Source organism: Pipistrellus hanaki, assembly GCF_964339955.1.
Source record: "Pipistrellus hanaki genome assembly, chromosome: 3".
Classification (NCBI taxonomy): domain Eukaryota; kingdom Metazoa; phylum Chordata; class Mammalia; order Chiroptera; family Vespertilionidae; genus Pipistrellus; species Pipistrellus hanaki.
This window is the reverse complement of record NC_140505.1, coordinates 169,727,976-169,872,154: the sequence shown is the minus strand read 5'-3', so window position 1 is coordinate 169,872,154 and position 144,179 is coordinate 169,727,976. Positions and strand designations below refer to the sequence as shown.

Here is a 144,179-nt window from a genome sequence, read left to right as displayed (position 1 = left end):
GTGAAAGGAGAGTGTGTGGATGTGCGTGGTGTGTGTGTGTGTGTGAGTGAGTGAGTGACAGTTAAATCCAGCAGGAGCAGCAGGCACTGGCAGACCAGGCTCTCTTGGACAGGGAGAGACTACCACCATGGCGGGCCCCCCTTGGCCTGCGAGACTCGGGCGCAACACGAAGCCCATGCCACCTTGAAGGGGAGAACGGCTTCTTCTAAGAACTCATCAACACCACCACCCAGACAGGACTTGGACATTGCCTGTGACCTGGCAGCCACTCCAGCCAAAATCCTGCTGTCCCACCCGCAGATCCATGGACCCTGAGACCTCCACATCCAAGGATACACTGCTCGGCAGCAGTAAGTACCACTTCCTCCTCCCCAGTGGCTTAACTCCTGATGTCACAGTCACGCTTCTCCAATACCATAGTCACACTATTCAAGCGCACAGGCTGCCTGAGCCCACCACTACAAAAGCAGCTAGTGGGTGCCGCTGCGGGGCACACTCTTACCCAAACAAGGGCCCACTGCTCTGGCAGTAAAAATTCTGGATTTCCCCTTCTTGGATACTTCCCTGCAGCCACCTCTGTCACCCAGGTTTAGCACCAGGGCTCCTCTGGGTGCCTGAGTGCACAGCCATTTGGTGCGCAAACCCAACAAAGGGCATAAGGCCCCCAGCAGTAGAAATACGGACTCCCCCCACACCTGGATGCCTGCTCAGAGACACCTCAGTCACACAGCTTCAGCGCAAGGCCTATCTGAGTGTACTGCCCTGGCAATCGGCCCCAGGGTACCCCTGGAAGTCACCACTGGGCTTATGTGAATTCAACCAAGGGCACAGCAACAAAAACTGAGTTTTCCCACTTCACAGCTGCTGATATCTGGACGCCACGGTCGCGCTCTGACAGTGTGCAGAAACCCTCAGTCCAAGGTCACAAAGGTGACTCTTGGGTGCCTCTGTGGGCCTCCACTGGGCTCGCGCCTATCCAAACAAAGGCCCACTGTCCTGGAAGTAAAAATTCTGGATTCCCCTTTCCTGGATACCTGCCCACAGTTAACTCAGCGCCAGGGCCCCTCTCAGTGCCTGAGTGTGCCACTACTGCGCATGAGCGAATCCAACCAAGAGCATAAGGCTCTGGCAGTAGAAATTCGAACTATCCCCACTCCTGGCTGCCTACCCACAGAGCTCAGTAATTCAGCTTTTGTACAAGGGCCTATCTGAGTGCACCACCCTGGCAATCGGCCCTGGGTTACCCCTATGAGCCACCACTCGGGGTACACGAATTCAATCAAGGGTACAGCAGAAAAAACTGAGTTTTCCCACTTCACAGCTGGCAGACATCTGGACACCACAGCCAAACTTTGCCAGCACACAGGCCTACTGAGCCTTCTGCCCCTATAGGCAGTTCCTGGGTTCCTCCTTGAACCCCAGCTCAGCGCGCTTATATTCAAACAAGGGTGCACAACCCTGGCAGTAGAGATTTGAGACTTTTCCCTTCCCAGCAGCCTACCCACAGACATCAGACATTGTGTTGCGTGGTTTCAGCATGCAGGCCCCCTAAGGACACTGCCCCAGCAGGCAACTCCCAGGTGATGCTGTGAGCTGCCACTAAGCACACTTGTATCCAACCAAAGGCTCAAGGCCTCACAGCAGAAATTAGGACTTCCCACTCCTCAGCTGCTGGCCTCCGGTCACTGTAGTCACACTGATCCAGTGTGCAAGCCCCCTAAGCCCACTGCTCTGGCAGGTGGCCCCCGGGTACTTCTTGGAACTGCCGTAAGGCACAACCCTGGCCGCTGGTGTCCAGTCCCCACAGTAGTGCCGCTCCTGAGCATAAGGGCCTCCTGAGCCCACTGTCCCAGCAGACGGCTCCTGGGAGCCGCTGTAAGCAGCCATCAGGTGTGCATATCTAACCAAGGGTGCACATTCCCCAAAGCAGAAACTGGGACTTTTCCCTCCATGGGGCCGGTGGCACACCACAATCTCTCCGATCCAGTGTGTGGCCCTCATGATATTACACCCCCAGCAGAAGGCACCTGGGCCCCTCTGTGTGCTACCACTAGGCGTTTGCCTCTCCAACTAGTTGCTTTCAGTTTTATTTTCTACAGTTGAGTGAAATCATATGGCTTTTACTTTTTTTGTTTAACTTATTTCACTTCACATGATATTCTCAAGATCAATCCAGGTTGTAGTAAATGGAATATTTTTTTAAATGTTTTTATTCATTTTTTAGAGAGAGGAAGGGAGAGGGATAGAGAGATAGAAACACTGATGAGAGAGAAACATCATTGATCAGCCCTCATGCATCCCCCTTAAGGGACTGAACCCTGACCGAGAATCGAACCGGTAGCCTCTTGGTTCCTGGGACAATGCTCAACCACTGAGCTACACCAGCCAGGCTATTTTATCTTTTCTTATGGCTGATATATGTACCACATCTTCTTTTCCCAATCATCTATTGAGAGATACTTTGGTTGTTTTCATATCTTGGCCATTGTGAATAATGCTGCAATAAGCTTAGGGGTACATATACCTTTGTGTATAAATGTTTTCAAAAAATTTTAGTAGGTACCCAGAAAAGGGATTGCTGGGTCATATGATAGCTCTATTCTTAATTTTTGAGGAACCTCCATACTGTTTTCCATAGTGGCTGTCCCAATTTATAATCCCACCAGCAGTGAATATTTTTCTTCACAATCTCTCCAACACTTGTTATTGTCTTGTTGATAATAGCCATTCAAATAGATGTGAGATGGCATCTCATTGTAGTTTTCATTTGCATTTCCCTAAAAACTAGTGAAGCTGAACATCTTTTCACATTTATATGTTGACCATTTGTATGTCTTATTGGGAGAAGTGTCTGTTTAGGTCCTCTGCCCAATTTTTAATTAGATTGTTTGCTGGGGGTTGAGTTGTATGAATTCTCTTTATATTTTGGATATTAATCCCTTGAGGGAGCTCTTCAAGAGCTTCAAATGAAGAATAAAGAAAAAGCATAAGAGATTAAAAAAAAAACAAAAAAAAAAACTCACATTGCTACATTATAAATACACTGTGTGCCCAGCTTTTTGCTAAGTGCTATAAAGATTTGAAATCTCTCTCCTTTTCAGTTAACAATTGTGTGGTAGTAAAGACCAAAAGTGAAACTGGGAATGCAAAGGTGGGCTCCACAAGTGTCAAGGAAACATTGAGGGATGAGTAAGGCCTGGAAGTGAGAAGGCAGGGCAGGGCGGGGCGGGGCTAACTCCTGACTCTATTTTGTACTGTGAGGCAACTCCTAACTCCATTTTGTACTGTGGGGCAAGGCAGACCTATCCTCCATTTTGTGTAACTGGACCCTAGCACTAACCCAACTAATCAGGGTCAGCCAAAGCAGTGACATCACCACCCTATAAAACCTATTGATATGTTGAAATTCATCCTCTCTCCCGCCACGCCGTTGTCGTTGTGAGTGGGACAGGGCTTGCACTAGTCTGAAATACAGGTTTTGGTTTTCTGCTATTGCTTCGAACTCAGCTCCCTAGTGGTCTTTGGGGATCACAAAATCTGGGCACAACAGAAGAAGGCAGAGAAATTTTATCCAACAAAAATATTTCAAGCAATATTTTTTGAAGCCACTCAGATTTCCCCAAGGTCAGCCTACATCTGTTGACACTTGCCATTTCATCACTTCTGCATTTTGTTGTTGGAGTAAGGAGACTGACTTGCCCAATAAACTGCCTTGTCCTTCTTATGCAAGAAAAGAAATCCTGACCTGAACACACAACCACCAAACAAATTAATATTCTTATGTCTTGAGGTTGAACTTCCTAAAGTACAAATAAAGTGTTCATTCTTCAAGATTCCGTTCCCTTGAAACTTACCAACAAAATACTCTTGAACTCAGAAACTGAGGAGAGAGAGAGGAAGAGGGAGAGAGAAAAAGTGAAAGAAAAAAATGAATTCATCCAAATCATCTGCGTCACAGAGCACAGGTAAAATTTGCAATTCTCCTTCTTCTTTCATGGATATTTCTTTTTGGAAGAGGTGATAAATACATAGAAGGACAGGACTGTAGAAAAGCTCACAGTAAAGAGAGAGAGAGAGAGAGAGAGAGAGAGAGAGAGAGAGAGAGAGAGAGAGAGAGAGAGAGAGAGAGAACGAAACAGAGGAAACATTTAAAAATTGTTAGAAGAGTACATGTTATCCTGAGAAGGCCACTGGACTTGAGTTCAGGGAGAGCTACCAGCCTGCTGTTTCTGCCCTCTCTGTATTCACTGTGTCCCATTGGGTAAAGTACGTCACTACTCTGGAACTCACTTTCCTTGTCTGTAATATGTTGTTTTGGGAAGGAAAGGGAGAGGAACTACTAGATGAATTCAATGTTTTATATGATTGCTTTACAAATGGGTTTGGAAATTGAGGCACTAGAAAGAGGAGAGTGGGAGAAAGACAAGAAAAACAGAGAGGGTGAGAGGATGAGAGGGAGAAAGTAAAAAAATATAGGAAATGAAGGGGATGTGAGTGGTGTAGGAAAGGAAAAATTGCACATCTGTCCACCTTCATGAATCTGTCTTGAAATTAGTAATGGATCTAAAAGTGTGGTCCCCAAACCAGCAGCAGCAGCAGCAGCTCCTGGGAACCTGTTGGCACCATACCAGCTCTAACTGAATTCTTAACTCTGGAGGTTAATCTGTGTTATACCCCTGTAATATGTGTTTTAACAAACCTTCTAAATTATTTTTACATATACTGAAGTTTGAGAAGTGCTCCATATAGGCAATGCAAGTGGAAGGAAATATGTACAGTTGAATAAGAATTTATTATGGAAGATTGACCATATTTGTGTCTTTCTACAGAGAGAGGATGCTTCTCTTCCCAAGTCTTCTTATGGACTGCTGCTGGGATCTCCATCCTACTACTCGGTGCCTGTTTTATCGCTAGATGTGTTGGTGAGTTCTGAAGGTCAAATTCAATCTTCCTGGGGAATATTGGGAATAAATCCTTCCTTGCTGCCTATGGATTCTCTTTTTCCATTAAGAGTATTCATATACTAACTTTTCCCTCTATTTCCAGGCCATTCCTCAAACCAGAAACACGAACTAGTATAGAATTGTTACAAATTTCAGTGACCTCTGATGCATTTTTAATGATCAACATTTTTCATCTCCTTGGTAGCCTTGGGTGCTTCCTTTTGTACCTCTGTCATTAATTAGTAGAACCCCTTCTATGAGACTAGTCTGAGACATGACAAATCACTTTTTGGAAGGAAGGGTTAGACTTGGTATAATAGAGAAAACACACTTGTCTCCTCTTGGCCTATGGGCTGGAACTAAAGTACAATTTATTTTTATAAATTAGGAAAGCCATAAAATGTAAATTCCATCTTTTTAAAGTAAATCTCAGTGCCTCTACATGCAGAAGGAAAAGTAGATAGTAAAAAAAAAAAAAAGTTGCAATTGTTGGCAATTCTGTTATAAATACAAAAATAATAACATTTATTTTATCAAAAGAGTAATAAAGTAAATATTAACTATGCCCTTGTCCTTACAGTGACATATCACATCTTTCAACTCTGTGATGAGAAAATGGTCCAGCCATATGAGGACTTCCTGGAATTCAACTGCTACAATAATGAATCAGGTATAATATTCCTCAAATTTAAACATAAAAATTTACATATCAATATTTTTTGGCTTCTAGATTGATTTGGGGATAAATAACGTAGTTTGAGTAGGTCCTGTTTTTCAAAAGCAAAATGTGAAATCTTGCCTGTACTGTACATAAAGATGAGGAATTGGTTTAGAAGACAGGAAATCTTGGAGACATTCTAGCATTTTCTTGGTGACCCTAGAAAATTACTTCTTGACATTCTAGCATTTTCTTGGGGACCCTAGAAAATTACTTCTTTCTTTGGGTTATAATTTCCTCACTATTAAATTAAGAGATACTGGATTATTTGTTTTTTTAATAAACTCTAAAGGCTTCAATTCTATAATTGTAAGAACCAGTTTGGAGATTTTGTTGAGTATACATTATTTGGGCAACATGAGAGATGGTTGCTTCAAGGTCAGTCGATAAAATGCATCACAACTTTCTCTGATCGTGGCAAGTCAGAGAACAGCTAACAGGGTCCTATATCAACAGCATAACTAAAATATATGGTATATCTAGAAAGTACAGATTATGTCTCAAAAGACACAGATATTTATTGTTGTTTGTGTTTACTTTCAAAGGAATTATTAAAGTCTTAGGTAGTAAGAAGGGGGTGGAGGATTGTGATCAAGAGGTTCCAAGGCTTCTAATTATAAATGATAGATTTCATAGGGCCAGATGAAACTTTCTGTTTTTTAAATTAGTTCATATAGGACATTCATGGAAACTTCTCTCCTCCTAGGTCCAGTCAAGAATTGCTGTCCATTGAGCTGGATACATTTTCAATCTAGCTGCTACTTTTTTTCTACTAACACCCTAACTTGGGCAGAAAGTGTGGAAAACTGCTCAAGCCTGGGAGCTCAGCTGGTGGTTATCAACTCAGAGGAGGAACAGGTAGTTCAAGTACAGACTCCCCGAGTGTCAGTGTAGCATTCCCCACATGATCATCCCCTTTTCCATACATGTGTTATAAATAATTGTTGACCACAATTAACCTTTTTAAATGAACATACTAAAATGCATGTTTTTCTTACTATTTCTGTAAGTCAATGCCTACTCTAATTTATTTTCATTTCTAGAAAAGCCTAAGGGTAAAAAAGAAATGTCCATGTTTAGTTCCTTAGCAAGGCAGAAAAAGAAAAAAAGAAAAAGGGAGTGGGGTCCATTTTAGGATGACCATTATGTTTATAAATCTATTTGAATGAGACAAAGCAAATAGTATCCATTACCATTAAGTTGTGATTAATAATGCTTTGTGTTAATCTCTATGGTAGATTTGGCTACAAGTCACAGTAGATAAACTTTGAATTATTGAGAAATTCCTTTGTTGAAGATTCTTTTTTTGTTGGTTTAATTTTATGTTGTATATATTTTTACAACAATTTTAAAAAAATCAGAAGATAATCCTCTATGATCTTAACATAGGTTGTCCCCAAAAGATGTATACACACTTTGAATAATTATGAAGGTGGTGTTTATTAAAATAAATTTCATGTTCAAAATGTAATAGAAATTTGCTGTTAGAGTGCGTGTACATTTTGGGGCAGCACCTGTGTTTCAGGGTCATGTGTCGATCATCTTTGGTCCTACTTTATCTCTTTCAATAACAATCACCTTCAACATTTGTTTAGAATTGAAATAATCGCTCTCCTTCCTTTTTTTTACTGTGTATCTTCCATAGAAATTCCTTTTCCATGCAAAACCTACAAATAGAGAGTTTTATATTGGACTAACGGACCGGGTGGTTGACGGTCAGTGGGAATGGATAGATGGCACACCTTTCAACGTGTCTCTGAGGTAATTAACTTCTTTTTTTGTAGGAGAATTTAACACGACCCTAAATCCTAGTTAGCCCATTTTTTATGGGAATTCTTAGAACCTCCTTCTGTTCCATGATGTATACTCAGGGCCATCCTATTGCTCTAATTTCCTAAGACTATCTCAAAAATAAAGGTGAATAGATAAAGATGAAAAAGTGAGTAGCCCTGACCTGTGTGGCTCAGTTGATTGAGTGTCACCTGTGCACCAACGGGTCACCAGTTCAATTCCTAGTCAGGGCATATGCCCAGTTGTGGGCTCAGTCCTCCGTAGGGGGTGTGTAGGAGGAAACTGATCCAATGGTCATCTCTCTCCCTTGCCCTCTCTCTCTAAATCAATAAAAAAAATAAATAAATAAATAAGAAAGAATGAAAGAAAAAAGAAGAATTAGATACTAACACTTTGAAAATGCATCATAGACAAAGTGTGGAATTCATAGTCTTATACTCCTAAATTGTAATAAATGAGACAAAAAATAGTGATTTGCAAAAGACTAAAGATTTTTATGGAATGAACATCTCTTTTCTCCTTAATAATGGCTTTACAGAAGTAGAGTACAGCATTTGGAGTTTTCAAAGTTTTCATCTTTATCTCATTTAACCTAAGTTATATCTTTCTGAGCTACATCAATATCATGCCTTTCACTTAGCATTGGAAGGAACTAAGATTGGAGGGGCTTCAATCAGTTCTGAGAGTATAGCCCACATGTCCTGATACTTTTTAAAGTTGCTCCACTACTACACTGTAACACCATTGAAATATGCACCTGAATTAATACAAATTTTGGGTAGACTAAAGGGAACCAAACGGGGGACGACATAGGAGTGCAAAGAAAACAAATCCACCAAGACATCCGTTATTCCCATAACCTCTCATTCGAAATCTAGTCTATGAGAGAGCATCACAAAATGGAAAGAAGGCAGAAAGATCCAGTTCAACTTCCCTAATGACAAACTCTATGACGTAGACAAATGGGTCAGCTTTTCTGAGATCCTTTTCTTTGTCAGTAAAAACAGAGATTATTAATACCTACCTCACAAAATTGTTGCGAAGTTACATAACACAAAGTAGATCACTTTATCTCCTGTTCCTGGGATTTAAACTCTCCCATGGCATTTCCTGTGTTTTGTGTGTGTGTGTTTTTCAGCTTCTGGGACGAAGGGGAGCCCAACAACTTAGTTACATTGGAGGACTGCGCCACCATAAGGGACTCTAAAAACCCCAGGCAGAATTGGAATGATATGGCCTGTTTCTTATATATGTTTCGGATTTGTGAAATGCCAGCAAAAAACATTTTGAGCAAAGAAAATTCTTCAAGGACAGAAGGCCCTACTTAAATGTATAGGTGAGGAGGACCAGGAACATGGACACAGCCACAACTCCAACATGAGAAACGTGCACCTTGTACTTCAGAAGGGCTTTGTACGTGTTTGTTGCTTTGATGTAAATAAAAATAAATGTTTTTGGATGTTATAATTCATGATCCTGACGGAAGTGCATTTTTCTCTGTATTAGTCTCTCAGGCCTTCTCAGAATTTACCAAGCAATTATCTAGCAAATACTGTAAAAAGAAAGGCATGTCCCGTTTGGTACATTTGCTTCATTTGTGAGAAATTATAGGAGGACACAGGGACAAAGCTCTGGCCGCTGTGACTCAGTTGGTTGCAGTGTTGTTCCATGCATGGGAGGGTTCCAGTTCGATTCCTGGTCAGGGCACATGCCTGGATTGTGGGCTCAGTCCCCAGTGGAGGGTGCAGGAGGCAGCCGATTGATATATCTATCATCAATGTTTCTCTCTCTCTCTCTCTCTCTCTCTCTCTCTCTCTCTCTCTCTCTCTCTCTTTCTCTCAAATCAATAAAAACATATTTTGAAAAAAATAAATAAAAGCAAAAAAATCACATATCCTTGGGTAAGGATTAAAAATATTTATTTGGAACACTATATATCTGTCTATGTCTATGTCTATGTCTATGTCTATGTCTATGTCTATGTCTATGTCTATGTCTATATATATATATATATATATATATATATATATATATATATATATATATATATCTTCCCTTATTCATGGTTTTGCCTTGCATGTTTTCAATTACCTACAGTCAACTCTGGTTCAAAAATATTAAATGGAAAATTCTAAAAATAAACAATTCATACTATTTATTTGTTTGTTTGTTTGTTTGTTTTTGAAGTCCCATTTTTAAGTCTTATTTTTAAAATGTGAGTAACCCATTCACATGATTCAAAATCCAAATGTAAAAGAAGATATTCTCTCCATTTTTCCTCCACAGTCTCCAGACACCCAGTCCCCTTCATGGAGGCAATTAAAGTCTCTACTTTCTTACCTATGTTTATACTGTCATACTTTTAAAAGAATATATCCAGGAGCTAAATTCCAAGGAGGTGGAAGAGGTATAAGGGTATAAGGTATAAATGGTGATGGAGGGTGGGGAGGAGAAAATAGCCAGCGTTAGTGAGGATGTTAGGAAACAATTCATAAGCTTTAAATTGCTCACTGTTCTGAGTAGCATAACAAAAATCTTACACCATCCCACTCTGCTCAGGACCTGAATCACCCCTTTGTCCAGAGTCATGTCTCCACACTGCATATACTTCCTGCCCATTAGTCACTGTCTCATTACCAAATCAACTGCTGTCGTATTGAAGTACTTGTATTCAAGTAACCTTTATTTTACTTAATAATGGCCTCAAAGGGCAAGAGTAAGTGATGCTGGCAGTTCAAATATGCCAATAGAAGCTGTAAAGTGTTTCCTTTAAGTAAACAGGAAGAGTGTATAGGAAAAAACATAATACACTCACACACACACACACATACACACACACTCAGAAAACAATCATATAGCAGATGATACTTTTAAAATATTAAATTCAACTTTATTTAAAATTAACAAATAACAAATTGAAGTGAAAATAAAGAATTCTGAAACTTCAAGAATGTTTTGGCTTTATAAGCTAGCACAAAAAAATTATTTCCTGAAGGTACCTCTGAAGTAAATAAAAATTATGAAGAATCATATAAAATATTCTTCTTGCTCTTCTATTTTCTTTTTCCCAATCCCATTTTCTCTTCTTAATGATGCAATACTACAGTCATTCAACAGGTGGTACAGAGCAAGGTAGCTTATACATATGTATGCATGTATGCATAGGGGTGAGTTTGGGGGGAGGGGTGCATAATTACCCCCACAGGGATTTAGAACCTGACCCGGTGCATCAGTGTAAGGGGAAGGGTGGGGGCAGGAAGGGTAATAAGGGTGTGGGGGACTTATTGGATTCCAGAGGCCATCTGGTAAAGTGATTGGTTGACCCAAAATGTGGAAGCCTGAGCTAATTTGAGCATCATGGGTGTCTGAGCCCAAGTAGGAGGATCAACTGGAGGAGTCACAGAGTACACTAAGGGGTGAGGAACATCACACAGTCAAGCCTTAGCAGGTTGGTTTACAGGTCTTGAAATTATGTTTTGTCCATAAAACTTGCACACTTGATCATTTATTCCTGGGTATTTCATAGTTATACTAGAGCCCCAATGCACGAAATTCGTATATGGGGAGTAAGGGGGCGGGGTGTCCTTTAGCCCAGCTTGCATTCTCTCCAATCTGGCACATCCCTCTCACAAACCAGGACTGCTGGCTCCTAACTGCTCGCCTGCCCGCCTTTCTGATTGCCCCTAACTGCTTTTGCCTGCTAGCCTGATCACCCCCTAACCACTCCCTTGCCAGCCTGATTGATTCCTAACCACTCCCCTACTAGCCTGTTTGCCCCTAACTGCCATCCCCTGAAGGCCTGGTCACCCCTAACTGCCCTCCCCTTCAGGCCTGGTCCCTCTTCCCAACTGCTCTCCCATTCAGGCCTGGGTCACCCCTAACTGCCCTCCCCTACAGGCCTGGTCCCTCCCAACTGCCCTCTCCTGCTGGCCATCTTGTGATGGCAATCTTGTGACCACATGGGGGCAGTCATCTCTGACCACATGGGGGCAGCCATCTCGAGTGACACTCAATTTGCATTTTATTCTTTTATTAGATAGGATTAGATTGGATTGAGGCCTGGTGTATGGGTGGGGGCCAGCTGGTTTGCCCTGAAGGGTGTCCCAGATCAGATTGGGGTCCCTTTGGAGTACGGGGTGGCCTGGGCGAGGAGTCTGTGGTGGTTTGCAGGTTGGCCATGCCCCCTGGTAACCCAACCCAAGGCCTGGTATCTGGGATTTATTTATCTTCTATAATTGAAATTTTATAGCCTTGATTAGAACCACGCCTCCTGCTCACTTGTAGCTGAAGCCATTTCTGTTGGGATTTATTTATCTTCTATAATTGAAATTTTGGAACCTGGAGTGGATGCCTGAGCCAGCCAGCCAGAGCAGGCGGAAAGCTTGGCTTCCTCTATGTACGGGAGCAACTCAAGCCACCTGCTCTCTGCAGCTCCGTGGCTGCTGCCGTTTTGTTGGGACTTATTTATCTTCTATAACTGAAACTTTGTAACCTTAAGCAGAGGCCAAGGCAGGCCAGGGCTGCAAAAGCTTGGCTTCCTCCATTTCCAGGGGCAACTCAAGCTTCCTGTTCTCTCCAGTTCTGTGGTGGCATCATTTTTTTATTTATTTATCTTCTATCAATGAAACTTTATAGTGTTGAATGGAGGCTTAGGCCAGCCAGGGCAGGCAGAAAGTTTAGCTTCCTCCATTGCTGGGGAAACCCAAGCCTCCCTTTTGCTCTGTCTGTGGCTGAAGCCATCTTGATTGGGTTTATTTGCATATTCACTCCTGATTGGCTGGCGGGTGTGGCTTGTGGGTGTAGCAGAGGTACAGTCAATTTGCATATTACTTTTTTATTATATAGGATTGCTGTTGTAAGTGTAATGTTTAAATAAAAATACATTTTCTATATTTTGCAGGTACTATATAGTAACATTGTTGATCTTTGTATATTGATCATTTATTCTGAAACTTTGCTAAACTCCGCTATTATTTTTTTTAACTCTTTAGCTATAGATCCCCTTATATTTTCTATGTCAATAATTATATAATCTATATACATAGCTATCCAGGACTGTAGTCACTGAACTGAGCACTAGTCCTAGTTGAGATATGCTGGAAAGTGTAAAATATACACCAGATTTTAGATGACTAAATTGGAAAGAAATGTAAAATGTATTACTAATAATTTAATATTTATTACATGCTAAAATGATAATATTTTAGGTATAAAGGTTTAAATAAATAAATTATTTGAATACTTTTTTGACATGGTTATTGAAAATGTTAAGCATAGGTAACTCACATTTTTGGCTTGCTTTATATTTCCTTTAGACAGTCTGGTCTGCAAATAACTTCTGTCAGAAATATATTTTCATGGGGAGAATAATCCTCTTGGAACCCTGTGCTAGGATTACTCTCAGATATGTTCCACAAACATTATTATTTTTCATTTTAAAATAAATCTTTATTGTTGAAAGTATCACATATATCCCTTTCCCCTCCATTTCCCTCTTCCACCCCACTCCCCATCAAGCCTTTACCAACCTATCATCTGTGTCTATGGGTTATGCATATACGCATATGAGTTCATTGGTTGATCTCTCCCTCCCTCCACCCTCACCTGCCTTCCCTCTGAGGTTTGACAGTTTGTTTCATGTTTATCTGTCTCTGGGTCTATTTTTACTCATTAGTTTATGTTGTTCATTAGACTCCACATATGAGTGAAATTATGTGATTCTTATCTTTCTCTGACTTGCTTATTTCATTTACCCTGTTTCCCCGAAAATAAGACAATGTCTTATATTAATTTTTGCTCCCAAAGATGTGCTTGGTCTAATTTTCAGGGGATGTCTTATTTTTCCATGAAGAAGAATACTGTACACATTTATTGTTAAATGAAAATAAAGGAAATTTATTACATGTATATGATACAGTAGTATGGTAGTTGTCAACACAAATCAGACAAACTGCGAATCCTACAGTATCAAGAATTTACTCATTTATTCAATGACAATCATGTCATCATCTTCTGGAACATCATCATAACAATCCAATTTCTGAATTTCCTGGTGAGTTTCTTGTGACTCCATTTCTTTCAGAATCAGTGGACCAAATCTCTCATGTTTAGCCTAGGGGGGCCTTATGTTCGGGGGAATGCCTTATATTTCACTCAGAAGGAAACCTGTAAGTAGGTCTTATTTTCGGAGGATGTCTTATTTTGGGGGAAACATGGTAGTATAATTAATGTTCTCTAGGTTCATCCATGCTGTTGCCTAGGTGGTTGTCACACCCTCATGCCCTGATGTCATCACAAGATGGCTGTGGGCACAACAGATACGAGGCCCGGCAGGGGAGGGCAGTTGTGGGTGATCAAGCTGGCAGGAAGGGCAGTTGGGGGCATTAGGCAGGCAGGCAGGTGAGTGGTTAGGAGCCAGTGGTCCTGGATTTCTAAAGGGGAGTCTGACTACCAGTTTAAGCAGGGATCAAGCCTAAACTTGCAGTCAGACATCCTGCAAGGGGTCCCAGACTGGAGAGGGTGCAGGCCGAGCTGAGGGACATCCCCCTCCTGCACAAATTCCAATAAAGCACTACACAAAAACACATTATCTTGAATGAATTGAATAAATAAGTCCCATCATGACTGAAAATGTTCTGTGATCTAGTATGTTTTCTCTATTCCAGTGGTGCATGTACATTCTTCCCTGGTCTAATGGGTTCTTCTTCCCTGTCCGCATCATAAGAACTTCTTCATAGCTTTCAGGCGAGTATTCTTCCAGGTTTCTTACAAATCCTGCTTGCCTCAAAGTTACAAGAAAAACCATTCCAGGCCCATTTGTTTTGGTCATTAACAAGGACAACACAATTTTCTTCCTGATGGTTATTGGGTTCACCCTTATGCCAGAATCTGAAATGGAAAAAAAAAAAAAAAAAAAAAGTATATGTAATACACACACACACACACACACACACACAAATTGTGTGTGTGTGTGTTAGGGGACTATGCAAAGAAAATGACCCAAAATGCCCTTAAGTGAAAAATTTAGAGCTGCACTGCCCAACACAAGTGTAATAATAGTTTACTAGTATAGAGGTTACATAACACATGATGCTGAGTAAGCACTTTTACATTGGTGTGCTACACCCAAAAATGAATTCTACTTGCTACCTTCTTCCCACCTTTGCCTGTTAAGCTTTGCCATCCCAGTCAGTATACTCACTCCATACTCGAGTTAAATGGCATCCTGTCCACCCATTGCCAAAGGCCTTCAGGATTCTCATGTGAAAGTCCCAGGAAATATGAAAATCGTCTATCCAAAAATTGAGTAATAAAGTTCTGTATAAAAAAATTATAAATTCTTATAAATTTATTTGCATTTATCATGTGAGAGATGATAGGAAAAGAAGAAAGAGGTTGAATAGATTACTACTTAAGCAAAAGGGTTGGCACCAGGTGAATCTGTTTTCATATCCTACCTCAGCTGTTTACTGTGTCATGTTAGAAAATGCTTTAACCTCACCAAACCCTAGTTTCCTTATCTTCAAAAGAGACAATTCCACTACTTCACTGAGTTATTTTGAAGATTAACTGAGATCTACTTGCAAACTATTTAGCAAATGTTTAATAGGATCTGATTATCAGGAACTTTTGTTTTTAAAATTTCCCTCTTTGTTTGCATATTTTATTAAATCCCATTTTATTCAAAGAGTCCGCCTATAGATTGGAAGGCCATGAAGACAGAATTCTCCAGGAAATCCTTGTGATCAACAAAAGGGTAGAATGTGAGTTGTGGTATATATATATATATATATATATATATATATATATATATATATATATATATATGGAAATATTGTATATTACATGAGAAAATAAATTTCCATTTTTACATTAAGGTTTTCTTATTTAAAATTACAACTATACATCTGAATTATTTTTTCTATGCTTTATCTTATAGCTCTTTTAGTATCAATTAACCATTCATTTAGTCACTTAATCACCAAATAGTTATTAAGACTTAGCCAGAGTGCCTAGCACTGTGCAGGACATTAGCGATACAAAGATGAGTAAGGCATGGCCTCAGCCTTCTACAAAGTGGAAATCATTGGAAGAGATGGAGTATTAAGCAGACAACTGCAGGACACTAAAGTAAGTGCCATGATCACACAGTGCACAAAGTACCATAAAATACCTCCAACTTAGAATAGGGAGCGTGGAGTAGGGAAGATGGTCAGGGTAGTTTTCTCTAAGAAATAATACATGAATGACATCTGGAAAGATCTGAAGAAGTTGGTCACGTTAAGAAAATAATGGAGGACCCAGACAGTGTGGTTCAGTGGTTGAGCATCAACCCATGCACCATGAAGTCACTGGTTTAATTCTCAGTCAGGGCACATGCCCAGGTTGCAGGCTTCATACCTGGTGGGAGCTGTGCAGAAGGCAGTCAGTCAATCTCTCTCTCTCTCTCTCTCTCTCTCTCTCTCTCTCTCTCTCTCTCTCCCTCTCCCCCGCCCCCTTTCCTCTTTCTCTAAAATAAATTTAAAAAACAAACAACAACAAAACACACAGAGATCCAAAACCAGTTTGGCTCAGTGGATAGAGCATCAGCCTGCGGACTGAAAGGTCCCGGGTTCGATTCAGGTCAAGGCATGGTTGCGGGCACATCCCCAGTTGGGGGTGTGCAGGAGGCAGCTGATCGATGATTCTCTCCCATCGATGTTTCTAACTCTCTATCCCTCTCTCTTCCTCTCTATAAAAAAAAATCAATAAAATTTATTTAAAACACACACACACACACACACACACACACACACACACACACAGAATATAAGAGAGGGAAAAAAGGCTTTCCAGGCACATGGAACAGATGAAGCAAAGGCACAGAAACATGGCAGAGCAGAAAAAGTCCTCTCTCTTTGCAAAGAGATTCAAAGCAGCAGAGAAACTGATGGGAACCTCCCCCCATACCTGCTCAGCTTCTGTGCTGATGGTGACCAGGTGGGCCCCTAGCCTGGTACAGTTCCTTCCGCTCTCCGCCCATGTCTTGTTGTCATGAAAAGGGAAATAGCAGCTGGACTGGAAGGCTCTCCAGCCAATAGGACAGCAATTCCAGGTGTTCCCTCATGAGGATATTGAAATAAAAGTTAGTTACAAAGGAGCATTCATCTATAACAGATTGCATAACTATTCTACTATCTAGTGTCCAGTTACCATTTATCTAGTGTCCAGTTACCAAGATTACCAAAGTCATTCTGATTCCCTTTTTAAAAATATTTCTAATTACATTTCAAAATATCTTCTACACAAGAGTACTGAAATCATGTATTGACAATTAGAATATTACAATATATTTTCTTAGAAAGGATGATCATTCTTCAGTATCCCTGCATCTATTTGCATTCACTTTTAAAGTGTTTTCATAACAGAGTGTTTTACAGGACATTTTATCTAACGGGTGTGAAGAATATACTAAAACTCTCAAGCATTGTCCCATTCTTCAAAAGGAGACTTTATAAATTCCAGAATAATAAAAGCAATAAAGACGAGAGTCAGAGGAAACAGTCCTTATAATATGTGTGAATCAAAAGATATGGAATTAAATTATACTTTCTCCAGTTATTTGACTAATGACTGTCATGAGAAATAGTTCTATCTCAATTATTGATGTGTACTCTTGTGCCAGATTCTCAATTATGTTATTTTAATCTCTCCTGGTTGCCTACAGATCTACTTTAAATCCGATTGTGAATTTTAATAGAAGTGGAAATGAGAAAGAAATTCTCTCATGTGTCTCTGCCACCTATACCTTTCAGGTCTGATTTTTCCTCGATGCACGTCAGATTTATGCGGTGTCCTCCAGTGCTTCTACAGCGAAGAAAGTTGGTATGAGTCACTGCCAAGGAGAAAAAAAGTTCATTTCCTTTTCCTATATAATCACTTAATTTGGAAAATGGGAGCTAACTGCTCTAACCTTTCTCCTTATGCAGTTCTTCTGTTGTAGCTCCAGGTGAATTGGTTGAAAGATATTGTTGAAATTAATGTTTTTATTATCATATGAGAGGCCTGGTGCACAAATTCATGCATGGGGGTGGGGGTGTCCCTCAGCCCAGCCTGTGCCCTCTCTTAATCCAGGACCCCTCGGGACTGTTCAACTGCCAGTTTAGACCCTTCCTTCCCCAGTTGCTGGCTGCCAACTGGGGCCTTCCTTCATTCTGCACCACCCCCTGGTGGTCAGCACAAGTCATAGAAAATGATAGAACTCCTGGTCGAACTCCCAAGGGGACAATTTGCATATTTAGCTTTTATATACATAGATTGCCCATTTCGTGCTTTAAGGGGGTAGTTTTTCAAACTTTTATGTACACGAGCTTTTAAGCATATTTTTCTATTAGACTTGGAGTTAGAGTGGCGATTTTTGGTGAACACAGAGATATTTCTATAGTTTTATGAGCCTGTTGGTACATGATGTGAGACAGGAGACCAATTTCATTTTTAAAACATGGATAATCAATTGTCTCTACACCATTAATTGAATAATAAAACTACCCTTTTTTTATAACCCTGCAATTACACCTTCTGTTTTATATAAAGAACTTATATATGCAAAATCTGTAACTAAGCTCTCTATTCCTTCCTTCTGGTCTATTTGCCTTTATTTGCACTTATATTACTTTAATTATAATAACTTTATACAAGGTCTTGATATGGGAAAGAACAGGTCTTCCAACTATTGTTTTTAAAGCCAGACTTTTAAAGTCCATCTGAAAGTTGTTGATTTTTTGCTGGTTACTCTTTATTCATACAAAGCAGCCCTTTGTAATCCCACTCCAAAATGAGGGCTGATTTGCTGGTCACCAACTTTCACATGTATAGATTAGGGTCTAAATTCTATCTTTCATTTCCTGACACAAGGCAGCAGCATCAAAGAATAGCAGATCTAGTATGTAGATCTGAATTTTAAACCAGAGACCCTGAAGACATTATAGCATTATGTTGAGGAAAATCAAGATAACAAAATGTTTGGCGCAACTTTATAAAATTTGTTTAAGGAACTATTTCAAGGAGAGGTCTACTTTTGCTAACTTACCCAAACAATTTGCAATACAGCAGGCACCGAGAAGCGAGATGAAAACAATAGCAATGACCCAAGAGATTAGCTGGAAATGCTGGCCTCCTTCTACCAGGACAAAAAGAAAGATAAGTAGGTTACCCGCTTTTCAGCCTCTAGAGCTAGGGAAACCAATTCTATCAAGGAACAAGCTAAATATGATGAGAGTATCCAAAAATATTTCAGATGTGGAGGAGAGCTTAAAAAATTTTCCCTGAATAAACCAATTTCATAGTTTATAAATAAATAAATAACATGTAAAAGTTTTTAATAGGAAAGGCTTTTTATAAGGAAGACACAAAATTCAAAAATTGTAAAAATTTGGGTACATAAAAATTAAAACTTCTGCCTGGCTGGAGTGGCTCAATTGGTAGGAACATTGCCCTGTACACTGAAATGTTTCAGTTTGATTCCCTGGCTAATGGATACACAGAAGGCAACCAGTTGATGTTTCTCTCTCACATCAATGTTTCTCTCTCGCTCTTTCTCTCTATTCCTTCCTCTCTTTAAGCATGGTCTCTGGTGAGGATTATAAATAAAAAATTAAAATTTAAAAAATAAAGCTATGATATCTTTAAAAACATTAAAACTTCTATGTAACAATGTTAAAACAAAAGGAATGCCTGGAATAAATTATGTCACAATATTAATATCCAGACTGTATAAAGAATTTTTCAAATTAATTAGAAAACAGCAAAAATTTGATGAAAATTTAATTTGTTGACATAATAAATGGCCTTTAAACAAATAAAAATATGCTCAATCAGAGAAATGTAAACTAAAATATCATGGCATGATTTTTTCACATATCAGAGTTTTTAAAGTAAATTAAAACTATAACATCCTAAGTAAGAAAATAAGTGCTACTGCTGAGCTATAAATTAGAAAGCCATTTAGACAGATAGTAAGCAACATTTATCAATTTTTTAAATGCATTATATTTGTCACAACAATTTCATTTTTATTTTTAATTTCATTTTTAAATTATAGTTTACATTCAGTATTATTTTGTAGTAGCTTCAGGTATACAACATAGTGGTTAGATAATCATATACTTTACAAATCTCATTTTTACAGATTTGTCCTATAGAAATAACTAAATTATTTAAATGGAATACTTTGGAAATAGAAAAAACACTGAAACCTAATATTGTATATGTATTGTCAATAGTATATATTTTAAACTATGATGAATCCATATGATAGAATTCTATATGGTAATTAAAATAGTCAAGTTTATCAGAATGTATTGGCATAAAAAAATCTCCAAGACCTATTGTTGCATAAAAAAAATGTTTGTTTTTTTCAGTACCATCATTCATTATGGGTCCATTGAAGTTTGCCAGGGGGTGATGATGAGATAAAGTGAAACATTAATTTTAAAATTACATATTTCTGCATATGCTCTATATATTTCTCAAAATATTATTTAATGTTCTCATAATACAAATCCATTTGTGTCACTTTAGTAAAACATAAAATGGGAAGTTAAAGTATCAGGAACAGCCTTAGTCAGGATGTTTTCTACATCTTTTGTCACTTCCCTTTAAGAGAACCTTCCCATATTACTCTCTTCCCTTCCATCCCATTTTTCTTTACATACTTTAACTCCTCTCTTGGCCCAATTTATGTTTTACAAAAAAGTTTCTATTTCCTAGTGTATTAGAATCTATTTATAGCCTTTTTCTTCATCAAAGTCATTCTCGTTTTATTTCACCTTCTCCTCCCCATATCATCATTTTTAGTCTTCACAACTACAACTATCTATTTTATTTTTAAATCTTAGTCATAAATTTATCTGCCTCTTTAAAATTAAAAAAGAGAGAAGTACTCACGCTTATTTTGAGATCCTTCTTGCCTCATTGTGTGTTAACTCTCTTGCTGTCCAGTGTCAGGAAAAAACAGATGTCTCTTATATTTTTTCCAGGGTATATTTCTATGGATAAAATAATATATTCAGAAATACTTGAGATTAAACGTCAGTCTTACCATTCCAGTGAGACTATAAAGCTCTCAATGTAAAAGCCTCGACTCAAAAGAAGAAGTCTTTCTAAAAGTGAGTTTCCTTTGTTTCACTCTAGGAGATGGAGCAAAGAAAAAGAGGAACTTGAGAAAGCAACATCCAAAAACAGTAGAAATTTTCATATCTTGAAATCAGTAATTAATGTATCTTGTGGAATTATTCAACTTATTTTTATTTATCTAAACATAAAAATTAGCAGTACCATAACAGAATAATCATTATACCTAATAAAATTTAATGCATCTGACAGACTTGGAACAATTACTGCTGCTGCTAAGGTTCCAGTATAGATGTAAGAAAAAGGGTACTGCACTTTCTGTCTGTCTGTTTGTGGCAGCCAGCCTTAAATGCGGGGACACAGTAGAAAAACATGGAGCTATTACAACTCGGAAATTACCTTGTAAACAGTTGAAGAGCCCGTTTTATTCCAAAGGAGAATCTAAAATACAAGTTAACAAGTGAAAAAAAAATTAATAAACATGCTCTCATTTTTCTCTTTTTCTGGATTTTATATTTTCAAGGCAGTTACATGCTTGAGGTAAGCTCTGCCAGAGAAAGTCCTCTGTAGTTAGTACGTTGTGTGCAAAATGGTAAAAGACAATGTGACCAATGATTAAGAGCTTTTAATGCACACAGTGTATTTAGATTGTATGCAAAGACAAAAAACCTTTGTTTTGGTGTTGAGAAAGAGGTGGTGGAGCTATTGATTAAATTCCAAATTTTTCATAGATGAGAGAAAATGGTTATTGTTACTGCAAAGGAAAGGAAAGTGTGACGTCCTGGGATAAAGTCACCATCAGGGTCCCTGACTTAAATAGCCCGGCCAGCGTGGCTCAGTGGTTGAGCATCAACCTATGATCCAGGAGGTAACGGTTTGATTCAGAGTCAGGGCATATGCCAGGGTTGCAGGTTCCATCCCCAGCGTGGGGCAAGCAGGAGGAATCCAATCAACGATTCTCTCTCATTATTGACGTTTCTCTCTCTTTCTCTTCTTTTCCCTTCTTCCCTGAAATCAATAAAAATTTATATTTTTAAAAGTAGACTAAAATACACTAATGTCACAGTGAAGAATGAAAATAATATCATGTTCTGGTTCAAATGTGTGAGATGGGAAGCTCCTGAACTCACCTCCCACAGACACATCAAATCTACAGCTACACATGGAACAATTCTGTCTGGAAGAAATTGAAGCATACCACTACAGAAAATCATAAGAACATGAGTAAAGAGTGCAAGAAAAAAGAAAAAAAAATTATAAAACAATCAGAAAACAATAAATATGACAATAGCAAATTCGTACCTATCGATAACTACTTTAAATAAAATGGATTAAATTCTCCATTTAAAAAATTAGAAAGGTTAAAGGAATTTTAAAAAAAAGACCAAACTACGTGTTGCCTATGAGACCCTGTTCAGCTTCAAGGGATGGAAATATATTTCATGAAAATAGACACCATAATAGAGATAAAATAAAAATAAATAAATGAACAACTCTAGTAATGGAGATGTTTTACAGACAAGTGCGAATCACACCTTAATTGTGCTTTGCCTGTTGCTTAAAAATGTTTTTCACATATTCATTCAATTGTTCAATCATTTATTCATTCATGCTTGAATTCAACAGGTGTCACTCCACACCCAGGGTGTCCTCAGTGTCCTAGTGCACCCTAGTGTCCCTTAGAGGAGGTCACAGTAAATAAAATATGAATTATTCCCTTACAGACTCCATTTCCACATGATTCTTCTGGTTACTCAAGCAGGAGACGTCAAGTGAAGTATTATTAGATAACACACAATCCACACTTCTAACTTAAATACAAGTGGGGGACAGCTCAGCAAGATATCACTTACCTAAAGCATGGGCCAAGAGCGTTTTATTCCTTTTTGACACCACATCTCTCTTGTGAAGATCAGGTGCTTGTTCTAGGACCAGGAATGAAAGCAGTGGGGCCCAACATGAGAGGTACAAGACAACCCTTCTGGGGCACAGGAAGAAAATATTTTCATGTATCATTATATTGTATCTTTTATTGGTAATATGTTTTACATAAGATGTATAATGTTAGTATTATATACATTAGTATACATGTATACTCTATGAATCAATAAGTACACATATGTTATGTGCTAAAAAATAACAAAAATAAGTGAACAAATATATTATTTATAGAGTTGCAAAAGCAACCAATAAATTAATAACCAATGTAACATAATCAGGCCAACTCAGAAACTAGGCAAAAAATTCTTAACAAGGTAATCTGATAGGTTGTGTCTGATTCATTATCCAGATCCCTTGTTGGATCTGTACTCTTGGTTCCCTCCCCACCCCCTGCCCACTCCTACCCTGATACCTCTTGGTAAAAATAATAATAATAATAATAATAATAATACTACAAGTAACCTAACCATACACCTCGGAGCATTATGAAAAATATACCTCTAAAAAAAGCAATACTAGTTCATATGTTTTGGTATGCCAGGCACTGTTCTAAGCACTGAACACAAATTGCTTAATCTTCACAAATTGCGAATAACATATACAAGTCTTTTTGAAAAGCTAAAAACTTGTCTGAGCTCCCTCAGAGAATGCTAGACTTTGAATTCCAATATAAGTAACATGGCACTCAAACCCATACTGTTGTTAACCACTACATTATAGTCCTCTGAGAAAAGGACATTTTATTAGATAAAATGCCACTGATAAAACAAACACTAGCTTGCAGATAAATTAAAAAATAGAGATGAATAGTAAATAACACATCTAGTATAGAAATCATAGCTAGACTACACTTTAAAAAAAAAAAGAAATTTATGCGAGAGACAGAGAAAGGTAAGTTGTACACCAACTCCAGTGATGATGAAAGCAGCAAGTCCACAAGATGACACCACAGCAACAAACCAATGACTCAACGGGGACTTACAGCTTCCTCTTTGGTGGAGCAAGTACATAACACTAATCTGGGGTAATATGCTTCTCTGAGAGCAGGCAGGCCAGAGTAAACCAGGAACTAGAAGCCAGACTACAGTCAAAGACATTCAACAGAGAACTTTTTTCAAGTACTATAGACAGCATCCATACTTCAGGCCACTGGCTGGGTTTATATATAGAAGATAGAGTGGCCCTAAAGGGCCATGAAAATATTTTTTGGGGGGCGGGGGGGTGGGGGGGAGAGAAAGACTAAAATTTTTTCAAACTAGTTGAAAACTATAAACACACATATTAAGTAAGTTTAATACACTCAAAACAGGATGAATATCAACAAACACACAAGCAAGGTATTTCATACTAGTAATCAAGTTGCTTCAAAAAATAGTGATAAAATCTTAAAAGCAGCCAAAGGGAAAAAAAATGCATTATATACAGAGGAATATAGTAATGAAATATGATGGACTAATCAATAGAAATTGGCAGGTTTTATAAAGATGTACATAGATTTTTCCATTTGACTCAGTAATTTCACTTCTAAGAATTTACTCATGATAAATGAAAACATATGCTCAAAAAACATTGCATATAAACATTCATAGCAGACTTATACATAATAGGTGAGCTCTGGAAGCAACCAAATGTCCATCAAGAGATAAATTGTGCCGAAACTGGTTTGGCTCAATGGATAGAGCGTCAGCTTGGAGACTGAAAGTTCCCGGGTTCGATTCCCGTGAAGGGCACGTACCTTGGTTGCGAGCATGTCCCCAGTAGGGGGTGTGCAAGAGGCAGCTGATCGATGACTCTTTCATCGATGTTTCTAACTCTCTATCTCTCTCCCTTCCTCTCTGTACAAAATCAATAAAATATATTTTTTTTAAAAGAGATAAATTGTATTACATTCACACAGAGGAATACTACTCATCAATAAAAATGAACTTGTTAACAGCTAAACAAACAGCAGAATGTTATCAGCAACCTCAGTACTTGAGCTCTGGGCTAAGAAATAATCGAGAGACAAGACTCAAATACAAGCAAAAGTTTATTTGGAAAGTAACAGAAGTACAAGAAGTGGAAAAAAAAAAAAAAGTGAGCCAGGTTGGGTGTATGGGCTCAGGAAATAAGTTACAGAGGCAAAAAGTGGTCTTTAGAACTAAAGAGAAAGAAAGGCAAAGGTAATGTGCCTGGGGGAAGAACATGGGAGGAAAATGCATGGGCATGCTCAGAGAAAAAGCACATCTGAGAAGGGGGTGGGGACAGATACAGGCATGGGAGAGAGAGAGAAATGGGTCTTCCAACCCAAGGTTTTTTATTTGCTCTCTAAAAGCAGAGATCTGAGAGATGCAAATCAAAACGACAATGCGGAACCATCTCACACCTGTCAGAATGGCCAACATCAATAAATCAACAAACGACAAGTGCTGGCAACAATGCGGAGAAAAAGGAACCTTCGTGCACTGCTGGTGGGAATGCAGACTGATTCAACCACTGTGGAGAACAGTATGGAGTTTCCTCAAAAAACTGAAAATGGAACTCCCATTTGATCCAATAATCCCACTCCTAGGAATATATCCTAAGAAACTAGAAACACAAATCAAAAAGAATATATGCACCCCTATGTTCATAGCAGCACAATTTACAATAGCTAGGATTGGAAACAGCCTAGGTGCCCGTCAGCAGATGATTAGATCAAAAAACTTTGGTACATCTACACAATGGAATACTATGCTGCCATAAAAAAAAAAGAAGGAAATCTTATCATTTGCAGAAACCTGGAAGAAATTGGAGAACATTATGCTGAGTGAAATAAGCCAGTCAATGATCTCACTCATTTATGGATAATAAAGAACATTATAAACTGATGAACCAAAAGATAGATACAGAGACAGTAAAGCAACAAACAAGACTGTCAAAGTACAGCAGGGAGGGGAGGGAGATATGGGGAAGATAAGAAATCAACCGAAAGACTTGCATGCATGCATATGAGCATAACCAATGGATGCAAAAATCTGGGGAGGGAGGGCATGTCGGGGGGTGGGGGGGGGATGGTAAGATATGTACGCATATAATACCTTAATAAAAAAAATGAAAGAGAAAAAAAAATAAAACTAGAGATCTTAGGGTAGATCCCAGGGTACACTTTAATGAAATATTAATTAGCTTTCTAGGTATGTCTTTCAGGGTTGTGGGTCTACTGATTGGTTGGCACCAAGGGAAAGTGTCGTTAGTCATCAAAGCTGGTCCTGATGTCAGCCATGGCATTATCCCACCTGGCCTTGTTGGTTTTTTTGGACCTGGAGCTGAAACACAACTGAGGCTTAGATATTATTTCTAGTTTGACCAAAACTCTGTGATCAACAGACCCAAGGTCCTACTTCCAAGATCATTTGATGCAAGTCAGAACCTTATTGTCCTGAACACTTAAAGGAATAATCATGCAAGGGCTTGTATGAGGATGGTTTAAAGCTATTCTCCAGCCTCCTTATTCCTCCTCTAAGGGGGTCTAACACAGGACTAGCAACATGCCATGGGAGGGAAGTTCGGGGAAGGGGCTGAGCCATATGACCAGTGATAACCTAGGGAAGGAAAAGTCATCCTAGGGGTGAGTTACCACCATATAATTATTTGCTGTTAGGTGCTCAGGGCTGACTGCCCTGGTGACCTTCCATACCTGGCCTATTTTTTCCTACTTTGCTCTTCCTATCTAACTGCCTAAAACATTCGCATTTCAAGGATTCTTGGCTCTGATTTTTCTAAGGGAAGGGGTGTCCTGCTGAAGAGAAGCAAAGTTTTCCTTCAGAGCCCAGTGATGTTTGGTTTTTGTAAGAAGATCAATGAGGCCTGGGCATGGAAGGAGGTTGCAATGGTCTCTAGAGTTGTTAGGAAGCAATATCCCTGGAGTACAACAGGCCTTGTACCCCCGTGGAGAAAAATCATGTTATAAATCTCAATAATTCCAAGTCAAAAAATGAAAGGAAAATTAGAAGGTTGTATCTAAATATCTAAGAAAACTAGAAAAATTCAGAATCCCGTTAGTTTATAGGTAAAAAATATTATAAAACTTTGAAGACAATTAACGGAACCAGAGTCTAATATCCACAACTGTGCATTACAGATTCTATTAAAACACAGCATGGACACAATACGAATAGTAACTAATCCTATAGGCTCTCTTAAACCTGCTTTGCTGGAACCTCATAAGGAATCTACAGATTGAGCTTTAATTAGCCTCTCAGGATGAAGTAGCCAAGCCACACAGTCAAACCACCCAAGAGATCCACCTCCACCTCCAGGCTGCCTGTTAGGCAGAGTCACTGAAATAGCCTCCAGTTGTACACCTCAGCAGGGCATAAGCTCCCACAGAGTGGGGTAAGAGGCATTCCAGTGGGTGGGGCTATTGCTTCCCCTAGGCCAGTGTTTCCCAAACTTTTGACATATGTGTACCCCTTCTATAATTTTTGTAACGCTGAGTACCCCTCGTACTCATGAGCACGTAGAATTAGGCGCAGCTAAGCACGGTGCAGTGCATATCCCCACCAAACTCCGGTGCAACGTGTACCCCCACCAAACTTTTCCCGTACCCCTGGGGGTACGTGTACCACACTTTGGGAAACACTGCCGCAAGGCTGATGGGGCATGGAAGGAAATGCTCTGCCAGAGACAGATGGCTTCTGCTATATACGGCAATGACTCAGCACAGGGATCCTGATGGCTGACTCTGCAGCTCTCTCCCCAAGGACAACAACCCCAGACTCTCCTTGCATGGCTCTAGTCCACTCTGCCCTCCCTCTACCAGAGATTGGATGAGTGGCTGCAAACAAAATTTTAGTGCATTGGTCCTTTAAGAGGGTGCCTGCTCCTATAAGCTGTCTCTTCCAGGCAGACGAAACATTCACTGCCTTTCACGGCTGGATGTTATGTGGGGGCATGTCCCTGGTTCTGGTGCTCTAAGCTGGAAAATCCAGCTTGGGGTTTAGACTCCACATTTCTCAGGGCGAATGCCCCCTCTCTGCAGCTGAGATATCCATCCAGAACTTCAGGGGCAGTCTGTGGGAGCCCCATCAGCTCTCTCCTGCCTCCACATATTCTATCAGTCTTCATGTGGCTTCTCTCCAGCTAGCCTTTTTTTTTAATAACATACAAATTATTTTAAATATGTTTATATTGATTTCAGAGAGAAAGGGAGAGGGAGAGAGAGATCAAATCGTTGATTGGCTGCCTCCCTCATGCCCTTACTGAGGATCGAGCCCACAATCCTGGCATGTGCTCTGACCAGAATTGAACTGGTGACCTCCTGGTTCATAGGTCAAAGGTCAACCACTGAGCCATGCTGGCTGGACTCTCCAGCTAGTCTTCAGTTGGTTATTTAGGATGATTTTTCTATAATTTAGTTGTAATTCCAATTTGGTTCTGAGAGGATGTGAGGGTAGCTTCCACCCAATTTGATGCCATGTTAGATCAGTATCTTAGACTCTTGAGAAAGGAACTGATGCTTGAATTACTTCCACTGAGGATAACTAATTCATCAGAGGACAGTATTCAACTGTTGCTTTTCTCTCTTGGCTCTCTACAGGAAGGTGTGTAGCAGGACTTTTTTATTCTGCATGTAGCCTACACACTTCTCTCTAAAAGAGGTTTTCATTTTAGACTTGGAGTTGGGAAAGTAATCTGTAACTTTTTTTTTTACTACAAATCCAATCCATACTTTTTTTAGTATAGATTTGCCAGTAATAAAGCTAGTATTTGCAGTCCTTCCTGGTCCCTTTATATATTTCATAAATTCTCCAGAATTCAGAAATGAGAGTGGTGTCTCCAATCAGTACCTTTAAACTTTAACAAGTAGGATTTGATAATAGATTAGATGAAAGGATGTAGTGTGTAAGCACCTGACAGTTGGACTTTTATTATTGGAATGCAAGTGCCTTAAGTGGTTGAGCTAAGGCATTCACCTCAAAGATTTCTGATGGTTGTTGCTAAAGGTGTCCTGGAATCATAATAAGAACCACAGGGTCAGGTACAACCACAACTCTGGTTTTCTCAGTGGTTGAGTGACAACCTGTGAAGCAGAAGGTCATCATTCAATTCCTGGTCAGGGTACAAGTCTGGGTTGCTGGTTGGATCCCCAGTAAGGGACATGCATGAGGTAGCCAATCAATAATTCTCTCTTATCATTGGTGTTTCTATCTCTCTCCCTCTCCCTTCTTCTCTGAAATAAATAAATAAATAAATAAATAAATAAATAAATAAATATTTTTTTAAATAAAATAAAAGTGAAGATGTCTGTAGAGGCTCACTGCAGGCCCAGATGAGTGCCTTCAGGAACTTCTAGCCAATAGCATTACTATTGGTAGACTGAGACAGCACAAACAGGAGGCAAAGAAAGGAAAATTGTTGAGAATGATTCTTAGATTTCTATCTTGGGCATCTGGATATATGTTGAAACTGAAATGAGGAGTACTATAAGAGACAGTTTTTAAATAAATAAATTGTAGGACCTCTTTTCAACATGCAAAGTTTGAAATGCTAACTTATAATCTCCAAGTGAAAGAGCAGGACCTATTCATTTGAAACTCAGAATGGAGGTCAAACCGAATAGGAATTGGAACATTATAACAGGAAGTCTAATTACTCATGAAAAAGTTGTATCTTTCAGTAGGGTGGCATTTCACAAGCAAGTCAGAAAAAAACCCTTGTGAATTTTCCATTATGAAGAATTTTGACAAGTCACTAGGAAAGAGGAAGGGCAATTAGTTTCCTTGCAATTTATTTTGTCTTTATCAGGCTAGAGAGCTTCATATTTTCACAAACGACCAAAACATAACCCTCTCACAGATTCTTTACTCCTGTTCTCCCACATTTATTTTTTCTTATGTGTTTTAAGATTAAAATAACATAAGAGAGTTAACATAGCATTAGAGAATTAGCATTAAATGGTTAGAATTATGATGATAAAATATACCATCATAATTCTAACCGTTTAATGCTAATTCTCTAATCCTCTTACCAGGTGTACTGGTTAGTAATTCGGATGTTTTTCAATAGATAGAATTACACATGTTGATTATATATATATATATATATATATATATATATATATATATATATATAAAATTTGATATGTATGCTATTTTGTTGTATTGACAATAAGCTTCAAAACTTCATATGTCAAGTTTTCTGAAGGTGTTAACATTATAGACATATTATGCTTAAAAATGTTGAATTTTGTGCCAAAAAAAAAAGAGCATTTGCAGGAAGTTTTAATTCATTATTTTATTTTGAATAAAGTGCTGCTGAAAGGTTTTGTATATACTTCGGGAAGCTTATGGTGAACATACTCCATCTCAAGATCCTTGTGAACACTGGTTTAAACTCTTTAAAAGTGATGATTTCTATGTGAAAGACAAAGAAGATTCAGGTCAATTTGAACCATGCTTTGAACGTAAAAGGACCAGAAAGGGCCAGAAGACATGGCAAAGCAATTTTGCTTCATGATAACACACCATCACACACTTCAAAACCAGTTAAAGACATATTAAAAGATCTTGCCTGGGAAGTATTAACCTACCCACCGTATTCACCAGACCTTGCTGCTTCAGATTACCACTAGTTCAATGGATGGCACACGCACTTTCTGAGCAGCACTTCAAAATGTACCAAGTGAAAAATTGGGTCTCTGAATGGTTTGCCTCAAAACCAGAAAATTTCTATTAGGATGGTATTCACAAATTACCTGAAAGATGGGGCAATGTGTAGCGAGTGATGGACATTACTTTGAATAAAGCACTTTTGATGTTTCTCTTGAAAATATCATGTTTTCTTTGATACAAAATCCGAATTATTAACTGGTACACCTGGTAAACACATTCACTTTTCTATGTGCCTAACCTCACAAAAAATAACTTCACTGCCTCAGAGCTTACTTGTGTGTGGTTTCATTTTTTAATTTATAGTTTTATATATATTTTTAATGTCCAGTGAATAAAAATAAAGAGCTACAGTTTAGAATAGAGATTGCTAGGGGCCTCAATTCTTCCCTAGAACCAAGAAAATAGTAATTATTCAGTAGAAATGTTGATTCACTAGCTGTCTACTTTGTATTTTACTATTCCTAACAAAAGAGAATCTCATTGACCTTTTAGAAGTGTCTAAAGTTTTCTGAGTACTAGTAACTACAAAAATATATAAGGAGTAAAATAAACAAAGTAAATTTTTAATGCTTTGAAACATCCTATATATCTTGTAATGAAAATTATCTTTGGTAATACATGAAATTATCCCTCTTAGTTTCTTACTTCACTTCTTTACTCCTTTCACTTAATTTCTTCTATTTGTGGAAACTCAATCCAAATTCTATAATCAATTTATCTTGATTAATTAAATATCTGCCCTCAAAACCATTTCTCTAGCACTTGATCTTAAAAAACTAAACTGGAGCTGGTGTTACTGATACTGCTAATATTTTTTTAAATTTCACTAAAGTCTGAGGGGTTTTTTTTAACATTCAAAAAATTTTCAACTTGTCTAAGTCAATATGTCTTCAATTCTCAATTGGGTTGCTCTCCCATACTCTTATTATCTTCTTATTTACCATCATGTTAGAAAGGAGATATATTTTAAATATCACAGAAATAGCAAAGCAGAGAGATGCAAAATCCTTAATGCTTCTCAAAATAGAATTCTTAGATATCTGCTTACTGGTACAAGAAGTGGGAATAATATATTTTAGTATTATATTTCTTGGTAAATTATTCTGTGCACATGTCTTCCTTTCATAGTTTGAAAAACTTTTACAATTAAATTAAAAATATTACTGTAGAGACTATAATTATGTAAGATGCTAATTAATCAGTATACTTCTTTTGAACCATGAATAGTTTAACATTGGTAACTCTAGAATTAGGACATAGTGTGTTAAAGGGTTACTACCATTAATGTACACATATAAAGGACTTCAGAGTAGAAATTTGGATGATGATAGCAAAATGGAAGGTTAGGGTGTCCCAACACAGTCTCCCACAAAACAAGAAAAAACAATTAACAACTACAAACTGATAAAAAAAATAATAATAATAACTCCAAGGAAGTTTGGACTGCAATGTAAAAGCAGCAGAAACCCCATTAAGTGTGTGGGGGGGGGGGGAATAAATGCTGCAGAGAAAAGCATAGGACTCATTTTATTTTATTTTTGTTGTTCATATTTTTTTAATTCTTTATTGTTTAAAGTATCACATATGTCTCCTTTTCCCCATTGACCTCTTCCCAGCCACTTCCACCACCCAGCTCATGCCCTCATCCTCCTACTGTCTGTGTGTGGGGGTTATTTTTTTTGAATGCATACAATTCTTTTGGTTGATCTCTTACCCCTCCTCTCCTCTGCCTTCCCTCTGAGCTTGGACAGTCTGTTCAAAACTTCTATGTCTCTGGATTTATTTTTGTTCATCAGTTTATATTGTTTATTATATGCCACATATGAGTAAAATCATGTGATATTTATCTTTCTCTGACTGGCTTATTTTGCTTTGCACAATGCTCTTCAGGTCTATCTAGCATAGGACTCATTTTAACTGCATAATCTCATCCCCCAGTCCAGAAAACTCAGCACCAAAATGAATCCCCTCAGAGATATTTTACCCATGGAGACAGATTTGGGGGGAAATCCCAGCAAGCCTCACTGCCATGGAAGTGTGCAGCCTTTCATACTGAGGAATACTATAATCTTCACCAACACTGATCCCAAAATTCTAGAGCTGAAGAATAGAAAGAATAAAATGAGCCGAAACCGGTTTGGCTCAGCGGTAGAGCGTCGGTCTGCGGACTGAAAGGTCCCAGGTTCGATTCCAGTCAAGGGCATGTACATTGGTTGTGGGCACATCCCTGGTGGGGGGTGTGCAAGAGGCAGCTGGTCAATGTTTCTCTCTCATCAACGTTTCTAGCTCTCTATTTCTCTCCCTTCCTCTCTGTAAAAAATTAATAAAATATATTTAAAAAAAAAAGAAAGAAAGAGAAAGAAAGAAAGAAAGAAAGAAAGAAAGAAAGAAAGAAAGAAAGAATAAAATGAAAACTGAAATAGAGAATTTCAACATCAGGCTCAATCAGGCAGAAGAAATTATCTGGGAACTTGAAGAGAGCTCTCTTGATATTTTCCAATCAGAGGAGAAAAATAATCCTATCTAATAAAAGAATAATATGCAAATTGACCATACCTCTGCTACATCCACAAGCCATGCCCACCAGCCAGTCAGGAGCAAGTATGCAAATTAACCAAACCAAGATGGCTGCAGCCATGGAGATAGCAGGAGGCTTGAGTTGCCCCCTGGGATGGAGGAAGTCAAGTTTCCCCAGCCCTGGCCTCTCTTGGCCTCGGTTTAAGGCTACAAAGTTTCAATTATAGAAGATAAGTAAATACCAATAAAAATTGGCTGCAGCCACTGAGAAAGCAGGAGGCTTGGCTCTGCTCAAGGCTAAAAATTTTCAATTATAGAAGATAAATAAATCCCAGATACCAGGGCCTCCACTTGGGTCATCAGGGGGCATGGCCAGCCTACAAACCACCACAGGCCCCTCACTCAGGCTACTCCACACCCCAAGGGAACCCCCACCTTGATCTAGGACACCCTTCAGGGCAAACTAGTCGGTCCCCACCCAGGCACCAGGCCTCTATCCTGTCTAATCCTATCTAATAAAAGAATAATATGCAAATTGACCATCACTCCAACACACAAGATGGCTGCCCCCATATGGTCAAAGGTGACTGCCCCCCTGTGGACACAGATGGCCGCCACAAGATGGCCAGCAGGGAAGGGTAGTTGGGAGAGACCAGGCCTGCAAGGGAGGATAGTTGGGGCCAATCAAGCCTGCAGGGGAAGGCAATTAGGGGTGACCAGGCTGGGAGAAGAGGGAAATTGGGGGTAACCAGGCCTCCAGGGAAGGGTGGTTGCAGGGGACCCAGGCCTGCAGGGGAGAGCAGTTGGGGGTGGGGGGACCAGGGCTGCAGGGGAGGGTAATTAGGGGCAAAAAGGCTGGTAGAGGAGCAGTTATTCATCAATCAGGCTGCCAGGGGAGTGGTTAGGGATTGATCAGGCTGGCAGGCTGAAGTGATAAGGGGCAATTAGGAAGGCAGACAGGCGAGCAGTTGGGAGCCAGCAGTCCTGGATTGTGAGGGAGATGTCTGGCTGGCCGTTTAGGCCCAATCCTACCTGCATTGGGCCTAAATGGGCAGTCGGACATCCCTTGAGGGGTCCCAGATTGAAGAGGGTGCAATCCGGGCTGAGGGACACACACACCCATGCATGAATTTTGTGCACCAGACCTCTAGTCTCATATAATAAAAGCCTAATATGCTAAATGCCCCACCATTTGTTTGACTATTCAACCAGTTGCTATGATCCACATTGACCACCAAGGGGCAGATGCTCTGACTGGTAGGTTAGCTTGCTGTTGTGGTCCAGCCAATTGGGACTGAGCAAGATAGGCCAAACATGCCCTGGAGCCCTCCCATGATCCCTCCCTGGCCCCAATCTTGCACCAGTGGGGTTCCTTGGCCTCGTCTGCACCCTCTTTCAGTCTAGGACCCCTCAGGGGGTGTTGGAGAGCTGGTTTTAACCCAATCCCACAGGCCAGGCTGAGAGACCTCACTGGTGCATGAATTTGTGCACTGGGCCTCTAGTTTATTACGAAAGCCATAATAAATCAAAAACTTATAATATACACAAATGATAGAAGAATCAAAGCTTACCCCTACAACACATCACTGACTCACAAAAAAGATAGCAAGAGAGGAAGATAGGGAAAAATAAACTACAAAACAATCGGTAAGCAATTAACAAAATGCTGATAACAAATCATTACTTATCAATAATTACTCTAAATATAAATTATTAACTTCTCCAATTCAAAGGCATAGAGTGGCTTAAGAAAATTTGTAGGCTAAAAGTGAAGGTATAGGAAGACATTCCATAAACAAGGAAACCAGAAGAGTGGGAGCAGCTATCCTGAAAATCAGGCAAACAGACAAGTCCAAAACTGTAAAAAGAGATGAAGAAGGTCATTATAAATGACAAAGGGGTCAAGTAATAAAGAGAATATGTCAATTATGAATAGATTATTATATATACATATTACATCATTATTAACATTTCTGAAGACAAAAGTAACCATCAATTCAATAATTGTAGGAAAATTTTTAAACATTTTAATTAATTTCTTTTTAAATCTTTACCCAAGGATTTGTTTATTGATTTTAGTGAGAGAGGAAGTGGGGAAAGAGAAGCATTGATATGAAAGAGAAATATTGATCAGCTGCATCCTATAAGTTTCCCAACCAGAGATTGAACCTGCAACCTATATATGTGCCATGTCTTAGAATTGAACACACAGCCTTTTTGGTGTATAGTTACCCTCCAACCAATGGAAGTCACCCTTCCAGAGGCAATAATTGTAGGTAGTTTTAATACTCCACTTACAACAATGGATAGATCATCAAGACAAAACTTCAATAAGAAAATAATGGACTTACATTTTATGAAATTGATTTAAAGACACATACAAAACATACCATCCAATAGCATCAGAAAGACAGAAAGACATTTTCCAGGATAGATTTTATGTTAAGTCATAAAGCAGGTCTAAACAAATTTAAAAACATTGAAATTATATAAAGTATCTTTTCTGACTACAATGGGATGAAACTAGAAGTCAATAACAGAAGGAAAGTAAGAAAGTTCATAAATGTGTGGAAACTAAACAACACATTTTTGAGCTCTGATGGATCAAAGCAGAAACCAAAAGTAAGACCAAAATTATCTTGAGAAAAACAAAAAATGAAAACACAACATACCCAAACTTATAAGATGCCTCAAAAGCAGTTCTAAAAGGGAGGTTTATAACAATATATGCCTACATTAAGAAAAAATGATCTTAAATAAACAACCTAACCTTATACCTAAGAAATTAGAACAAACTAAAAATTAAGTTAGCAAAAGAAAGGAAATAATAAAGATTAGAAAAGAAGTAAAATGGAGACTAGAAAAAAACAAAAGAAAAATTAGTGAAACTAAGAGTTGGTTTTTGGAAAGGACAATCTATCTGACCTTTAGCTAGACTTACCAAAAAGAAAAGAGATAATTAGATTTAATAAAATTATTTTTTATTTTTTTAAAATTATTTTTTAAAGGAAACATTATAATTGGTACTGTAAGAATACAAAGAATCTTAAGAGATTGTTCAGAACAGTTATACTACAAAAAGTAGGTACCTTAGAAAAAAAAGTATTAATCCCTAAAACACACAAACTTCCAAGGTTGAATCATGAAGTAATAACAAATCTGAACAGATATTATTATGAGCAAAGAGATTCAATCAGTAATCAAAAATCTCTCACCAAATAAAAGCCCAAGACAAAATGGTTTCACGGGTAAACTCCTCATGAACATAGATACAAAAATTCTTTTTTTATATATATATTTTATTGATTTTTTTTTTACAGAGAGGAAGGGAGAGAGATAGAGAGCTAGAAATATCAATGAGAGAGAAACATCAACCAGCTGCGTCCTGCACACCCCCCACTGGGGATGTGCCCGCAACCAATGTACATGCCCTTGACCAGATTCGAACCCAGGACCCTTCTGTCCGCAGACTGATGCTCCACCACTGAGCCAAACCGGTTTCGGCAATAGATACAAAAATTCTTAACAAAACACTACCAAATTCAAAAGCATGTTACAAATGCCATACATCAAGATTAAGCAGGATTTATCCCTGGGATGCAAGAAAAATTTAACACATGCCCATTGATAAATGTGATACAACCCATTAACTGAATAAAGGGGGAAAAAACTCATAGAAACATATGAGCCAGGTGGTCAAGAGGAGTTCCACGGTCAACAACCACAACACAGGGGAGCCAGACTTATGCACAAGTTGTTCTCCAGGATATAATGATGACTTGGAGTAAGGCAAAGGGAGAACCTCTGCGGTCTTGACTTTGGAGAGTAGTTTAGTCACCCCCTGTATGTGGGTTAAGTTAGATGCCTGCCCCTCAGGCTGAAGCTTTTAAAATAGGCCTCTCTCACAGAAAGATGGGGTGTTTTTGTAGTCTTCTGCCTCTGTGCTGTGCCTGAGGAATTAGCCATGATGAGCCCACTTGAACCCCTTGAAAACCTTTGCTTGGTTCTCTATGGACTTGGGGGGGCGGGGGTGTCTCATGGATGCAAGTCCTGTTGGCTTTCAAAGCTAGATAGTGTAGGGGCCCACTTCTCAGGTGCAAGACTAATATATTGTGAGGTTCAAACCTTTATTTGCTCAGGGATAAACTAGGACCCTTCCAATGTGGGTTGCCATGCCTGGGCGGTGCTTATGGCAAGACTGGGTCTCTGCCTCTCCTTGCCATATTGCTGTAAGTTTTTCCTCATTCACCTTGTGTGTAGGAGTTGCTTAATGAGTTTTGGGGCTTCTTTTAGAGAAAATTGTTCTGTATGTAGGTGCAAATTCAGTGTGTCAGTCGGAGAAAGTGAGTTAGGATTTTCCTACATCACCATCTTGAACCACAGTATATGTTTTTCTTATCCTTTCAATTGCTCATGTCTGAGTTATTTTTTCTAATTTCAGCTTTTCCTACCTATTATTGTGCTCTATTCTTTGTTTTTGGTACTATAATCATCTAACGTCACAAGTCTCTCCCTTGTTTACTTACTTTATGGACCATCATTCTTGGAATCAACAGCAATTCCTAATCTCCTATTCTTGGTTTTACTTCTACTCTCCTATCTGGAACGAAAAAGAAAATAAGTTCTCACTTCCACTTTGTGGTTATTCTTTTAGAACTACTGTGTTTGCACTATCATACTGAGACATACTAGAAACCTCTTATGTCTGTTTCTATGACTTTTTTTCTTCTTTATTGATTAAGGTATCACATATTTGTCCTCATCCAAACCTCTCCCAAACCTCTTCCCACTATGCCTGTTGTCCATGACCACTGGTTAGGCTCATATGCATGAAGTTCTTTGGTTGATCTCTCTTCCTTATCCCCACCCTCCTCTACCTTCCCTCTGAGGTCCGACAGAGCCAGAGACAGGGAAGCATAAATCAGTCTATGTTGTTCATCATGTCCCCTAGATGAGTGAGATCATGTGCTACTAGAAATACACTGTATATGAACTGAAAATGAGACAAGCAATAATGGTTACGCTGAGAGGCAAATGAATCAGTCTGTAATGAGTTTCTTTCTGGGCCAACAGTTCTTTTGAGTCCCGATTTTAATGTCAAACAGTTCCTTATGTGTACAAGTCAGCAATGATATTTCAGTTCTGGATGGTGGACAAATGGTGGTAATGCAGGTCTTGTCCTGGGCAACCTGCAGTGATACACAGCTGCTAACGGCTAGTATGGCCAGGCATCGTCAGCATCTTCCATCTCTGGACTGTTTTGTTTGTTTTTTTTTCTTCATGGCTGGAGTAGTCCTGTCAATTCCTCTCTGTTTCAGGAATCCACATGGTCTCAGAGTTGTTTCTGAAAATATACAAACATATTCTCGACCAAAAGTTATAAATTTGACTTGCAATCCTTTTTCATTTTTTGCCCAAACGATTTTCCTTTGGCTTGTTTTGGCACCATGTATGTTTTACATGAGTTCTCTGAAGTTTTTATCCAAAAAGGGGGATTTATTTAGAGAAGTTAGACTTTCGTCACTCTGAAAGTCTAGAAAACGTTAAATGTAAAATTCATTTCAAAAGAAGTAGTATTGTTAAAAATTAAAGTTCCCAAAGATTTAAAAGCCTTTTTATTTATATGAAGAATAAAACAAGCAAATGAACATTCAAATATAAAAGAATGTTAAGCCAAAACCGGTATGGCTCAGCGGTAGAGCGTCGGTCTGCTGACTGAAAGGTCCCAGGTTCGATTCCAGTCAAGACCATGTACTTTGGTTGCAGGCACATCCCCGGTAGGGGGTATGCAAGAGGCAGCTGGTCGATGTTTCTCTCTCATCGACGTTTCTAGCTATCTCTCTCCTTTCCTCTCTGTAAAAAATCAATAAAATATATTTAAAAAAAAAAAAAAGAATGTTAAGGACTTCTCCAAATATGTTAAAATTATTTGCTTAGTAGTTCACATGAAGTTACTATGTTCAATTACTATGTTAGTTCATGCAAATAACAAGCATGTATATGACATAAAGTAATTCATTCATATGCCTTCAAAATATGAACAATTATTCACCTTTATTACTATTTCTTTTTTATCTATTTTTTTATTGATTTTTTTTTACAGAGAAAAAGGGAAAGGGAGAGTTAGAAAACATCTATCAGCTGCCTCCTGCACACCCACTACTGGCGATGTGCCCACATCCACGGTACATGCCCTTGATCGGAATCAAACCAGCAGGCCAATATTCTTATCCACTGAGCCAAACCGGTTAGGGCATTTATTGCTATTTCTACACAATTTTATTAGAGTTATTGGGGTGACATTGGTTAATAATATTTTATAGGTTTCAAATATACATTTCTTTAATACATGATTTATATATTTCATTGTGTGCCCACCACCCAAAGTCAAATAATCTTCCATCACCATATATCTGACCCCCTTTATCCTTTATTACCTTTCCACACATCCCTTTCTCTCTGGTAACCACCATACTGTTGTTAATGTCTATGAGTGTTTTTTTAGATTGGAAAAATCATCATAGTCAATATGTCCATATTACCCAAAGAAATATACAAATTTAATGCAATCCTCAGCTTAAAATCCCAATAGTATATTTTAAAGAAATAGAGCAAAAAATAATCATCAGATTTATATGGAACCACCAACATCCTAAATAGCCAAAACAATCCTGAGGGGAAAAAGAGAACAAAGCTGGAGGTATCACACTCCCTGATTTCAAATTATACTACAAAGCAACATAATCAAAACAGCAAGGTATTGGCAGAAAAATAGACACACATACCAATGGAACAAAACTGAGAATTTAGAAATAAACCCAATGGGCAAATAATTTTTTATTGTTGACACTATTACAAATGTCCTCCATTCTCCCCCAATATCCCCCCTCCTCCCAGCCCCTGAACTACCCCAGGCCTTCATCACATTATTGTCTGTGTCCATGGGCTATGCATATATGTTCTTTGGTTCATCTCTTCCAGTCCCAACCCACTACCCCTCTAAGATCTGTCAGTCTGTTCCATGTATCCATGCCTCTGGTCCTACTTAGTTCATCAGTTTATTTTGCTCATTAGATTCCACATACATGTAAGATCAAGTAATGTTTGTCTTTTTCTGACTGGCTTATTTGGCTTTGCATAATAATCATCCATGCTGTTGCAAAGGGTAAGAGTTTCTTCTTTTTGTTTTTATAGCCTCATAATATTGCATTGTGTAAATGTTTGCCATAGATTTACAGTTGTGAGTACAGGAAACACAGAGTTTATTCTTATATTATTATTTATTAATTATTGTATTATTTTTTATACAAACCTACTTTTGCCCCACATTATTGTGGTCCTACTTGATGTTCTCAAATTAAGAGTGAATCTTAACATCTCTATAAAATATGTTTACTGAATTAGGTATTCTTCTTCTGTGAAATGCTTTTTAAATATTTTGCCCATTTTTTGGTATTAATTCATTTGTGACCATTGTCTGTTCTTTGTATTAATGCTGTGTTAGTTACAAATATTTCAAATATCTTATTTCAGTTCTACTTTTTAAAATTCGGTAGTGTTTTAGTGAACACACGTTCATAATTTTAGTGTAGAAGAATAAATTATTTTCCTTCTTGGTACACATATTTTGTATCTTTTTAGATAATGCTTTTTAAATTCTGCTATGGTAGCCAGCCTATAACATAGCCCTCAGTGCCCAGCTGGTATGGCTCAGTGGTTGAGCATTGACCTATGAACCAAGAGGTTGCAGTTTGATTCTTGGTCAAGGCACATGCCTGAGTTGTTGGCTCGATCCTGAGTGGGGGGAGTGCAGGAGACAGTTGTTCAATGATTCTCTCTCATCATTGGTGTTTGTTACTCTCTCTCCCTCTCTTCCTCTGAAATCAATTAAAAAAAAATGTTTTTTTTTAAAGTCTAAAAAAAAAGGATAGCTCTCAGTGATTTTCATCTTGAGTTTGTCCTGTCCACTTCTGTAAGTATATCAGTTTGGTCTATGTGACCAATGGAATGCGCCAGAAGTTAAAGGGTTTGACTTCTGAGGCTAGATCATAAAAGACATTGCTACTTTCACTGCTCTCTTGGATTTCTTCCTCTGGAAAAGCCAAGCATCACATTGTAAGAACACTCAAGAAACTCTATGGAGAGTTCCCTATGGTGAGGAGCTGAGGCCTTCTAACAAAAACCAGTACCAAGTTGCCAGCCATGTGAGTGAAGCATCTCGGAAGCAGATCCTTTCGCTCTTGGCAGACTCCCACGTAATTGCAGTCACGGTTACTATTTTGACCAGAAGAATTTCTCAATGGAGTTTTGAGGCAAGTCCTTAACTTTTAATAGTTACCTCATTATGAGTCTTTAGCTAGACAAAATGGCACCATCTCTTGCCCAAGGAATGTGTGTGAAAAGAAGTATGAAGAAAGTAAAGAACGCATGACAAAATTTTAAAAATGGAAGAGTTCACCCTATTATTACTGGAAAAGAAGAAACTATCAGAGGGATGACTGAAGGAAGCAAGGCATCTGAATATTTCCATGAACCTCTATGAAAAGAATTATACATAAATTACAAGAGGAAATTATCATTTTAAGGTATGTCTCCATTTTAAATGTGACCATGAATAAAGTTCAACTCAGATAAACCTTCTTCATCTCACATATTGAATTTCTTTTAGAATCACAGAAAACATCATTCCAGCCCCATCCTCTAGGACTCCAGAAAACTATTGAAGCACATTCCTCTGCAGAAAAATTGGGCTCACCCTGGTGCCATAATCTAAAGAGAAAGAAAAAAAAAAAGGATAAAAACATGTCAGTGAATACACAGTGATTAATTAGAAAGTATCTAGAGAACTGAAATATCATTGCTGACATGTACACATACGGAACTATTTGACATTGAAATTGGGGATCAAAAGAACTGGTGGCCCAGAAAGAAACTCACTACAGACTGATTCATATGCCTTTCAGCATAACGATTATTGCTTGTCTCATTTTTGATTCTTATATTTCCAGTAGCACATGTTCTCACTCATCTAGGGGAAATGGTGAACAATATAGACTGATGAATAAAAACAGACCCAGAGATAAGGAGCCATGGGTCAGACTTTTGGACCTCAAAGGGAGGGTGGGGATAAAAGGGAGAGATCAACCAAAGGACTTATGTGCATACATATGAGCATAACCAGTGGTTGAGGACAATAGTGGGTGGGGCATGAGTAGATGGGGGGGATTGGAATGGGGGTTAAGACAAATATGTGATACCTTAATAAATAAGAAAATTTTTAAATAGAAAGTATATGGAGTTGGGGTTTGAAGAGAATGGGGTTCAGGGTGAAAGAACACCTGAGTGATTGCTCTCCTCTTCTTATACTGCCCTCCTCAAAAACCCCACGTGTAAACACACACTTTTAGAATTGCTCCTCTAACATTCCCCCAGCAAATTTTTATGAAATAGAGTAAAATTGACCTTGTCCCTGAAATATTATCTTCATTTTTTTCTCTATAAAGAGCACTTATCCTGATCGGGGTTGTTAAACAATTCGTATCTTAGTAGCATAATAAAGAGGTTGCCTCCTTAATTTGTGTACTCTTACCACCTTCCTAAATACCTATATTCTCATGGAGCTTGAGGCTGGCCATAAAAAGTTACCCTGCCTACAAGGAATTCAATCTGTAGTAAGGGTGACAAGGTTTTGATGGGTGTTTTTGAAATTAAGAGACATGACTTTCTCCTGACTCATTTTGATCTTAAGCAAATAATTTATTTTTTTCAGGTATTTGATTCTTCACTTATAAAAATAGGAATCATAGTCAGGTCCCCAAATAGCTTATAAAATTATGTGAACATCACATGAAATAGTATATAATTAAATTCTGGATTTTTTTCAAAGCCATGAATAAATAATATTATTATATAATTACTAGAGGCCCAGTGCATGAAATTCATGCACAGGGGAGGAGAGTGTCCTTCAGCCCAGCCTGCACCCTCTCCAATCTGGGACCCCCAGGGATGTCTAACTGCCAATTTAAACTGGCAATTGAACATCCCTGTCACAATCCTGGAATACTGGCTTCTAACCACTCGCTGGCCTGCCCGCCTGATGGCCCCTAACTGCCTCTGCCTGCCAGCCTGATGGCCTCCTAACTGCTTCCCTGCCAGCCTGATCACCACTTAACCTCTCCCCTCCCAGCCTGATCTCCCCTAACTGCTTATTCCCCTGCCAGCCTGATCACCCCTAACCGCCTTTGCCTCAGCCCCCATCACCATGGCTTTGTCTGGAAGGAAGTCGGACATCTTCCAGATAAGACTTCCAGGTCCACCTGATCTAATTAGCATATTACCTTTTTATTAGTATAGATCCTCCTAGAATTGAACACAATTGAACACAATTCTCACACATGTATTTTAAGTCTTATTAATTAAAGAAAAATGTAATTGAAGTGTCTACACAAGTTTAGAGGCAGCAAATTGTAATGAATAAGAGAACCATCTTTGGAGTTAGATATGGAGTTGAGGCCCTGTTTCTCATCTTACTACTTATTGACTTCAAAAAGTTAATTAACTTTTCATCAGTAAACTGAGTTATAAAAAAGTTTTCATGGAGTTTAAGTGTGACAATACATGCACTTAATAATCATGCATTTAAGAGCTTAGTAAATTGTTAGAATCTGTTATCATCAATATAATTACCAGTATTAGCATTAACAGTCACTGCCAACAAAATGTCCCTACATTTTTATGTAAACAAAGCCCATGGTTCATTAATGTGACTCTGTACTCACCTGACATTTTCCGTGTAAGGTGTCTGATCAATCCATTGCCAACTGTTATTCCCTTGTGGATCTGAGAGTCCCAGGAAATAAGAAAGTGATTCATTCAGCTGCTGAACAAGGAAGTCCTGCATAAAGAAAAAGAAGCCACGGACTGAAATTCCCAAATTGAATAGAGTAAGAGTTCTTTAGAGCGCTAAAGAGAAAATAAGATGCCAGCTGTGAGGAACAATGTCAAGACAGCTCATTGGACAAAAGAACAGGCCCAAAACACCAACATCATTACAAGAAGGAGGGAGTTATAACCCATGAATTTCCATCAAAGACAGAACCCTTTTTTTTTTTTCTTCACCAAGTGGCAGAATTCTCTTAAAATGTATGTCAGTTTTTGCACTTTCAACCATTTTTTAAATTGTATACGTTCAGATGTACTAGTATTCTAGCTTATTTCTCATAGTTTATCAGTGAGTTGCATTTGAGTTATCAAAGTTCAAATTTGTTTCTCTCCTCTCCTAAATAGAAATTCTCTAATAATTAATTACTTTTAAAAGTTAAACATAAAGGAATGCTTATTATATTTATAACAGTAGTGATTTCTTAAAAAAACAAACAAAAACTATTAGTCTCATATTTCCATCTGGGCTTCTGTATCACCTTTTTAATCTATCAGAATTGTTTTCCGGTTGAGATAAGGTGCAATTTATTTTGAATTCAGGTTTGTTTGTTTTAATCTATCTTCATTGTTATAAGATGTCCCCCTTTTATCTCCATTGACCCCACTTTTCCCTCCTTTCCCCCCCTCCTCCCCAGTCCTTCACTGGCACTATTGTTTGTGTCAATGGGTTATGCATATATGCATATCAATTATTTGGTTAATCTCTCCTGCTCCAACCTCCTTCCCTCTGAGAATCATCAGTCTGTTGCATGCTTCCTTATCCTAGATCTATTTTGTCAGTTTATTTTGTTCATTAGATTCCATTTATAAGTGAGATCGTGTGATATCTGTCTTTCTCTGACTGGCTTATTTCACTTAACATAATACTCTCCAGACCCCTCCATGTTGTCTCAAAAGGTAAGCGATCCTTCTTTTTTACAGCTGCGTAATATTTCATGGTATATGTTATATACACCATGTAAATGTACGCAGCTTTTTTATCCACTCATCTACTGGTGGGCACTTGGGCTGTTTCCAAATCTTAGCTATTGTAAATTGTGCTGCTATGAACATAGAAGTGCACATATTTGTGCTGATTGGTGTTTCAAGTGTCTCAGGATATATTCCTAGAATTGTAGAGATCTTTTTACAACAATGTGAATATAGTTAACTATTGAACTGTACACTTAAAAACAGATAATATGATACATTTTATTTTTAATTAAATTTACTTTATTTAAGTAAAAATGAAAAATAAAGAAAACAAAAATACCTGCTCTGCTTTTGTGTTGAGTACCACTAAATGAGCCCCCATCTGAACACAGTTCTGCTCACTCTTAGACCAAAAATGTTCTTCATCAGAAATGAAGTAGCAGCTGGAACCAAAAGATTTCCAAGTACTTGGGCAACACCCCCAGACTTTTTCTATGTTGAATGAAATAGAAGAGTGAGCACAATAGGAGACAATTAAGATTAAAGAAGTAAATTCCATATAAGTGAAATCTGAGGTTGTGTTCTAGAGATGGGCTTCTTAATTCATGTATTTATTGTTCCCTAAATTATAAAATTTGGGTCCATATGACTGCTTTTAAATAAACATTTTCTAACCTTAAGTCCTCAATATTTGCCAAGGTTTACCTGCAGAATTTATCTGGAATTTTTGCCAAAACATTAGGAAATAAGAAATTTTTTCTGTTCTTTATATCCCTTATACATTACATGCACCAAGTTCTATCAGAGTTACAAATTACTAATAAAGGTGTATCTCAAATGCCAATTTTACTTAATAATCTTGGACAAGCCACAAGTCTCAGGTTTTTAAAATGGAAATGATAATTATTCACAGGGTGATTATAAAAATTAGAATTATGCCTTATTCAAATTCTGACTCTGCCATTCATTATGTATGCCTTTGGGCAAATTACATAACCTCCTTGAGCTTTAGTTATTTTGTACTTTAAATAGAAATAAAAACAGTCAAACCCAAGGAGAAACTTAATCACATAATATGTGCAAAGCACTTTAAAAGATGCTTAACATGAAATAATTGCTCATAAATGTTACTTATTACTAATTTTTACACAGCATCAAACTTATGAGTCTTAAAAATTATCACTTCTCACTTCTTTCTCCTTACAAACATCAATTTGTCATTATCCTAGGATTAAAATTTCTAGCTAACCAACACAGATCCACTGACATGTTTTGATCATATATGTCTATATACATGCTTATATACAATTTTAGCACATATATGTATACTTAAATAATAAGTTGTTTTGATTTATTGTATTTTAAATCTTTTTTAAAGTATGACATAGGTGGTCTTCTTGGCTTCAATTTTTTATTCCATTTGCTAATATTTAATTATGTTATTATATATAGCTCTATGTTATTCGTTTTTAATATTATTGCATTAAAATTTACATATTAAATGATGAAAAACAATCTATAGAATTATTCTTCCTTTAATAATATTACAATATGAATAAAATAAATAGACTATATATATAGTCTATTTATTTTAAATATATATAAAATATATATATATTTCCACTTTTGGAAATTTATCTTAATTATGCTTTGGTTCATTATTAAATATTGTTTTTTTTATAATACTCATCAAAGTATGTATTAACAATATGTTAATTTAACATGTCTAATTAAGTGGACTGTTTTGATGGTGGGGATTGACTTAGTCAGTTATGTATGGAAGCATTTTACATATGTTAAATATGCTAAATCTACAGTTCCAAGGTTGACAAAACCATTTAAAGCTGTGATGAAAGGAAGCATTTGTCAAAAAGATATATGGGCATTAATAATGTTTTGTTTTTCCAATTGTGCTTTGTAATTACAAAAAGAAGTATACTTAATAGTCATTTGATAAATCTTATAAACTCTTCTTTTTGGTGTAATTCCCAGAAATTGAGAAAGTGAATCACTATTGACTGAGAAGAAAACAAACCTTTTGTAAATTACTCTATTTATTATTCTTTATATTTAACAACATTGAAAAATTACCTAATCAAATTCTCAGTGAACAGATTATTACAAATAATTTTTGATACTAGATCACTATATGTTTTTATGAAAAAAACATTCTAACAGAACACTTTCTATTCTATCAATTCATTTAGATAAGTAAGATTTATCATATTGTGTCACTAAAGTGAAATATAAGGAAGGAGTTAATGTTGAATTCTACCTCACTCTAGTAGTAATGTTATTCAATAGTAAGTATATCTGATTGCATTTTTTAAGTCCATTTGTCTTCTTAAAATACTAGAGGCCCAGTGCATGAAATTCATACACAGGCAGGGTTCCTAGGCCTAGGCGGCAATCAGGGCTGATTGGGGCCTTCTGGCTGCTGGCCGGAGCCTCCCTTCATTCTGCACTGCCCTCTGGTGGTTAGCACACATCATAGTGAATGATAGAACTCCCTGTCTCCTGGTCTAACTCCTGCAGGGACACTTTGTATATTCGCCTTTTTATATATATATAGACTAGAGGCCCAGAGCATGAAACTCATGCATGGGTGAGGACCCTAAGCCTGGTCATGATCAGGGCCAATTGGAGCCTTTTGGCTGCCATCCAGGGCCTTCCTTTTGGCTGCTGGCCAGGGCCTTCCTTCCTGCCAGCTGCCAGCTGCCAGCAAGGTCCTGCCAGACGGGGGGACGGACCAGGGGAGGTTGGCAGTGCAGAAGGTTGGCTATGGGGGCACACTGACTACCAGGGGGAAGTTCCTGCATCAGCTCCTGAATCTGCCCCCTGGTGGTCAGTGTGCATCATAGCAACCAGTGCTCTGGTTGTTCCGGTTGTTCTGGCATTCTGGTTGCTTAGGCTTTTATAAATATGGACTAGAAGCCCGATGCACAAAATTCATGCAAGAGTAGGTCTTCCTTCCCCCAGATGCTGGCACCAGCTTCCTTCTGGCAACCGGGACCAGGGCTTCATCTAGAAGGTCGTCCAGAAGGACGTCCGGTCTAATTAGCATATTATGCTTTTTTTATTATTATAGATGGGCTTCTAATAGTTTTATTTTATCAGTAATAGTTTATAAAAGTATATAATAAATATGTAATGTTTTGAATATACTGTATATTCTGATGATAATCATAATAAATCCATCTAGAAGAATTTCATAACAAGCTTAATGCTCCATAGGAAATAAAACTACTAGACATGTTCTTATTTACATATGTTGGCAGATAGGGAAGTGCTGTGTGGGTGTTAGTCTAAGGGGGGAAAGAATGATGTAATACATAAGACTGTTAAGTAATACAAGCTTTTCTTCTTTTTTAATATTCATGATAGAGTGGGGGTAGCAATTTATAATGGTATCTAGACACCAAAGATACATTTTATAAACAGGTTTAACCATTTCATTTTTAAATGTTGATATTTACAAAGTCCCAGAAATTATAGCTTTTGCTTCTAATGCAAGATAAGAAAATTTAGGTTTCAGATTAAATAAGGGGATACATAGTTTTTCAATATATTTCTGGAGTTTTGACAAGCCTGCTTCTGCATGTCCCAGCACTCAGACTGGGACTAAGTGGAAAACAAATAGGAAAAGGTACATGTGGATCTCGATTTTTTTTTTTTTTTTTTTTTTACTTTTAATCAATATGGAAAACTTTTGTTTGGACTTTTAACTTTTGATTGTAATAATAACGTGAAAGGGTGTTCTTAAAATCTGAGCACTTTTATTTGCTGACATGGTAGCATTTTAGATAATTTTATCATATAAGCTTATCTGACACTTGACTTATTTGTATCAAACAGCTTGAAAGGCTGTAACAGGGAGTAAATTTGCAGTTTCCTATGCCAGATGGATGTGGGGTTGTCTCATTCGTTTCAGAGCGTTCTGAAAGCAAAGGCTAAGTACCAGTTGCTGCTTCCAGGAGGTAGTCTTTAAAACTCCAGTTGTTGGTACAGGAGTGTCTCAAATTGTTGGGATTTCTTCACTTGGAAGGATTAAGGCCATAAAGACCACTACGGACATGCATTTTGCCTTTCTTTGGCATTTCTCTCTAGACATAGTGGAAGGCACACGATGATTTTGAATTCGGCTCTCTTAATTGTCCGCATATGAGGTGCCAGCACCACATGTTAAAGTGAAGGCAGCTTCTTCCTGAGCCATGTTTCACCATCCAAATTGATCAGTAATAAAGCTGACACTTGGAATTATGAAGGGTGTTATTAACTAGGAACCTTAGATAGCAAAAATAAATTTTATCCAAATGATAAGGTTAAGGATAATTTGAAACCAAAACTTTGATGAAGAATTTCCAGGGTTGGCTTGAGCAAATTGCATGGTGTATGTTAATAACACTTACTGATCTCAAGAAGCCTGGAGTAGGACAAATCTAAAGCCTGAGAGGAGCATGTAAGTTTAGAGATATCCTTTTTAAAAATGTTTTTTATTGATTTCGGAGAGGAAGGGGGAGGAAGAGAGAGGAATAGAAGCATCAATGATGAGAGACACACATGGACTGGTTACCTCCTAAATGTGCCCCAACCAGGGCTCTGGCTAGGGAGGAGCCTGCAACGGAGGTACATGCCTTCGACCGGAATTGAACCGAGACATTTCAGTCCCCAGACCGACGCTCTATCCACTGAGCCAAACCAGCTATGGTAGGATATCCATTTTTAAAAAATAAAATAAACCGCCGAAGCTGGTTTGGCTCAGTGGATAGAGCGTCGGTCTGGGGACTGAAAGGTTGGAAGGTCCCAGGTTTGGTCAAGGGCATGTATATTGGTTGCAGGCACATCCCCAGTAGGGGGTGTGCAGGAGGCAGCTGGTCGATGTTTCTCTCTCATCAGTGTTTCTGGCTTTCTGTCCCTCTCCTTTTCTCTCTGAAGTAAATCAATAAAATATATATTTTTAAAAAATAGAATAAACCTATCTTGAGTTCACCCCCAACCTCTCTTTCTCTGAGAAAAGAGAAAGTCTGGTTAAGAATCGCAACCCCTTACCTGTCTCCCTTGTCCCTTCATTGAAGCAGGTTAGACTTGGATGATATGTATGTAATTCAGACAGCCTTTTGTCAGTTTTTACAGATGTAAAATGATAAGTCACTGTGGAGGAAGAAGGAGGGTTAGTATCCATCAATTCTTTTGCTACAAAACCTTATGCTCTATAAATCTGTGCCAAGCAGGCTTCCCTCCGACTGTAACCATTTTCTTCTCTCTATTCAAACTCAGTACAGACCATGTTCAATTACTGTTTGTCTCTATTCATTTGTTTGTCGATAAGCCTGTATGTGTTTGTTGTTGTTCTTTCCCCATTGAAATTTAAGTTCTATATTCTAGGACAGAGATTCTCTTTCTACATATATTAATCACAAACACCTAGAATAGAGACTTTCAAAAATAATCCAGAGATATCCGTGGATACAAAAACTGTCTGCTTCTTCTTAATTTTCATAACCATGAAGCAAGAATGCAGATTGCTTTTACATTTTCTAACAGTTCTGACTGTTAGTAGCTACATATAAAAATCTGAGGTAGATAGAAACCAATGGGAGCCTTTAAACATTTAGAAACATTTTAAATGTCTCAAATAAACATTACCTTTTATGTTCAAAGGTGTGCACATAGAGAAAGACCTGTTCTTTCTTGGGCCCTGAATTGATTCTTCTCTCATTTCTGTGTTAACCTTCTACTACTAAAGCTCACTACTTTTCTACCATTCTATTAGCCTATGCCTTGAAGTCCTGAATATCTGCTTCCTCTTGATTAATAAAATAACTGTTCTTAAACCCTCTTCTCTTTTGCACTTGACCATAAAAACTGAAACATATTCTAACTTAAAAAAAAAAATACATTTTATTGATTTTCCACAGAGAGGAAGGGAGAGGGGAAGGGAGCTAGAAATGTTGATGAGAGAGAAACATCGACCGGTTACCTCCTGCACACCCCCTACCGGGGATGTGCCTGCAACCAATGTACATGCTCTTGACCGAAATCAAACCTGGGACCTTTCAGTCCGCAGACCGACGCTCTATCCACTGAGCCAAACCAGTTTCGGCGTATATTCTAACTTTTTAAAAATATATATTTTATTGATTTTTTACAGAGAGGAAGAGAGAGGGATAGAGAGTTAGGAACATTGATGAGAGAGAATCATCGATCAGCTGCCTCTTGCCCACTCCCTATTGGGGTTGTGCCTGCAACCAAAGTACATGCCCTTTGACTGGAATCGAACCCGGGACCTTTCAGTCCGCAGGCTGCCGCTCTATCCACTGAGCCAAACCGTTTTTGGCATATTCTAACTTTTTAATAATTATTTTTATTTTTGTTTTAGTAAAGACTAGGATATTTATTTGAATCTTGAGGGAACTTTAAACATGGCCCATCTGGCATATGAAATCACTTTCACTTCCTTCCAGACTATTTTATAACTATTTTTAATTGCCTTAGCAGAGAATGGAGAATAAGACTGTAGATTAGGGAGAACAAAGTGTTCAAGATTTTGCACAAAATGTACTTGAATGTTTATTTGGAACAAATGGAACAGAAAAAGAAATATTTCATTCCCTTACACCTTCAATATCTCATTTGAATCTTTATTCTCCTTATATTGGAAAGGACTCTCACAAGAAAACCAAAGAAGCTATTCTAAAGTATTATGATTATAAAAGCAATTATAGTTGTATTCTCAATAGTGGGCTTTTGTGACTAGAGAATATGTGATCACTAGTGAACCCTGTTGTAAAAAATGATGTCTTACTAGACGCCAATTAACATCCATCCATATGTGAGGTCATGATTGAGAATACACTAATAAAACCAGGTGAAGCAGAGTCAATTATCAAAATATGAAGAAAGAGGAGAAGAGAGAGGGAGAAGAAAGAGGAAGAGGAGGAGAGAAAATCAACAAAAGCATTGTACTCCAAGTAACAGCTGAGATATTAATGGTGTATAGAACATGTCTGGGAAAGAAATCACAAGAGTGACACCTCAGTGAAGAACTTACCCACACAACTCACGATGAAACAAGTGCTGAGGAATGTTATGGAAATCACAGCAACAGACCAGATCTTCACGTGGGACCACCGTACTGGCCTTTCTGTTAGAGAGACAAGACAATACAGTTACCATGGAGCCAAGAAGCCAGGGTTCCTAAGAAGCTTAGGACAATGAAGAAACTAAGTGAAGAATCTCATATTAATTAAAAACTTAAAAGAAAAAGAGAGCTTAAAAACTCCCTCAGATGGTGATGGAAGGAGACTTAAGTTGGGGTGGTAAACACACAATGTAATATGCAGATGATGTATTGTAGAATTGTATACCTGATACTGATATAATTTTATTAGCCAATGTCAACCCAATAAATTCAATAAAATATTTGAATAAACTCTCTCAGAATAAATAACCAGGTAGTAGCTCTGAAGTCCTAAACAATCGAGGAAAAAGTCACCCTCAATCAACTATATTTTCTATTTCCTTTTTCTTTCTTCTTAAATATTACATTCACCCATGGGTTCCCCATCTTTCTCAAACCATCACTTTTGTCTCCTCCTTCTCATACCGCTGTTTACTCATTCTGACAAGTACGTCTGGCTCTGAGGAATTAGTCTTCCTTCTAACTTCTCATGATTACTATGATAGTCCAATCTACAATATATCCCTCCAATCTGTTTGTTGTATATCTCTTCTCTCCAGATAACTCATCATCTCCTCACATACTTCTTTCCTTCTGGAATTAAGAAAAGGAATGCTCACCTCTACCTTGAGGTTGCCCTTCTTGCGCCATCATGCGGACTCCCTGTGTGCAGAAGGCCCAAGAGCCTCTTGTATGTCTTTTTCTCTGAAAATGTTATTCAGAGCTTTGACTTCATTCAAATAGGTCAGAGATGAGACAAACAACTAAACACTCTGATGAGGCTAAGAGCTTCTATAAAGTATGCCTCAAAAGAAGAAGTCGTGGTTTAGATTTTAAAAAAGAAAGGAAGAGACTCCCTCAGAACAAATAAGCACATGACTAAATAAACTTCAAACTTTTGGTTTAGACTAAAGTTTCCAGTGATGTTAAAATATCAAGAAAAGTTAGAGGAAATTGAGAAACACATCTAAAACAGCTCATGAAAACTTTTACAAGAATGTTGAGATCACCTGTTCTGTTTCTGACATGAAATTTCTCCCCAATTCCTATTTATTCTGGCACTCAAAATAGAAAATTTTATATACCCTAAAAGAAATTTATTAAATTAATTAGGTATATGCCTAATTAATGTAAGTGTTCCCTAACCAATCTTTACATTGGATTTTATGTAAGGCTTACTCCATGTGTTGAACAGTGTCCTAGGAAGTAAGCAAAAGTCTGATTGAATAGATATGCCTTAAAAATATGTTAATACTTTTACTTAAAGATCCATGGACATTGTTCAGGAATGTGGTTGCAAAATGGAAGGTACTGGAATTTATCTACAAAAGTAATTCAACATTCTTAATGAATCAAGTCTGGTGCTGAGCAAAGGTTACTAATATCTTTTATTTTTATTTATTGATTTGAGAGAAAGGGAATGAGGGACAGAGAGAGGAAGAGAGAGGGAGGGAATAATTTGTTGTTCCACTTACTTATGCATTCATTGGTTGATTCTTTATGTGTCCTGACTGAGAATCGAAACCACAACTTTGGCATATCAGGACAATGCTCTAACCAACTGAGCTAGAGTAATCCTATATGATAAAACCCTAATATGCAAATAGACCAAACGGCAGAATGATCAGCAGAACCACCAGTCGCTATGACACACACTGACCACCAGGGGGCAAATGCTCAACGCAGGAGCTGCCCCTGGTTGGGAGCAGCTTCTGCGTTGAGCATCTGCCCCACAAGAGGGAGGCAACCAGTGGTGATGATGGGAGGGGGGAGGGCAGGGCCCACCAGCGAGCAGTGCCAGGCTGCCAGCCAAGGCAGGTATCAGCAGGGGCTACTGATAGCCCCACCCGCCAGTCACCCCACAGGTGGCCCTGATTGCCAGCCAGGCCTAGGGACCCTACCTTATTTATTGGGAGCAGTCTCTTAGATTTAAAAATTAAAACCTGTCAGCAGATGATTGGATCAAAAAACTATGGTACATCTACACAATGGAATACTCAGAGATGAGTCCAACAACTAAACACTCTGATGAGGCTAAGAGCCTATATAAAGTATGCCTCAAAAAGGCATACTTTTTTATGCTGCCATAAAAAAGAAGGAATTCTCATCATTTGAGCAACCTGGATGGAATTGGAGAACATCATGCTGAGTGAAATAAGCCAGTCAATGAAAGAGAAACACCACATGACCTCACTCATTTATGGATAATAAAGAACATTATAAACTGATGAACCAAAATATAGATATAGAGACTGTAAAACAACAAGCAGACTGTCAAATTACAGCGGGGAGGGTAGGGAGATCCGGGGGAGATAATAGATCAACCGAAAGACTTGTATACATGCATATAAGTACAACCAATGGACACAAAACTCTGGGGAGGGAGGGGACATATGGGAGGGGGGGCAATGTTAAAATATGTACACAGATAATAATTTAATAAAAAATGTAAAAGAAAAGAAAATTAAAATCTGGCAAGGCTACTCTAACACACACACAAAAAAACAGGATGATGCAGTGATGACATGCATGGACTCTGGCTTGCACATTTTGTGGTCAGTCCTGATTCTGACACTTGTAACTGTGTGACAAAGCCAATTACTGAACTTCTCTCTGCTTCGGTTTTTCCACCCATAAGATGGGGAAAATGGTACTACTGCCTCAGAAGGATAGTGTTATATACTACTTTTTGTAATCAGGGCAAAAATCATAGCTGCCCACACAACAGCAAGATGCCTTTCACCTGTCTGAAAAGTACGGTCACTGGTGCACGCAGCGTCCTGGATTGTGAGAGGTATGTCCCATTGCCGGTGTAGGCCCAACATCCCCCGAGGGGTCCCAGACTGTGAGAGGATGCAGACCAGCTGAGGGATACCCTGCCCCCCCCCCTCATTCCTCCCACCCCTGCACGGATTTCATGTACTGGGCCTCTAGTATCTTATAACCTCTCTGATTAGGTAAGGGAAAGCTTTAAGTAGTATACCATTAGAGGCAGGCTTCAAGAATTCCTTGTCATTCATTCCTCAAGGGCTTGAGGATGCTTCCTTCTTAAGATTAAGTCTCTAGAATACCTTTCTATCAACATCAATAACACCTCCACATTCTCAAATGAAAATCTTGAATACAAGAAAAATCTACCATGGATAAATGAATATTAAACTCAATAAGCTTTTTAGGTAGTTATAGGTAATCATGAAATAGACACTGAGGACAGATTTAAAAACCCAGAAAATTATCCCCAGGTTGGTATGAGATGCAACAGGTCACTCATAAAGGGAGAAAAAGAAGTGATCATAAAATATCGCCATCTGTTTCCAGTTCCCCTCAAAGATGAAAAAATACAACCCACAGATTGAGCCAGTTGTTGGTCCAGGAAAAGAAAACATTCTCCTTAGCTATACGTAGAAAAATCAAGATAAAGACCTCTTTGCTTCCTTCCTCATCTCCCATACAGGCTCTCCTAATCACATAATTTTTTTAACTTTTCGCAATCCTGTGTTCCATTATCTTTGCTTTTTTTCTATTCTTCTGTTCCATATACATTTCTATATTGCTACTGGCAAATGTTTGAATGGTAGTAGCAAAGTCATAAAGGAGCAATACACCAAATAAAATAAAACAAAAATTGATAGGAAAATGGCAAATTGGAGCAAAAGCTGAATTGTGGACGGGTTCAGATCAGATGTGCAAAAATTTTTAGAATATTTTAGTCTGGCCAGGGACTAATGCAAAACTAGCAATTAGGAGAAGATAATAACTAGTATTTGATTGAATATCAAATCATATACTATTAGACAAAGTGAATATTCTTCTGTTTTGGCTTAAACTCTTTTTTAAAAGGCATGATTGGTGAATCGACAATTAGAACAAATCCCTTTCCAAGTGAGCAGCATTGGATTGCCCTTTTGAAAATTAGTGTTCATCCAAATAACTATATGCCCAAAAAATTTGACAATCAGGGAGAAACAAATTCCCAAAAACATACCATAAAATCTTTAAAAACAGAATAAAAAAGAAACGGAAAATATGAACAGACAAATTAAAATCAACAAAATTGAAGCAGCAATTGCTCTACCTGGTTTGGCTCAATGGATAGAGTGTCAGCCTGTGAACTGAAGGGTCCCAGGTTCAATGCAAAGGGCATGTACCTCAATTTCAGGCTGGGTCCCTGGCCATGAATGGGACTGTTGTGGGAGGCAACAAATTGATGTATCTCTCACATAGACATTTCTCTCTGTGTGTCTCTCCCCTCCCTTCTATTCTCTCTAAAAATCAATGGAAAATATTCTCAGGCAAGGATTTACAACAACAACAAAATTGAAGCAGAAATCAAAATACTCCCAGCAAAAAGTCCTGCACTGGATAGTCTCACAGGTGAATTGTACCAAGCATTCAAAGTAGAACTAACATATATCATTCTTAAACTATTACAAAAATTTCAAGCAGAGAGATGACTTCCAAGCTCATTTTACAAAACCAGTGTTATACTAATTCCAAAACCAGATAGAGACATTACAATGAATAAAAATTATACGTAGTTCAATATCCCTGATGAGCATAGATGCAAAAGTCCACAAAAATATTTTCAAACTGAATTCATCATTACAGAAAGATTACACAATATAAACAAATGGGATTTATTTCTGAGATGCAAAGTTGATGCAATATCTGTAAATCAATGAATGTGATATACCACATAAACAAAGTAAAGGATAAGAATCATTTTGCAGAAAAAAAATTGACAAATTTCAGCACCCATTTATGATTTTTTTTTTAAACCCAAACACCTCTCAGCACAGTGGGAACAGAGGGAACAGACTTCAACATATGAAGACCATATATGACAAACCAACAGATAATATCATACTCAGTGGAGAAAAACAAAAGTCATTTCTCTTAGGATCAGGGATAAGACCGAATGTCTAATTTGTTTCAACTTAGTACTAAAAGCTCTAGTTACAGCAATCATACAAGAAGAAGAAAAAGCAAAGGCCAAAGTTAGTAAGAGAAGAAATAAGAAAATCAGAGCAGAATTAATTCAAATAGAGAACTAAAAGACAATAGAAAATGTAATGCAACAAAATGTTGGTTCTTTGAAAAGATTGATAAAATTTACAAAGCTCTGGCTGGACTCACTAAGGAAAAAAAAGAGAAAAGACGAAAGAGATAGACAGATGAGAGAGAGAGAGAGAGAGAGAGAAAGAGAGAGAGAGAGAGAGAGACTGAAAAACAAGACAAAACAAAAAAACACACCAAAATCATAAATGAAAGAGAAGTTACACTGGACGACACCACAGAAATACAAAGGACTATTGAAAAATAGTATGAAAGACCTTATACCACCAAATTCAATAACATAGAAGAAATAGACAAGTTACTAGAAATATAAATTTCCTAGACTAAATCATGAAGAACTGAAAAGTCTAAATAGACTGATCAACAGTAAAAAAAAAAAAAGATTGAAACAGTCACTTGTTGTGGGGTCAAACCCTGGGTTCAAAATAAGACCACCAGAGGCTGATTAGTTAATTTTTAAAAAAGCAGGCAAGGATTTATTGAAATAACTGGCCAGGACAGCCGTGAGAGTACCACACACAGGTGGTCTCACACGACTGCACCATTTCAGGGGTAGGCAGTTCCTTTTAAAGGTTCAAACCACAGGAATTTTCCTTTGTTCTAAATTCTAAATCCTAAAGACTAAATTCTAAAGATTGGGGACAGCAGGGTTGGTTCCCAGTCATATCCTGCTGGACATTGGAATGCGACCCTATCTTGCGATAGCCGTTAACACAGAAGCAGAGCTCAGCGGTTAGTCTCTAAAGGTTATCTACAGTTTCTATCCCTGAAGCTACTGAGTCAGTGGGAATCAATCTCCTGTGGTCCTGGTCGCAGGCAAGGGAAAATTGCCTTAGCCTCCAGGTCTCCACCTGGAAGCTGAGGTATTATATTTCGTGTTTAATCAGGCAGGAGCCAGACTTAGCAGGGTTAAAATTCAGACGGCAGTTTTTACCAAAGTATGGTTGCCACTATATTTCAACTAAACATCTTCCAAAAAGGCTTTGGAAGTAAAATTCTAGAACCAGATGGTTTAACTAATGAATTCTACCAAACAGTCAAAGATTTAATATCTATCCTGCTCAAACTCTTCCAAAAAATGTAAAAAGAGGCAATATATCCCAATTCATTTTATAAGGCCAATATTACCCTGATACCAAAACCTGGCAAGGACAACACACAAAAAAAAGACAAATTTAGACCAATGTTTTTGATAAATATAGATGCAAAAATCCTAAACACAATATTAACAAATAAACTAAAATACTAAATGAAAAGATAACACATCAGTGAGGCTCATTCCATGGGCACAAGAATGGTTCAACATACACAAATCAATCAATGTGGTACACTACCTTAAACATAAAGGATAAAAGTCATATGATCCCTCAGTAGATGCAGAAAAAAACACTTGACCAGATACAACATCTTTTATAATTAAAATGCTCAGTGGAATGGGCATAGAAGGAAAGTACCTCAACAGAATGTAGGGCATATGTGGCAAACCTTCAGCTAATGTCATACTGAATGGTGATAAGCCAAAAGCTTTTTTCCCCAAGAACAGGAGAACAAAAGGATCTTACTCTTACCACTGCTATTCCACATAGTACTGGGGGTTTCTGTTAGACAAGGAGAGACTACTGGAAATACAGGCACCCTCTTAAAGGGCCACACACAAAATTTCATGTTGGGCTCTGACAGAGGGAAGGCAGAGTGGATTAGAGTTATCTAAGGAGAATCCAGGGTTGGTGGCTCTGTTGAGTCATTCCCCCATAACTACAAAACACATCTTTCTCAGGCAGACCTTCATTCATTATTTTGTTTTTTATTGCTTTTGCCTGGGGTTGAGGGGAAACAATGGCTCCCACCCATGGGAAAACCTCTCACTCCACCCTGTGGAGTTTGTGGCTTGCTGTAGTCTATAGCCTAAGGCTCATTAAGTGACTGTGAATAACAATCAACTGCTGACAGAGTCAGACCTCTGAATGCTTCAAGTCTTGGCTTGATCTGCTTCTGGGCCTCGGGCTAAAGGAAAAGCAGAACTTAGTACACATCTTGGTCCTTTCCTAGTGCACTCCGCCCCAGCAGAGGGAGCCACAAGCTGTGGATTACTGCTTGTTCTGAACCATCTACTCAAGGTCAGTGGCAAACAGAATCTGACATGGACCTGCACTAGGGACACTCCAAAAAAAACTTGGAATCATAGCAGATCTACCAATTCATAGAAACTAACCCAAGCAGGTAGTTTTTAAAATAAATGATTTGTGGTGGGATAAAACTTTTGAATGGTATTTAGATGCTAATAGATATGTTAAAAACAAAACCAAACCTGTAAGAGCCTGGAAGGCCAAGCTCAGTGGTTGAGCATCAACCTATAAACCAGGAAGTCACTGTTCGATTTTCTGTCAGGCCACATGCACATGCCTGGCTTGCAGGCTTGATTCCCCCAGAGTGGGGCATGCAGGAGGCAACTGATCAGTTAGTTGTGTTAGTTCTCTGATCAGTGGTTGCTTGTATTTATTTATTACATAAGCCTACACATCTTCCTCTCCCTGCTTCTCTGAAATCAATAAAAACACTTTTTAAAAATAAAAATAAAATAACATGAGTTTTCTTTTTAAACTCTGAGTCAAACTGGGTGGGAAATAAATTGGAGAAGATACCATGTGGATTTCAATTAATTTTTAAATTTAATTAAAATGGAAATATTGGCCCCAACCAATTTTGCTCAGTGGATAGAACACTGGCCTGCAGATTCAAGGGTCCCCGGTTTGATTCCGGTCAAGGGTCTGTACTTTGGTTGCAGGCACATAACCAGCAGGGAGTGTGCAGGAGGCAGCTGATCGATGTTTCTCTCTCACCGATGTTTCTAACTATCCCTCTCCCTTCTTCTCTGAAAAAATAAATAAATAAATAAATAAATAAATAAATAAATAAATACAATATATTTTTAAATGGAAATACTGTGTTTACAATGTAATATACAAATCATGTATCATAGAAATGTACACTTGAACCTCATAACACTATTGACCAGTATCCCTCAAATAAATTTAATTTTAAAAATAAAAAGTAAAACAATAGCAATCAAGAAATACTATTAAAGGAAAACCAAGATGGTGGCATAGGTAAACACCTAAACTGCTGCCTCACACAATAATTTCAAAAATATTTGAAATGTCTATCAACCAGAACCATGGGAAAGCTGGCTGAGTGCATATGTGTCACAAACGAGAAGGAAAAGTCAAAAGAGCATTGAGACATGCACAAGCACTGAAAAGCTGAGGTACAGATGTACGAATCAGGCTGGTGGCAGGTGTCTGGGTGTGCTGCTTCTTACAACCAAGAGGAAGACAAGCTCCTGATTACTCTGAACTCGTTTCTTGGGAGATGCTGGGGACCCAAATTTCTCTGGGTAGAAGTTGGACTATCTATCATCAGGTCGGAGAGTGAGGGTGACTTTCTTGCAGAGGTGCATGCAGTAATCATTGTTTACTGCACTGGGGCTCGGGACATGGGGACTTGGAAATGCACAGATGCAGAAGGTTCCAGGTTCAATTCCAGTCAAGAGCATGTACCTTGGTTGTGGGATGTGCAAGAGGCAGCTGATTTGATATTTCTCTCTCATCGATGTTTCTAACTCTCTATACCTCTCACTTCCTATCTATAAAAAATCAATAATATATATATATAGAAGAGAGTAACTGGTATTGATTGAATATAAAATCATATACTAATAGAGTCAAAGTGAATAATATTCAGCTTTATTATGATTAATTATAACTGCTATAATTAGCATGAATTGCAGGCCTTATTGTAAATATTATATATTTTATATTGTTTTAGAAAGAAAATTGTGTGTAAGAACTTTAGTAAAAAGGGAGACACAAATATGCTAGGAGTCATTTTGAGTGGCAATCCATACATCGAAATTATAAAACTTAAAGAAAAAAATACCAGAAAACCTAATGAATACAAACCTATGTCAACTCACCAGTGTTAACCTAAAAATAAATGGTCAAACTGAGGAGCAAAAAGCATTTTTGGGGATCCAAAGGCTATTCTGGAAGCACTGATGGATTCAGGAAGACACTTCATGTTCTTAGTAGGAGTTTATGGCAAGGAGTATTTGAGAAAGTAATAGGAACAAATGTATAGATAGAAGCAAGGGACTGCTATAGGTACAGACACAATAACATAGTGATGCTAATTCTAAAGAATTCCTTTAATTTTCAGTCAGGAGTCATTATATCAGCTTTCTTTGTTGTTGTTTTGGGTTGTGTTGTTGTTGTTGTTAAGAGTTGTTTGAGATACAGTGCTATTTTAGGCCCAGTCCAAATGTTATTTTGCAAGTTTGAATATTCCAAAGGTTTGAGAAGACCTGCAAGGCAGTTTCAATGGGGTGGCAGCTCTGACTCCATTTTAAAGTTGCTTCGTTTTTACACCAGTAATGACTTCTAATTCTCATTTGGATGACTTCTGAATATCCAATGCTCAATCTCTGGTTATGCTGTGCCTGCACTCTGATATTATATGACAGTTCAAGTCCAAACAGAGAATGTGAAGAAGCACAGGAGCCTACTGGGCCAAAGCTGAGACTTATCTTCCATTGATGTGCATTATATTCCAAATGATATATAATATGCTTTTAGTGAAAATAATGAATCTGTCTGAGAGAATGGAATGGAATGGTTGGTACTGTTTTGCTTTTGAGCAGCCCATTCTATAGTAAACAATTAATATACTAATTAGACCGGACAGTGGAACGCCTGTCCGAATCACCTTCTGGTGATTGCAAGGGCTGAGGTAGCTGGGGGCTGTGAGGGTCGAGGCAGCCAGGGCTGTTGTGGCTGAGCCCCTTGCAGGAATTTCATGCATCGGGCCTCTAGTAAAAAGATAAATACACATAAATGGAGGAGCCATATCATATTATATCAGTATGTAACTCAGGGGTGGGGCGGGGACCTTTTTTCTGCCAATAGCCATGTGGATATTTATAACATCATTCTTGGGCCATACAAAATTATCACTGTAACAATAAGCTTGCTGTATTTGGCCGAACATTTAATTAACTCACCCCCTAATGCCTTGGCAGGGCCAGACCAGATGATTTAGGGGGCCTTATCTGGTCTGGGAGCCGGGCTTTTCCCACCCCTGATAAACCCTTAACAATTAGACAAATTTGGGGGGGGGGGGGGAGGCTCATGCTCCCTCCATTTGTCTGCAAATAGGCTCTCCAGTATACAGTAGACTATAAAATGCTCCACAGGTGTTCACTATGTGAATGAATACACCAATTAACATGTACACTTATTTTATATAAGTGGAATAGAAAAATTCTCTGAAGGTCATTTACACAAGCTTACACATGAATTCTAAAAAGCAAAGCAACATATTTAACTCTTTATTGGTGGCTACTAATTCAACAGCATGTTCATGGAGAATTTCCCACTCATAAGTAGATCTTCCTCATCTTGCAAATTGACTTTTGAGGGTCCTTACAATCAGCATCATTCCAGCCCCATGAGCTTCGTTTATTTAGGAAAACACAATGCTCCAAAGGGTTATTGGGTTCACCTTGATGCCAGAATCTGAAAGGGAAAAATATGGTTGTGTTTTCAAATAGTGAGAAGGGTTAGAGACAGTGAGGTAGGAGGCTGGGGATAAAATGTGCAGAAGTCAAAACAGAAGTGCCCAATTGTTCCTTTTCCACTTATTAGGCAGCAGTTGTTTTTTTCTCCATCTGTGTCTTTGTCATTTCCCTTGAAAACTGTGCCTACACACTATCCAGTATGGTGTCATCTTACTGCATTAAACACCTTCCCAGCAGATATCCCAGAGGCCCTTCTATTTGTCCATGCCCTGACCTAGGGAACTGTCAGCCATAGGCTTCCTTAATGATGACATTTTACTCTGGTCCCAAGTCTTAATGAAGTTTTTTCCTGTTTTTTTTCTTTTTTTCTTTTTCTTTTTTTTTTTTTTTTTAACCAACTGCTTTGGAGTCTAAAGAAAGAGTTAAAATCTATGAATCTGCTCTGATGCCTGTTATCTTGGACATCTTATTTAATTTCCTTTATTTACATATCTAAAAAATAAAGAATAGAGTAAGATCCCTATATATTTCATGCAGTTTATATAAGCATCAAAATGGGAATGTACTGCCCTGGCTGGTTTGGCTCAGTGCAGGGCCAGGTGCTTGTGGGAGGCAACCAATACATATCTCTCACATCGATGTTTCTCATTCACTGTCTCTCTACTCCTTTCAACTCTCTCTAAAAATTAATGGAAAAATATCCTTGGGTGAGTGTTAACAAAAATAGAAAAATAAATTTTAAAAAATAGTAATGTACTAAAGTACTTTAGAGTTTTAAAAGACCTACACAAATATGGGATATTGTAAAACTATCAGAATTTCATTCATTTGCTTTATGAGAGATAATAAATATTAACCATTGGTTATGATATTAATTTACATGAATATATGTTTATTTAGAGATGCAAATGTGTGGTCAAAACACAGATTTTGGCCCAACTGGTGTGGCTCAGCGGTTGAGCATTGACCCAGGAACCGGGTCACAGTTAGATTCCAAGTCAGGGCACATGCCTGGGATTTGGGCTCAGTTGCCATTGGGGACGTGTTGGAGGCAGCCAACTGATGATTCTCTCTCATCATTGAGGTTTCTGTCCCTCTCTCCCTCACCCTTCCTCTCTTAGAAATCAATGGAAACATATTGAATTGGGGAGGAGAGATTTAAAAATAAAACATATAAACCTTGGTGTCAAATAGACCTGACTTTAAAAACCATTGTCAACAGTGCCAAATAACATATGCTGAGTTATCTAAACTCAGTTCCTCAGCTCTACAATAAAACATAATCTGTGCTCCATAGGGTTCTTGTGATGATTCATGAGATAATAAATAAAATTATTTAACTTAGTGCCAAGAGTTATAAGAAGCCTGAGCTATTTTTATTTTAATATCGATACTTTGGACACTGGAAAATGCCTGATGTTCAAAAGTCAGGATTCCTTTATCAAATTATACTCACGCGGCACTTGCATTGTATGGTGTCTGATCAACCCATTGCCATGCTCTGTTCCCCTCTGGGTCTGACAGCCCCACATAATAAGCGCTCTTTATATCCAGTTTCCCAATGATAAAATCCTGAGGAAAGAAAGAAAAGGGGTTCTGGCCGTTAGAGTACTCAGGTTGCATTGAGATCTTTATGGCCTTAGAGAGAGAAGAAAAGAAGGGGATCCAGGAAGAGCCAGGAGGCCCTGCCCAGGAGGCTGTGCAGTACAGGATCATGGACATCCCCGGGGAGCCTGATGTTTGTCTTCATCTACTCAGGCTGCTGCAACAGAAGACCACAGACAGGGTAGCTTATAAACAGCAGACACATATTTCTCACAGTCTGGATGCTGGAATTCCAGATCAGGGTAGGAGCATGATTGGGAAAATCCCTCTGCCTAGGTCATAGCTGGCCCCTTCTGGCTGTGTCCTCACATGATGGAAAGTCTCTTTTAATAAGAACACTGACCTGATTTATGAGGCTCCACCCTAATGACCTAAGCACCTCCCACCAAACCCCCAATTCCAAATACCATCACCTTTGGGAGTTAGAATTTCAACATGCAAATTTGGAGAAGACACACACATTGAGAACATAACAATGTTCAATACATATGGAAGTGATTTCTATCCATAATCATAATGAAGTCTCATCTTAGACTCACTCCCACTCTTTTATTCACTGAGAGCGGCTATTCTTCAAACTTATGCATGAGTAAACTTTTTGCATATTACATCGTTTTCTTTTCATAACCTTGGAGATTCTTTTTACATATTTTATTGCACTATTTTACTTAATACCATTTCTCTGTTAGTTAATAATTTACAGCCCAGCTGATATGGCTTAGTGGTTGAGCATCGACCTATGAACCAGGAGATCAAGGTTTGATTCCCAGTTGGGGCACATATTCAATTTGCAATCTCAATCCCCAGTGTGTGACATACCAGAGGCAGCCAATCAGTGATTCTATCTCTTCATTGATATTTCTATCTCTCTTTCCCTCCCTCTTCCTTTATATTAAATCAATTATATACATACAATATATATAAACATATATATAATTTATAAAACATTTTTATGTTAAAATAATAAACTGATATTTCAGGCTGAAATACTTTTATCTCTCCGCTCAACTCCCACATATTTTATTTTTTTAAATAAATCTTTATTGCTCATATTATTACAAATGTTCCTCATTTTTCCCCCCATCCATTCTCCCCTCCACCGGGTTCCCACCCCACCCTCTGCCCTTTCCCCATCCCCCATAGTCCTCATCCATAGGTGCACAGTTTTGTTCAGGCTCTTCCCGCCCCCCCACTCCCCTTTTCTCTGAGAATCGTCAGTCCACTCCCCTTCCATACCTCTGATTCTATTATATTCACCAGTTAATATTGTTCATCAGGTTTTTTAATTCCCTTGGCTTTTAGTTTCACTTGTTGATAGTTACGTATTTGTTGATCATAATTTTTATCTATCTCTTCTTCCTCTTCCTAAAGAACATAATAATTCATATAATTCTGGTTTGGCAGTGATGAACTCCTTTAGCTTTTTTTTACTTGTGAAGCTCTTTATCTAGCCTTTGATTCCGAGTGATAGCTTTGCTGGATAGAGTATTTTTGGCTATAGGTTCTTGCTATTCCTCACCTTGAACATTTCTTGCCATTCCCGGCTGTCTGGCCTGCATGGTTTCTGTTGAGAAATCAGCTGGAAATCTTATGGATGCTCCTTTATAGGTAACTACCTGCTTTTCTCTTGCTGCTTTTAATATTCTCTCTTTGTCTTTTGCTTTTGGAGTTTTAATTATGATGTGTCTTCGTGTGGTCCTCTTTGGGTTCCTTTTGTTTGTTGTTCTGTGCACTTCCTGGACTTGTAAGTCTATTTCTTTCCCCAGGTGGGGGAAGTTTTCTATCACTATTTCTTCCAGTATTCTTTAGGTATATTGCTCTCTCTCTTCTTCTGGGACCCCCATAATTCTGATATTGGTTTGTTTGAAATTGTCCCAGAGGTTTCTTACACTATCTTCAACTTTCTGGATTCTCTTATCTTCTTGCTTCTTTGGAGGAGAGTCCTCTGGCTCTTTGTGTTCCAAATCTTTGACTTGATTCTTGCAATCTTCCATTCTGTTTTTAGGACTCTGTATAATATTTTTTATTTCAGACAATGTATTCTTTATTTCTAGTTGATCCCTTTTCATATCCTCATAGGTCTCGTTAATTTTATCAGCCTTTTCTACGAAAGTCTTGAAAAACCTTATAAGCGTGGTTTTGAACTCTATATCCAGTTGTTTCTTGTCCTCCATTTATTTTGTTTGTGATCTGTTTCCTTGTCTCAGCATTTTCACAGCTTCCCTGATTTAGTAGGGTGGCTTTGTGTGCTAAGGTGTCGTATATGGTTCAGTGGGTCAGTCTCCCAGTTACCTGAGGTGGACAGTCTTGGTGTAGATCTTTGTGGGCTGTGTGGACAGTCTTGTTGTTAAGCCTTGTTTGTTGTTGGTATCACTGGGAAGCGTTGATCTCCAAGTCAGTTGGCTATGAGGATCAGAAGTGTCTCAGCTAGGAGGGTTTCTGTATTCGGCTTGGGTGGTGAGGAGTCTTGGGGTGGCACAGACAATCTTTGGTGAATCCCGCAGGATTGGTTGCAGGTGCGCTCACCTCTTTGGTATAGGGACAGACAAGCTTTGGATTCCTGTCTGTCCCTCTCTGGGAGAGTCTTATTTGCAGTGAACGAGAGAGCTAGCCATTGGAAGGGCTTCTGTGCTCCTCTTGGTTCGGGTGAAGTCTTCGGGTGGTGCAGACAAGCATTGGTTTGTTGGGGGTCTGGTTTCTGAGTCCCACAGTCATGGCCGCTGGCTTCACCCACCTCCGAGAGATCTCTGTCCACTGCCTGACAGTCTGGCCTCTCCCTGTCTGGGGCCATCTATCAGAGCAATAGGGTGGTACTGTTTTCCTCCCGAATAAGAAAGCTAGCGTTGCCGAGGCCGGTTTGGCTCAGTGGATAGAGCGTCGGCTTGGGGACTGAAGGGTCCCAGGTTCGATTCCAGTCGGGGCATGTACCTTGGTTGCGGGCACATCCCCAGTGGAGGGTGTTCAAGAGGCAGCTGATCGATGACTCCCTCTCATTGATGTTTCTAACTCTCTATCCCTTTCTCTTTCTGTCTGTGAAAAATCAATAAAATATATTTTAAAAAAAAAGAAAGAAAGAAAGAAAGAAAGAAAAAAAAAAAGAAAGCTAGCCTTGCATAAGCTGTCTGCCCTCTCTGCACGCCAGGAGTAAGCCAGCAGTGAAACTGACCCGCCCTCTCTGCGCTCCGCAAGCATGCCAGCAGGGAAGTCTGGTGGCAGCCTCTTTGCACACGCATTTCACCTCACCTTCACAGTTCCTGAGGTTCAGCGTGCCTTCTCTCTCCTTCCCAGATGGCAGAGCCTCCTCTTGGCCAGCCATCCCGTGCTTCAGGGCAATGTTTCCCCTGTTTTCCAGTTCTAAATTCAAATTTGTTGTGGTAGGCTGCATTCGGGTGTCACCATCTTGGTTTGTCCCACATATTTCATTTTAAATGTCTTCATTTATTTTGGGGGAGTTTAGTTTTATGGAAGCTGGAAGAAGGTGTGAAATGTAAAGGCTTAAGTAGCCTTTCCTATTTCATTGAAAGCCTCTAACCACAGCACCAATATGCTAACGCAATGAAAGCAACCTCCTTAGCCAGGATAGGTGTGCAAAACCCAGGCAGGATTGCCTGCTTCATTATCTGTTAGAACATACCTGCTCTTCCTTGGTGTTGATCACCAGCAGGTGAGACTTCATTGCCGCACAGTTGTTTTTACTCTCCGTCCAGTTTTTGGCCTCAGTAGAAATAAAGTAGCAGTTCAAACTAAATGGCTCCCAATTCTTTGGGCAGCAGCTCCAATCTTTCTCTGTATTAACAGAAGACCATGTAGGTGCAATATAAGAAAAGTAATTTGCAAAGTGTATAATACAATTGAGGTTCAAGGGGAACCACATGAAGACCAAGTCAGACTAGGAAAGACAAATACCACATGATTTCATTTACATGTGGAATCTAAAGAACAAAATAATAATAATAATAGAAATAGAAACTTACTCATAGATACAAAGAACAGACTGGAAGATACCAGAAGGGAAGGGGATTGGTGGGGATGGGGGCAGGGGCGTGGAGAGGGCTAGTGGAAAAGATGAAGGAATTAAGTATTATAAATAAAGTTATAAAATTATCCTATGGATATAAAATACAGGATAATGAATAGGATTAATTATCATACCTAGTAGAGAAACATGTAAATTGACCCTACCTTTGCTATGCCCACAGCCAATCAGAGTGAATATGCAAATTAACCCAACAGAGATGATGGTTAATGTGCATACAGATCTGGTTCTGGGGAACCTCCTCTGCACCCAGGTCACTCCCAGACAGCCATCAGGCAGAGGCTACGGAAGTGGCCAAGCCTGCGATTGGAGGTGCTGAGTGAACTGCTTCCCAAGCCTAAAGCCTGCGGTGGAGGCTTTAAGTTTGGAAAGGTGCTGGGAGAACCCCTTCCCAAGCCTAAATAAAATAAACAACTTCTACACAACAAAGATAAATCTGAGGTAAAATGGTGAAAAGAGAAATCAGACACATCAAAATGCATATCATGCTATACATTAATATGTTTTTTAAAAGTAAAATTGAACAGTATGCATGCTTAATTCAGTAGTGATGTAAAAAAAATAAAATAAAATAAAAATAAAAAAAGGAAAGGAAAGGGGAAACCAAGATGGGGGCGAAGTTAAACTGATGCCTTGCAAAACAATTTCAAAACTACAACTAAAAGGCAAGACATCTATCACCCAGATCCACAGGAAAGTTGGCTGAGTGGAAGTTCTACAACTAGAAGGAAAGAGAAAACAGCATTGAGACGTGCACAAGCACTGAAAAGCGGAGGTACAGAGGCACGCGAATCAGGCTGGCAGCGGACAATTGGGTCAGCTGCTTTTTTCAACCTGAAGGGAGATAAGTTCCTGATTACTCTGAATTCCATTTTCTGGAGAGATGCTGGGGACCCAAACTCCTATGGGAGAAGCTGGACTGTCTGCCATCAGGTCGGAAAGTGAGAGTGGCTTTCTGGCAGAGCTGCGCCCAGCAATCATTGTTTACTGTGCTGGAGCTCGGGACATGGGGATTTGGAAATGCAGAGATGCAAAGATGGCTCACTGGCAGCCATCACTATTTGCCATGCCCTAGCCTAGTGACTCCCTGAGACCCTACCCTATACAATCTACAAACCCACCCAAGCTCCACTCAGCAGCTTTTGCATATAAATGGCCTGCCCTATCGCAGCTTAACATAACAAACTGAAGCTCTGGTCAGACAGTTCCAAAACCCCAAGCAAAGAGGGGAAAACTGTACTTTTCACTGTAGCTCCTGCTGGGTGGCCTCAGACAGTAGCTGACCTGCACCCCATTGGAGATCCAGAAGCTAGTATATCTAGTGGTCAGTGTGAGACAACACCAGATTTCAATTCCTCACATCCATAAGGGATACACTCAGGGGACAGACTCAGTGAGCACCAAAGCCCCACTGAAGCAAGTTTGCCTCATAAGAGTGTCTCTAGCACAGAAGTTCTCCCATCATAGATGCAGCAGTTCCTCAAGGCAATTGGCCTAGAGGGCAATTCCTCCCCGTGGGACCAAAAACAATCAAGACTCAACTACAACATGGTTGTAAAAGCAGTCCACAAAGGGGTGCACCAAGAGTGTCCACCTCAGGTAACTGGGAGGCCAACCCACTGGGCCATATAGGACATCTAGCACACAAAGCCACCCTACCAGCTAAGGGAACCAGTGAAAATGCAGAGGGGGGAAAAACAAAAAAAACAGATCACAAACTCAAGAAATGGTAAAAAAAAAAAAAAAAAAAAAAAAAAAAAAAAAAAAAATGACTGGATAGAGTTCAAAACCACTGTTATTAGGTTTTTCAAGAATTTCCTAGAAAAGACCAATAAATTTAATGAGACCCTCGAGGATATAAAAAAGGACCAATTAGAAATTAAACATACACTGACTGAAATAAAAAATATTATAGAGACCCAACAGCAGACTAGAAGAATGCAAGAATCAACTAAAAAATTTTAAATACAAAAAAGAAAAAAAAACACTTAACTAGGAAAGAAAAAAGAAAAAAGAATCCAAAAGTTTAAAATAGTATAAGAATCCTCTGGGACAACTTTAAGCATACCAACATCAGAATTATTGGAGTGCCTGAAGAACAGAGAGAGCAAGATATCAAAAACATATTTGAAGAAATAGTGACTGAAAACTTTCCCCACCTGGTAAAAGAAATAGACTTACAAGTGCAGAAAGTACAAAGAACCCCAAACAAAAGGAATCTATAGAGGACCACACCAAGACATATCATAATTAAAATGCCAGGAGCAAAAGACAAAGAGAGAATATTAAAAGCAACAAGAGAAAAACAATTAATTACCTATAAGGCAGCACTCATACGATTGTCAGCTGATTTCTCAACAGAAACAATGCAGGCCAGATGGAAATGGCAAGAAATATTCAAAGTGATAAATAGCATGAATCTACAAACAAGATTTCTCTACCCAGCAAAGTTATCCTTCAGAATTGAAGGTCAGATAAAGAGCTTCACAGATAAGAAAAAGCTAAAGGAGTTCATCACCACCAAACCAGGATTATATAAAGTGCTGAAAGGTGTTCTTTAAGATGAGGAAGAAGAAAAAAAGTAAAGATAAAGATTATGAAGAACAAATACATATCTATCAACAGGTGAATCTAAAAATAAAGTGAATTAAAAATCTGAGGAACAGAATAAACTGGTGAATATAATAGAATCAGGAGCATAGAATGGAGTGCATGGATAATTCTCAGGGGGAAGCTGGCTGTGGGGGTGCAAGAAGACACTGGACAAAAATCGTATACCTATGGATGAGGACAGTGGAGGGAAGGTAAGGGCAGAGGGTGGGATGGGAACCAGGTGGAAGGAAGCTAGGGGGCGGGGGGGAGGAGAAACAATTGTAATAATCTGAACAATAAAGATTTATTACATTTTTTAAAAAGATATACTCTTAAAACAAACAAGCAAAACAAAACAAGAAAAAAATGGAACTGCCTCATAACCCAGCAACTCCACTTCTGGGAATTTATCCAAAGAAACCCAAAACACTAATTCAAAACAATAGATGCACCTCTATGTTCATTGCAGCATTAGCCAATATCTGGAAGCAGCCCAAGTGTCCATCAGTAAAGTGGATAAAACAGCTATGTACATTTACACAGTTTTAAAGTGAGGACAGTCTCATCCTGATTCATGGTCCAACATCAAAATTGGCCAGTAATAAAACGGTTACTTGGGATGTACATAAGTATTATTAATTAGAAACCTTAAATACCAAAAGATAATTTTTAAATTTTATAAAAGTAAGAATAATTTGAAAGCAGAATTTTTATGACATATTTCCACATGAGGCTTGAGTAAATTTTGTGGATGTTGGTAGCATTTGTCTGGAAGTCTGGAAAAGGAATTGTTTTTTAAGGAAAATCTAGAATCTGATATGAGCATGTAAGTTGAGATATATTTTTTAAAAAAAAAAACTAGAATAAACCAATCTTGAGCTCCCCCACCTCCGGACCTCTGAGAAAAGGTATAGTCTGGTTGAGAATTACAGTGCATGCCCTGGCCAGTATGGCTCAGTTGGTTGGAATGTTATTATCTTGTGCACAAAAAGGTTGTGAGTTTGATTCCCAGTCAAGGCATATACTCAGGTTGTGGGTTTGATCTCTGGTTGGGGAGTGTGCAGGAAGCAATCAGTCCATGTTTCTCACATTGACGTTTCTCTCTGTTTCTTCCTCTTTCCCTTCCTCCCTCCATCCCTCTTTCCTTCTCTCTCTCTCCCTCTCTAGCTCCCTCCCTCTGCCTAAAATCCATTTTTTTTTTAATAATTGGGCCCTAGCCAGTTTGACTCAGTGGATAGAGCATCCACCTATGGACTAGGGGTCCCAGGTTCAAATCCAGTCACGGGCATGTACCTTGATTGTGGGCACATATCCAGGGGGAAGTGTGCAGAAGGCAGATGGTTGATGTTTCTCTCTCATCAATGTTTCTAACTCTCTATCCCTCTCCCTTCCTCCTGGTTAAAAAAAAAATCAATAAAATATATTGTTAAAAAATAATAATAATTGCAACACCTTACCTGTCATGCTCGTTCCTTCACTAAAGCTGTTTAAACCTGAATTGTATGTGCGTAGTTCAGACAGCCTTTTGTCAGTTCTGCCATGTATAAAATGAAAATTCACTGTGAAGAAAGAAAGATTAGTATCCATCCATTCTTTTACTATAGAGCTTAAATTCCATCAAAGTGGGCTTATTTCCAACTACCATCACTGTCTTCTCTCTATGAAAGCCCAGTAAAGGCAGTGTTAAATTACTCATTTCTTATATTCAGTTGTTACATAAGCCTACACATTATATTTGCTCTTCCCTCATTGAAATTTAAGGTCTGTATTCTAGGACAGATATTCTAATTCTTTTCTATATCAGTGAATTAAAGGCACCTAGGACAGTGACCATCATAATGACCTATAGATATTTGTTGGCCAATTGGCTGTCTACTTCTCCTTAATTTTAATAATCCTGAGGCAAGTTTGGAGGTTATTTTGATATTTTCTAAAATTTCTGAATTCTGGTAGATAAACATAAGTGGTAAATAGAAACCTAGGGGGACCTTTAAACAGCAACATTTTAAATATCTTAAATGAGCATTAAGTTTTATGGTCAAGGGTGTGCATATTGAACAAAACCTGTTCTCCCCCCTGTCCAGCATGGCTAGTGGTTGAGCATAGACCTATGGAACAGGAGGTCATGGTTCCATTCCCCGGCAGGGCACATGCCCGAGTTGCAGACTCAGTCCCCAGTGTGGGTCATGCAGGAGTCAGCCAATCAATGATTCTCTCTCATCATTAATATCCTTCTCTCCCTCTCTCTCTCTCTCTCTCTCTCTCTCTCTCTCTCTCTCTCTCTCTCTCTCTCTCTCTCTCTCTCTTCTTCCTACTTCTTCTTTGGAATCAATAAAAATAAATTAATAATAATAAAAAAGACCTCTTCTCTCTTGGATCCTGAATTTATTCTTGACTCATTTCTGCCTTGACCTTCTACTTCTGAAGCTCACTACTGGGAAACCTTTCTACCTTCCTCTTAGCCTATGTCCAGGAGACAGGAATATCTGCTTTCTCTTGATAAAAATAAAATATCTTTTCTTGAGCCTCTTCCTCTCTTGCTCTTGACCATAAAAATAAAGCAGGATTTAACTTCGTTGATAATTATTTCTGTTTTAATAAACACTATGAGATTTCTTTATCTCAAAGAAACTTCAAATGGGCCCATTTGACATAAAATCAGTTTCAGTTCCAGGCTATACAATAACTATTTTTAATCACCTTATCAGTGAATAGAGAAGCAAACTGTACATTAGAAAGAAAAAAGTATTTGAGATTTCTCACAAAGTATACCTGAAATATTTATTTGGAAACAAATAAAACAGTAAATAAATATTGTATTCCTCTACATCTCTATTTCATTTGAATACTTTTTCTCATGTTGGAAAAGACTCTCACATGAAAATCAAAAACCATACTCTAAAGTATCATGATTGTCAAAGCAATTATAGTTACATTCTCAATAGAGGACTTTGTGACTAGAGAACACTTGACTACTATGGAACCCAGTAGTGACAGATAGGGTCTTAGAGTATGGCTACTACTAACACACATTCAAATATGAAGCTCTCATTGAGAAAATGCTAATAAAACAAAATGAAGTAAATCTGGAAGAAAAGTTAATTATCAAGAAAGACATGAATTGTATAAAAATGTTATTGATTTTAGAATATGGATATTGTATTTCACTACATGACCGATCTTTTTATCAGTTCTAGTTATTTATTCACAGATTTTCTTGGATTTCATTTATATTGACAATCAAATCATGTAAAATAAAGGGAAGTTTCATCTCTTCCTTTCCAATACTTAAAAAAATAATTAAAAACAAGGCAAATATCCCTGATGAACGTTGATGCTAAGATCGTCAACAAAATATTAACAAACTGAATCCAGAACTACATTGAAAAGATCATGCATTGTAATCAAGTGGGATTAATTCCAGGATGAAAGGTTAGTATAATATTCACAAATCAATAAACATGATATATAATATAAACAGAATGAGGGATATAATTCACATGATCATTTCAATACAGACAGTAAAAGCACATGATAAAATCCATCATGCATTTAGGATAAAAATTCACAGCAAAGTGGGAATAGAGGGATCATACCTTAACATAATAAAGGCAAAATATGACAAACCTACTGCCAACATTATACACAACAAGCAAAAACTAAAAGTGTTATCTTTAAAGTCAAGAACAAGATGGGAATGTCAGCTTTCACCCCCCTAATTCAACACTGAGGCCTGGTGCATGAAATTCTTGCAATCGGAGTGGGGGGGGAGGGTTCCTCAGCCCAGCCTGCACCCTCTCACAGTCCAGGAGCCCTTGGGAGATGTACAACTGCCAATTTAGTTCCACTCCTCATGGCCTAAGCTGACAATTGGGCATTCTTAGTGCTGCTGTGGAGGTGGAACAGACTTCTGCCACCACCACTGCACTCACCAGCCATGAACCTGGCTCAGGGCTTCTGGCTGAGCAGTACTACGCGCTGACCACAAGGGGGCAGTTTCTGTGTTGAGCAGCTGTCCCTTCATAGACAGTATGTGTCATAGCAAGCAGTTGTTCTGCTGTTGGTCAATTTGCATATTAGCAAATTATATAGGATAGCACTAGAAGTACTAACCAGATAAAAAGTAATAAAAGGCATGAATATTGGAAAAGAGAAAGAAAAACTGTCATTATTCACAGATGACATAATATTGTATATAGAAAACCCTAAGCCTCCACAAAACCAAACAAACCAATAAACAGAAGAACACTGGATATAATAAATGAATTGAGCAAAGTAGCAGGATACAAATTTAATATTCAGAAATTGGTGGCGTTTTATACCCCAATAATGAACTATCAGAAAGAGGAATTAAGAAACAATTCCATTTGCTATTGCAACAAACACCCCACCACCACCACCACCAAAAAAAAATAAGGTTCCTAAGAATAACTTTAACCAAGGAGGTAAAAGATCTGTACAAGAAAAATTATAAGATACTGAAGGAAAAAAACCGAGGAAGAAACAAATAAGTAGAAGAATATACCGTATCGATGGATAGACAGAATTAACATCATTAAAATGTCCATACTGCTTAAATCAATCAATAGATTAAATGTAATTCTTATTAAAATACCAATGGCATATCTCACAAATCTAAAACAAATATTCCAAAATTTTATATGGAACCACAAAAGACCTTGAATGGCCTCAGCAAGCTTAAGAAAAACAAAGTTGGAGGTATCACAATATCTAATATGAAACTGTACTATAAGGTCATAGGTAATCAAAACAGCATGGTATTGGCAAAGGAACAAGCATATAAATAAAAGGAACGAAACAGAGAGCTCAGCCCTAGCTGGTTTGGCTCACTGGATAGAGCCTCAGCCAGTTTGGCTCAGAGGATAGAGCATCAGCCTGGGGACTGAATGTCCCAGGTTTGATTCCGGTCAAGGGCATGTACCTCGCTTGCAGGCTCCTCCTTTCCTGGGCCGCAGCTGCAGAAGACAACCAACTGACATGTTTCTCTCACATTGATATTTCTCTCTGTCTTTCCCTCTCTCTAAAAATCAATGGAAAATATATTCTTGGGTGAGGATTAAGAAAGAGGAGGAGGCCCAGGTATAAACCCATGCATGACTAATTAATATCTTATTAAGGAGGCAAGAATATACAATGGATAAAGATAGTCTCTTTAATAAATGGTGCTGGGGAAATTGGACAAATACATGAAAAAAGAAAAAGAAACTAGACCACCAGCTTACACCATACAAAAAAACAAACTCAAAATGGATTAAAGAGTTAAATATAGGTCGTGAAACCATAAAAATCCTAGAAGAAAACATAAGTAGTAAAGTCTCAGACATCTTACATAGCAATATTTTTTCTGACATATCTCCTGGGACAAGGGAAACAAAGGAAAAAAATAAACAAATGGGACTACCTCAAACTAAAAACCTTCTACACAGAAAACCTTCTACAACAAAATGAAAAGGGACCCCACTGTATGAGAAAATAAACTCTCCAATGATACATCTGATAAGGGGTTAACTTCTAAAATATATAAAGAATGTATACAACTCAATACCAAAAACCCAATTTAAAAATGGGCAAAGGACCTGAATAGAACTTTCTCCCAGGAGGACATACAATGAATGGCCAATAAACATGAAAAGTTGTTTAATGTCACTGATCATCAGAGAGATGAAGATTAAAATGACAATGAGATATCACCTCATGTCTGTCAGAATGGCTTTCATCTATAAATCAACAAACAATTGCTGGCAGTAATGTGGAGAAAAGGGAACCCTAGTACGTTGTTAGTGGGAATGCAGACTGGTATACTCATTGTGGAATACAGTATGTAGTTATTTCAAAAATTTAAAAAAGGAACTACCTCTTGACTCAGTGATACCACTTGGAATATATCTGAAGAAATATATCTAATTTGAAAGAATATATGCACCCCTATGTTTGTTGCAGTGTTATTTACAATATCCAAGATCTGGAGACACCCCAAGTGCCCATAAGTATATGAGTGAACAAAAAAAGCTGTGGTACATTTACACAATGGAATACAACTCAGCTGTAAAAAGGCAGAAAATTTACCATTTGTGACAGCAGGGAGGACCTGAAGATTATTATGCTAAGTGAAATAAGCATATCAGAGAAAGACAAACACCATTTGATCTCACTTATATGCGAAATCCGATAAACAAAGTAAGTTATAAACAAAATAGAAACAGAAGAATAGGACTAAGGAACAGCAGTCAGGGGGGAGGTGATGAGGGAGTAGGTAAAAATTGAAAGAATTAAGCAAAAAGGCTATATATATAACACATAGACACAGACAACAGTATGGTTAAGAGAGGTATAGTGGGCCAATAGAAGATAAATGGGGATGGAAAGAGACTTTACTATGGCCCATGATGCAGTATGCAGATGGTATTTTATTACATTGTATACTTGAAACCTATATGATTTAAGTAACAGTCACCCAAAAAATTCAATTAAAAAAAGTTAAAAGTTGTCGGTTTGTTGTTTTTTAAGAAGAGAAAAGCATGGCATTCTAAGTTAAAGCTAACATATCAATGGAGGAAAGGCAAACACACCCTAATAAATCTCTATGAAACATGAAAGGGAAAGCAATCAAGAGAAGTGGCACCTCAGGGAAGAACTTACCCACACGGCTCACAGTAAAGCATGCACAGAGGAATGCTATGGAAATCACAGCAACAGACCAGGCCCTCACTTGAAACCACCATATTCCGTTTTCTGTCAGAGAGGCAAGACAAATGCAATTACCAAGGGGACACAAGGCCAGCATTTCTAAAAGTTACAGCATAAGAAGACCAAAGGACCTCAGAGTAATTAAACTTGAAGCAAGAAGAAAGTCTAAAAATTCCCTCAGAATGTATAACCAGAAGCTCAGAAGTCCTAAGCAAGCTAGGCAAAACTCAACCTCAACCAACTGTAATTTTCATTTTATTCTTCTTTCTTATTAAATACCACATTTATCCATTGATTTCCCCATATTTCTTAAAACATCATTTTTCTCCCCTTTTAATTCTCATAACACTGTATTAATATTTGGTTTCTTATTCTTTCAAGTACTTCTAGCTCTGAGGAATTTTTATTTCTTTCAACTTCTCAAAAATCTATGATGTTAGTCCAAACTTTATCTCTTCAATCTGTCTGTTATCTACCTCTTCTCCAGATGACTCATAATCTCATCATATACTTCTTTCCTCCTTAGAAGTGATAAAGGAATGCTCACCTCTATTTTGAGGTTGCCCTTCTTGCTCCATTGTGTGAGTCAGAGGACTCCCTGTGTTCAAAAGCTCCTGGAGCCTCTTGGATCTCTCTTACAGAAGGTGTTATCCGAAGACCTGCCTTCATTCAAATAGGTCAGAGCACAGAAACAAATAGTTTAACACTCAGATGATGCTAAGAGACATTCAAAATAAAGGGTCTCTCAAAGAAGAAGTTGTGGTTTGGATGAAAGATTCTGGTATTATTTTTAAATATTGGAAAGAATAAAAGAGGAAATTGAGAAACATACCCAAAACTACTCATAAAAATTTAGACAAGAATATTCAAATAATTTTTTCTGTTACTGGTATGAAATGTCTTTCTCTAATTCTTATGCATTCTGACATGGGAAAGGAAAATTTTCATATGCCCTAACAGCAATTACTTACAGTCCTTAATTAAATTAAGTGCTCCCTAACCAACCTTTACATTTTGCACAGTATCTTCGGAAATGAGCAAAAGTCTTATTAAATGGATATCATTTGATCATCATTAAATATGGTAAATTACAAAAAGCCTATGGACATTTTATAGGAACATGGTGGCAAAATGGGAGATTCTGGAATCTAGTTGCATTGACAAATATTTTTATTGCATCAAGATCAATATTAGGCAGAAGTTAGTGATATTTATAATCTGCTGGATTAGATGCAATTAGAAGTTATAAAACATCAGAGGCAGGCTTCATGAATTCCTTGTTGTTAATCTGAAATGTAGACCTTTCTTTCTACTAACATCACAAACATTCTCACATGAGCAGTCTTGAACACAAAATATCTGCTATGAATATAGGAATATTGAACCCAACGTGGTTTCCACTCAACTTGATTTAAGTGATAGAAAAATTCTACAGATAATAATAAAATGACATTGAGCCGAGACCGGTTTGGCTCAATGGATAGAGCGTCGGCTTGGGGACTGAAGGGTCCCGGGTTTGATTCCGGTCAAGGGCCATGTACCTTGGTTGCGGGCATATCTCCAGTAAGGGGTATGCAAGAAGCAGCTGATCAATGACTCTCTCTTATTGATGTTTCTAACTCTTTATCTCTCTCCCTTCCTCTCTGTACAAAATCAATAAAAATATATTTTTTTAAAATGCTAATAATAATAAAATGACATTTAGAATAGGAATGAAAACTTGGAAAATTGATTTGAGAGGCAACAAATCATAAGAGGAGTAGAAGAGTGATTGTTAACATCATCATCTGTTTTTAGTTTTCTTCAGAAACAAAGAAAAACAACCCACGATTGGATCGCTTGGGGGTCCAGGAAAAGAAAACATTCTCCTTAGCTATATATAGAAAAGGGAAGTTAAAGACTTCTGATTCCTTGCTCATCTCCAATACAGGCTCTCCTAACCATGTAATCATCTTGACCATTTGCAACCCTGTGCCCCATTTTCTTTGCCTTTTTCCATTCCTCTGTGCCATATATATTTCTAGATTGCTGCTGGCAAACCTCTGCATGGTAGTAGCAAAATCAGAAAAGAACAATACATCAAAATATAAAATAAGACAAATATTCATAGGATGAATGGTAAATTGTAACAAAAGCCAAACTCTGAATAGGTTCAGGTTAGATGTACAAATAGATTTAGGATATTTGAATCTACTCAAAAAGTACTGCAACCAGTAGAAATAAAGAAGACAGTAACTAGTATTGATTGAATATAAAATCATATACTAATAGAATCAAAGCAAAAAATGTTTTGTTTTGACTTGAACTTTTTTAAAGGGGCTAAGACTGGTGAATCCGCAATTGGAATTAAATTCCTTTCTAAGAAAGCAGCATTGGGTTATTCTTTTAAAAATTAGTGTTTGTGCAATAAACAGAAAGAAAGAAAGAAAGAAAGAAAGAAAGAAAGAAAGAAAGAAAGAAAGAAAGAAAGAAAGAAAGGAAGAAAGGAAGGAAGAAAGGAAGAAAGGAAGGAAGGAAGAAATTCCTAGAAACATACAATCTTTTAAAAATGAATCAAGAAAAAAAATGAACAAACCGTTACAACCAACAAAACTGAAGCATTAAACTTCATACTGTATCATTCAATGATATAAAATTCTGGAAAAGGCAAGAAAAGAGATCAATGGTTGCATGGTGAGGTGTGAAGAGATGAATTAGCAGAGCACAGATAATTTTTAGTGCAGTGCAAATACTCTGTATGATATTATAAATTTGGGTACATGTCATGAAACATTTGTCCAAACTAACTTGTATAACATTAAGAGTGAAGCCTAATGTAAACTATGGACTTTGGGTCCTTCTGACTTGTCCATGTAGATTCATCCTTGGTGAAAAAATATAGCATTCTGGTGAGTGCTGTTGATAAAGGGAGAGATTATGCATGTGTGGGGCAAGGGGCACGTGGGAACACTCTGTATCTCTCCATTTTCTTGTAAACATAAATGCTCTAAAAATAGTTTTTTTTTAAAAAAAACAATAAGCTATAATAATTAGTTATATCTAATTATAAATAATAATTAGCTATATCTAATTACTAAAAGTTTGTAGCTAGAGTAATTTCACACAAAGCAGAGTTCAGAGCAAGAAACCTATCAGGGATAAAGACAGGCATTCCATAATGATAAAGAAGTGGATATTCCAAGAAGCTATAACAACCTTTAATGTAAATGTACCTGACAAAGACCCCGAATAGCTGCAGCAACCTTGAGAAAGAAGAGCAAAGTTGGAGGGATCATAATGCCAAATATCAAGCTATACTGCAAAACCACTGTCCTCAAAACTGCCTGGTACTGGCACAAGAACAGACATATAGACCAATGGAAGAGGACACAGAACCCAGAAATTGACATAAGCCATAATGTTTACTTACTATTTGACAAAGGAGGCAAGAGTACACAGTGGAGGCAAGACAGTATCTTCAATAAATGGTACAGGGAATCTGAAAAAGGGAGGATCCAAGATGGCTGCTCAGGTAGACACCTAACTGCAGCAGCACACAACAATTTCAATGGAATACAACTAAAATGTAGAGTGGACATTGCCCAGAGCTACAGGTAGTCGACTGACTGAAAATTCTACAACAAGAAGGAAAGAGAAAACCAGAAGGAAAATCAGAGGAGCTGAAAAAAGCCTAAGGTACGGAGACATGCTGCACGCACGCACCCACACGCGCGGAGAGGTCGCAGCCAGAGAGGAGGAGAAGGCTGGGTGCCTGCCTGGCTTTCCCAAGCAGGAAGGAAATAAAAACCCCGGCCTGGGCTGAACCCCAGAACCGGCAGCGCTGAGCCCCAGTTCTGGGCCAGACCCTGGGGACCCAGGCTCCGGCAGGGGGAGACAGGGCTGTGAGGTGGAATCCCAGGGGAGCGGCAAAAATCAGGGCCGTGGAGTCGCGCACATTGCGCACAGAGGACTAAATGTTGACTCTGAATCTGGATTGCCCTGGAGGGAAGAAACAAAACCTCCGGCGGTGCTGAGCCCCACTCCTGACTGCTCTGAACCCCAGTTCTAGGCCAATCCCTGGGGACCCAGGCTCAAGCAGAGGGAGACGGGGCTGTGAGGTGGAGTCCTGGGGGATCGGCAAAAAGCAAGCCCCCAGAGTCGCGCACATTGCACGCAGAGGACAGTCTGTTGACTCTGATGCTAGACTCCCCTAGCGGGAAGGAGAAAAAAAGCTCCAGACTGGAGGAACGCGATGAGGAGCAGGAGCCCCTGCTGGACACCGGCCAGACAGGCGTCAGGAAGGAGCCGGGCGACAGGGCCCCCGGAGGGAGGGGGATGCCCCTGGGCCTTCGACCGCTGAGCGCGGGCAATGGAGCCGAGGCCGGGGGCTGCTTCCTGGGCAGCGCCAACCCCTGCAACAGGCTGAAGCAGCACAGGAGCCCGCGGAGAACAAAGGGGTGCCACAGGCCAACCTGCTGAGGTTCCAGGACAAGGAGGAAGAAACCGAAGAAGTTTGCAATGTGAAGAAATCAAGTGAGAGCAAAAGATAGTAAAATTACTTAAGAAAGAATACAAAAAAGATCTTGAAAAATCGAAGACTAAGTCAGAACTAAACTCAGCAGCCAACATTGCAACATAAATGCATTTAAAAAAAAAAAAAAAAAAAAAAAAAAAAGGACAGAAAGTTGGAACGGCAGCGGCCAGGCCTAGAGTGGCCAGGCACAAGGCAGTGGCAGCCAGGCATGGAGCAGCAACAGCCAGGCCCCAGAGCAGCAGCAGTCAGAACCAGAGCATCAACAGTCAGGCCTGGAACACCCAGATTTGGGGCAGTGGCAGCCAGGCCTGAGGCGGAGGCAGCCAAGCCCAGGGTGGCCAGTCCAGGAACACCCAGGCCCGGAGTGGCCGGGCCCGGAGAAGCCGGGTCGGGAGCAGCCAGACCCAGAACATCAGCAGCCAAGCCCGGAGCGTCCAGGACGAGAGCTGCCAGGCTTGGAGTGATGGACCCGGGCACCGGGCACAGAGCAGCCGGGTTGGGAGCAGCCAGGCACAGAGCAGCAGCAACCATGCTTGGAGCAGCCAGGTCGGGAGCGTCCAGGCCCGGAGCGGCTGGGCCCGGAGCAGCCAGGCCCAGAGCAGCCGGGTTGGGTGCAGCCAGGCCCAGAGCAGCAGCTGCCAGGCTGGGAGCGGCCGGGCCAGGAGCAGCTGGGCCCTGAGCAGCAGGGCCCAGAGCAGCCGGGTCGGGTGCGGCCAGGCCCGGAGCAGCAGCAGCCAGGCTGGGAGCGGCCAGGTTGGGAGCGGCAGTGGCCAGACCCGGAGCAGCTGGTTGTGGAATGGACCAGAGCAACAGAGGCCAGGCCTGGAGCAGCCAGGCCTGAAACAGCTCGCTCCTCGCTTGCCTCCGCCCCAAGGCTGCCTTTCAGACATGGCTGGGAACTTTTGGGGGAACTTGAGGGTCTGCTGAATCAAATGAGGAAGGCTTAGATCTGGATGTGTTGAGTTAGTATAGGGCTGGGGTGTTGATCTGTGAGTGCCTTGTGTGGGGTCTGGATGAGGTTGGTTGATCTATTTGGAAATGTCTTTTGTGTGAAGTGTATCCTTGGGCATGTGGAGGTATTATTGATTTGAGAAAATGCTAAATAACTCACTTACTATCTGAAAAATTTAAAGTTCTGAAAGTTTAAGGTCTCTTGCCAAAAAGAGGTTTTAAAGCTAACACCTTAATTTTAATGGAGAAAGGGAATGACAAGCCCTTCCCACCCAGAACAGGTAATCCAATACCAACCAGCAGCTATGTTTAAACAATGTGTCCATTTACACTTGAATGGCTACACCTTTTGGTAGCATAAGGGCAAGTTTACATGTAAACAAGTTTGCTCTCAATTCCCAGGGCAGAAAAAAAAAAACCAAGGTTTAAAATTATTAGATTTTAAAATTTATTCTTAGAAGTGTAAAAGTTTATTAATAATAATAAAAAAAAAAGGGAGATTGAAAAACCTGATGAACAATAATAGCGGTTCGGCGGAGATATGGGAGGGGAGTGGACTGACTGTTCTCAGGGGGGAAAGGGAGGGAGGAAGAGCCTGAATATAAACTGTGCACCTATGGATGAGGACAATGGGGGGTGGTGAGGGGGCGGAGGGTGGGGTGGGAACTTGGTGGAAGGGGGAAGAAATGAGGAACCTTTGTAATAATATGAACAATAAAGATTGATTTTTAAAAAAATGGTACTGGGAAAACTGGTCAGATACATGCAAAAAAAAAAAAAAAATGAAACTAGACCACCAATTTATACCAGACACAAAAATAAACTTAAAATGGATAAAGGACTTAATGTAAGGTGGGAAACCATAAAAATCTTAGAAAAATCCATAGGCAGCAAAATATCAGGAATTTATCAAAGCAATATCTTTACTGACACCACTTCTAGGGCAATGGGAACTAAGGAGAAAATAAACTAATAGGACTACATTAAAATTAAAAGATTCTGCATAGTAAAAGAAACCATCAACAAAACAACAAGAAAGCCAACTGCATGTGAGAACATATTTGCCAATGTTATCTCTGATAAGTGTCTAATCTCCAAAATTTATAGGGAACTCATACAACTTAACAAAAGAAAAGAGAAACAATCCAATCAAAAAATGGGCAAAGGACCTAAATAGACACTTTTTGAAAGAGGACATGCAGAAGGCCAAGGGACATATGAAAACATGCTCAAAGTCACTAATCATCTGAGAGATACAAATCAAAACAACAATGAGGTACCATCTCACACCTGTCAGAATGGCTATGATCAACAAATCAACAAATGACAAGTGCTGGTGAGGATGGGGAAAAAAAGAAACCCTCTCGTACTGCTGGTGGGAATGCAGACTTGTGCAGCCACTGTGCAGAACAGTATGGATTTCCTCAAAACATTAAAAATGGAACTTCCATTTGACCCACTAATCCCACTTCTGGGAATATATCCCAAGAAAACAGAAACACCAATCAGAAAGGATATATGCACCTCTATGTTCATAGCAGCACAATTTACAATAGCTAAGATTTGGAAACAATTTAAGTGCCCATCAGCAGATGACTGGATTATAAAACATTGTTACATCCACACAATGGAATATTATGCTGCTGTAAAAAAAAAAAAAAAAGAAGGAACTCTGACCATTTCCAACAGCGTGGATGGACCTGGAGAACATTATGCTAAGTGAAATAAGCCAGTCAGAGAAAGATAAATATTACATGGTCTCACTCATTTGTGGAATATAATGAACAACATAATCTCATAAACAAAAATAGATCCAGAGACACAGAAGCATCGAACAGACTGGCCAACCTCAGAGGGAAGGTAGGAGATGGGGGTAGAGGGGCAGGGTAAGAGATCAACCGAAGGACTAGTATATATGCATAGAAGCATAACCAATGGACACAGACAGTAGGGGGATGAGGGCATGGGCTAGGGAGATGTCACTGGGGGAAAAGGAGATACACAGAATACTTTAAACAATAAAAAATTAAAAAAAAAAACTCAATTGAGATATAGGCAAGCAATGAGTGGTAAATATAATTAACTACACTGTTAAATCAAGAAAATTATAGGCCACATGGAGATAGTCATAGAGAAAATCAGCTTTATTATGATTAATTATAACTGCTATAATTAGCATGAATTGCAGTCCTTACTGTAAATGTAATATATTTTATATTGTTTTAGAAAGAAAATTGTGTGTAAGAACTTTAGTAAAAAGGGAGATACAAATATGCCAGGAGTCATTTTGAGTGGCAATCCATACATGGAAATTATAAAACTTAAAGAAAAAAATACCAGAAAACCTAATGAATACAAACCTATGTCAACTCACCAGTGTTAACCTAAAAATAAACGGTCAAAGTGAGGAGCAAAAAGCATCTTTTGGGATCCAAAGGCTATTCTGGAAGCACTGATAGATTCAGGAAGACACTTCATGTTCTTAGTAGGAGTTTATGGCAAGGAGTATTTGAGAAAGTAATAGGAACAAATGTATAGATAGAAGCAAGGGACTGCTATAGGTGCAGACAGACTAACATAATGATGCTAATTCTAAAGAATTCCTTTAATTTTCAAGTAAGGAGTCATTATATCAGCTTTCTTTGTTGTTGTTTTGGGTTGTGTTGTTGTTGTTGTTAAGAGTTGTTTGAGATACAGTGCTATTTTAGGCCCAGTCCAAATGTTATTTTGCAAGTTTGAATATTCCAAAGGTTTGAGAAGACCTAAAAGGCAGTTTCAATGGGGTGGCAGATCTGACTCCATTTTAAAGTGGCTTCGTTTTTACACCAGTAATGACTTCCAATTCTCTAATTCTGAATATGCAATGCTCAATCTCTGGTTATGCTGTGCCTGCACTCTGATATTAAATGACAGTTCAAGTCCAAACAGAGAATGTGAAGAAGCACAGGAGCCTACTGGGCCAAAGCTGAGACTTATCTTCCACTGATGAGCATTATATTCCAATTGATATGTAATATGCTTTTAGTGAAAATAATGAATCTGTCTGAGAGAATGGAATGGAATTGTTGGTACTGTTTTGCTTTTGAGCAGCCCATTCTATAGTAAACAATTAATATACTAATTAGACCGGACAGTGGAACGCCTGTCTGAATCACCTTCTGATGAGGCTGGGGCTGCAAGGGCTGAGGTAGCTGGGGGCTGTGAGGGTCAAGGCAGCCAGGGCTGTTGTGGCTGAGCCCCTTGCAGGAATTTCATGCATCGGGCCTCTAGTAAAGAGATAAATCCAGATAAATGGAGGAGCCATATCATATTATATCAGTTTGTAACTCAGGGGTGGGGTGGGGACCTTTTTTCTGCCAATAGCCATGTGGATATTTATAACATCATTCTTGGGCCATACAAAATTATCACCTTAACAATAAGCTTGCTGTATTTGGCCGAACATTTAATTAACTCACCCCCTAATGCCTTGGCAGGACCAGACCAGATGATTTAGTGGGCCTTATCTGGCCTGTGGGCCGGGCTTTTCCCACCCCTGATAAACCCTTAACAATTAGACAAAAATTCGGGGAGGAGGCTCATGCTCCCTCCATTTGTCTGCAAATAGGCTCTCCAGTATACAGTAGACTATAAAATGCTCCACAGGTGTTCACTGTGTGAATGAATACACGAATAAACGTGTACACTTATTTTATATAAGTTGATAGGTGACAGCCTATTGGAAAATTCTCTGAAGATCACTTACACAAGCTTACACATGAATTCTGAAAAGCAAAGCAACATATTTAACTCTTTATTGGTGGCTACTAATTCAATGGCATGTCCATGGAGAATTTCCCACTCATAAGTAGATCTTCCTCATCTTGCAAATTAACCTTTGAGGGTCCTTACAATTAGCATCATTCCAGCCCCATGAACCTTCTGGACGTTGATTCAGGAAAACACAACGCTCCAAACGGTTATTGGGTTCACCTGGGTGCCAGAATCTGAAAGGGAAAAATATGGTTGTGTCTTCAAATAGTGAGAAGGGTTAGAGACAGTGAGGTAGGAGGCTGGGGTTAAACTCTGCAGAAGTCAAAGCAGAAGTGCCCAATAATTTCTTTTCCGCTTATTAGGCAGTAGTTGTTTCTTTCTCCATCTGTGTCTTTGTCATTTCCCTTGAAAACTGTGCCTACACACCATCCAGTATGGTGTCATCTTACGGCATTAAACACCTTCCCAGCAGATATCCCAGAGTCCCTTCTATTTATCCATGCCCTGACCTAGGGAACTGTCAGCCATACGCTTCCTTAATGATGACATTTTACTCTGGTCCCAAGTCTTAATGAAGTTTTTTTCTTTTATTTTTTTTTTTTAACCAACTGCTTGGGAGTCTAAAGAAATAGTTAAAAATCTATGAATCTGCTCTGATGCCTGTTATCTTGGACATCTTATTTAATTTCCTTTATTTACATATCTAAAAAAATAAAGAATAGAGTAAGATTCCTATATATTTCATGCAGTTGATATAAGGATCAAAAATAGGAATGTGCTGAAACCGGTTTGGCACAGTAGATAGAATTTCGGCCTGCGGACTGAAAGGTCCCAGGTTTGATTCAGGTCAAGGGCATGTACCTTGGTTGCGGGCACACCCCCAGTAGGGAGTGTGCAGGAGGCAGCTGATCAATGACTCCCTCTCACTGATGTTTCTAACACTCTATCCCTCTCTCTTCCTCTCTGTAAAAAATCAATAAAATATATATATATTTTAAAATAGGAATGTACTGCCCTGGCCGGTTTGGCTCAGTGCAGGGCCAGGTGTGTGGGAGGCAACCAATACATATCTCTCACATCAATGTTTCTCACTCACTATCTCTCCTTCTCCTTCCCACTCTCTCTAAAAATTAATGGAAAAATATCCTCGGGTGATTATTAACAAAAATATAAAAATAAATTTTAAAAAAATAATAATGTACTAAAGTACTTAACAGTTTTAAAAGACCTACACAAATATGGGATATTGTAAAATTATCAGAATTTCATTCATTTGCTTTATGAGAGATAATAAATACTAACCATTGGTTATGATTTTAATTAATATGACTATGTTTGTTTAGAGATGCAAATTTGTGGTCAATACACAGATTTTAGCCCAACTAGTGTGGCTCAGCAATTGAGCATTGAACCATGAACCAGGGTCACCGTTTGATTCCCAGTCAGGGCACATGCCCAGGTTGTGAGTTCAGTTGCCATTGGAGACGTGTGAGAGGCAGCCAACCGATGATTCTCTCTCATCATTGAGGTTTCTGTCCCTCTCTCCCTTGCCCTTCCTCTCTCAGAAATCAATGGAAACATATTTAAGTGGGGAAGAGGGTTTAAAAATAAAACATACAAACCTTGGTGTCAAATAGACCTGGGTTTAAGGACCATTGCACCAGTGCCAGATAACATATGCTGAGTTATCTAAACTCTCTAAACCTCAGCTCCTCAGCTCTACAATAAAACATAATAATCTCTGCTCCATAGGGTTTTTGTGATGATTCATGAGATAATAAATAAAATTATTTAACTTAGTGCCAACAGTTATAAGAAGCCTGAGCTATTTTTATTTTAATATCAATACTTTGGACACTGGAAAATGCCTGATGATCAAAAGTCAGGATTACTTTATCAAATTCTATACTCACGCGGCACTTGCATTGTATGGTGTCTGATCAACCCATTGCCATGCTCTGTTCCCCTCTGGGTCTGACAGCCCCACATAATAAGAGCTCTCTATATCCAGTTTCCCAATGATAAAATCCTGAGGAAAGAAAGAAAAGGGGTTCTGGCCGTTAGAGTACTCATGTTGGATTGAGTTCTTTATGGCCTTAGGGAGAGAACAAAAGGAGGGGATCCAGGAAGAGCCAGGATGTTCTGCCCAGGAGGCTGTGCAGTACAGGATCATGGACATCCCCGGGGAGCCTGATGTTTGTCTTCATCTACTCAGGCTGCTGCAACAGAAGACCACAGACAGGGTAGCTTATAAACAGCAGACACATATTTCTCACAGATCTGGAAGCTGGAATTCCAGATCAGGGTAGGAGCATGATTGGGAAAATCCCTCTGCCTGGGTCATTGCTGGCCCCTTCTGGCTGTGTCCTCACATGATGGAAGGTCTCTTTTAATAAGAACACTGACCTGATTTATGAGGGCTCCACCCTACTGACCTAAACACCTCCCCAAACCCCCAATTCCTAATACTATCACCTTTGGGAGTTAGAATTTCAACATGCAAATTTGGAGAAGACACACACATTGAGAACATAACAATGTTCAATACATATGGAAGTAATTTCTATCCATAATCATTATGAAGTCTCATCTTAGACTCACTCCCACTCTTTTATTCACTAAGAGAGGCTATTCTTCAAACTTATGCATGAGTAAACTTGTTGCATATTACATCCTTTTCTTTTCACAACCTTGGAGATTCTTTTTACATATTTTATTCCACCATTTTACTTAATACCATTCTCTGTTAGTTAATAATTTACAGCCCACCTGATATGGCTTAGTGGTTGAGCATCGACCTATGAACCAGGAGGTCAAGGTTTGATTCCCAGTTGGGGCACATACTCAATTTGCGATCTCAGTCCCCAGTGTGTGACATACAAGAGGCAGCCAATCAGTGATTCTCTCTCTTCATTGATATTTCTATCTCTCTTTCCCTCCCTCTTCTTTTCTCTGAAATCAATTATATATATGAAATAAATAAATAATTTATAAAACATTTTCATGTTAAAATAATAAACTGATATTTCAGGCTGAAATACTTTCATCTCTCCACTCAACTCCCACATATTTCATTTTAAATGTCTTCATTTATTTTGGGGGAGTTTAGTTTTATGGAAGCTGGAAGAAGGTGTGAAATGTAAAGGCTTAAGTAGCCTTTCCTATTTCATTGAAAGCCTCTAACCACAGCACCAATATGCTAACGCAATGAAAGCAACCTCCTTAGCCAGGATAGGTGTACAAAACCCAGGCAGGATTGCCTGCTTCATTATCTGTTAGAACATACCTGCTCTTCCTTGGTGTTGATCACCAGCAGGTGAGACTTCATTGCCGCACAGTTGTTTTTACTCTCGGTCCAGTTTTTGGCCTCAGTAGAAATAAAGTAGCAGTTCAAACTAAATGGCTCCCAATTCTTTGGGCAGCAGCTCCAATCTTTCTCTGTATTAACAGAAGACCATGTAGGTGCAATATAAGAAAAATAATTTGCAAAGTGTATAATACAATTGAGGTTCAAGGGGAACCTCATGAAAACCAAGTCAGACTAGTAAAGACAAATACCATATGACTTCATTTACATGTGGAATCTAAAGAACAAAATAATAATAATAATAGAAATAGAAACTTACTCATAGATACAAAGAACAGACTGGAAGATACCAGAAGGGAAGGGGATTGGTGGGGATGGGGGCAGGGGCGTGGAGAGGGCTAGTGGAAAAGATGAAGGAATTAAGTATTATAAATAAAGTTATAAAATTATCCTGTGGATATAAAATACAGCATAGGGAATTGGATCAATTATCTTACCTGATAATAGAGAAGCATGTAAATTGACCATACCTTTGCTACACCCACAGCCAAACAGAGTGAGTATGCAAATTAATCCAAAAAGATGGTGGTTAATTTGCATACATACCTGGGTCCTGGGAACCTCCGTAGCACTCAGGTCACTCCCAGCTGGCCATTGGGCAGAGGCTTTTGGCTTGGGAAGGGGCCGAGCCTGTGATCGGAGGTGCCAGGGGGGGAAACCCCTTCCCAAGCCTAAAGCATGGGGTGAAGGCTTTAAGCTTGGAGAGATGCTGAGCTTGGGATCGGAGGGAAGGGGAATATATCAATGGAAATATATCCTCAGGTGAGGATAAAAAGAAAAATAAAGAAAGAAATGTCATATCCTATGAAAGACACATCTTGAAAATGCCTAAAGAAAGTTGTCATTTTTTCATGGTGAAGGGACTGGAGTCCATGTTAATGAAAATACCTTGCCAGCTGTAGCAGTGAGATGATGGGGCTGGTGCCTTCCCCTGATCAGCCCAGTTGCCTCAAGCAAAGGGAGGCCAGACTGCAGCTTAGGTCCACTCCCAACCTTATGCTTAAGCCATCCACAGGACATTTCTTTAGAGGGGGCAAGCTGGCCTGAGGGACCCCTCCCTAGTGCACAAATTTCATGCACCAGGCCCCTACTATTGTAATAACTATGTATGGTGCCTAGTGGGTACTTTGAAATATTGGAGGAATCACTCTATAAAGTATATGATTGACTAACCACTTCGCTGTACACCTGAAACTAATACAAAGTGATATTGAATGTAAACTGTAATTGGAAAAGAAAATTCTTTTAAAATTAAATAAATAAAAATAAATAAATCTAGACTCATAGAAACAGAGTACAATAGTTGCTGTCAGAGGCTGGGAGTGGGAGATGTTGGTCAAAGAGTACAAACTTTCAGTTCTAAGATGAATAAGTAATTTGAAAGACTGAATAGCAGAAATTATCCAATTGAATACAGAGACAAAATAAACTGGGGGGAAACAAACAACATAAATAAATGTTGTTTTCAGTCGAGCATGTAAGAGGCTTTGTTGGAGGAGGGCATCAGGAGGGTATGACTGCCAGTTGACCTGTGAGCTGGACCCAGTCAATCAGAGGCTCCTTACCCCTTCCCTGCCTTTGGAATGTGCATTCCACTTGCCCCTTACTTGCTAGAAGTTGCTCCAAGGACATAGCCTTGAGGTAATAAGGTGATATTGAGATCCTTCTGGATGGTATACTGAACCTCATTAAAGACACTCTATAAACTTAACATTTTGGTGGGGGTGGGGGGAGTGATTTACTCATATTGGTGCTATTCAAGATAAGCCCAATAGGTAAGTTCCCTTACTCATTAAAAGTACCATATATTGCCCTAGCTGGTTTTGCTCAGTGGCTAGAGTGTTGGCCTGCATATTGAAGGGTCCTGGGTTTGATTCCAGGGTTGTGCCAGAGGCAACCAATCCATATGTCTCTCACACATCGATGTTGCTCTCTTTCTGTTTCTCCCCCTCCCTTCCACTCTCTAAAAAAAAAAATAAATAAAAATAAATAAAAATAAATAAAAATAAAATTACCACCTATCATTTGGAGTGCTCTGTCTTTTTCTTAGAACTTTCCTTGCCCTCCATGTAAGGGGGACAGTTTACAAACCAACAATTGGCAAGCCAGTCAGAAGACTGAAGAAATGGGCCTTAGGAAAGAGACTTTCATGGGGGGAATTTCAAGTCTGACATTGACCTCTATGTGGTGACAGGCAACCCATATATCAGATGCTAATGGACAGCCACATGTGTATGAGGACACTCTGAAAATACCAGCTGGTTTGATATGTTTGTTTGATGTCAAAAAAGGGAAACAAATGGCTGATGCTGTGGGCTGACCTCTACTGTGGGCAGTTAGGCTGGCAACCAATATCCAGCAAGAATCTGAAGCTTGAGCTAGAAAGTTAGAAGAAAAGCTAAAATTAGCCTGGCTCAGTGGTTGAGCATCTACCTATGAACCAAGAGGTCGTAGTTTGATTCCCAGTCAGGGCACATGCCAAGGTTGTGGGCTCAATACCCAGTGTGGGGTGTGCAGGAGACAGTTAATCAATGCTTCTCTCTCATCATTGATGTTTCTATCTCTCACTCCCTCTCCCTCTCTAAAAATCGATTATATATATATATTTTTTTTATTTTTTTAAAGAAAAGCTAAAGTTAGAGAAAGTCATACAGGAGTCCACTACTCTGTTATCTTCAGGGCTAGCAGCCACAGTGGGGGAACAGAATAATAAATTGGAGAACTTAGCATGCTATTTTGCAAAGCCAGGAATGTGTAAATTGTCACAGATTAAGGTCTGAACACTGATTATGATGCTAAGAAGTAGAAACCCTGGGAAACCCATGAGACTAAAAAGGGGGATGTCAGGGTTATTGACAGTGAAACAGTGACATGCTGTCCAATCCCTAAAATTTTAAATAGCAATCAAACTTCTGGTAATAGAGAAATACACCCCAAAATTCCTAAGAGAAATCTTGCATTCTTTTTTTAATTTAAAGTATTACATATTGTTTATTATTAAGTTTTTTATTGTTTAAAGTATTACATATAATATTACACATGTCTCCTTTTTCCCCCATTGACCTCTCCCTGGCCACCCCCAACCCCTAGCACATACCCTCATCCCCTAATGTTTGTGTATAATTATCCTTGCAAGTTATAAATCTTATCACATCTTTTAAATGTAAAGATCCCAGGAGGTATCTGAAATACTGCCCACAGAGACTAAAGGAAAAAAGGGGTGGGGAAGTATTTTAAAACACAGACTGCTATAGAGGAGTTCCCTTGCCCAATATATAGTCTACAACTTTCAAAAGATTACTCATCAAGAGCTTTGCAGATATCTCATTTCTTATAAATTGAAGGTCTAGCAGGGGTCTTCAAACTACGGCCCGCGGGCCACATGCAGCCCCCAGGGGAGTCTGATCCTACCCGCCAGGTTTTTTGGGCAGTGAGAGCAGCCAAGGTGTTACAGTAGGAATTAGTAGTTCATATAGTCCGGCCCTCCAGCTCTCTGAGGGACCATGATCTGGCCCCCACTTTAAAAAGTTTGAGGACCCCTGAGTCTATGGAAACCCTGCATTCCGGAAATCTATCAGCACAATTTTTTTTCAATAGCTTTTGTCACTTGGTATCTCTGTGTCACCTTTTGGTAATTCTCGCAGTATTTCAAAAGTTTTCATTATTGTCAGAGAATGAAGATGGCGTCGTTAGGTAAATACTCCTAAACAGCTGCCGGGCACAACAAGTCCAAAAAAACCCCAACTATAAAACAAACGTCTATCTCCCAAAAACCAAACGAAAGCTGGCTGAGAGGAAGCCCTACATCTAGACTGAAAGAGAAAGAGGAGAATCCAGGCACAAGCGCTGAAAAACTAAGGGAGGGGGGCGAGGACATGATAAGGGCTGGCGGTAGATCCAAGTTGGCCAAGGGCGGTGCTTTCTTTAACCCAAGGAGAGACAAGCACCTGATTTCTCTGAAATCCAGTTTCTGGGGAGAGGCTAGACTGTCTGCCATCTGGTCAGAAAGTGAGGCTGGCTTGCTTGCAGAGCTGAGATTGTTTACTGTGCTGTGGTGTGAGACATGGGGAGACGCGGGGACACCATAGGAGAGGTGGACAGCAGCCATCTCTGTTGGCCACACCCCAGCCTAGTGATGCCCTGAGACTCCGCCCCTCACAACACACCCAGCTACAAGCATCGGACTTTGCATATAAATGGCCCTCTCTGGTACAGTTTAGCAAAATTGCAACCTGGGGCAAACAGATCCAAGGAGGACAGGACTGTAGTTCACGCTGTAGCTTCTGCAACCGTACTGGCCTCAGGTAGTAGCTGAACTGTACATCATTGAGACCTAAAAACCAGAGTTCTAGTGCTCAGTTTCAATCCCTCACATCCATAAGTGACACATTCGGGAGACTGTCTCAGTGAGCACCAAAGCCCCACTGAAACAAGGTGTGTCTCCAGCGCAGCAGTTCTTTCTTTATAGACACAGCAGGTCCTCACAGACAATTGGCCTTGAGGTCAATTCCTCCCAGTACCAACAGCAATCAAAGCTTAATTACACCAAGACTTTGCACTCAGCCCAAAAAAGGATATAGCAAAAGCGACCTCCTCAGGTGATTGGGGAAGCTGAGCTACTGACCCCTATAGGTCACCGACCACACAAAGCCACTCCATCTACACAGGGAGGCAGTCAAAATGTGGAAACACAGAAGTATGACATGAATGGAAGAGATGGAGGAGAGTAAACTACTGGATAACACACAGTTCAGAATCACATTTATAAGATTACTCAAGAATCTTCTAAAAACCTTTGAGAAACTTGATGAGACCTCCAAGAAGCTTGGTGAGACTTTCATAGACCTTAATGAGAATACCAAAAAAATGGAAAAGGACCAGCCAAAAATTAAGCATACAAAGTCTGAAATAAAGAATATACAGAAACTCTACTATAGATCAACATGCTCCAAGAATCAAACCAAAGAACTGGAATATAAGAAAGCAAAAGTCACCCAACCAGAAAGGCAAAAAGAAAGAAGAATCCAAAAGTGTGAGGATAGTGTAAGGAGCCTCTGGGATGGCTTAAAACGTACCAACATCTGGATTTTGGGGGTGCCAGAAGAAGAGAGCAAGCAGAATATTGAAGGCTTAATGGAAGAAATAATGACAGAAAACTTTTCCTACCTGGTGAAAGAAATAAATCTACAAGTTCAGGAAGCACATAGGACCCCAAACAGGAGGAATCCAAAGAGGAACACTCTAAGACACATCATAATTAAAATGCCAAGAGCAAAAGACAAAGAGAAAATCTTATAAGCAACAAGAGAAAAACAGCTATTACCTACAAGGAAGTACCCATACGACTGTCAGCTGATTTCTAAACAGAAACTATGAAGGCCAAAAGGGAATGGCAAGAAATATTCAAAATGATGAACAACAAGAACCTACAACCAAGATTACTCTACCCAGCAAAGCTATCATTCAGAATTGAAGGTCAGATAAAGAGCTTCACAGACAAGAAAAAGTTAAAGGAGTTCATCAACACCAAACCAGGATTACATGAAATGTTGAAGGGTATTCTTTAAGAAGAGGAAAAAGAAGAAAAAGGTAAAGATAAAAAATTATGAACAACAAAAAGGCATCAAATACATACCTACCAAAAAATGAACCTAAAAATCAAGAGAATAAAAAAAAGTCTGAAGAACGAAATGGACTGGTGAATATAATAGAATCAGGGACATAGAAAGGGATTAGACTATCAATTCATAGGGGGAAAGGGGTCTGAGAGGTGCAGGAAGAGATTGGACGAAAATCTTACATCTATGGATGAAGACAGTGGTGGGGGTAAGGGCGTGGGATGGGGTTGGGAATCAGGTGGAGGAGAGATGAGGGAGGAGGGAGGAGAGGAACACCTGTAATAATCTGAACAATAAAGACTTATTTAAAAAAAGAAAATAATTTTTTTTTTTAAAGTTTTCATTATTATTGCACTGAGATTCATGCCAGAATAGGCCTTCTTTTCCCTGGCTGCAAGCACCGCTTTTGCTCTGGCCAGAATCACCTTTCCACCTTCCTATGCTGCTCAGAGGCCCAGAGTGCCCCCTGGCCACTCAGCACCCACATATGCAAATTAATCCACCATCTTGGTTGGGTTAATTCACATACTCACTCCTGATTGGCTGATGGGCATCAGGAATGTATGGTGAATTAGCATGTTGCTCTTTTATTAGGTAGGTTTGTTTTGGTGAAGTGTGATCAGTGATCTTTGATGTCACTCTTGTCATTGTTTGGTGGCACAGAGCACTGTGCCCATATAAGAGGACAAACAATTGATAAATGATGTGTGTGTTCTGACTGCTCCACATTTCTCCATTTTCTTTCTTCTTCTCTGTATTGTATCTTCCCTACACCCGAAGATACAATACAATATTGTAATAAGGCTAATTAATAATCTTACTATGGCCTCTACCAGTAAGTGTTCAAGGGAAAGAGTCACACATCTCTCACTTTAAATGGAAAGCTAGAAACAATTAGTAAGGAAGGCATGTCAAAAGCCAAGACAGGCTGAACGTGAGGCCTCCTACCCCAAATAGTTAGTCAAGTTGTGATGCAAAGGAAAAGTTCTTGTTGAAAATTAAAAGTGCTATTTCAGTGAATACATGAATGATAAGAAACTAAACAGCCTATTGCTGATTTGGATAAAGTTTTAGTGGTCTAGATAGAAAATAAAACAAACCACAACATGCCCTTAAGCCAGCAATTTTCAACTTTTTTCATCTCATGGCACATATAAACTAATCCTGTGGCTCACCAAAAAATGTATTTTTTGCCAACATGACAAAAAATAATATGATTTTGATTCCTTCAAAGCAGATAGCTATTGTTGTGTTGGGTATTGTCATTTTTGGCAATCTAAAGGGAAAGAGCTCAGGTATTGTATGTTTTAAAAATTCATGCTGCACACTGGTTGAAAATTGCTGCCATAGGCCAAAGCCTAATCCAGAGCAAGGTTCTAACTCTCTTAAATTCTATGAAGACTATCAGAAATGAGGAAGCTTTAAAAAAAAAAAAAGGGGGGGGGGGGAGGTTAAGCCCAGCCAGTGTGGCTCAGTGGATTGATCATTGGCCTGATTCTTGTCACTGGTTCAATTCTCAGTTTGAAAACATGCCTAGATTGCAGGCCTGATCCCCAATGGGATGTGTGCAGGAGACAGGTGATCAATGTTTCTCTCTCAACAATATTTCTCTTCTCCCTTTCTCTCTCTCTAAAACATCAACTTAAAAAAAGCATATTTAAAAAGTTTAAAGCTGACAGAGGTTGGTACATAAAATTTAAGAAAAGAAGCTATCTCCATAACATAAAAGTGCAAGGTGAAGCACCAAGTGCTGATATAGATGCCTCAGCCAATGACCCAGGAGATACAGTTAAAATGATTAATGAAGGTGGCTACACTAAACAACAGATTTTTCAATGGTGAAACAGCCTTGTAGCAGAATAAGATGCCATCTAGAACTTGTATAGTTAGAGAGAAGTCAGTGTCTGGGTTCAAAGCATCAAAGAATTGGTTGACTTTTTGTTAGGGGCTAATGTAGCTGGTGACTTTAAGCTAAGCCAATGCTCATTCACCATTCTGAAAATTCAAAGGCCCTTAAGAATTGTGCTGCATATACTCTATCTATGCCCTATAAATAAAACAACAGTGCCTGGATAGCATTACCTCTGTTTACAAGGTGGTTTACTGATTATTTTAAGCCCACTGTTGGGACCTACTGCTCAGAAAAAAAGATTTCCTTCAAAACATTACTGTTCAAAAAGAAGGATATCTTATGCTTTGAGACAGCCTGGAGGGACCTGGGGAGTATTATGCTAAGTGAGATAAACCTGTCAGAGAAAGACAAGTATCACATGATCTCACTCATATGTAGAATCTAAGGAACAAAATAAACTGATGAACAAAATAGCTCAAGAAACATAGAAGCATAGAACAGATTGTAAGATGGAAGGCAGGGTGGGTGGGTAGGAAGAGATTAACCCAAAAGTTTTGTGTATATATATATATATATATATATATATATATATATATATATATGCTAATAGGCATAACCCATAAACCCAGACAATAATGTAGTAAAGGCCTTAGGTGGGCAGCAGGGATGGGCTAAAAGAGATCAATAGGGGTGGAAAGGGATATGTGAAATACTTTCAACAATAAGATTAAAAATATCCTACCTAATAAAAAAGTAATATGCAAATAGACCATCACTCCATTACATTCACAGATCATGCCCACCAGCCACACCCACCAACCAATCAGGATCAAATATGCAAATAAATCCAACCAAGATGGCTGTGGCCACGAAGAGCAGGAGGGAGGCTTGGGTTTCCCAGCAATGGAGGAAGCCAAGCTTTCTGCCTGCCCTGTCCACCCCAGGCCTCCACTCCAGGCTACAAAGTTTCAATTATAGAAGACAAATAAATATCAGATACCAGGGCCTCCACTTGGGTTGCTGTTGGGCATGGCCAGTCAGCAAATCACCACAGGCTCCTCACCCAGGCCACCTCATGCCCCAAGGGAACTCCCATCCTGATTCAGGACACCCTTCAAGGCAAACAAGCTGGCCTCCACCCATTCACCAGACCTCTATCCTATCTAATAAAAGAATAATATGCAAATTGATCATCACTCCAACATACAAGATGGCTGCCCTGGAACCAAACCCAAGGGCAGAAGAGACAAATATCACATGCACAAAAATTTCAAATAAATTATATAGATGCTTGCTATCGACTTAATGGAGTTCCTTCAAAATTCATATGTTAAAGCTATAATTCTTTCAGTCCGCAGACCGACGCTCTACCACTGAGCCAAACCGGCATTGGCTAAAGCTATAATTCTTAATATGATTATGGAGCTAGAGTCTTTAAGGAAGAAACTAAGGGTAGGACATTAATCCAATAGGACCTGGGTCTTATAAGAAGAAAAAGAGACAGCAAAAATCAGTCTCTTTCTCTCTCTCTCTCTCTCTCTCTCTCTCTCTCTCTCTCTCTCTCTCTCACACACACACACACACTCACACGCGCGCACACACACATACACACACACAGCCCACAGAAAAGAGGCTATGTGAAGACACAGCAATAAGGTGCCTTTGCTCAAATGAGAAAGAGAAGTCTCACCACAAACGAATTCTTCTAGTATCTTGGACCTCTAGCTCTCATAATTGCATGAAATTCGTGCATGGAGGGTGGGGGGGTCCATCAGCCCGACCTGCACCCTCTCTAATCTGTGAGCCCTCAGGGGATGACCTACTGATGGCTTAGGTAGGTATGCTCCCTGTGGTTCTCTGCTCTCTGTGGACATGCCTGCTTGATACCACTGCAAGCCCTGATGTCTGCTCTCTGTGGAGGCCCTGTGAAGGACTGCTTGCCCCCTTGCACCTGGGTCCCAGGAATGTTTCCGCCCCGCCCCTGGCTGCTCAGCACCTATGAGCATAGGCCTGGAGTGGCCGGGTGCGTTCTGAGACACTCTGGGCCTACATGTGGACCTACATGCTCAGAGCAGCCTGACTCCCGAGGAGTTAAGAGATCAACCAAAGGACTTATATGCATGCATATAAGCATAACCAATGGACACAGACAGAAGGGGGTGAGGGCATGTGCTGGGAGGTGGGAATGGCGGGGGAAAGGTCAATGGAGGGAAAATAAGACATATATAATACTTTAAACAATAAAGGGTTTAAAAAATAAAAGAATGCACTAAAACCAGAAAGAAAAAGAAAAAAAAAAAAAATATATATATATATATATATATATATATATATATATATATATATAGTCAGCTGGGACTAATGGGGACTGAGAAAATGGGACAGAATGAATAAAGCTATTAGACTTCTGCTGAAACCGGTTTGGCTCAATGGATAGAGCGTCGGCTTGGGGACTGAAGGGTCCCGGGTTCAATTCCGGTCAAGGGCATGTACCTTGGTTGCGGGCATATCCCCAGTAGGGGGTGTGCAAGAGGCAGCTTATCGATGACTCTCTCTCATCGATGTTTCTAATTCTCTATCTCTCTCCCTTCCTCTCTGTACAAAAAACAAAAAAACAGGGGAGAATCCAAGATGGCTGCTAGGGTAGACACCTAACTGCAGCAGCACACAACAATTTCAATGGAATACAACTAAAATGTAGAGTGGACATCGCCCAGAGCTACAGGTAGTCGACTGACTGAAAATTCTACAACAAGAAGGAAAGAGAAAACCAGAAGGAAAATCAGAGGAGCTGAAAAAAAGCCTAAGGTACGGAGACATGCTGCACGCTCGCACGCAGGCGCGCGGAGAGGTCGCAGCCGGAGAGGAGAAGAGGGCTGGGTGCTGCCTGGCGTTCCCTAGCCGGAAGGAAATAAAACCCCCAGCCTGGGCTGAACCCCCGAACCGGCAGCGCTGAGCCCCAAGTTATGGGCCAGACCCTGGGGACCCAGGCTCCGGCAGGGGGAGACGGGGCTGTGAGGCGGAATCCCAGGCGAGCAGCGAAAAGCAGGGCCCCCAGAGTCTCGCACACAGTGCGCGCAGAGGACTGAATGTTGACTCTGATACTGGATTACCCTAGCCGGAAGGAACAGGGCCTCCAGTGGCGCTGAGCCTCAGTCCGGACTGCTCTGAACCCCATTTCTGGGCCAATCCCTGGGGACCCAGGCTCAAGCAGAGGGAGACAGGGCTGTGAAATGGAATCCCAGGGGAGTGGCGAAAGGCCAAGCCCCCGGAGTCGCGCACATTGCTTGCAAGGGAAGGAATGTTGACTCTGATGAGGGATTGCCCTGGAGGGAAGGAAACAGGAGCCCCGGCTGTGTTGGGCCCCAGTTTCGACTGCTCTGAACCCCAGTCCTGGACCACACCCTGGGGACCCAGGCTCGAGCAGGGGGAGACGGGGCTGTGAGGCGGAATCCCAGGGGAGTGGCGAAAAGAGGAGCCCCCAGAGTCGCGCGCACTGCGCGCAGAGGACAGTCTGTTGACTCTGATCCTAGACTCCCCTAGCAGGAAAGAGAAAAAAAAGCTCCAGACTGGAGGAATGCGACAGGGAGCAGGAGCCCCTGCCAGACACCGGCCAGCCGGGCGCCGGCAGGGAGCTGGGCGACAGGGCCCCCCGGGGGGGGGAGGGTCCCTGAGCCTTCGACCTCTGAGCGCGGGCAATGTAGCCAAGGCCTTGGGCTGCTTCCTGGGCGGTGCCAACCCCGGCAATAGGCTGGAGCAGCGCGGGAGCCTGCGGAGAACAAAGGGGTGCCACAGGCCAACCTGCTGAGCTCCCAGGACAAGGAGGAAGAAACCAAAGAAGTTCTCAATGTGAAGAAATCAAGTGAGAGCAAAAGATAGTAAAATTACTTAAAAAAGAATACAAAGAAGATCTTGAAAAATCAAAGACTAAGTCAGAACTCAACTCACCAGCCAACATTGCAACATATATGCGTTTTAAAAAAAAAAAAAAAAAAAAGGACAGAATGTTGGAACAGTGGCGGCCAGGCCTAGAGTGCCCAGGCACAAGGCAGTGGCAACCAGGCCCGGAGCAGCAGCGGCCAGGCCCCAGAGCAGCAGCAGCCAGAACCAGAGCAACAACAGCTAGCACTGGAGCAGCCAGACCTGGGGCAGTGACAGCCAGGCCTGAGGCGGAGGCAGCCAGGCCCAGGGTGGCCAGTCCAGGAACACCCAGACCCGGTGTGGCCGGGCCCAGAGCAGCCGGGTTGGGAGCAGCCAGGCCCAGAACAGCAGTAGCCAAGCCCGGAGCATCCAGGCTGGGAGTGGCCAGACTCGGAGCGGCCGGGCCTGGGGCAGCAGCTGCCAGGCTGGGAGTGGCCAGGCCCGGAGCAGCCAGGTCTGGTGTATCCAGGCCCAGAGCAGCAGCTGCCAGGCTGGGAGCGGCCAGGCCCGGAGCAGCCGGGTCGGGTGCGGCCAGGCCCAGAGCAGCAGCAGCCAAGTCCAGAGCAACTAGGTCGGGAGCGGCAGTGACCAGACCCGGAGCAGCTGGTTGTGGAACGAACCAGAGCAACAGAGGCCAGGCCCGGAGCAGCCAGGCCCGGAACAGCTCGCTCCTCGCCTGCCCCTGCCCCACGGCTGCCTCTCAGACATGGCTGGAAACTTTTGTGGGAACTTGAGGGTCTGCTGAATCAAGTGATGAAGGCTTAGATCTGGATGTGTTGAGTTAGTATAGGGCTGGGATGTTGATCTGTGAGTGCCTTGGGTGGGGCCTGGATGAGGTTGGTTGACCTATTTGGAAATGTCTTTTGTGTGAAATGTATCATTGGGCATGTGGAGGTATTATTGATATGAGAAAATGCTAAGTAACTGATTTACTATCTGAAAAGGGATTTACTATCGGGGAAAGGGAGGGAGGAAGAGACTGAACATAAACTGCACCTATGGATGAGGACAATGGGGGATGGGGAGGGGGCGGAGGGTGGGGTGGGAACCTGGTGGAGGGGGGAAGAAATGAGGAACCTTTGTAATAATATGAACAATTAAGATTGATTTAAAAAAAAAAAAAAAAGCTATTAGACTTTTGTTATTCTACAGCATGAGACAATAGAGCTACTGACTTTAATTAAGCATGTGTTATATTTCAAGAAAAGGGAAGGATGACCAAGGGTGATTCAGAGATCACCAGGATTGCCACTCCAACCCGCAGGGCAAGGGAGCAAGGCAATTTCCTCCTTGGTCTCGGAAAGTGGGGCAACCTTCCCTGACTCAGTGGCCAGAATACAACTGCCCGGTGCCTCAGGGGCATGGCATCCCCACAGACCCACAGGACAGAGCCACCATGTGGGGCCATGCGGGTGACATTGTCATTCAAGTTGGCCCAAGTATCAAGCCAAAGAAGATTATTCTCAAACCTTAAGATACAATGATATTTGTCTTTCTCTGTCTGACTTATTTCACTTAGCATAACAATCTCTAAGTCCATCCGTGCGGTTGAAAATGGTAAGATTTCATTATTTTTTTATGGCCAAGTATACCATTCTATTCTATACATGAGCCACAACTTTTTATCCACTTGTCTATTGAAGGGCATATGAATTGCTTTTACATCTTGGCTATTGTAAATAATGCTATAATGAACATAGTGGTGCATATAAAATATCACTTACATGTGTGGACTCTAAACAAAACTTGACAAATGCCAGAGAAGGGGCTTGGGGGTGGGGGGATGTGAAACAGGTAAAGGGATTAAGAAATACAAATGGGAAGTTACAAAATAGTCCCGTGGATGTAAAGTACAGCATAGGCAATATAGTCAACAATATTGTAATAACTATGTATGGTGCCAGGTAGGTACTTGAAATATCAGGGGGAACATTTTGTAAAGGATATGATTGCCTAACCAGTGACTATGCTGTACTCATAAAACTAATACAAAGTAATATTTAATGTAAACTGCAATAAGAAGTAAAATTTTAAAAAGATACAATGGCCTTTTTCTTGATAGGTTTTGAACTTGTTTGAAAGACATTTATCTTCTCTTCTTTCTGATTTCTCCATTTTGGAAAGGGAATGTCTATTCTATGGCTGTCCCACTGAATTTTGGAGGCACATAACTCGTCTGGTTTTATAGGTTCACAATTGGAGAGGAATTTTGTCTCGGGATGAATCCTACTCACCTATATCTGGTTTAGATAACATTCAAATGAGACTTTGGACTTTGAATTGATGCTGGATGGGTTAAAACGTTGGGTCTTCTTGGGACAGAGTAAATATATTTCTTATGCAAGAAGGATATGAATTTGGGGTAGAATGTTATGGACTAGATTATGTGCCCCCAAAATTCATATGTTGAAGCCCTAATCTCCAATGTAGTCAGGACTTTAAGAAGCTAATTAAGGCCGAAACTGATTTGGATCAGTGGATAGAGTATCGGCCTGCAGACTGAAAGGTTCCAGGTTCGATTCCGGTCAAGGGCATGTACCTTGGTTGTGGGCACATCACCAGTAGGGGGTGTGCAAGAGGCAGCTGATCAATGTTTCTAACTCTCTATCCCTCTTTCTTCCTCTCTGTAAAAAAATCAATAAAATATATATATTTTTTAAAAGATAGTTAAGACTAAATAAGGTCAAATGGTGAAATCCTAACCAATAGAACTAGTGTTTTTATAAGAAGAAGAGACACCAGGCATATATATATTTATTTCTCTGTCTCTGTATCTCTCTCTATATATATGAAGTTCTATCTTTTCATGCACAGAGAAGGTGGCCATCTGTAAGCCAGAGAGAGAGGCCTCAACAGAAACCAACACTGCTAGTGACCTTAGACTCCCAGCTATAGAACTCCAAAAAATTAATGTCTGCTGTTTAAACCACCCAGTTTGTAATACAGGTTTTCCCCACTATTCAAAAAATAAAGTGTTTTTATGGAACCTTTTGTAAACTGAAATGGTATAAACTGAAGAAGCAATTATCATTCATTTATGTAGAAAAACTTTCCAGTATTTCCAGACCCCCCTCAAAAAAAAGAAAAGAAACCTCTCATAGGTTCTTCTACTACCTTAGGATACATCTTGTTTCAAAACAAGGTGTTGAGTAAAGGCTAGAAGAGTTTTGAGGTGCATTCTAGAAAATGTGTACATTGCCTTGAAGGGGCTATTGGAAGAAATATGGGGCCAGGTGGGTACTTGAAGTATCAGGGGAAGGGGGGGGGGGGGGGGCGAAGATCAGTCTGTAAAGTATATGATTGTCTTACCACTTTGTTGTACACCTGAAACTACTTGAAAATTTAAAAAAAAAAAATTGTACTTTAAAATTAAAAAAAAAATTAAGACTATTTTCTTGTGTGGCCAATGTAGTTCAGTGGTTGAGTGTAGACCCATGAACTAGAGGTCACAGTTCAATTCCCAGTCAGGGCACATGCCTGGTGTTGAAGGCTTGATCCCCAGTATGGGGCATGCAGGAGGCAGCCAATGTATAATTCTCTATAATCATTGTGGTTTTTATCTCCCTCTCCCTTCCTCTCTGAAATCAATAAAAACTTTTTTTAAATGCTATTTTCCTGCACATATATATTAAAGATATTCATATGTGAATTTTATATCCTATATACTTATGTACCTAAAGTTTGAAATGATCATGAGACTTAACCTCTTGGTGTGATATACTTGTGAATCTTCAGAAATATTGATTGGGAATATTTATACAATAACGTCAACAACTAAATTATAGACAAATTAATTTTTACCTTTCATGGTCCCATTTTCTTTTTTACAGTCCAATGCTGTGTGAGTAACTTCTTTTACAGCATTTTTTTCTTTAAGAAGCTGAGAATACTTTTGAAAAAAAACTGAAACAGAGAATTAAATCATTCATTTTCCTGAGAGTGTTATGAATTTGCTAGTTATTGTTACTTTCTTGAATTCTTTATAGAAACAAAATCTACCAATGTCTAGTTACTTGAGTATAAAGATCCCAACTATGGGAAAGATTTCCTATCACCCATATTCAACCTATACTAATAAAAGCTTAGGTGGACCTTGCGTCCTTGCACAATATCCTCACATCATTACAAGATGGCAGCCACAAGATGGCCACCCTCACATTGTCACAAGATCGCCACTACAAGATGGATGCCACCCTTGCAATGGTTATCAGTAATATCCTAGGGTTCCTTCTTAGTTTTCTTTCTCTTTGACCTCTTGCAATACTTGACCCCAGTTCTCTTCCCACTTTCAGTCAGGAACAATAAGCCCAGTCCAGACTGCCAAATCACAAAATCATGAGCTAAATAAAGAGCTGTTGTTTTCATCCACTAAGTTTTAGATTGGTTTTATTAAGCAAACAAAGGTAATTGATATAATAATCTTTAGGGGGGAAATTCACCCTCTTTAGGATTGTACACAACACTCTTCATGAGCTGAGCCCCACTTCTTTTTCCAACCTGCAATTTCATTTCTCACAGTTCACTTAGCACCGTATATTCCAATCATTTATTCTTGGGTTTCCTCACATTTTCCCATGTTCTCTCACATCTCTATGCCACCTCCTTCAGGAAGTCTATCTCAGCCTCCATTGCTTTTATCTGTACAACACTACAATACAATATTGTAACCACTGGCTCATGTGACTAGTTACTATCACTTTCTGAACTTCAGTGATTATGGCTTGGACTTTGGCACTCTGTCTGACATAAAGCAGATGGCCATCATTGCTTATTGAATGACCAAATGAATGAATAAAATATCTACCCAGATATATATATTTATTCCTCTTATCAATTTGATAAATTCTTAAAGCCTAAGATATGCAGAAATCTACCTATTTGCCAAGTTGCCTTTTAGATCTCATGTCTTGGGCAGGACAGAAATAATTAAAGTAAAAATTCAATGGGAAACTCTTCCTGAATATTTCTTCCCATATCCTTATTTACCTGCTCATCTCAAAATATGTACGTGTGCACTCAAAAAGTCCTGGCCTTGGGAACACTAAGGAAATCTAAATTTGTCCTCATACAACTGTCTAGTGTGGAGATGGTGCCTTATTTCACCCTACAAGACAAACATATGGACACACATATACTCTTAAATTTCTATAGAGTCTATAGAGTGGATTCCATTATTTTTATAGAAAAGTAACTCAATTAAAATTATTGTAAAAAGCAGATTTGTAATGGATTCCCACTAATTATACCATCTCTCAGAGAACACATTTTACCAGATTTCTGGATAAACCCCTTGTTAAATACAAAAATCTAATGGAGATCCTCTGTTTGTGTAAGGCAGACATTCATTATAGTTTCATTTGGATACTTACTGATAAAAGCGATAAAAAACGATATTGCCAATAATAGCAGAAGTATCAGCAATGAGAGTAAGAGTGCCTTGGGAAAACCAGGGTTACTTTTGTGAAGGTCGGTCTTCTCTTTGGGAGCTAAAGAAGAAATTAAATTAGTTTTATCAGAAGTAAATTTTGATCATTACTTACTCTTTCACCTCTTCTTCTTCTTTCTTTTCTTGGATGACATACTATTACTAACAATATGACATTGGAAATAATATAAAAATGGAAAGGAAATATCTTAATTGCATAAACTTTGGAAAATACGTTAAAAGCATAAATCCCTACTATTGAGGACAACTAATGTAAATGTTTTGATATATACTCTTCTGGAAAATTTTAGAGTTTTTATATATACATGCACATTTTCCCAGATGATTGACACACCATATATACTACTTTTGACCTATTATTTTTATTATATGCTATTTAATAAGATATTTTATTCCATATTTTCTTCTACTACACTCAATATTGTGGTTGCATAGTATTTCATTATATATTTAAGTAATCTTCCAGACTATTTCCATTTTTATTGAATTTTTTGAGGTTACATTGGTTAATAAAATTATATAGGTTTCAAGAATACAATTCTATGTCAGGCAGCAATTTAAAAATGACATGAAAGGACTTTATCCCTACCATTGTGCAGAGGGGCCCCTGGGAAGGCACCTGAGCATTCTATATTGGCCAGTCTTGCCCATTTGGCCAAAAATGACCCTCTTCTCATGGTCTAGGTGCCCAAACTGTTACCTGACCTTTCACTTCATGCCAAGGCTGAAGCACCATGGTGGCTGATACCATGGATATCTCTCCCGCCCAGTGGGGTGAGCTTGGCCCTCTCTGGAGAAGAACATGGGTTCCCAAAAATAGGAGATCAGCGCCCGGGCCTCGCCAGCAGGTGAGGAGTTCCCAAGGCAGGTGCTAGGCGTGGAGCCCATGGGGGCATAGGCTACCAAGGAAACAACTAAACCTCACATCTCCCTGCTTGGCCCCGGAGGATGGCTGGTTAGCCAGAGATGGGTAAGATTCCTCAGGGGAGGAACAACCTAAGACAGGCACAGTCACAGAGGGGCTATCAGGAGAAAACTTGGGGTCCAACAGAGGTGGGGCACAGACCCTTATCACCCCCCCGCCCCCGCAACATGGCAGGTGCCTGAACCTTCTCCTATTCTGAGGAAGGTCTCCTACCCCCATGGCTGCTTCGCTTCCCATGCACAGCTCATATTGGGACCCAGGTAATAGACAGAGACTTGGCTGATAGCAGCTGCCCTCTCACTGCAACAAGACTTATTTGAGAGGTCTTGTACCCATGGTGTAGGCAAGAGGGTTTTTAATATCTAAATTTAGCCTAGTAGCAGGAATGCTCAGGCCCTTCTCAAGAAGGAAAATAATCAATTCCATTAATACACACATGGTAAATAAGACTGTTGCTAGAGTCTTGAGTTTGACAGTTGAATAGTAGCCAATTTCTCAGAGGAAATTAATGTGGCTAATGGAAATAAATGAATATTCTAGAAAAATTTATTGTACTGTACAAAAAGCTGTTCCTAATGTCTTAACAAAAATTTTTATTGGCAGAGCATCTCATGGTAAAATTGCATAACATGTTATGAACCTAAACCAGTCATAGTTTAGCGCAAATAATTAAATTGTAAAAGATATCAAGACTACATTATAAAATTTCCAAAAGTTTCCTATTATTTAAATTTTTAAAAAGGGGGTGACAGTGGAAGAATATCATGTTAGGAAAAATATCCTGTGAATAATTTACATCTAAAAAATTTGTACTTTAGAAAATTAACCTTCATTTGAAACCTAACAGCAAGATACTCATGAAAATACACACATGGTGTCAAAACAAGCCAGAGGAAAATCATTTGGGGGGGGGGGGGAATGAAAAAGGATCCCAAGTCAGGTTTATAGAAAATATCCTTTTATTAACTTTTGGTTGAGAATATGTTTGTATATTTTCAAAAAACAACTTCGAGACCATCTGGAATCCTGTAACAGAGAGGAATAGACAGAAGTGCTCCAGCCATGAAGACAGAAGAGAAACAATTCAGAGATGGAAGATGCTGATGACGCCTCGCCATACCAGCAGACAGCAGCTGCGTGTCACTGAAGGATGCCCAGGACCAAACCAGAGACGGTCGAACCTGCATCACCACCATTTGTCCACCAACCAGATCTGAAATATCATGGCTAACATGTACACATAAGGAACTATTTGACATTGAAATTGGGTCTCAAACGAACTGTTGGCCCAGAAAGGAACTCAATACAGACTGATTCATTTGCCTCTCAGCAATGACTTATCTCAGTATAGGTCCTTACAAGGGTATTTCTTAGATCATATGATCTCACACATCTAGAGGAAATAATGAACAACATAAACTGATGAACAAAAACAAACCCAGAGAAAGAGAAGCAGCGATCAGACTCAAACCTCAGAGGGAAAGGAGGGGAGGGTGGGGGTGAGGGGAAGAGATCAACCAAAGGACTTGTGTGCATGCATATGGGCCTAGCCAGTGGCCATGGACAACAGGGGAGTGGGGCATATCTAGGGAGGAGTTTGGGATGGGAATGGGGGGGGATGAGGACAATTATGTGATACCATAATCAGAAAGAAAGAAAGAAAGAAAGAAAGAAAGAAAGAAAGAAAGAAAGAAAGAAAGAAAGAAAATAATTTTATAATACATCATCTCTGTATTATATTGTGTGTTCACCACCCAAAGTCTAGTCTCTTTTCTTTAATTTATTTATTGATTGATTAAATTTGTTACATATATGTCCTTTTGTGTCCTTATCCCATTACCCTCCTATCCCACCCACTCATGCCCTCATCCCCCTGTTGTCTGTGTCCACTGATTAGGCCTGTATGCATGCAGATAAGTCCTTTGGTTGATCTCTCCTCTAGTCTCTTTTCATCACCATTTATCATCTCTTTTTTTTTAATATATATTTTATTGATTTTTTACAGAAATGAAGGGAGAGAGAGGTAGAGAGTTAGAAACATCGATGAGAGAGAATCATCGACCAGCTGCCTTCTGCACACTCCCCACTGGGGATGTGCCTACAACCAAGGTACATGCCCTTGACCAGAATCGAACCTGGAACCTTTCAGTCCACAGGCCAATGCTCTATCCACTGAGCCAAACCGGTTTTGGCCATTTATCATCTCTATACTCTCTTCTACCTGCCTCCACCCCACCATATTGTTTTTATATCTATGGGGTTTATTTGTTTTGTTTTGTTTTTGCTTAATCTCATCATTTATTTCACCCAGGCCTTTAAGCCCCCTCCCCTCTGACAACTGCCAGTCTATTCTCTATATCTATGAGTCTTTCATTTTTGCTCCAATTTTAACTACTTTAAATAATTCCATACCAGATACATCTTTATACTCATCCCTTATCACATTCATAAGATCAGTCCTTTTTAGTCACTATTTCATGGTTAAAAATTATTTTCCCCAAGTAATTATATATTGCCAAGTGTATTGTGGTCTCATTTTTAGAAAAAAAAATGCATATATACATTTATATATCTATAACCATATTGATTGATATATACCTGGAAGGATATACACTAAAAATGTAAATTATAGTTATTACTAGGTGGTAAGAACAAAATTTTATATATCTCTAATTTTTTTCTACAATGAACATTTTATTTTTTTTTAATATATTTTATTGATTTTTTCAGAGAGGAAGAGAGAGGGATAGAAAGTTAGAAACATTGATGAGAGAGAATCATCGATCAGCTGCCTCTTGCACACCCCCTACTGGGGATGCGCCCGCAACCAAGGTACATGCCCTTGACCGGAATCGAACCCGGGACCTTTCAGTCCCCAGGCCGACGCTCTACCCACTGAGCCAAACCGGTCCCGGCTACAATGAACATTTTAATGTATAATAAAGAAGTTTCATACATTTTAAGAGTTAAAACAGTTTTCTGAGTATTCTCCATCTCTCCACAGAAGAGTTTTAGAATACATAAGCAATCATAACTGCCCTCTCACAGCTTCTTAGACTCTACATGTGTTTTTCTTCTCTTTTGCTCTATATCTGAGATATCATAGGTGCTACTCAAGTTACATTTTATCTACTTCAAAACTTGGTTGAATCCATCTTGGAGATTCAGAATGCAATGGATTTTCTCATTACAGAGCAATTTCCCTTGAGATATAAGGGACTTTCTTTATACAATTTTCTAGACTTTTATCTGCAATGATCTTTCTTTCCACTTTAGTCCAGTAGTAACAAAGTTTTGTTAATACACCAAAAGCACTCTTCACCCAAACTCCTCTCCTCTAACTGGTCAAGACACAAAGTTCATCACTCTATCAGGGCTAGGGGTAATTTAGTGGGTTTTGTCATTCCTGACTGCAGTCTTACTGAGCCTTACAGGAGGACAAGTTTCTCCCATAATTACCACTCTTCTTAGCTCAGGATTATAGTGGACTTCTCACATCTCAGTTTTGGTATAGTACAAATGTGCAGTCCTTAATACTTATCTTCAGGCAACATAATCCTCTGAGAAGTCTATATTTCCAAACTGGTCAATCAGAAAACCAGCATCTATTATTACCTATACTTTTAGTATTCTCTCTTTATTCTTCACCCATCATTAATTCTGACTGCCAGAAAATATTTCTTACCTGCAGGAGGCTCTGAGTTGGTGCCTAAGGATGTAGATTCATTTTTGAACTTCACTTCAGCATAAGTGATCTCTGAAGTCATATTGAGAAAGACTGTCTGCTCTCTGCAGAAAGTCCTTGGTATCTCTTCCTTAAAACATCTTAAAATGTAAATCAAACATGATGGTAACTTGTCATACTTCCTATCGTGCAACTAGATGAGAACAGAGGCTACAGATATGCAAATTTCCCTGAGAGGAATCTTATGAGAACTTAAAACCTCAAGACAGAGGCTCATTCTCCAGGACCAGCACAGTGGAAATTATAGTCTTTAAACATACTCTAGCAACAGTAATAAAAGTAGGATCTCAAAAAGTAGAAGAAAGAAATAGGAAGGACAAGAAAAGAGGAACTAAACAATTAGAGAAATCTTTCGTGAAAACTGTGAAATCTGAACTCACCAGCAAGAATAAAATTCAAGTATTTGTGTGCATCTACATGCAAAAATATTATTGATAGAGTTTGCATATACTCACTTAGGCTGCATTTTTTTTCCCCGCCTTTTGTGGCTTATTAGGCAACTTTTGGGGACTACATTCTAAGAGGATCATTGATTAAAATTTTATGTCAACTTCCCACTTTCAACAGCAAGCATATTCTAATGTATTAGGGAAGTGAAACTGTAGATGGTATGCCTTCTGAACCTTCTCCTCAGTGCTATCTGCTTTTCCCTGTTCTTAACTAACTCCATCATGAATCTCCATTTATTTTGCCACAGTCACATCCAGCAACTTCTGAAAGCAGCTCTCTCTTTTAGGTGTTAAAGGAGTAGGCCACCCTTCTCTAGTCCATCCTTCGCTATCACTTTAATACCCACAACAGCACAGCAAAAGACTATACAGATATATACAACTATTTTTTTAAATATATTTTATTGCTTTTTTACAGAGAGGAAGGGAGAGGAATTAGAAACATCCATGAGAGAGAAACATCGACCAGCTGCCTCTTGCACACCCCCTACTGGGGATGTGCTCACAACCAGCGTACATCCCCTTGACCAGAATCGAACCTGGGACCTTTCCGTCCACAGACCAAAGCTCTATCCACTGAGCCAAACCAGTTTCAGCTATACAACTATTTTTTAACAGGATAATTTAATGAAATCACAATTTAGAAGGTAAACTTGTTGCTAAATATGTTTTTTTCCAAAGGCCACGAGAAAAGCTCCCAGATATTAAATCTTCTGTGTGAAATCTTTCCCTAAGCCAGCTCCCAGCTCACACCTAATTCAGCTTGCCCCAAATAATCCTCCTTCAAATCCCTCCCACTTAACTCATCCCTACCCTATTGCACACACACACACACACACACACACACACACACACTCCTGTATATTTATTTCTATATCTAAATATATTGAATATATGAGTTCACACTAATATCTCTAATTTTAATCCAATACCAAAGAGTTAATTCCAGTTTTCTCCCTTTCTGCAACTCCCTTCTGTGACAGTAAGAAATCTGCTTTCATTATCTTGAATTTCTTCCTTATTTGATCAATCCTATATAACCAATCTTCTATTCTTATTGTCACTTCCTCCCTAAGAAGCCCTTCTCTCCCTGAATAATGTCAAGGGCTGCAAAATTTCTCACAGAAAGAAATAAACACTTGAGCCCTGACTGGTTTGGCTCAGTAGATAGAGCATTGGCCTGCAGACTGAAGGGTCTCAGGTTTGATTCCGGTCAAGGGCATGTACCTTACTTAGTTGCAGGCACATCCCCAGTGGGGGTTGTGTAGGAGGCAGCTGATCGATGTTTCTCTCTCATCAATGTTTCTAACTCTCTATCCCTTCCCCTTCCTCTCTGTAAAAAAAAAATCAATAAAATATATTTAAAAAGAAAGAAAGAAACACTTGAGAACAATAATACAATTTACCCCAACCCCTTTGTCTTTGTCAGTTGGGTTGCCATGACAGGCTGGCTTAAACAACCTACATTTATTTTATGTATTTCTATTGATTGGGAAGTCCAAGATCAAAGTGCCAAAAGATGCAGTATCTGTTAGGACTCTTCTCCACTTCCTAAATCAGAGATTGGTATCTTCTCACAGCAAAGTTATCATTCAGAATTGAAAGCCAGGTAAAGAGCTTCACAGTCAAGAAAAAGCTAAAGGATTTCATCACCACCAAACCAAAATTACATGAAATGCTGAAGGGTATTCTCTAAGAAGAGGAAGAAAAGGGTAAAGATAAAAATTATGAATAAAAAAGTGACAACAAATTCATATCTATCCCAAGCAAATCTAAAAACCAAGTGAATAAAAAATCTGACGAACAGAATAAAGTGTTGAATATAATAGAATCAGGGGCATAGAAAGGGAGTAGACTGACAATTCTGGGGGTGCGGGGAGAGGGTGTAGAGGGTTCGGGAAGAGATTGGACAAAAATCTTATACCTATAGATGAGGATATTGGGGGGTGGGGTTAAGGGCATGGGGTGGGGTGGGAACCGGGTGGAAGGGAGCTATGAGGGGGAAAAGAGGAACAGCTGTAATAATCTGAACAATAAAGATTTATTCAAAAATTTTCAAAAAAAAACAATAACAACAATCTGATTTTAAAATGGGCAGAGGACATGACCCCAAGGAGTACAGATTGTCAACAGACACATGAAAAGAGGCTCAACATCCCTTTACCTTTTTCACCCATCCTGCAACCCATTCCTATTATATTCTTGATTTAACTTACCCATCTTGCCAATGTAGATGGATCATAAAGAATGGCAGGAAATTATCATTAATTTAGTCAGGTGGTGACTCCAGTTTTAGCTGATATTCCAAATGTGAGATCTAGAGCAAATCAAAGTAATTCTTGGTCCTTGGTATAAGGTATTAACATGGTGGATATCTTTTCTTCCATTTAATAAATAATCAAGAAAAATCAGAATCAATTTGCTTTTTCTCCTATCAGAAAAAAATAGGAGAGAAAAAAAAAAAGAAAAAAAAAAAAAAAAAACCTTTACCATTTTGCTTCAGACCTACATAACTCTACCATTTATGCTCCAGCGAACTTAAACATCTCACCGTTTTTGCAGGATATCATGCTGGTTCATTCCATAGATAATATCACACAGACACTATGAGGAGAGCAGGACAATCTGGTGCCTGAGATGACTTACTAAGAGTGGTCAAGGTGCTGGTTCTTTTTTTTTCTTTCTTTCTTTTTAAATATATATTTTATTGATTTTTTACAGAGAGGAAGGGAGAGAGATAGAGAGTTAGAAACGTCGATGAGAGAGAAATATCGACCAGCTGCCTCTTGCACACCCCTTACCGGGGATGTGCCCGCAACCAATGTACATGCCCCTGACCGGAATCAAACCTGGGACCTTTCAGTCTGCAAACCGACACTCTACCACTGAGCCAAACCGGTTTCGGCAAGGTGCTGGTTCTTTAAGTGGTCCCCAAACTAGCAGCATCACCTGGGAAGTTGTTAGAAATGCAAATTCTTGGACCCCACCATAGACCAACTGAATCAGAAATTATGGGGGTGGAGCTCAGAAATCTGTGCTTAAACAATCCCTCCAGGTGATTCTGACGGACAGCTAGGAGAGTGACAGTACTTGTGCAACGCCTTTACAAAATTGCCTTAAAGCACTTAGCTAAGTTTTTGCCCGATCAAAACTCTAAAGATGTTTATTAGAGTGATGCATCCTTTCAAGATACCATGAAAAGAGTGCTATTTCTGGGTGTTGATGGATAGGCTCCTCTGTACTATACTTAGCGCAGTGTTATGTTAGGTTCATAAAAGTGATACTTGCAGGATACATTGAGTGGAGTGTTTGTTCACACCTTTAGAGGCATGTTTATTTTATAAAATAATAAAAAATAAATCAATATCCCCTCAAAAATAACAAGTTGTCATATGTCTCTTTGGGTTTTAAAGGCAACATATTTCACATTTCGGTGTTCAAGCACATTAGTTACTAAAAAACTGAAAACATTCCAGGACTTAGTGACCTAAAGAAAGGGCTGTCCAGGTGATCCAGGCTGCACAGTAGAGTCTGCAAGTAGCCTGAATCAATCTGTGGAGCCTGAACCCTCTTTGGCACATCTATGCTGCTGGGTGTCAAAGGCAAAGACTCGTAGTGCAATCCAAAGGGGGCCTCTACAGTTTTTGAAAGCAAGCCATGCCCTTTCGCATGTAACCATTCTGTTCTTGAGAAATGCTCTTAGCTTGCTATTGGATCTTCACAGATTCAGAAAACATGAACACGGGACAAGAGGTGAAAATGCAACCTGAGTTAACGATCATGAGCTGAGTCATCTCATCTGAGTGGGAGAGTCAATCATGGCTAACAAATTGCACTCAAATGCACATAAAGGGGATAAAACAAGGCCTCAGGCAAGCACTAAGCAAGGAGTTGAAACTAAGACCTCTGCCTAATTCAGAATTCTTATATGGAATTAAGTAAATTAATTAAGTGAGAGTGGAGCTAGAAAGAAACCACCCATCAGTATTACCTCTCCCTGGGCTCGAGATCAGAAAAGCCAGTATGAAAGCACAAGGTATATTAGTCCCATCAAATACAAAGGAATTGAATAAATTATCTGTCAGTGTCACCAAAACAGTGACCTAGGAGACCACAGTCTCTGTCCCCACAGAAAGATCAACAATTAGACAGCTATCCATGAAATAGAACAACTAGTACAACTCTGAGATCCATGTAAAAAACTACAGCAACACAATAAAACAAAAAGCCAAGAACAGCCATACAAGAAAAGAAGGAAGACAGCTTCATTTAGCCCGCATCATGCCAGCATTGCTCAGCACCAAGAGGGAACCATCCAGCTAGAAAGTGTTCCTTTACCAGTCAGTCCTAAACCTGGAAGAGGTGCCTGCTTCCTCAAATACTCAGACAGCTATGCTCTAACTACAGGAATAATACAGGGCCAGGGAAACATTTAAAGGAATACACCACTGGCTGCTCCGAAAAGCCATCTGTGCCTTGTTCCTGGGGCTGCCTCTCTGCTCGCTGTAGCCATTCTGGGAGCTTCTTCACCAGAGTCCTCCGATTTTTTAAAAGAAAATCTGCTGCATCAATCACTGGTGTGCCCCGCATGTCAGACATGGCCGAGGACACCAGCTCCGAGGTCACCCCAAGGTCTTAAAGGAAAAGGAAGTTGAGGAGGCTGAAAATGAAAGAGATACACCTGCGAATGGAAACTCAAATGAGGAAAATGGGGAGCAGGAGACTGACAATGAGGTAAATGAAGAAGAGAAAGAAGGAGAGGAGGAGAAGGAAGGTGATGGTGAGGAAGAGGATGGAGGTGAAGATGGGGAGGCTGAGGCAGCTGAAGACGAGAAGGAGGAGGAGGAGGATGTTGACATCAAGAAGCAGAAGACCGAAGAGGATGGCCAGACAGCAAAAAAGGAAAAATTAAACTTTAAAAAAAAAAAAAAAAAAAAAAAAAAAAAAAAAAGCCTCTGTGACTTATTCACCTTCCACTTCCCATTTCAGAATGTAAACGTGGTCACCTTCAAGGCTCCCACCCACCTGCCCCACCACCTTGGGCAGCATCACCCTCAGATGACATCTACTCTCCACCACCCAACCAAAACCACGGGAATTTGCAGCAGGGGAGGAAAAAAAGAACCAAAACTTCTAAGGGCCAAAACCGGTTGGCTGTGGTAGAGCGTTGGTCTGCGGACTGAAAGGTCCCAGGTTCGATTCCGGTCAGGGGCATGTACATTGGTTGCGGGCACATCCCCGGTAGGGGGATGTGCAAGAGGCAGCTGGTCGATGTTTCTCTCTCATTGACGTTTCTAGCTCTCTATCTCTCTCCCTTCCTCTCTGTAAAAAATCAATAAAATATATTAAAAAAAAAAAAAAAAAAAAAAACTTTTAAGGCGCTGCTCTTTTTCTTTTTCTTTTTCCTTTTTTCTTTCCTGTTTTCTTTTCTTTTCTTTTCTTCCCTTTGCTTTCCTTTCCTTTCCTTTTATTTTATTTTATTTCTATCCCTTCCTTTCCTTTTCTCTAATACATTTTTAAAACTTGATTTCAGAGAGGATGGGAGAGGAATAGAGAGATAGAAACATAAATAATGAGAGAGAATCATTGATCGGCTGCCTCCTGCATGCCCCACACTAGGGATTGAACCGGCAACCCAGGCATGTGCCCTCACCAGGAATTGAACCATGACCTCTAGGTTCATAGGTCTATACTCAACCACTGAGCCACACTGGCTGGGCTCTACTCTTTTTCTAAAAAGTATTTTTAAAGGGAAATTTTATTTATATTTTTATGTACATTTTATATTTTTGTACATATTAAAAAAATGGAGTCAGCCATTATTTTTATGATCTTGGGATGACCAAACCAGCCTTTGGAGCATTCTCTGTACTACTTCTGATGTTACTTGTGGTGTGCCTATGTTCATAATAATCTCAAATGAGAAAAAAACCTTGTAAATAAAAAAACAACAACAACAATCTTATTTCAAGCATCCCAGTAACTTTTTGTGTATGTTCTTAGCTGTACTATAAGTAGTTGGTTTGTATGAGATGTTCAAAATGGCCAAAGATAAAAAGATCTCTTTCTCTTTTTTTTGTCTATGAAGTTGCTGTTCACTTTTGGCCTGTTTGATGTATGTGTAAAATAATGTCGTCCAACAATAAATGAAAATTTTATTTTGCTGAGTTGTTCTCACAAAAATAAATAAAAGAATGCAGCAAAATCTCCAATAACTGGCCCCAAAGAATTGGAGATCAGGAATTACCTGACAAAGACTTCAAAATAATTGTTCTAAAAATGCTCAGAGATATACAAGAAAACACAGGTAAATAATTTAATGATATCAGAAAAACAATACAAGAAAAAAGTGAAGTTCAACAAAAAGATAGGACATAAAAAAAAGAACCATAAAGAAATTTTGGAGCTGAATATAATGACTGAATAATTCAATGAAGAGCTTCAAAAATAGATTTAACCAAGTAGAAAACAGAATTGGTGATCGACAATACAGATCAATTGAGATTATCCAATCTGGGGAGCAAAAAGAAAAAAGAATGAAAAGGGAGGGGGGAAAGTCTACAGGATTTATGGGAAACCACTAAAACAAATAATCTACACATCATTAAATCCCAGAAGAAGAGAGGAAGAAAGGAACTCCATTCTGAGAAGTGAGTTGGGGCCCAGAGTGGCAGGAGTGGTGCTTCTGGTCCATCCACATGAAAAGATGCTCAAAAGCAGTAATCAAAAATTCAAATCAAAACCATGAGACATCACCTCACACCTGATAGAATGGCTATCATGAAGAAGATAAGAGCCCAAACCGGTTTGGCTCAGTGGTAGAGCGTCAGTCTGCAGACTGAAGGGTCCCAGATTCGATTCTGGTCAAGGGCATGTACATTGGTTGCAGGCACATCCCCGGTAGGGGGTGTGAAGGAGGCAGCTGATCGATGTTTCTCTCATTGACGTTTCTAGCTCTCTATCTCTCTCCCGTCCTCTCTGTAAAAAATCAATAAAATAGTTTTTTTTTAAAAAAGAAGAAGATAAGAGATAACAAGTGTTGTCAAGGATGTGGAAAAAGGAACACTTGTGCACTGTTGTTGTGAATACAGGCTGGTATAGCCACTATGAAAAACAATATAGAGGTTCTTCAATTTTTTTTAAATAAAACTATGACATAATCTGAAATTCCACATCTGGATATATATCCAAAGGAAATGAAAACAGGATATGAAAGAGGCATGTGCACTCCCATGTTTACTTCAGTATTATTCACAATAGTCAAGATAGGGAAACAACCAGTGCCCCTGTATATGTACACAAGAGTATTATTCAGCCATCAGAAAAATGGAAATCCTGCCATTTGCAACATGGATAGACCTCGTGGGATTGAGTTAAGTGAGATCAGAAAGACAAATACTATATAATCTTACTTATATGTGAAATCTTAAAAAGCCAAATTCATAGGAACAGTGAGAGAATTTTGGAGATGTGAATTAAGGGTACAAACTTGTAACCAGTAGATACATAAGTCTTGGAGATCTGATGAATGAACATCATAGTCTTTATAGATAACAACACTGTATTATAACTTCAAAGTTGTTAAGAAATTAGAACTTAATTAGCTGTTCCACCACAAAAAACAAAGAAAGCATTATGTGTCATGTTAGCTAACACTATGGTGGTAATGACTGCAATATATAACTGTATCAAATCAGCATGTTGTACACCAAAATGTATATAATGCTATATGTCAGGTATATCTCAATAAAAATTAAATATTTTTAAAGGGGAATGAAACTCTCATCATTTTGCTCTTATATTTACCATCTTACTACACATCCTGATAGCCAGAATTAGGATACTGAGCCAAGCAGCAGTAGTAATAGTACTGACATAGAAGTTACCATATGCTAAGTCCTGGTCTATGCACTTTAAAATTTTAACTTATTTAATTGACACAATAACCTTATAAAGTAAGAACTATTGTCCTCATTTTGCATGTGAGGAAACTGAGACAAACAACTTTTAAATAACTTATCCAAGGTCAAAAAGACAATAAGTGCCCTGGCTGGTGTGGCTTAATTGGTTGACAATCAATCGTTGTCATGTGCAATGAGGGGTCACACGTTGGATTCCCAGTCAGGGCACATACCCAGGTTGCGTTCAGTTCCCGAAGTAGGCAATCAGGGAGGCAACCAAATGCTGTTTCTCTCTCTCTCTCCCTCTAAAATCTTTTTTTATTTTTTAAAGACAGTAAGTAGCAGAGCAAAATTTTGTATCAAGACAATCTGCCTCCTCCAAAATCCATGCTCATAACCATTATTCTTTACTGCCCATTTATCATCTAGTTTGGTAGGGCTTGGTGGTCATTAGTAAGTATATTCCCCATTCAAATATTTATTTAAGTATTAAATCTAATGAAAGTATTCTGTGCTTCATTTCCTACCGACCCAAACATATTTTTTTCACATTCCCAACAAACTTTGGATCCATGCATGTTTAGACTTCATAGACAAAATGACCCGAGGCAGTCTTCCTTTATGCCTTTCTTTTTAAATGCTTCCCCGGTCTGCAGGAAGAAATGAGCAATAGTTTCTAGCTGTGCTCTTTTCTACAAGGAGCACGCCCTCTAGTGGCCTCCTGATGACATGCAGCCAGATAAAACATTCACAGGAAGTGCTTCAATGACGTTTTTCTTTTATAGATTTAGTGGCATAGCACCCATCATATTAAAAAGCAAGTTTTTAAAAATCTAAAATAGATCTTAAATGCATTATTGTGTTTCACTGAGGCGGTAACATTATCCTTAGATTGATAGGACAAAACACGAGGTCACGCGGACAATTATTTTACTCCTGGTTTAGATGTAGGCAATTCAAGTATGCCAAAAAAAATTTTTAAAAGATATCATCCCTATATCTTTATAGCACTCAAAATGTCTTAAAATAACAATTCTTGTACATTTTTGAAATAATTCCAGACCATGAAATTGCTGTGAAAACCTTATATGTGGAATCTAAAAAGCAAAATAGACAAGCCGAACAGATTCATAGATACAGAGAACACTTTGACAATTGCTATACAGGGGGATCAGCGGGTTGGGGAAATGGGTGAAAATGGTGAAGGGATTAAGTACAAATTGGTAGTTACAGAATAGTCATAGGGATATGAAGTACAGCATAGGGAACAGTCAATAATGTTGTAATAACTACATATGGTATCAGGTAAGTGTAAGACTTATCAGGATAATCTCTGTAAATTACATAAATGTCTAATCAGTGTTGTACACCTGAAAGTAATATAATATTGTATGTCAACTGTAATTTAAAAGTTAATAAAAACACTTCCTGCCCAGCTGTCATGGCTCAGTGGTTGAATGTCAACCTATGAACCAGATCATCATCCGGTTCCTAGTCAGGGCACATGCCCAGGTTGCAGGCTAGATTCCCAGTGTGGGGCATGCAAGAGGCAGCCAATCAATGATTCTCTCTCATCATTGATGTTTTTAGCTCTCTCTCCCTCTTGCTTCCTCTCTGAAATGAATAAAAATATATGTATTTTTAAAAACCACTTTCTGCTGGTGTGGATCAGCAGTTAAATGTTGACCCAGGAATCAAAAGATCACCAGTTCAATTCCCAGTCAGGGCACATGCCTGGGTTGCAGGCTTGATGTTCCCCTCTCATTGATGTTTTCTTTTTCAAGCAGTCTTATTTTTAAATTTACTTCAGAGAGGAAATGAGAGTGATAGATAAACTATAATACATCAATGATGAGAGAGAATAATTGATCAGTTGCCTCCTGCATGCTCCCTACTGGAGATTGAGCCCACAACCTGGGCATGTGCCCTTGACTGGAACTGAACCTGGGACCCTTCAGTCCGTGAGCCAACACTCTATCCACTGAACCAACTTGGCTAGGGCATCTCATCAGTGTCTTTATCTTTCTACTAGTAGCACTGCGCATGAATCCACACAAATCTGAGTAGCTTGCTGCCACTTGCCTCAGCTGGCCACCCTGCCCATCACCATTGTTAGCTCTCCCCTGCTCATAGCTCGCTGCCCCATCTTCCTGGAATTCTCTGCCGCTTATAGATTGGTTGTGATGTTATGGTGTTCTGGCTAATTTTCATATTCCTTTATTATATTAGACTAGAGGGCTGGTGCATGAATTCATGCACAGGTGGGGTCGCTCAGTCTGGCTGACAATTGGGGCCAATTGGGGCTCTCTCACTCAGTCCTGATCGGGGCCAGGTGGCTAGGGGAAGGGACTGTGGGAGGTTGGCTTTGGGAGTGCACTGACCACCAGGGGGCAATTCCTGCATTGAGCATCTGCCCCCTGGTGGTCAGTGTGCATTATAGCAACCAGTCATTTGGTCAGCTGGCCGTTCAGTTGACCAGTTAATGGTCACTTAGGCTTTTATATATATAGATTCCTCTCCCTTCCAGGAAGGAAGAAAGGAAGGAGAGGAGGGAGGGAGGGAAGGAGGAATAAAAAAGAATAAAACAGCCACAACCGGTTTGGCTCAGTGGATAGAGCGTCGGTCTGCGGACTGAAAGGTCCCAGGTTCGATTCCGGTCAAGGGCATGTACATTGGTTGCGGGCACATCCCTGGTGGGGGGTGTGCAGGAGGCAGCTGGTCGATGTTTCTCTATCATCGATGTTTCTAGCTCTCTATCCCTCTCCCTTCCTCTCTGTAAAAAATCAATAAAATATATATATTTTTTAAAAGAATAAAACCATTTTTTAAAAAACACTTCCTAATAAATAAGGCTAAATTCATTTTTTAAATTGCTATGAAAATCTTAACAAGCCAACATCCCTCAGGGTTAAGGGATCTGCAAACAAAGGTAACTCTTTTTCCTTTCTTTCTCATTACAAAATATGTGATTGATGGAGAACACTTGAGTTTGAGTTCTATAATCACAAGCCATGTTATTTTCATGTACAGTTAAGAGGCAATGACAGAAATGACTTTTTTTAGAAACTAGAAAATAACCAGAACATAAAGTGCCAGTTGTGCTGATTAAAAGGAGAGAGTAAGCTATCAAATTTATCAGCAGCCATGCCACATGATATCCAATCTGCCTTTTCCCAGGCCATAGGGTCTATGCACCAAAGTAAAATCTGTCTTCTCCATGGCTTTCTTGATTTCAAATATTGATGGACTCTGGGGCAAATAAATGAAATTTTCTGCAACTCTAGCAAAACATATGAGGAATGCTTGTGTCATGTAGCTAGAAACAACCCAAATGAATATGAGTAAAAGGAAAATACCCAACTTACTGATTCCTAGTTCCTCTTCACTGAAATCACTGTTAATTCAACAAGTAGTTAATGATCATCTACTATCTAGAAAGGCCTATGAGAAGTACAATTAGTAGGTAAAAATGAATACATAGTCCTTTATACTCAAAGACCTTACAGACTAATAAGGAAATGAACTTCAACAACTCAAAGAAAAGGACCATCTTTCAGAGCGGGAGGATAGGAAGTATCTCAACAGGCAGGCACAGAGGGAAAGGTATTTTAGGCAGAGGGAATTTTTAGCAAGCTCACAGTGCTGATGGCATTTGAAGAATGACTAGTACCCTGGTTCATGGAGTGTACTGTATGTGAAAGAGAAAACTGAGTGTAGGATAAAATGGTATTTGAACTTTATTCTGTAAGCAAAGGAAAATCATTAAAGGCAATGAGGAGGGAGGAAAGGACATGAGCAGGGCTTGGTTTTAGGAAGATTATCCTGGTAACAATATGTATACTGAACCGGAGCTAAGAAAGCTACAGGCAAGTGACTACCTAGGTTATCAGAACGGAAGAAGTGAGAAGCAATTAAGGTTCACATTTCAACCATGAAGGCAGATGTCAATGTATAACTGAGGGGGTGAGGCTAAAAAACTGTCTATTTTCCCCAAACAGAATCTGAAGATTAGGATACAGTTCTATCAGTGGCCTCACAGCCTCAGTAGAAAGGCCATGATAGGGAAGCCATCAAATCCCTATCCCTTAGAGATCAAATCTTTACAGAATCTGTTACCTTACACACAAAAAAGAGGCAATCCCAAATCATTGTGATTCATCTCTTATAATAATTAATGAATGAGAACTTTAAGATTCTCTAGCTGCCAAAGTCTACAACTCACTTTAGTTCTACCTTTTACAATGATTCCTTCCATTTATGTTGATTATAATTCTGAGGTGGGCTAGAAGCAAATAAAATGAACAGTATTAGCAAATAGATAATGAATCTCTATAAGGAGTGTTCTGTGGATTTAGAAACATGAGCAGAGGTACAGCCTCAATTCCTTAAGAGCCCCTATTTCTTGAAAAAAGAATAGCAGCTATAAAATGTCCTTTTATTACCTACTACCCCATTCATATTGAATCAATCAAACAAAAAAGGCAATGATAGGCAAATTAAAAGATAAAAGAGACACCACCTTTTTCCATATTTTAATTACCATTATTGCACCAATACAGCATATGCTTTATATACATATATCTTAAAACTTCATTATCAACTTTTCAGCAATTCAAATACATAATATATTATCATCTTGAGAATACAAAGAACACAACATGAAGGAAGATTGAGAAAATAGGTTCCCAATAGTCACTAGTGATTCTATACTTTCCTTTTAGTGTTTTCTATGGAATTTAAAAAGTGCCCTGCCACAGCTCTGTAAGAATAGAGCTGCCTGGAAGGGGAGGCAATGAAAAGAAATGGACCCAAAGTTCAAAGGAGTCAAGAAGGAAATCCAGGAGAGAAAATGTATTTTGAAAATAAACATAAGGATTCCCTCCCTTCAGCCAGAGTATTCACATCCAAATAGGGACTAAGGGAAGAATTATCTTTTCATCTCATCCTCAAAACTGTCTACGAACAAACAAAATAAGTAGCGCCCCATCATCTAGGAAAGGGAACGCTCTTCACAGCATTGTAAAAGGAACGGTGGGGCAGAGGGAAAGTGGTGAGAGAGCAACTTGCCTTTGAGATACCCTGAGTAATGGGCATCAAAGCCGTCATCTGGGCAAAGCCTATCATAACTAAAGTGATGACTCTCCAGCTTCCTTCTTAAGTGGTGATGCATGTAATAGCTGCTCTTCTACTGAAAAGCTAGATGGATTGAAAAGTTTAGGGGAAACAAGCCAGATACCCAGGCAGCAAGGCAATGTGGGTACTGAACAAGAGTTGTTTTCAAGCTCTGCTCTACAAATCAGATTAAAAACTCTACCCTTCAACCTTAGGTCAAAATGCAGCAATTAGATGGAGCTGCGAGGATGTACAGCAGGTCCTTTAATAATGTTGTTTTGTTATGCTGTTGATGAAACGCTGTAGGAACTTAGTTCTTGTTTATATCAATTAGCCTATGGTCAAACTGGTTTTGTTGTTAAGTGGTTTGGCTTAAAGTCGCAGAACCTATCGACATCGTTAAGGGAGAACTTACTGTAAACACTTCTCTAGAATATAACTTGGGACACAATTGCACTTTCTTTATCCAAGAGACAACCACTGATCAGAGATGTTGTGCTATTCAACAAACAAAACAATAGTGGAGCCCGACTGGTGCAGCTCAGCAGTTGAGCATTAAGCCAGGAACCAAGAGGCCACCAGTTCAATTCCCGGTTAGGGCACATGCCTGGGTTGTGGGCTTGATCCCCTGCCCACAAAAGGCAACCAATCAATGATGCTTTTCTCTCATCAATGTTTCTATTTCTCTATCCTTCTCCCTCTCTAAAAAAAAATTTAAAAAAAAACAAACAGAAAATACATATTTTTTAAAAGAATAATGGAGATGCCACCAACACAACCCTCTTATCATAGGAAGAGACCTGTAAACACATGAGAGGGTGATGAGACCTCACCCAGCACTGGATGTTCACTGAGTAGGATACACCTGGAGGGTAGATAGCAGAGAATCAAGACCAGGTTTTTCTTCATTCCTATCTCTAGCAAAATTCTGTGTTTGTAAACACTGAGGTCATTCTGTCTGCTTTCAGAGTCTTGGGTGAGTGGAAAAGGAAGTCTCCCCTGAAATTGCTAAATAGGGCTTCACAAATAAGATTCTGGAATATGTTTAAACGTTTCAAAGATGGAGAAAAATGTTGCAGATATTAGAGGTCATCTCCCTCAGAAGCCCTGGCCTTGGAGCCCCGCATAGTCAGCCACAGTATGATAAGACCTACTATTCCCCTGCCTTGCTAGTGAAGAGGAGATAAGAGGTACTTTCTTGGCTGTACAAATAACAACATAGGGGAGTGACATAAACCAGCCTGAACGCAATGGAGAAGCTATGAAAAAGATTGTCCAGAAATTGTGGTTCTGGGGAAAGAAGGATTCCTAACTTCCCTCACAGATTGGTGCCCTCAAGGTCATTTTATTCTTCAAGTCTGTCCTTAATATCCAGCCAATGCTATTCAGAACTGGACCCAGTTGGATGGCTGGGGCGTCTGGTTTGAAACAGAGCTGCAAGACAAAACAGTAAGCATAATATTAGGATAGCTATCCCATTGTTTACTTAACAGTTTCAAAGAAATCGCTGGCCAGAATTTTTGAAACTATATTTCACGGCAATCCTACTTATCAAGGCCTAAAATATCCCACTCAAACTTCATTCCACAGTTTTATTCCAACATTCCAGCACTCCCTTTTTTCCTTACCTGGAATTCCTGCCAAAGACTCTCTATGACCTACAAATGCCATTTTCCCAGATCAAACATTTCATCTGACTGTACATACCATCCACACCTGACTGAGGAGATAGTGGTTTCACTAAGCTCATACCTAGATGCAGTGCTAAAGTCTCCCCACAAGTCACTGCTTGCAGAAACTGGAGCTGGTGCTGGTGCTGGTGCTGGTGCTGGTGCTGGTGCTGGTGCTGGTGCTGCTGTGGGGACAGGAGCAGGAGAGTCCAAATCTAAAAGGATATCTGAATGAAAGGTAAGAAAAGGAGAAACATAATATAAATCTTAGAAACGAAAGCTTATGTTCACACAATCTACACACAGCAGCTTTATAAAAGCCAAAAACTGAAAACAACTCAGGTTTCTTTGTGTGAGTGATGATTAAACACAATGTGGTATATCCACACCGTGGAGTAGTGCTCAGCAATAAATAGGAAGAAACTATGGATATACACAACAATTAGGATGAATCCCAAGGGAATTTATGCTGAGTGAAAAAAGCCAACCCAAAATGTTATATATGATTCCATTTATAAAACATTCCTGAAGTGACAGAATTACAGAGATAGAGAACAAATTAGTGATTTCCCAGGTTAGAGACTGGGAGAGTGTGAGGATGAGGGAGAGAAGAGGCTAAGAGGAAGGTATGCTGATAAAAGAATGACACAAGGGATCCTTGAAGTGATAGAACTGACCATGGTGGTGGATCCAGAAACCTACACACAATAAAGTGCACAAAATAAATACACACAAAAGAGAACACATAAAACTGGTGAAATCAGAAGTAAGACTGGTAGATGGTATCAATGTTAATTTCCTAGTTGTGATATTCTAGTTTTGCAAAATGTTACCATTAAAGGAAACTGAGTAACAGGTACAAGGGATTTCTTTGCATTATTTTTACAACTGTATGTGATTCTACAATCTCAAAATAGAAAGTTTCATTTAAGCCCTGTCCCTGGTGTGGTTCGGTGGGTTGCAGTGTCATTCTGTATACCAAAAGGTCATCGGTTTGATTCCCGATCAAGGTACATATCCAGGTTGTGGGTTTGATTCCCGTTCAAGGTACGAACAGGAGGCAACTGATATCCCCTGCCCCTCTCACACATACACACATATCTATGTTTCTCCCTTTCTCTCTCCCTCACCCTTCCTCTTTCTAAAAATCAATAAAGGAAAAAAATAATTTTTTAAGATTAACTTAACAAAACAAAAAAATGTTAATCTTAGATATTATCCCCAGCCTTCTGGTGACACTTTTAAAACTCACAGATTGTAATATCTGGTTCGCTGGTCTTAGGAAAATTACCTAAGCTCTAATGTTCTCATTCTTCAAATGTAAATAACTATCTATTCTTTTTCCCAACAGATAGTAAGTGCCATTTAATAGAAAAAACTTCAGCACTCTCCTTGGCAAGCATGTGTTATCCAGTTACAACTTAATGTATGATTTCTGAAAGTAAAAAGTATTAGAGAGCCCAGCCGGTGTGGCTCAGTGGTTGAGCATTGACCTCTGAACCAGGAGGTTACGTTCAATTCCTAGTCAGGGCACATGCGCGGGTCATGGGCTGGATCCCCAGTAGGGGAAGTGCAGGAGGCAGCCAATCAATGATTCTTTCTCATCATTGATGTTTCTCTCTCCTTCTCTAAAATCAATAAAGTGTGTGTGTGTGTGTGTGTGTGTGTGTGTGTGTGTGTGTTTAAAGTATTAGAGAGATTTACCTGCATCACTACCTCCATGGTTAGATTTTGGAATGGGTGGTGGAGTGACATGGTTGCTGATGGCAACTGAGGAGGATGGTGGGGGAATAGTGACTTTGCCTCCAGGTGGGGGTGGGAGTAAGCTTAGGCCTCCAGTGCCTGCAGTCTTGGGCTTAGAAGTGGCTCCTTTCTTGGTTGTAATATTCTATGAAAGAAAAAAGAGGGAAAGCGAGAGGAAAAAAGAGAAGTCATAGGCATATGAAAACACAGAAAGGAAAGAAAAAAGCTATACTCACCCCAATGCTCAACTTGATGGTCTGTCCTTCCTTGAAGCCCAGATCCAACTTGGGGCGTGTGTCCATTTCCTGAGATTCTTTGGAAATCTCAGATTCCTGCTTTACCCACCTTCAGCAAAAGAGTAAGTTACCTTAATTTGGCATTCTCTGACAGCAGAGTTTGACACACAAATATGAGTGAAGTTAATTTATGTAAAACAGGATTCCAGAAAGCAAAGTGAAGAGCATGAAGAGTTGAGAGAGAAAGAAAAAGAAAAGTGAAGAAAGAGAACATCTAGGGCTCAATGCCACTGAGGAACCAAACAATATGTATTAAACTTGTTCCTCCAAAGGAGAGTATTTGGCCATTAATTCCCATCCCCCATGCCTGAGTGCTGCCCCTGAGGGGCTGTTAACTCTTCAGTTCTTCCAGGTTGCACCCCTGTTAACTGAGTGACCTTCCACAATGTCACAGTCCGGAGGCAGAAAAGCAGAATACCACGCTTGAAGTCGGGAAGCTGACAGTGTGCATGGTGCTTTCTACTACAGCTACGCCAAAGTCAGGTGAGCTGAAGAATGGTGCAATAAGCACAAAACAAGTTACATGAAGTAGCAAAATTGGCACTAACTCTCCACATATCTTACATGCAGCCCTGTGGTCACTGCATACCTCTCTCAGCCACCAAAAACAATGGCTAATTCCCCAGAGGCATAAACAAAAGCATCATCTCAAACCATTGTACAAGGAATCAAGAACATATTCCTGCTAAAACCGGTTTGGCTCAGTGGATAGAGCATTGGCCTGCGGACTGAAAGGTCCCAGGTTTGATTCCGGTCAGGGGCATGTACCTTGGTTGGGGGCACATCCCCAGTAGGGGGTGTACAAGAGGCAGCTGATTGATGATTCTCTCTCATAGATGTTTTTATCTCTCTCTCCCTCTCCCTTCCTCTCTGAAATGAATAAAAATATATTTAAAAAAAAAAAAAGAACATATTCCTGGCTATAAGGAAAGGAAACAACAGATACGAAGATAATGTAAAGAAACAGAGTGAATGGGAAAATTTCTATTCATAATAAACTAGTTTACCAAATAAAGAAACCAGGACGTAAAGGAGATGGTACCCATTCAACTGAGAAGCAGCTTTCCCAAAACCATTTAACCCGGTAAATAAGGACGAGCTTCACTCACTTGAAGTGATCTTGCAAAGAGACATTAAAGTCGAAGGCGTCACCCCGATCTGTGAAGCCAATGCCAATGAAAGCACTACGTCCTGGGGGGAAAATAGAAATACTCAGAATAGGAGTGTCCCGGTGGCAAATTCTATCCAAAGAAAAAGTAACAGTTATCCTACCTGAAGTCTGGGAACATGAATCATTTTCCCTTACCAGGGTCCATAAACTACAGAAAGCCCCTAGTCCAAACGTAGCTAGTTTTTGTAAATAAAGTTTTAGTGGAACACAGCCACACCAATTTGTTTATATAAAATCTATGGCTGCTTTTACACTATTTCAGCAAGAACTGAGTAACTGCAATGGAGACCACTTGGGCCACAAAACCTAAAATACTATCTGTCTCTTTATAGAACAAGTTTGTTAACCTCTGATATCGACTATGGAAAAAAGATAATGGTTGCCCCAGATATAGATGATTTAAGATAGTACCACCAAAACCCACCACAAAGAACAAATGGGCAATATGTGTAAATTCTTTTGTTAAATATACATTTTATTTACATCTACCTATTAATCACCATATCTTGAACTTGTATTCATATCTATTACAAATATATGTTAATCCTTCTCCTTCAGCAATTTTAGTTAACTTTAGAGAAAAGGGAGAAAAAAATTAGTAAGCTGAAGTGAGATAAATGCAATCGGGATACATTTTCACTGAAATGCATGAACTATTTTCCTAATCATCCCATTCCAATCTCAGATCCCTTACCGGTACCATCCTGGATCCGGATTACAAAGTAGCGGCTGGAATCTGTCACTGTCTCCACAGCAATACCAGGATGCTGTTCTATTGGTGCCTGAGCGAAAAGTTCCCCTGACAGGTAAGAAAAGACTTCTTTGAGCAAAGGAAGCAAAAACCTAAAACTCCACTTAACAAATATTTCCATTTTGGTCCCCAACTTGAAGGTACTTACAAAAGCACATCAAAACAATATTCTTAATATGTTAGAGGGTTCCCACTATAGATTACCTGAAACTTTGTCCTCGAGTTTGATATAAGCAATCTTCCCTTTTGAAGTGATTCGGAGGCGACCAGTCCAATCAGGCTGGTCTAATTTCCAGTCAGATGCCCTATGATAGGAAAATGGGAAGGCTCAGGTCTTGGATCCATGTTTTTAATATACTAACAACCTACACAGATCATTTGCCATATTTCTATTGTCCTATCTTGGATTACTTATTCTACCTATTAAATAATCAACAATAGCTCATGATCCCCTCTATAAGGTGTCTCCTGTTGCACACAGTGCAAAACAAACAGGAGACAATGTTAAAAAGAAAATACAGAGGAAAGAAAAGGGGGATTGGGAGAGTAAACAGGCTGCAACAATCAAGGGGGTGGTCAGAGTAGGCCTTTTAAAAAATATATATATATATATTGATTTTAGAGAAGGAAGAGGGAGAAAGAGAAAAACATCAATGATGAGAATCACTGATCGGCTGCCTCCTGCATGCCCCCCACAGGGGATCAGGCCCATAACCCAGGCATATGCCCTGACCAGAATCAAACCCAGGACCCTTCAGTCCAAAGACAGACGCTCTATCCACTAAACAAAAACAACTAGGGCCAGAGTATGCCTTATTAACAACCTGTAATGTGAGCAAAATGTGAAGGAAATGAGAGCTACCCATGCAGGTAACTGGTGGCAAAGCATTCCAGGCACAGGGAACAGTTAAAACAAAGATGCTAAGGTAGGAGCCTGCCTGGAATGTCTGCCCTCAACCAAGTCGACCACTGTAGTGAGAATAGAGAGAGGCCGAAACCGGTTTGGCTCAGTGGTAGAGAGTCGGTTTGCGGACTGAAAGGTCCCAGGTTCAATTCTGGTCAAAGGCATGTACATTGGTTGCGGGCACATTCCCAGTAGGGGGTGTGCAAGAGGCAGCTGGTCGATGTTTCTCTCTCATTGATGTTTCTAGCTCTCTATCCCTCTCTCCTCCTCTCTGTAAAAAATCAATAAAAAATATTTTTTTAAAAAAACAAAAACAAGATTAAATGAGATGATACATGCAAAGGGATTGGCTCATGGTAGAAACTCAATAAAGGCTGGTTAAAAGAGAGAGAGAGAGAGAGAGAGAGAGAAGAGAGAGAGAGAGAGAGAGAGAGAGAGAGAGAGAGAGAGAGAGAGAGAGAGAGAGAGAGAGAAGAGAGAGAGGTGGGAGAGCTAAGGGAAGGCTTAGTCATGCAGGACCTTATAGGCCATTGTAAAAACTTAGGCTTTTAGTCAGAGGGAAAGAGGAGCCTTTACAGGTTTTAAACAGATCTGACATGATCTCCCTTTCATTTTAAAAGAGTTCCTTTTCTGCTGTGTGTAGCAAGGGTGTAAGGCTGTGAGTGCTGAAGCAGGGAGATCAGTTAGCAGACTATTGTAGCAATCTAGAAGTCATGATGGTGACCAGGAAGAAATAGCAGCAGAAGTAGTTAGATTCTGGATATATTTAAATCATGGCAGCATGGTTTTCTATCAGATTGAAGAGAAAGAGAGAAGTCAAGGATGACTCCAAGGCTTTTAGCCTTAGCAAAGCTGCCGCCAAAAAGCTGAGATAAGGAAGACTATATATAAGTAGAGCATGTCTGGGAAGGATGGTCAGGAGTTTTGGATATGCTGAATTGGAGATGTCTAGTAGATTCTTAAGAGACAATATTGAGTAGAGTGTTGAATATATAAGTCTAGAGTTCAGAAAAGACATGTGGGCTAGTTACAAATGTTCATGAAACAATTGGAAACACTGAATATTTATCATCTCTATTATAAATGAATTTGCATGCAATCTAAGACATTTAAACATGATCAATTTTGGAAAACATTGCATTTGTGATTCAGTTTTGCCAGGAGTGTGGAAAAAGGAGGGCAAAGCCAAAGTTATTAATAACTCCTCCCTTTGGGACCCGAGGACTAATACTTCCAGGTTAGAAAGGTAACAAAAGGGTCTATCTGAACAAGAATGAGTTTAACAACAGGGTAAGTAAAAGGGGGAAAGGAGGAATGTAAAAATTAAAATTTGCACAGATTTTACAGAATTTCTAAGAAAAATCCTTATCATGCCCTTCTCTCTTGATGCTCTGCTCTCAAAGACTCTCAGTACCTAAAATTATCCAGATTAAAATGCTCTAGTGGTTCCAGCTATTAACTTTTAATTTAGTTGTTACTTATTCTACCAGACTACAAAGAGCTAGATATAGTGAAATGACTACTGAAAATATTAGGAATCAGCCTATTAGATGTGTTTCTTTGGACAAGTTCCTTATTTTATTTATCGCGTGTGTCTAATGAGCAATACTTAACAAATTCTAAGTGAATGGATATTCATGGCAGCAGTTTTCCTCAGCCTTCAGCCTTCAGCCTTAATTCCTCTCCCACTCCCAAGATCTAGCCTGAACAATTCTTGGTTTTGCTGGTTTCCTGACAATATTCTAAACTGACCTCACAAATTTTCATTTACAATAACTTAGTAATAAGTCCTTACAGTAATCATATGAAATAGGCATGGAAATCTTATCATCTATCTCTCTCTTGCTCTCAAAGTGAAGGGAAGGACAATAAACGCAGTAACTAATAATGTCTAAGTTCAAAGTCCAGCATTCTTTTCACTATACTAAAACAGACATTTAATATTAATTTAGCTGGGGAGAAGGGGAGTAATGAATTTATAGCTTGGGAAACCATTTTCTAATTATTTATAAAGTTTCTCATCAACCTAAATTTTCCTTCCATTTTTCTGGTCAGTGAGAGTCTGGAAAGCAACAGCTTACACTAGGTAAATCAAAGTCATTCATTCCCTGTGATATTATTAATCACTAAAAGAAAGGATTTCTGCCGAACCGGTTTGGCTCAGCGGTGGAGCGTTGGTCTGCAGACTGAAGGGTCCCAGGTTCGATTCCGGCAAGGGCATGTACGGTGGGGGGGGGTGCGAGAGGCAGCTGGTCGATGTTTCTCTCTCATCGACGTTTCTAGCTCTCTATCTCTCTCCCTTCCTCTCTGTAAAAAATCAATAAAATATATTTATTTAAAAAAAAAAAAAGAAAGAAAGGTTTTCTCCTGCTTCCTAAAAAATGAAACAACAAACAAAACCAGTTTTCCTTTAATGGTTGCCTAACGAATAAATCATGCTCATTCTGTAAAGTGGATTCTGGTACACAACTGAAAAAGATTATGCAGACAAGACAGAAAAAAATATTTATCAAGCATTCATTATGTGTTAGTCATCATGCTCACTCTTGTGAAAATTAAGTGAGAGGATCTCGTAAGGTCATTCTCATTACATCTTTTTTTTTTTTTTTATTGATGAGGAAACTAAAGCTCAAAAGAGTTAAGTGACTTGCCAAAGGTAAACCAGCAAATAAATAAGAAGCACAATTCAAACTTAGTTCTGCTCCACTCACTATACTGTACTAACAGAGGAAAATTAAGAAGTTGCTTTTAAAAATTTGCTTTGATGGCTCAGTGCAGTTAACTGGCATAAGGATAAAGCCTGTGGATAAGGAGGAAATGAAGACAGAGAACGCAGATGAGTGAGAGAAGGTAGGTCTTTTAAAAAGCGTGCAGTAAAAAAGAAAAGGAATAGAGACCCAATTCAATGTGTATCGCATCCTTTGGGAAATCTTAACACCTACAGTTGAAAGGCTTAAGCTATTTTCCTTATTTTAACCCTTTCAATCAAAGCTAACTTGTGCGATTAAGTGTAATCTATGACTTTCTTCTTACAGTCAACATTTACAGAGTGCCCACTATGTGCCAAACACTGCGCTAGGCCTTGGGAATGTAAAGTTAAAAAAGGTCAAGTGGCCGGGACCGGTTTGGCTCAATGGATAGAGCCGTTGGCCTGTGGACTGAAAGGTCCCAGGTTCGATTCCGGTCAAGGGCATGTACCTTGGTTGCGGGCACATCCCCAGTGGGGGGTGTGCAAGAGGCAGCTGGTCGATGTTTCTCTCTCATCGATGTTTCTAACTCTCTCAATTCCTCTGTGTAAAATCAATAAAATATATTTTTTTAAAAAAAAAAAAAGGTCAAGTGCTCATGGTCTAGTCTGGAGACACAGGAGAGCAAACCACCCATTACTAGCACAAACAGGAGGAGGAGCACTGTGAGGTGCCGTGGGAGCACAGACAGGACACCTCAGCCAGAATGGAAGGGTCCAGGAGGGCTTCCCACAGAGAGGGATGTCTCCGATGAGTCATACACACAGCACTACCCCCCAAAAGCAAGCAGGCTCCTAGTCATGCTCAATTTGGGGTCTGACTGAAAGACTGAAATTAGGACTGTCTCTTTGCCAAAAGGACACGACTCACAGTGTACATTTAGTGCATAGGTCAGCAGGCACAAAGATATTGATTCATGAGGAATCAACCTCTGCTACAAAGGCAAGATAATGGACACAGGGAGAGAGAACTTTTCAGCCAAGGTAATTATAAACGCCAAAGGGAAAATCATGATGACGAGACAGAGGAATAAAAACAATATCCCCTATTTATATACTGCTTTCCTGTTTCCTAAATTCTTTCACGTTATACAATGTCATATAACCCTCCAAAAGCTTCCGCGAGGTTCATAACTACAGCAGGTTTTATTATCACTCACTTTTTTTTTAATTTTCTATTTTACAGAGGAGGAAACTGAGGCTTGGAGAGGTGAAGCGCTTGGTCCAAAAATGATACAGCTGTTACATTGCCAGGGCTCGTGTAACCCACTGAGTTACATGTTACTCTTTCCACTACTGACTTCCTACACAGCATCCTCAGACCCACACAGTCACTGAACAGCAAGGTAGCTAGTCAGCCTGGCGGAGAAAATGCTGTGATAACTCTGAAGGGAAAAGCTAGAGGAGAGGTTAAGTAGAAAAGGGGTGGGGGTGGAGGTGGGGGTGGGGGTGGGGGTGGGGGTGGGGGAGATGACAGAAAATACTGTATACATATCAACAAAAGATACTGAAAAGAAACAAAATGTGCAACCACAGGAAAACCTACGCTCATAACCTTTGCCCACCGGATCAAAAGATCTGCAAGGGAAAACCCATCGGTGGATGATGGCACTTGGTGGCAAAACTGACAACGGAGCAGAAGATAAACTGGACCGTACAGAGAGGGATCAAGAACGCAATGGTTATCCACCCATGTGCGCGGAGTACTGGAAATGAGGGTGGGCGGGGGGAAAGATGGGGGTGACAAACTGAAGGGCGCAGGGAAGAGCGAACGAAAGGTGACTGGCGAGGGAGCGGGCAGAACTGGATGTGGATGATGAAGGGTCCGGGGGCGGAGGAGGGATGGGAGGATGCAGGATGGGAATGTGTTTCCAAGCGGCGTAAACAAAGAGGATGGCAGTCTAGAGCGGGGGAAGAGAGGGAGTACAGGGTGATAACAGCCCAGATTTTTTTTTTTTTTTTTTTGGGGGGGGGAGGAGGGAGCAAGGTGACAGCCCAGAGGTGGGCAGTGGCCTGGGCGAGCGGGGAGCCACCTGAGAAGGAAGCTGTCGCTCCGGACCCGGCCCGCGCGGGCGGGTAGCGCCTCGGGGCTCCTACCTGTATCCGCGATTGGAGGCCCGCGGCGGGATCCGGTAGACGCTGACGTCGGGCTTCACACACAGCACGGACTCGTACTCCGCCTCCGCCGCCATCTTGGCTCTGCTCTCCGCGCCGCCGCCGATGGGGGCGGGGCGTAGAGACAGGGGCGGGGACTTGCGCTGGGCGGCAACTTCCGCTTACGCTACTTCCGCTCCGGCTGAGCTCGGTTCCGGAAGTGAACCTCGGGCTCGGAAGCCCTGTTGAAACCTGGAAACCGTGACGCTGCGTGGCTCCCCATCTTAAGGAACAGCAACAATGCCCTCCTCAGGCCTCTGCTACGGGCGTGATTCACAGTTAGGAAGTCGGTTAGTGAGGGAAAGCGCCATCTTGCTTCTGGCAGGTACCTGCGATGCTCTGGAAGGACGAGAACCTTCTTGAAATCCGGCGTGTGTTTTTCATCCAAAAGTCCCTTTTTTTAAAAAAAAATATATATTTTATTGATTTTTTTACAGAGGAGAAGGGAGAGGCATAGAGAGTTAGAAACATGGATGAGAGAGAAACATCAATCAGTTGCCTCTTGCACACCCCTTTCTGGGGATGTGCCCGCAACCAAGGTACATGCCCTTGACTGGAATGGAACCTGGGACCCCTTAGTCCCCAGGCTGATGCTCTATCCACTGAGCCAAACCGGTTTTGGCCAAGAGTCACTTCTTGATCATAGTTTCCTGGCAGAAATCCGCCCTTCAATAATCCCCAACCTACAGAATATTGTATGATCTAGTCCTGAACTTGGTGGATTTTAAACGCGTTAGAGTCTAAACATTAACATGCCCAGCCTGATTAATTACAAATAGCACTCTTTTTTTTTTTCTCTCTTTCTCTTATCCGCCACAACAGAACCTGTTGAAATAGTATGCCATACTTTCAGTTGTGTATTCTCGTTATCTTTCTGGGAAATTTGACCCTGTTAAACTTTTAAGTGGGATCAGCCCAGTTCCTGACAAATTCAGGAAGCATAATGAACTATTTAATGGCTGCTCTTTGTTCCCAGTTCTGTTATAATGATAAAAGCCTGAATCTCTCTATAAATATGTCCCTACACACTCCAAATGTAAACTTGCCATAACAGTAACACTTGATGATTGAATTAGCACACAGCAAATGGCAAAGCCAAGCTAGAAGTCAAGTCTGTCTTACTATAAAAGCAGGGATCTTCGCTTAATCTGTCTCTAACTTATCTAGTGTCAACGTAAGGAACATTCAAACCTGTGAGGAATTTTTGTGAGTTTATTTGAGGCAAACTGTCGACAATACCTTGAAGCAGGATCTCAATGAATGGCAGTTTTGCACCTTGTTTTATACATTACAAACAAAAGAGGAGATGTGTTACGTGAAATCCATTGGTGATAAATTAGGGAGGAAGGACTCTGGGAGTGGATAAAAAGTAATACTTCTTTTATTTAGGTGGGTGTGTTATAGAAGACTGGAGAAAAACCAAGTAATGCTTTAGAGAAATGGAGTTATTACGCGGGCGGACTCAGTGGGATAATTTCACATGTCTGAGCAAAGTAACATGCAGCGAGTGTCTTCTGCTCCTATGGGCTTCCCAAGCTGTATGTGAAGCTGCATTGCTGTGTGAGCTGGGCCATTCACAGCAGGGTAGTCAGGAATCGTTCTCGTGAAGCTCGGAAGAACCAAACACCCCCACCCCGATTTAGACCTGCGGGTGCTGCCCCACAACCTCTACCAAAGTCCATGTAAGGAGCTAAGTCTTTAAAGAGTGAAGAAAAGTTCTCTAGGAGAAAAATAAATGGAAATTGTACTTAGAAAAACAAACAAACAAACAAACAAAAAACAGTGGTACATCTATCCAGGGGTCCTCAAACTTTTTAAAGTGGGGGCCAGATCACGGTCCCTCAGAGAGCTGGAGGGCCGGACTATATGAACTACTAATTCCTACCGTAACACCTCGGCTGCGCTCACTGCCCAAAAAACCTGGCGGGCCGGATCAGACTCCTCTGCGGGCCGTAGTTTGAAGACCCCTGATATACAATGGAATACTACCCTGCTGTAAAAAAGAAAGAACTCTTACCATTTGCAACAGCATAGATGGACATTGAAAGCATTATGCTAAGTGAAATAACCTAGTAGGAGAAAGATAAATACCACATGATCTCATTTGTGGAATATAATGAACAACATAAACTTATGAACAAAAATAGATCCAGAGACAGGGGCATTGAACAGACCATCCAACCTAAGAGGGAAGGCAGAGGAGGTGGGGGAGAGGGGAGGATAAGAAATCAACCAAAAGACTTGTATGCATGCATATGAGCATAACCAATGGACACAGACAGCAGAGGGTGAGGGCATGTGTTGGGGAATGGGAGTGGCTGGGGAGAGGTCAATGGGGGGGGGGGGGGAAGAGGAGACTCATGTAATACTTAAAACAATAAAGCATTGAAAAAAAAGATAGAAAACCTGAATAGCTCTACATATATTAAAGAAATTAAATCCATAACTGAAAACCTTCTGAATTGGTTCAGCCAACTTTCTCATTGTTGATCAAACATTTTAAAAATAAATCCTATACAAGCTCTCTAATAGAAGAGGAAAAAACACCTTTCAACTGAATTTTATGAGACAATCATTATCTTGATACCAAAACCAGACAAAGATGTTAGAAAACTGCAGACCAATATTTCCTCGTGAACAAAGATTCTTAACAAAATACTAACAAGTCATATACAACAATGTGTAAAAAGAACAAAGCACAATGACAAGTTGGGATTTATTTCCTAAGAAATTAAGGTTAGTTTAACATTCAAAAACCAATCATTATAATATACGGTATTAATAGTATAAAGAAATGTGTGGCCCTAGCTGGTTTGGCTTGGTGGATAGAGAGTCAGCCTGCAGACTGAAGAGTCCCAGGTTCAATTCCAGGGCACATGCCCAGGTTGTGGGCTCTATCCTCAGTGGGGGGCGTGCAAGAGGCAGCCAATCAATGATTCTCTCTCATCATTGATGTTTCTATCTCTCCCTCTTCCTGCCTCTCTGAAATCAATAAAAAAATATATATATTTTTTTAAAAGAAATGTATGTAATCATCCCAATAGAAGCATAAAAAAGAACATAAAAAAGTTCAGTGTTTATGAAAGTAAAAATTCAGCAAACTAGGAGAAGAAGAGGAATTCCTCAGGCTGATATAGGACATCTATGAAAAATCTACAACTAACATCTTGCTTAATGACTAAAGACTAAATGTTTTTTCTGCTAAGATCAAGAACAAATTGTCCTAGAGATTCTAGGCAATTTAATAGGGAAAGAAAAAATAAAAAAGTGTGCAGTTTGGAAATGAAATGAGAGAGAGAGGGAGAGAGAGAGAGAGACCCTGCCTTGACTCGTGGATGACATACATACATAGAAAATCCTAAAGCTTATTTGTTCTATCCCAATCAAGGAAATTTAAAATTCTGTACCTTGGCAGGAATTTACTTCTACCCACCACTGGGGGGTAGTAGCTACACAATTCAAAACTTCTGGGATGGAGAATAGAATAACTGCCCTAGAAATAAAAGTAAGCATTTGTGACTTAACTAAGCTAAGCACCTTTATTTTGGAAATGATGGAGGCCTCATCCACCTCAAATCTCAATTGCCTCTAGATATAGTTCAAACATAATAAAAGTCATGGTTTTCTTTTTTCTTTTTTTACTAATAATTCTTTATTGTTGAAAGTATTATATATGCCCCTCCTTTAAACCCACTGAACCCCTCCAGCCTGCTCCAGCCCCCCACCCCACCCCAGGCCTTCACCACCCTATTGTCTGTGTCCATTGTTTATGCATTTACACATACAAGATCTTTGGTTGATTACTTCTCACCCACCTACCCTTCCCCATCTTCCCTCCGAGATTTCTCCTTCTGTTCCATGCTTCTACAGCAGTGTTTCCCAACCTTCTCTCATGATGAGAATCACCTGGTGGAGTTGTTAAAACACAGATTCCTGAATCCCAACTAAGAAGTGCTAAACTAGAATTTTTGGGAACATATAGGTAAAATTGTATACTTAACTAGTGCTCTAAGACAGATTTTATATACAGAGTGTTATGCCCAGACTTCGTGATCCCCCAAGGACCACCAGGGAGCCAAGTCCGATGCAATAAACAAAAGAGCCTTCACCATGCTAGCATGGGCCCTTCCCACCAACGCCGGCAGCATGGTGGAAGAGCGCGAATTTCTCCCAGTCCAAGGGTTTTGAGGGCTAGGGATAACTCCGCCCTGTGGGGCGGAGTTGGGAGCTCATCCTCGCCCCGCCCTGCCCTCTCATTCCCCCCTTATCTAATGTGCCTAGTCAAATCATTGACTCAGCCTACTTCCTTTCAGCATAAACAACAAATACAGTTATCAAGACCCTTAGTACCACAGTTCCCATCAGTATTGTCCTCACTGAAGTCCAGTTCCCCTCCTGCAGGCACCAGTTCTCCTCCTGGCCTGTAGTTGCCAGGATCCAGGCCATGCAGGAGCTGGGAGTCATGTAGTCAGGTCTGGGTGCCATCTACTTCAACAGCAGTGGGCGTGCTCAGGATAACGGTGCAGCATCCCTTTGAGTCCTTGGGCAGTGAATTTCTTTACCCACATTGAGTTCCGGGGCTACAGGGTCTGCGGTGGGCACTGGCAGTGCATCTGGAACAAGCAAACTGCAGAGCCTGTAAGGACTTGAGCAAGGAAATGGTTACCATAGATGATCCCCTCCCAAAAAGAGGAAACTTGTCCCAGTAAGGGGTACACCTGGCCCTCAAGAGGGCAAAGGACAGGGGGTTGGTCCAATTTTCACCGATTCTAAGATACATTTAGTTAAACCCCCTTCCTCCCGAGTTGCACCTACCTGTCCTAAGGCTAGAGCCATACTCTGAGATACCTTAGCTACCAAGGTGGGGCTGTTATCTGACAGTGGGGTATACCTCAACCTAATCTGAAGTGTCTATAAAAACTAGACCTTAATGCTGGTGGTTTAATCTCTGAAATCCACCTACCAATGCTCTCCTGGGGAGGTTCCCTGGGACCTCCATTCCCAGGGGGGATCCCCTTACCTTGCTTAGCATTTACCTGTGCACAGACAGTACTTCTAGCAACTCTGCCTCACAGAAGTTCAGAAGTTGGTGACACTTAACCTGGTGTCACTGGGCAACTCTGACCTAGAGCCTCTGGGACCAACAGTCTTGTCATCTGGAGGGTCCATCAACCATCTGGTCCTTCAGTGGCTTGCTTCTGTTCAGCCAATTCCTTCTGGCTGCAGTTGGTAACCCTCTTTCCTCTGTGGATGGCACAGTGTCTCCATCAAAGGGCCTGGATTAAGGCCAAAAGTTCTGGAACTGTGCCCAAATGGTGTGGTCCAAGGTGACTACCACTGCCCCTGCATATCAGGTCCCATCCTAAACGTAACTGCTCCCATCCGTGAACAGTACCTTGTCATCTGTTACCTCTGTGCAGTCATGAATGGGTTCCCTCATCATCATCTGGAAGCAGGCCGGCAGGGTTGATGGCCAGTCTTATACCTCCTTCACCAGCAATGCTGTGGTGGCCACTGCCTGGGAGCACGCTGGCCACCCTGCTACCACAGGGTCCAGTCTCTTAGACAGATAGGCAACAGGTCTCTTCCAGGGACCTAGAGTCTGAGTGAGAACCCCTTTGGCAATGTCTCTTACCTCACTCACGTAGAGGTGGAAGGGCTCCGCGTCGTCCGGCAAGGCTAGGGCAGCTGCTGAGATGAGAGCCTTCTTTAGTTCCTCAAAGATCCATTGTTCCACTTTGGACCAGTTCAACAGCTGCATTCCCCCAGTACGTGTTCCTTCCAAGGACCACAGTCCTTCTTGATGCCCAAGGAAAACAGGCAGTTTGTCCAGTGGCTTTCTGGGCTGATGTACGGGTCCTACTGGCTCTCTCAAGACTAAATAGGGTGCCCCAATGCCCATCAGGAAACTAACAGGCTTGCCTCTCCTAGCTAACCTGTCAGGACATACTCTTTATAATTTTTATAAAAATCTTATCTTCCAAAAATACATAACCATGCCTCAAATTTTAAAGAAAAGGCAAGGGAGGAGGGAGCAGGTCCAGTACCTGTTCCCAGGCCTCTCGAAATTTAAAATGCCACATTTTTCCTACAGATACAGATCTATCAGCATTTCTAAGCCCCCTCTACTCCCCCCACGCAGAACATCGGTGAAAATTGTCCAAGCAGTCGCAGGGGGTTAAATCATACAAATAATTATTTTCACATTGTTTTAACACAATTCTAAATAAATTATAAACCTTTGTGATGAAGTCTACTTAAACCTATAAAGTAGATACACATGACTGAAAAAATGATTCCCAAAGTTTAAACAAAATACAAGATGCAGGTACAAGCCCAAATTCAACAACAATGGCATATGAGAAAAGCAAAACAAAACAAATCAAATATAAAAGTTTTATGTTACATTAAACATTACTTCAGAAAAACTGACTTAAAATAATTTTTTTAAGTGTAAGCATTACATACTTTTTCATCTGACAAATGAGAATAAATCAACCCTTGAGATCTTTGATCATTACTGCTTATTCTTAACACATATAATACAGTTTAGCCTGCCATATTCTAGGCATCTAGTTACTGCAATTAACTTTTCCTAATTCAATTTATACTTTGAGCTTTTAAAGCTGGCAAGTCAAATATATTTGGCATTTTTTTAGATTAATAACATTACATTTCTAATATATCCTGCTTATTTAGGGTAAAGTTTCAGCAACAGATCTAATCATACAGTTTTTTCAGATCTCAAAATTTTTTTCTGAAGTTCAAACTAAGCACTGAATAATCTCTTTGTAGGAGAGCTAATAGTCTTGTGCTCTCCGGCCTCCCCTAGACCTCTTCACACCAGAGGCAGTTTACTAGGATTTAAGACAATGTCAGAAAATCAAAGGTCAATCACAATTCATACTTAAGTAGCTATATGACTCTGCTTAGTTGATACCAATGACAAGGAAGAGGAACCATTGTAAGCAAGGCCATCTGGGCTACTACACCACCAATCACCTGCTGCTGGAGCAGCATTCAAATGCAAATGAACACATTCTTTACCTGAAGACTCTCAGCCATTACCATCTATAATAGTTTCTGCCTCAAGGCTGGGAATTTCAAAAGCTGCTTACAATGACTTGGGAAACTAGTTTTAATTTATCTCCCGGTTATCTTCACCATTTTTAAAGCTCACTCTGTACACAGAAAAGTTTTAAGCACAGCCCAAAACTATGCGCACTCGTTTTGAACTGGCCTTTTCACTTTACTGAGCACAGAGATTCGCCCTTGAGCTCTTCTCCAGTACCCGATGTCGCCAGGGACCAGATGCCTCCATGCCGGCCCAGGCCACCGGAGCCCAGGCCCCCGGAGCGAGGCTGCTGCCACTGCAGCCCCAGCCACGCTACTCAGGTGGCCCCCAGAGAGAAAGCGCGGGTCGCCCCAGCGGCTTCCCGGCTCCACTTCCCCTTCTCCGGGCAGCCAGCAAATTAACCCAGGTGCCTGCTCCCCGAGCCAGGCCACCACTGCCCAGCCGCACTCCAACACACAGACTGAGCCCCACGGGAGCACCCCCTCCGACCCAACGCCGCCAGGGGGCCCCGCACCGCCACGCCGGCCACACTTCACCGGCTCCATCCTGGGGCGCCATGTCGCCCACAGATACCAAACTCAGACCTGGGAAAGGCTTACTTTCCACAGGTGAGGCAACGGCTCACTCCGCTCACCTCGTCCTGGAGAGGATTCATTCCTCTCCCCATGAGGGTCCCTCTAGGGCCCTCCAGGGAGGTCAGAACGTCTTCTGATCCTCCTGCCCGTGGCCTTCATGGTGCGTCCACCAGGCGTCTTCGGGCACCAATTCCATGAGGGGTTTTATGTCCCTCCAGAGCGCGCACACACCTACCGCGGCCAGTCAGACTCTCCGGACCGGGAT

At 39.8% G+C, this 144,179-nt stretch overlaps 5 protein-coding genes and 1 pseudogene across 12 annotated transcripts; 2 read left to right on the top strand and 4 right to left on the bottom strand.

Annotated features, from left to right (window-relative positions):
• The first annotated feature begins 3,556 nt into the window (after nt 1-3,556).
• CLEC4E (C-type lectin domain family 4 member E) lies at nt 3,557-8,919 on the top strand. 2 transcript variants are annotated; one of them, XM_084879945.1, is made up of 6 exons: nt 3,557-3,965; nt 4,830-4,922; nt 5,524-5,613; nt 6,368-6,519; nt 7,307-7,422; nt 8,591-8,919. In XM_084879945.1, exons 1-6 carry the CDS (start codon nt 3,929-3,931, stop codon nt 8,778-8,780), a joined length of 678 nt encoding a protein of 225 aa, XP_084736071.1. In that variant the 5' UTR covers nt 3,557-3,928; the 3' UTR covers nt 8,781-8,919. The 2 variants fall into 2 exon arrangements, with proteins under 2 accessions (XP_084736071.1, XP_084736070.1); XM_084879944.1 differs by lacking the exon at nt 3,557-3,965 and adding an exon at nt 4,313-4,440.
• Nucleotides 8,920-13,324: 4,405 nt separating this feature from the next.
• CLEC4D (C-type lectin domain family 4 member D) lies at nt 13,325-20,589 on the bottom strand. Its single transcript, XM_084876356.1, has 7 exons — nt 20,531-20,589; nt 20,377-20,422; nt 18,521-18,610; nt 17,240-17,326; nt 16,402-16,553; nt 14,654-14,769; nt 13,325-14,340 (listed from the first exon to the last, which is right to left on the bottom strand). Exons 2-7 carry the CDS (start codon nt 20,402-20,404, stop codon nt 14,193-14,195), a joined length of 621 nt encoding a protein of 206 aa, XP_084732482.1. The 5' UTR covers nt 20,405-20,422; nt 20,531-20,589; the 3' UTR covers nt 13,325-14,192.
• A 17,080-nt stretch (nt 20,590-37,669) lies between these two features.
• LOC311619548 (C-type lectin domain family 6 member A-like) lies at nt 37,670-85,945 on the bottom strand. Of its 5 annotated transcripts, none has more exons than XM_084878076.1 (8): nt 85,896-85,945; nt 80,686-80,754; nt 77,824-77,939; nt 77,229-77,321; nt 72,026-72,127; nt 67,575-67,726; nt 63,792-63,907; nt 62,132-62,333 (listed from the first exon to the last, which is right to left on the bottom strand). In XM_084878076.1, the coding sequence occupies exons 3-8, from the start codon at nt 77,852-77,854 to the stop codon at nt 62,195-62,197; spliced, it is 633 nt and encodes a 210-aa protein (XP_084734202.1). In that variant the 5' UTR covers nt 77,855-77,939; nt 80,686-80,754; nt 85,896-85,945; the 3' UTR covers nt 62,132-62,194. The 5 variants fall into 5 exon arrangements, with proteins under 5 accessions (XP_084734203.1, XP_084734201.1, XP_084734202.1 ...); XM_084878078.1 differs by having other exon boundaries at nt 72,026-72,102; XM_084878077.1 differs by lacking the exons at nt 62,132-62,333; nt 63,792-63,907; nt 67,575-67,726; ... (3 more) ...; nt 80,686-80,754; nt 85,896-85,945 and adding exons at nt 37,670-37,998; nt 41,305-41,423; nt 43,433-43,548; ... (2 more) ...; nt 51,559-51,651; nt 52,308-52,458.
• LOC311619547 (C-type lectin domain family 4 member A-like) lies at nt 85,243-111,639 on the bottom strand. Of its 2 annotated transcripts, XM_084878074.1 has the most exons (7): nt 111,308-111,622; nt 106,621-106,737; nt 105,053-105,154; nt 89,780-89,931; nt 88,407-88,522; nt 86,632-86,726; nt 85,243-86,006 (listed from the first exon to the last, which is right to left on the bottom strand). In XM_084878074.1, coding segments are annotated over exons 1-7 (666 nt in total). In that variant the 5' UTR covers nt 111,390-111,622; the 3' UTR covers nt 85,243-86,004. The 2 variants fall into 2 exon arrangements, with proteins under 2 accessions (XP_084734200.1, XP_084734199.1); XM_084878073.1 differs by lacking the exon at nt 85,243-86,006 and having other exon boundaries at nt 86,521-86,726; nt 111,308-111,639.
• A 4,765-nt stretch (nt 111,640-116,404) lies between these two features.
• On the top strand, nt 116,405-117,834 carry LOC311619771 (annotated as a pseudogene). Its single transcript has 2 exons — nt 116,405-116,709; nt 117,820-117,834. The product of its transcript is annotated as an uncharacterized misc_RNA (transcript).
• Nucleotides 117,835-124,233: 6,399 nt separating this feature from the next.
• NECAP1 (NECAP endocytosis associated 1) lies at nt 124,234-136,326 on the bottom strand. Its single transcript, XM_084876709.1, has 8 exons — nt 136,208-136,326; nt 130,665-130,765; nt 130,404-130,508; nt 129,648-129,729; nt 128,479-128,587; nt 128,204-128,387; nt 126,582-126,726; nt 124,234-126,263 (listed from the first exon to the last, which is right to left on the bottom strand). The coding sequence occupies exons 1-8, from the start codon at nt 136,300-136,302 to the stop codon at nt 126,215-126,217; spliced, it is 870 nt and encodes a 289-aa protein (XP_084732835.1). The 5' UTR covers nt 136,303-136,326; the 3' UTR covers nt 124,234-126,214.
• Nucleotides 136,327-144,179: the final 7,853 nt, after the last annotated feature.

Bases quoted from the DNA above. Each gene is read 5' to 3' on its own strand.
- CLEC4D (XM_084876356.1), bottom strand. From the start codon at position 20,404: ATGAGGCAAGAAGGATCTCAAAATAAGC. The intron at 16,554-17,239 runs GTATAGGTGGCA...TATCCTCATGAG, and splicing joins GGAAAAATCAGACCTGAAAG to GGAACACCTGGAATTGCTGT. The intron at 14,341-14,653 runs GTGAGTATACTG...TTTCCATTTCAG, and splicing joins CCATTTAACTCGAGTATGGA to ATTCTGGCATAAGGGTGAAC.
- LOC311619548 (XM_084878075.1), bottom strand. From the start codon at position 52,341: ATGATGGCGCAAGAAGGGCAACCTCAAGGTAGAG. The intron at 51,652-52,307 runs GTGAGCATTCCT...TCTCTCTAACAG, and splicing joins AGGGCAACCTCAAGGTAGAG to AAAGGCCAGTACGGTGGTCC. The intron at 49,659-51,558 runs GTAAGTTCTTCA...CTTCCTCCACAG, and splicing joins TTTCATCGTGAGTTGTGTGG to TGACTTATCATTTTACATCT.
- CLEC4E (XM_084879944.1), top strand. From the start codon at position 4,344: ATGAATTCAATGTTTTATATGATTGCTTTACAAATGGGTTTGGAAATT. The intron at 6,520-7,306 runs GTAGTTCAAGTA...TATCTTCCATAG, and splicing joins TCAACTCAGAGGAGGAACAG to AAATTCCTTTTCCATGCAAA. The intron at 7,423-8,590 runs GTAATTAACTTC...TGTGTTTTTCAG, and splicing joins CCTTTCAACGTGTCTCTGAG to CTTCTGGGACGAAGGGGAGC.
- LOC311619547 (XM_084878073.1), bottom strand. From the start codon at position 111,389: ATGACTTCAGAGATCACTTATGCTGAAGTGAAGTTCAAAAATGAATCT. The intron at 105,155-106,620 runs GTAAGTATCCAA...TCTCTGTTTCAG, and splicing joins GTTTTTTATCGCTTTTATCA to TTTTTTTTCAAAAGTATTCT. The intron at 88,523-89,779 runs GTATGTTCTAAC...TTCTTTCCTCAG, and splicing joins TCAACACCAAGGAAGAGCAG to GATTTTATCATTGGGAAACT.
- NECAP1 (XM_084876709.1), bottom strand. From the start codon at position 136,302: ATGGCGGCGGAGGCGGAGTACGAGTCCGTGCTGTGTGTGAAGCCCGAC. The intron at 128,588-129,647 runs GTGAGTGAAGCT...CTTTTGCTGAAG, and splicing joins TCTTTGCAAGATCACTTCAA to GTGGGTAAAGCAGGAATCTG. The intron at 126,727-128,203 runs GTAAATCTCTCT...CCTTTCATTCAG, and splicing joins CCATGGAGGTAGTGATGCAG to ATATCCTTTTAGATTTGGAC.